Source organism: Mesocricetus auratus, unplaced genomic scaffold (assembly GCF_017639785.1).
Source record: "Mesocricetus auratus isolate SY011 unplaced genomic scaffold, BCM_Maur_2.0 Super-Scaffold_100027, whole genome shotgun sequence".
In the NCBI taxonomy this organism is placed as follows: domain Eukaryota; kingdom Metazoa; phylum Chordata; class Mammalia; order Rodentia; family Cricetidae; genus Mesocricetus; species Mesocricetus auratus.
This window is the reverse complement of record NW_024429208.1, coordinates 5,537,309-5,676,990: the sequence shown is the minus strand read 5'-3', so window position 1 is coordinate 5,676,990 and position 139,682 is coordinate 5,537,309. Positions and strand designations below refer to the sequence as shown.

The 139,682-nt window shown below is 52.8% G+C and overlaps 5 protein-coding genes and 1 long non-coding RNA gene across 12 annotated transcripts; 2 read left to right on the top strand and 4 right to left on the bottom strand.

Annotated features, from left to right (window-relative positions):
* Positions 1–18,672: 18,672 nt before the first annotated feature.
* On the bottom strand, positions 18,673–36,012 carry Fgd2 (FYVE, RhoGEF and PH domain containing 2). Its single transcript, XM_040732326.1, is given in 17 exon segments — positions 18,673–19,603; positions 19,605–19,674; positions 20,005–20,147; positions 21,949–22,095; positions 24,065–24,196; positions 24,834–24,929; positions 25,322–25,352; positions 25,435–25,514; positions 28,143–28,235; positions 28,695–28,841; positions 29,044–29,102; positions 29,598–29,736; positions 29,885–30,041; positions 31,096–31,244; positions 31,673–31,753; positions 32,536–32,767; positions 35,786–36,012. Coding segments are annotated over 17 exon segments (1,974 nt in total). The 5' UTR covers positions 35,854–36,012; the 3' UTR covers positions 18,673–19,453.
* Positions 36,013–45,123: 9,111 nt separating this feature from the next.
* On the top strand, positions 45,124–60,745 carry Mtch1 (mitochondrial carrier 1). The gene is given in 13 exon segments (XM_040732497.1): positions 45,124–45,345; positions 45,347–45,460; positions 49,588–49,672; positions 51,779–51,885; positions 52,169–52,246; positions 52,492–52,549; positions 52,839–52,890; positions 53,846–53,905; positions 55,784–55,877; positions 57,615–57,662; positions 57,809–57,876; positions 58,073–58,148; positions 60,033–60,745. Coding segments are annotated over 13 exon segments (1,119 nt in total). The 5' UTR covers positions 45,124–45,138; the 3' UTR covers positions 60,105–60,745.
* A 3,562-nt stretch (positions 60,746–64,307) lies between these two features.
* On the bottom strand, positions 64,308–72,761 carry Pi16 (peptidase inhibitor 16). Of its 2 annotated transcripts, none has more exons than XM_013124314.3 (7): positions 72,486–72,761; positions 69,480–69,701; positions 66,914–67,023; positions 66,535–66,623; positions 65,334–66,041; positions 65,026–65,160; positions 64,308–64,671 (listed from the first exon to the last, which is right to left on the bottom strand). In XM_013124314.3, exons 1-6 carry the CDS (start codon positions 72,654–72,656, stop codon positions 65,051–65,053), a joined length of 1,410 nt encoding a protein of 469 aa, XP_012979768.1. In that variant the 5' UTR covers positions 72,657–72,761; the 3' UTR covers positions 64,308–64,671; positions 65,026–65,050. The 2 variants fall into 2 exon arrangements, with proteins under 2 accessions (XP_012979768.1, XP_005084971.1); XM_005084914.4 differs by having other exon boundaries at positions 64,308–64,746; positions 72,486–72,760.
* Positions 72,762–80,844: 8,083 nt separating this feature from the next.
* On the bottom strand, positions 80,845–84,487 carry LOC121134391. The gene is made up of 2 exons (XR_005871463.1): positions 83,959–84,487; positions 80,845–83,435 (listed from the first exon to the last, which is right to left on the bottom strand). It is a non-coding gene; the product is annotated as an uncharacterized LOC121134391 (long non-coding RNA).
* A 5,481-nt stretch (positions 84,488–89,968) lies between these two features.
* On the bottom strand, positions 89,969–120,654 carry CUNH6orf89 (chromosome unknown C6orf89 homolog). Of its 5 annotated transcripts, none has more exons than XM_005084913.4 (9): positions 120,501–120,654; positions 111,913–112,004; positions 106,312–106,519; positions 105,707–105,920; positions 98,580–98,734; positions 98,330–98,469; positions 95,044–95,173; positions 92,966–93,089; positions 89,969–90,144 (listed from the first exon to the last, which is right to left on the bottom strand). In XM_005084913.4, the coding sequence occupies exons 3-9, from the start codon at positions 106,498–106,500 to the stop codon at positions 90,050–90,052; spliced, it is 1,047 nt and encodes a 348-aa protein (XP_005084970.1). In that variant the 5' UTR covers positions 106,501–106,519; positions 111,913–112,004; positions 120,501–120,654; the 3' UTR covers positions 89,969–90,049. The 5 variants fall into 5 exon arrangements, with proteins under 5 accessions (XP_005084970.1, XP_040588505.1, XP_012979794.1 ...); XM_040732571.1 differs by lacking the exon at positions 120,501–120,654 and adding an exon at positions 119,967–120,383; XM_013124340.3 differs by lacking the exon at positions 120,501–120,654 and adding an exon at positions 116,052–116,180.
* Positions 120,655–126,829: 6,175 nt separating this feature from the next.
* Ppil1 (peptidylprolyl isomerase like 1) lies at positions 126,830–138,612 on the top strand. 2 transcript variants are annotated; one of them, XM_005084912.4, is made up of 4 exons: positions 126,830–127,021; positions 129,879–130,033; positions 136,554–136,622; positions 137,730–138,612. In XM_005084912.4, the coding sequence occupies exons 1-4, from the start codon at positions 126,966–126,968 to the stop codon at positions 137,948–137,950; spliced, it is 501 nt and encodes a 166-aa protein (XP_005084969.1). In that variant the 5' UTR covers positions 126,830–126,965; the 3' UTR covers positions 137,951–138,612. The 2 variants fall into 2 exon arrangements, with proteins under 2 accessions (XP_005084969.1, XP_040588507.1); XM_040732573.1 differs by having other exon boundaries at positions 127,004–127,137.
* The last annotated feature ends 1,070 nt before the right edge of the window (positions 138,613–139,682 follow it).

Here is a 139,682-nt window from a genome sequence, read left to right as displayed (position 1 = left end):
ACTGTCAAAGGTCCATGTTTACTCTGCAGTAGCAATCGGATTTAATGTCCTGTGCCAGGCAGACACAGAGAAAAGCAAAATTAACTTTGTATGTTATTGCCAGGTGGCGCACTCCTGCCATCCCAGTACCCGGGAGGCAGAGGCTGAGGATCACAAGAGTGAGGGCAGCTTGGTCTACAGAGCAAATTCCAGGTCAGCCGGGGCTGCAAAGTGAGACTGTGTCTCAACCAAAAAACTCAGAGGGTGCCGGGCATTGGTGGCGCATGCCTTTAATCCCAGCACTCAGGAGGCAGAGACAGGTGGATCTCTGTGAGTTCGAGGCCAGCCTGGTCTACAGAGCGAGTTCCCGGACAGCCTCCAAAACAATACAGAGAAACCCTGTCTCAAAAAACCAAAAAAAAAAAAAAAAAAAAAAAAAACCTCAGAGGGTAAGGGTACTTGCCACCAAGCCAAATGTCCTGAGTTCCATCCCCTCAACTCACACGGTGGAATGGGAGAACCAGCTCCTGCCTGAAAGTTGCCTTGTGACCACCACACCCGCTCCCCTCCATAAATAGTTAAGTGTAAATAGTTTTTGAGATTTTGAAAACAAGCAAACAAACCTCCCAATGGGTCTGTCCGGGCATGGAGGTCAGCTATAGGAGAGTGCTTGGCTAGCATGCATGAAGCCCCAAGCTGCAGCCCCTGTGCCAAGTGAACCCACCAGCACAGTGGTGAATGCCCGGAGGGACCCCAGCATTTAGGAAGGAGGTGGTGGTCAGAGGGGGCTAGCCTAGTTGCTGGAGAGACTGTCTCCAAGAAATCCCCAGCAACTTTTGTTCTCCGCAGAGGCTGAATTCATCTCAGCCTTCAGAACACTGGGCAAGCTCTCCTGCCGTGGCGCTACTACCCGAGGCCAGAAGTGGGCTCTGGTTACTCACCAGCGACTGGTTTGGGGTGTTACTGTCATTTTCCCCCCTTCCCCCATTGAGTTCTCTGAGTTGCACTGATGCCCCGTGACGGCCTTGCGCTATTTTTACGCTATTCTGCTTAGAGTCTAATATTGAAAAGGGAAAGGAAAGAGAAAGGAAATGCGAATTCCCAGAATCGGGGGCCCAGCGGAGGCCAGGCAGAGAGGGGAACTGACCCGCCCGCCCGTTCCAGGGAAAGGCTGCAGCCACGTGGATCCAGGAGGCCGGGCGTCCTGCCTGGGCCAGAGCCTGGGTCCACCCCTTCCCTGCAGGGCCCGCAGGGGGCGGGGCTGGCCATGCTGACAGATGTGGCGGGAAAGAATGATCGACCCTCCTTCTCCGTTTCCTTCCGCCCTGGCTCCTGGTGGAGGGGGAGGTGTCCCCTCCCCAAGGACCCCTGCAGCCTTGGGGTGTGTCCATCTGTCTCCTCTGCCTCCATCCCCTCCCCGCTGGCGGCGACCGCTGTTTTCATTGGTGCGACCCGGGCTTCCTGGGACTATTAGCCTCCTGTGACTCTCAGCTGGGGCCCCCAGAGTCGCCAGCATCAGAGCCGCCCACCCCAGATCCTGCCAACCTGCTACTTGGGAGGTGGGACAAGCCAGACAGCTCGCCCTCTTTCTTGTGCTTTAAAGTTTACGTGTATTTATATATTTGTATGTGCGGCGCATGCATGCAGGAGCCAATGGAGGTCACAAGTGCTGGGTTCCCTGGGATTGGAGTTACAGCCATTGTTAGCCACCACGTGGGCACTGTAGGACCGGGGTCCTCTGTAAGAACATTTTCTAAGCACAGAACAGCCTCTTCCCACCCTCCTTTTTTTTTTTGACACTAGGTCTCACGTAGCTCAGGCTGGCCCTGAACTCCTGGTGGCCCCCTACCTGCAACCTTCCTCTGCCTCACCTCCTTAGGGATTACAGGCTCATTCAAGAGGCCCTGCTTCACAAGGTACACAGTCTCACTTTGTCGTGACTCTCCTTGTATTATTATTATATTTTACTATTAGCAGCATGGGTGCGTGCAGGTCAGGGGATACCTGGCTTCTTTCACCTTTGTGGGTTCTGGGGGTTCGAACTCAGGTCGTCCGGTTGCGCTACGAGCGGGCTTTCGCACCGAGCCATCCCACTGGCCCACGGCCCCTCTTAACAAGAAACCCTGCTCAGAGAAGTTAAGAGACTTACTCCAGGCCACACAGCCAAGCAGAGGCAGCCATGGGACTCTGAGGCCATGGTTTTTTAACCCTTGTGCTCAATGCTGCCAGGATTGAGAGGTCTTGTTGTGTTGTGTCTCCTCAGGTCTGGCTTTAGATTCCCCAGGGGTTGCTAGATAGGAAAACCAGAATGACTCCCCAGGAGCCCCAGGCAGCCCACATTCCCGTGTGGGCTCTGCCTGCTCTGGCCTTTTCATTCCTGACAGCCAGTGTGTGACTTCTTCAAGGCTGGACCAAGCCGCAGAGGCGGTGCACAGCACCACCTGCTGGCCAGAGGACAGCACTGCTGCTGTTGAGGAACAAACCATAGGACCGGTACTCAGGAACACCATGGCAGGTGTCCACGTGTCTCCATGGCTGCGCACAGGTGTTAATGTCCGCACACGGCTGTCTTGGCCTGTGGGCATGTGGCACTGAGCCCCAAGGCCTCGTAGATATCAAAACATTCTTCCATTTATCTGTGTATTTCCTCATCAGTGCGGAGCTAAGGCTGCCACCCCTGAGATTGCAGGCAAAGTGCTGGTCAGGTGACCCCAAGGAGAAAGGAAACAGACTTAAGTCACTGGGGGTACTCCATCTCTCGTTTGGGTTGGGCTGGAAATCCATCTAGCAAAGGGGCTGTTTTTTTTGTTTTTGTTTTTTTTTTTTTGGTTTTTTTGAGACAGGGTTTCTCTGTAGCTTTGGAGGCTGTCCTGGAACTCACTTTGTAGACCAGGCTGGCCTCGAACTCACCGAGATCCACCTGCCTCTGCCTCCCGAGTGCTGGGATTAAAGGTGTGCGCCACCAACGCCCGGCTCAAAGGGGCTGTTTTTGTTTTTGTTTTTTTGACACATGGTCTCAAGTGGCCCAAACCGACCACGGGCTCCTGATCTTTCTGCTTCCACACACCAAGGGCTGCTAGGAGTCCAGGTGTGCAGTCACAGAATCTGGTGTCATGTATGTGCGCCTGCTGTGTGCTCACGTGACAGTCAAGGGACCGTGTTCTAGGGGAGTGGGAAACTCCAGAGAGCAAACTCAGTTCGCCAAGTTCAGCAGCAAACGCCTTCGCCCACTGCACAACCCCACTGCGTCCAGCCTTCCGTTTATTTACTACGCGGGACTTACCGCATAGACCGAGCTGGCTGCGAACTCCTTTCCTGATCCTCCTGCCTCGGCCTCCCAAGTACCGGGACTCATCACCCTCTCATCCTGAAGCTAAGGACTCCGGACCCCTGGGCGGGGGGTTGGCTCAGCCTTCGTTAGATATGATTGTTCACAGTACCCCCACCCCCCGTACCCCCCACCCCCCCAGCTGCAGCAGCCATCCTTGCATGAGTCTGGGCTGGGAGCCCCTGATCCCCGGAGAGAAGTCAGTGTGTCCCCTCTAGAATGGCAGCCACTGGTGAGCCACGCCCACCCCTGCGTACCCAGCGAGTAACCCTCTCCATCCTCATCCAGGATCACGTTGGGATGTCCACAATACCAAAACCCAGCCACTTGTCCCCACTAGGAACCCCAGTCCTGACATGGCCCAACGTGGGTAGGGAAATAGAAGTCTGACAGGATCCCAGCTGGTGTGGTGGGTGCTGCAGAATGGCAGTGCTGAACAGCGGTGTGCGTGCGTGCGTGCGTGCGTGTGTGTGTGTGTGTGTGTGTGTGTGTGTGTGTGTGTGTGCACACAGTGAAGACCCCAAGAGGTGCTCCCATCTTCAAAGGTGAAGATGGTGACCGGTCTGCAGCGGGTCCCTGGCCCGCCCCCACCCCGCCCCCGCCCCTGCCTGCGGTTTTCCCCAGCAGGGAAGTGGTAATGGCTTCCCAGAAGGCTCACCAGGACTTTCCTGTTAGGGGAGTCCAAGTTCCTCCTTCTGGGGAAGGGGAAGTGGTAGGGTTTCTCCTAAGGGCTTTCAGTTTCATTCTAAGAAACTCAAGTGTTGAAGGAAGAGAAATCCGACTTCAGGGGTTTTCCCAGCACGCTGTAACTGAAGCTTATTTGCTGGGGCCTCTTGGAGGGCCGGCAGGAGAGGAAGTGAGCTGTGCTCCCTGGGGCCTTTCTGGGTCCTCCAGGTCCCTCCAGCAACCTCAGGAGCTACTGCAGGCGATTGTCCTGCTCCCTGCTCAGGACAACCTGGGCCCTCAGAGCCAATGGGAGAGAGCCTCTGGGCTCTGCTGGCGAAAGAAAAATGTAACCAAAGCAAAGCAGTGACTGGTGACTTCCTGGCCTAGAACCACAGATGACTAAAGAACAGAGGCACCCAGTTTACATGCACAGCTCCCTGAAGCACACAGTTTACATGCACAGCTCCTTAGAGCACAGTTTACATGCACACAGTTTACATGCACACAGTTTACATGCACAGTTCCCTGAAGCACAGAGTTTACATGCACAGTTCCCTAGAGCACACAGTTTACATGCACAGCTCCCTGAAGCACAGAGTTTACATGCACAGCTCCCTGAAGCACAGAGTTTACATGCACACAGTTTACATGCACAGCTCCCTGAAGCACACAGTTTACATGCACAGCTCCCTGAAGCACACAGTTTACATGCACAGCTCCCTGAAGCACACAGTTTACATGCACAGCTCCCTGAAGCACACAGTTTACATGCACAGCTCCCTGAAGCACACAGTTTACATGCACACAGTTTACATGCACAGTTCCCTGAAGCATACAGTTTACATGCACAGTTCCCTGAAGCACACAGTTTACATGCACAGTTCCCGCCTTTTTTTTTCTTTGAGATAAGGTCTCAGGTACTTGGCCTCAAACTCACTATGCAACCAAGAAGACTGTGAAACCCTGATCCTGCTACCACAGCCGAGCTCAGCTACATTCCCTAGCTGGAGGCACACGATCTTTTTTTTTTAGGTATTTGTGTATATGAGTGCACTATTTACATGTATGCCTGCCCGACAGAAGAGGGCACCGGAATCCAACGTAGTCATTTGTGAGCCACCTTGTGGGCCCTGGGAATTGAACTCAGGACCTCTGCACTTTTACCCACTGAGCCATCTCTCCAGTTCCCTGAGTCAATCTTAAAAGAGCTCCCCTGGGCAACACCTCAAGGGTCGGCCGCCACTGACTGCAGGTGCCCGCTGTGTGCTAAGCACTTCGAACTGATTTCCTCCTCTAATCCCCACAAGACAACATGTCCACGAAGAGGAGACAATCATTATCTCCACAGCTGGGAGCTGGTCTCGGGAGGAGACGTTTCCCTCTGCTGGCTTTGCCTGGAAAGTCTGCTCTCAGCTACCCTGAGCTGTGAGCCAGCAGTGGGGGAAGGAGCCAACACTCTAGGTGAGGACAGCCTCACAGTCCTGAGGAGCACCCCCACAGTCCTGAGGAGCACCCCCACAGTCCTGAGGAGCACCCCTCACGGTCCTGAGGAGCACTCCCACACCCCAGGGCTCGCAGGACTTGTCACCTTTTCTGTTTCCACCTCACGACGTTATTTTGGGGTTTCTGCTATGCCACACATGTTTTGATGACAGTTGGGGATTCCCCCAACCACGATGCAGTTCCCTTCAAAAACATTTGCCTGAAGGTCACCAGCTGCGTGACTCACAATGTTGTGGTAGTTGAGAGAGGGCACCAGCTGTGGTGGCAGTGTTGGGGTTAAATCTGAATTTCAGATAAACAGCTTTGGGGACTTCTTATGTCATTATCATGCATTATTCTCTGTCTTTCTGTTTGGAATTCATAGTTAGCTAATGTCCTGTTTTGTTTTTTAAGTAGGCGATTCTTTGTACTCAGCACCTGGGGCAAAGAGCAGGAACCCTGCCACCCCCCAACCCCCCACACCCCTACCCAGGCCTCAGCAAAGCTCTGGGTGGAGACTTCTGCTGCTGAGGCCTTCCCTTAGCCGTGCCAAGACCTCAAGTTCTAGCCCTCCTTTTCCAGTGTCAGGCCTGGCTTGGGAACTCGCAAGGCCACCCTGCTTCGGGCTGCCCAGCTCTGCAGTGGGATGAGTCTAGGACTCTGATCAGGATAGTGGGCCATCAGACCTGGGGCTGGGAGTGACACCCCACCTCCCCTGCAGCCCCACAAACAGATTGGGATCCCTGGTCCTTGTGTGCATTGGTGGGGTTCCTCTCCAGTATGTAGTAGAGCTTCCTTGGAAGAGACTTTTTGTTTTTGTTTTTTTGAGACAGGGTTTCTCTGTATTGCTTTGGAGGCTCTCCTGGAACTTGCTTTGTAGACCAAGCTGGCCTCGAACTCACAGAGATCTGCTTGCCTCTGCCTCCTGAGTGCTGGGATTAAAGGCGTGCGCCACCGACACCCGGCCCTTGGAAGAGGCTTTAAGGGTGCCCCATAACTGAATGTCTGGTTCCAGCCTCCCAGGTCATGGACAGCATCTCACAGGTCCATAGCCTGATCAGGGGATGGGTTATTCTTAGCTCCAAGTTAGAGAAGTGTATCGGCAACTGTTGGCCGCTCTAATTGGCGGGGTGAACCTGGGAGAGCGGAGCCTGAAGACGAGGCAGAGTAAATAAAGTCTCCTCCACCAAACAGCTGCCTTTAGTCAGAGCGTCACACGGTTTATACTCCGAGGGTTGAGTCACGTGGGTAAAGGGTCCAATCACAAGGGGAAGCCGCACGAGTCGGGCAAGCCGCACGTGGCAAAAAACCCATGTTTTTCCGTCGAGGCGCATGAACAAATAATCATCAGCTGTAGAGAACACGCTGAAGTAAACTCACTCCTATCCGCTGCACCTGGGAGGGGCACAAAATCACGTTCCAAGGACAGCTCTGCATTTTTTTGTTTTTTGTTTTTTGTTGTTTTTTTTGAGACAGGGTTTCTCTGTATTGTTTTGGAGGCTGTCCTGGAACTTGCTCTGTAGACCAGGCTGGCCTCTAACTCACAGAGGCCTACCTCTGCCTCCCGAGTGCTGGGATTAAAGGCGTGCTCTGCATTTTTGAAGAAACTGAGGTCACAGGACCCTTGCCTTGCTATCTTGGGGTTTTCTCACAAGCACTCAGGATTCCCCTCTAACAACTCCATTCTTGGACCGTGTTCCCACAGTAAGAATGGAGTTATTAAATTTCCATCCAATGTTAGCTACACAATTACAAGTCAACATGGTCATGTGAATTATACACCGTGTATGTGCATTCGAGTACAGGGCCCACCAAGCATGGTGAGCATTCACTTGGACCCTTTAACATGCCTGGCAGCTATCCAGAGGATCTGGGGACCAGCCTTGCACCTCCTGGTCTGCTGGTGTGTGTGTGTGTGTGTGTGTGTGTGTGTGTGTCCCTCAGCTGCAGGAAACTCTGGGCTGAGAGGCAGAGAGGCCCTCTGAGAGATCGTCACACAAACCAAAGCAGATCCCACACAGTCACTCCTCAGGGGTCTGGGGAACCTGGCAGGGACCTCAGGGACAGGCACAGTCCCACTCGGGAGATGAGGTTGGAGGCCGCATCAGGCCTGAGTCCTGGCTGCTCCTGGCTGGTTAGGGTAATGGGTGGCATTGGTCTCCTGGCAGTGTGCTGACCCCGCCCCCTGACAACTGGCAGGTTACGCACACCAGCCTTCAGGCAGGTAATAGGTGGCCTTTCAGACTTCTGCCTGCTGAATCGGCCACTAACCTGAAACCTTTGGAGGAACTGTCCAGGGACCCAGGGACCCCAAGGCCCCATCATCACCATTATCGTGGACCTCAGTGATCACTGAAGACCACATTCTTTGCTTTGCCTAGACAATGCACATTTAAGCTTATCCAAGGTATAAATGAAAGCGCTTAAGAGTCTGGTGTCCATCCTGTTTTGTTTAGAGTCAGGGTCTCCTCCAGCCCAGGCTGGCCTATCATATGCAGCTCAAGAGCGGTCAGAGAACAGCTTGCAGAGGTTACCCACCACGTGTGACCTGGGGATCAAAGGCAGGTCATTAGGCTTGGTGCAAAGGGCGTTTACCTGCTGAGTCATTTTGCTGGCCCCTGGATTCTTAAACTTTTAGTGTTTGCATTGATTTTTCTTTCTTTTCTTCTTTTTCTTTTCCAGAGGAACACATGCTATTGTTGAATAAAGGAAAACATTTAAAGAAAAAAACAAAAAAACCCCAGAAACCAAACAGGCTGAGGGATTGGAGAGAAGGAAGCCTTCCTAGCATTTGGCTTCTGGGTTTTTTTTTAATACTTTATTTAACTTTATTTTATGTGCATTGGTGTAAGGATGTCAGATCCCCTGGAACTGGAATTACAGACAGGTGTGAGCTGCCATGTGGTTGCTGGGAATTGAACCCGGGTTCTCTGGAAGAGCAGCCGGTGCTCTTAACTACTGAGCCATCTCTCCAGCCCTGGCTTCTGGGGTCTTATCTGCAAATGTTTCCGTCTTCATCCCCATCTCTGTTGATAGAATTAAACTGTCTTAAAAGATAAGATTATGGGCTGAGTTTCACAACTCTGGCCAGCCACTAAATTGTGTTCACTTTGAAGGACACGACACAGTTTTCTCTGGAGCCGTGTGCCGCAGTGGCAGAGGCTCAATGCCAAGCCAGAAATGGTTCACATAGTTTTTACCTACTCCCTACCACTGAGACTGTACAGCCCAGGGTGCCCTTGAATTGGTGATCCTCTTGTCTCTCTGGTGCTAGGGTTACAGGTGTGCGACTCACCACTCACAGAGAGACCTGCCTGCCTCTGCCTCCCGAGTGCTGGGATTAAAGGCGTGCGCCACCAACGCCCGGCCGACCATGTGGGTTCTTCTGGGGGTTAAATTCATCTCATCAGACTTGGTACCCAAACCCTGACCCTCTGAGCCATCCCACCCACCCCCTTTTTATTCATTTTCCGAGGTAGGCTGGCCTCAAGTTCACTAAACAGCCTTGATCCTCCTCCACCTCACAGGGGCTGGGATGACAGGTGCCTCCGTATTCAACTGTCCTCTCTGTTCAGTATTTTGTCACAGCGACGAAAGGAGCGCTACACACGAGATGCCCTCCTTGTGTAAGAAGATACCCAGAAGCCGGGTGTTGGTGGCGCACACCTTTAATCCCAGCACTCGGGAGGCAGAGGCAGGCGGATCTCTGTGAGTTCGAGGCCAGCCTGGTCTACAAGAGCTAGTTCCAGGACAGCCTCCAAAGCCACAGAGAAACCCTGTCTTGAAAAACAAAAAAAACAAAAACAAAAACAAAAAAAACAAAAAAACAAAAAAAAAAAAAGAAGATACCCAGAACTTAGTGACCCAACAGGAGTGGGTTAGTTCTTACAGTCCTGTGCACTGGTGGCTGGACAGCTCCTGTGTGTGGCTGCCAGGCTGCTGAGTGCTTGACTGGGTCAGGGAGTTCACGCCAGCTGCGATGCCTGGACCCCTAATGGTCTTCCAGGCTGAGAGAGTTTCGGAAGAGCAGATGCCATACATAGCTTCTTGACCTCAGAAGCTGGACACCATCGCTTGTGGCGCATTCGATCGGTGAGAGCAAATGACAAGGATCCCAGTTCAAGGTAGGATGAACCAGTCCCCCGTGACTCCAGCAGCAGAGTCACATCGCAAAGGGACTGATGGGGGAAGTCCTGTGTATATGTCAATAAAGCACTGTTGGCCAATAGGGAAGCAAGATATGTGGGACTAGGAGTCCAGGAGGACTCTGGGTAGGAGAAACACAGGAGTCAAGATGTAACCGCCATAGGGATAAGAAGCCCGGAAACTTTGCTACTGTAAGAGACATACATAGATTAACAATTATGGAGTAAATACTTAAGTCAGAGCTAGCCAGTATGAAACAAGCAAGACCAACAGCTTCATAATTAATATAGCCTCCTGTGTGTTTATTTGGGACTGATGCGGCTCTGGAACCAGGCTGGCAGGAAGGCTTCTCCTTACAAGGGACCTGGGCACGGGAGTGATGTTCTACTGGGGAATCCTGTGGTCACAATTCTCCCCAAGGACGTGGGTGAAGTCACAGGTGTACGTCCCCCCACGCTGACGCGGCATGCCGTACGCTGACACAACACGCCCCACGCTGACGCGGCATGCCCCGCTGTGATGCCTCATGTCCCACACTGGCTCTGCCTGCCCCACGCTGACGTCCTATGCTCCATGCTGATGCAGCCTGCTCCATACCGACACAGCATGCCCCGCACATGCCTTGGCTGCCACCATCGAACGCTGACCTCACACTGAGTAGTGACTCCAGTGCTCTGGTGTCTCCCAGCTGGCTCTCCGCCCCACGCCTTGCTCTGCTCAGCCCAGCTTCAGAGCCGGCTGGCAGGCTGTGGCTCCAGCTCTGGCTTGCTGGAGGATGTGCTTTGGACCTTCCACACTCCTTCCTACTACTCCCAGGCTGCATTCTGATTCCCAGAACTCATAGCCCGCACCCCCCCCAGCCCCTGGCTTCCCTTTGGCTAACCTGACCTGCCCTCCCCAAGGAGGAAGCCCCAGCAGTACCAGGGTGCCAGCGCCAATTTCTCAGGAAAACTGCCCAATGCCCTTTTTGTATGGTCTGAGTCTTTCTCTTCCATCTTTCTTTTTTCCTCTTCCTTCTCTCCTTTTCTTTTTTCCAATGCTGGGAATTAAGCTTAGGGCCTCACACAAGCTCTCTATCATTGACCTACATTCCCAACCCTTGTTTTCTCTTTTTAGGTTGATTTATTATTTGTTTTGAGATGGGGTCTCATTGTGTAGCTCTGGCCTGAAACTCAACAAGTAGAGCAGGTTGGCCTTGACCTCATAGACATTCACCTTCTGCCTCCTGGTGGTTGTGCTTAAAAATATGGGCCACCACTCTATGGATGGACACACACACACACACACACACACACACACACACACACACACACACACATGAAGTTATGAAAAAAGGACCTCTGTCCTCAAACAATCTTCACAGATTGTTGCATATTGGCCTCTTTTTCCTCTTTCTTTTGCGTGTGTGTGTGTTCATGTGCACGTGTGTGGGCACATAAGTGTGTGTGTGCAACGTGTTTGTGCGAACCATGTCGTTTCTTAGGTGTCATCCATATTGACTTGGCCTGGAGCTTGCAGATTGGACCAGGATGGCTGACCAGAGAGCCCCAGGAATCTGATACTCTGCCCCCTCCCCCAGCACTGGGGCTGCAAGTGTGCACCTGGCTTTTCACTAGCCTTCTAGGGTTGAACTTGGTGTCTCAGGTTCTGGTGTTCGCACAAGAAGCGCTTTGCCTCTGAGCCCTCTCCACAGACCCTGAATCCCCCTCCTTTAAAAATCTAGTTTTGAAAGTCAGTCAACTCTCTTTGTATGAACAAATAAAATATATTTTACAAAAAAAGAAAAAGAATAATGTCAATAGTAGAATAGCCAATATGTCCAAAAAAATTAAATCAAGCATTTTGTTCTATGTATAACACAAATTAATTTTACCCAGAGAAAGATGTTTCTAGGCAAATGCAATACTGGTAATTCATGCTTCTTCTTTGTATGAACAAATAAAATATATTTTACCAACAAAAGAAAAAAAAGGAAAAAAGAAGTCAGTCAGTCAACTGGTGGTGGTGGCGCTGCCTTTAATTCCAGCTCTTGGGATTGACAGACAGGGCCAGGAGGATCTCTGAGTTTGAGGTCAGCCTGGACTACAGAGGGAGTTCCAGGACAGCCAGGGAGGTTACACAGAGAAACAAGCCCCCTCCCCTGAAACAAAAAACAAACAAAATCAGCCAGTCAATTACTTTTTTTTTCCCAAGACAGGGTTTTCTCTGTGGCTTTGGAGGCTGTCTTGGAACTAGCTCTTGTAGACCAGGCTGGCCTCCAACTCACAGAGACCCGCCTGCCTCTGTCTCCCAAGAGCTGGGATTAAAGGCGTGGGCCACCAACGCCTGTCTTCAATTACTTATTTTGAAACAACGTCTCACTGTGTATCCCCTGGCTGGACTGGGATTTGCTATGTAAATCAGACGGAGTCTTCAACTCACAGAGTCACTTACTTATTCCTCCTAAATGCTAAGACTAGTGGCCTGTGCCATCTTGTCAGGCCTCCTGTTTTTGAGTGTGACTTGCATGTATCCCAGCAGGTCAGAAATGACTTTGAGCCGGGAGTTGGTAGTGTACGCCTTTAATCCCAGCACTAGGGAGGCAGAGGTAGGCGGATCTCTGTGAGTTCAAGGCCAGCCTGGTCTACAGAGTGAGTTCCAGGACAACCTCCAAAACAATACAGAGAAACCCTGTCTTGAAAAAACAAAACAAACACACAAACGAAATGACTTTGAACCTCTCCTATAACACTATATCCGGGTTTTGAAGGGATCAAAGCCAGGGTTAGTGGTGTAACACTGTTCTTCATGTCCTTTGAGGCCAGGCTCCTCTGGCTGGACTGGTACGGAGAGGGCACAGGGGCAGTGTGCAGCAGGAGGGCCTCTTGCCCTAGTTGTCAGAGAAAAGAAAGAAGCCTGTATCAGAGGTGAGAAATACAAATTTGAATTATGGGGGTTAATGGGTAAGGAGGAAGTAACAGACCGAGCCTGGCATGGAGCCTGGCGTGGGGTACATGGCTGTCGCCCCAGCACATGGGCGGTGGAGATGGGAGGGTTAGGAGTTCAAAGTCACCCTTGGGTACAGCCTGGACTGCATGAGACCCTCGCCTCGGAAGAACAACAACCACCACCACCTGCGGTGACATAGCCCAGCTGGTAGTGTGCATGCCTACCATGCTGACACTTCCAACCCCAGCACTGCGTGGACTGAATATGATGGCACCTGACTGTAATCCCAGCCCTTTAGAAGCTGAGGCAGGAGAATAAGATGTTCAAAGTCAGACCAGCTGGGGCTGCTGAAGACCCTTTTCTGGCCTCTGTGGGCTCTACACTCACATGTGCGTGACATGCACACACACACACACAACTGAAGTAGCAACAATATTCCTGAGCACTTGGGAGGCAGAGACAGGTGGTTCTCTGAGTTCCAGACCAGCCTGGTCTACAGAGTGAGTTCCAGGACAGGTACAGCTACACAAAGGAACCCTGTCTCAAAAAACAAAACAAAACAAACAACCCCCCCCAACCAAACAAACAAAAACTGCAGTGGTAAAGTCAGCACAGGAGGGTGGAAAGGCTCAGCTCCTGGCCAGGCTGTGACAACAGACATGGGGTGACTGACAGAGGCCAGGGTCAGGTCAGGACCCGAGGCGGAGTATGTCCTCATCACACCTTGGCCTTCAACCTCCAAGAGTGTCACCATCTGCCAAGGCCCACATCCAGCTGGCAGCCAGCCAGGGCCACATGGAGAGCAGGCGAGGACAGGGGAAGGTGTCTTGGCCAACCAAGGGTTAATAGTGTCCAGGTAAGCTCAGGCCATAGCTGGTGACTCCCCAACTCTCCCAAGAGAGCCCCCTCCCTTCTTGTCCTGTGTCCTGTGTGTGCTGGGGTTGGGGATGGGGGCTGGGGTCAGAGGGACTGATTCGCCCAAGTTCATGTTTGCTAATTCCCATGGTGTAACTACACCCACGGGGGCCAGTGTCAAAAGCAGTCTCAGGGGAGGCCAAGCAGGCGAGAGGTGAGGGCAAACGGGTGCAATTGTGGGCAGTTAGGGGGCTTTGTTCTGATTCCCCAGTCTCTCTGCAACCTCCAACACATCATTTCACAGGTGAGATCTCTCTAGTCAGCCCAACAGAAGATAGAGAACGCCTGCCCCACAGTGACCAGAGGACCCGGCAGAGCATGCAAGGACTTTTCCTCCCTCCCTCCCTCCCTCCCTCCCTCCCTCCCTCCCTCCCTCCCTCCCTCCCTCCCTCCCTCCCTCCCTTCCTTCCTTCCTTCCTTCCTTCCTTCCTTCCTCCCTTCCTCCTTATGTTATTTTAAAGATGTTTTTCGTTACTTTTTTATTTACACGTATGTGTGGACACCTCTGTACACACACCATGTATGTGTACACCTCTGGAGTTAAAAGCGGGCACCGGGCTCCCTTGAGAGCTGGAGTCATAGTAGTGAGTTACCCAGTATGTGTGCTGGGAACCGAGCCCAGGTCCTCTGAAAGGGCAGAAGTGCTCTTTACCACCGAGCTATCTCTCCAGTCAGCTCCTTGTTACTTTGAGTTAGGGTTTCATACAGCTCAGCTGGTCCCAAGCCAGTTATGTTGGCCAGATCGACCCTCAACTCCCGACGTCCCCGCCTGCCTCTACCTGTGTAGTGCTGGGACTATAGGCATGCCACCATGCCTGGTGTAAGGTGTGCTGGGAATCAAACCCAAGGCTTCATATGCACGCTGGGCAGACTTTCTCCCTCATGCACCTCAGCCCCGACACAGGATTTTCAAGCACTTGCTGTCTGTTAACCTCTGGGAACCAAAGGTGAAATAAAGAGTGGGCGCTGGGGGAGCTGACAGACACGGATCCCTATGACGTCATCAAGGGAGTGACAGCAGCGGTGAGTATGAGGCCATTGTTTCGTGGCTGAGTCACACAGGTCATTCTGCCATCTCCCGATCTTCAGTGAGGTTGGATCTTGCGCCTGGTATTGGAGCTTCAAGGCCTCTGTCCTCCAGAAACCTGAGTTTGTGGGTTTTTTGTTTTGTTTTGAGATAGGGTTTCTTTTTTTTTCTTTTTTCTTTTTGGTTTTTCGAGACAGGGTTTCTCTGTATTGTTTTAGAGCCAGTCCTGGAACTCTCTCGCCCGCCTCTGCCTCCCGAGTGCTGGGATTAAAGGTGTGCACCAGCAATGCCCAGCTCTGAGTTTGTGTTTTAAAAGACAAACACTATTCAGACAAACAGAAAACAAACTAAACAGCACTAATGTCAGTTACAGACAAAGCAAGGTCAAAGGGCAGAGTAGGGCACTGGGGAGGTGGTCAGGGTGTCTCCCTGAGGCAGAGGCCTGAGTTAACCAGGGGGTGTGCGGAGATTCCCCGCTGGAGGAGCAGCAGGAGCCTGGCCCACAAAGAAGGTTAGTCCGTCAGATGGACTTCTAGTCACCGCAGACGGAAACCACCTCCTACACATGCGTCTTGGCTACTTTTCTATTGCTGTGATAAAACACCAGGACCAAACAAACATCTTCTAGAAGGAAGGGTTTATTTGGGCTTACAGTTCCCGAGAGATAAAAGTCCATGGCCATCACAGCCAGGCCAGGAAGCAGGGCAGCGGGAAGACAAGGAAGAAGGAACAGCAGAGAGCTCACACCTCTGACGGTAAGCCAGAAGTAGAGACAGCGAACTGGGCGTGGCAAGAGGCTTTTGAAGCCTCAAAGTCCATCCCCAGTGACACACTTCCTCCAGCAAGGTTACTCTTTCTTTCTTTCTTTCTTTCTTTCTTTCTTTCTTTCTTTCTTTCTTTCTTTCTTTACTTATTTTTATTACATATACAGTGTTCTGTCTGCATATTTGCCTGCCCGCCAGAAGAGGGCACCAGATCTTACTATAGATGACTGTGAGCCACCATGTGGTTGCTGGGCGTTGAACTCAGGACCTCTGGCTGAGCAGCTGGTGCTCTTAACCTCTGAGCCATCTCTCCAGGCCAAGGTTACATTTTCTAAGCCTCCCTGGTGTCACCAATCGAGGACCAAGTATTCAAGTGCCTGGCCTATGGGTGGGAGACATCTCAGTTGAACCGCAACAATGGCGTCTTAGAGTTAGAAGGGTTTCTGTGACCAGGCATGGTATTAACTTAGGAGACAATGGCTGGTGGATCTCTGAGTTCAAAGCCAGCCTGATCTATGTCGGGAGTTCCAGGCTACACAGTGTGTCCCTGTCAGAAAAGAAAGAAAAGAGTATTTGTGCAGAGCCTGACCATCAAGGGGCGGGTGGGAACCTGGGAAGTTTAGCCAGAGATGACCTGATTTAGGGCAGCATGCTGGGATGTGGAGAGGTGGAGCGGGCATTCTCTTTGGAATACTCGCTGGAGGGGGAAGCCGTCAGGGTTAGGGCTAGACGGAATCATTCTAAGAATGTGGTGATTTGGCTCCATCAGTGGAGTTGCCTGACACACAGGATCCCTGGGTTCCAGCACCGCACACATGGGACAGGAAGAGACGGGAGGGCCAGAAGTTTCAGATCATTGACTGCAGCCTGGACACAGGAGACCTCTCAGAATGGGAGGGAGGCTGGAGGGGTGGGTCAGAGGGTATTGTTCTTCCAGAGGGCTTAGACTTGGTTCCCAGGACCCACATCAGACAGTCACAGACAGCTACCTCTAAGTGGAGTTCCAGGGGACCTGACGCCATCCTCTGGCCTCCTCCACACATGCATACACACATGGGACAATACAGATGTACACATAAATTAAAAAAAACCTTAATTAAAAATTAAAAAGCTCGCTGGGCGTTGGTGGCACACGTCTTTAATCCCAGCACTCGGGAGGCAGAGGCAGGCGGATCTCTGTGAGTTCGAGGCCAGCCTGGTCTACCGAGCGAGTTCCAGGACAGCTTCCAAAACAATATAGAGAAACCCTGTCTCAAAAAACCCAAAATAAAAATTAAAAAAATTAAAATTAAAAAGCTCACGTGCCTACCTGCCAAGGCTATGGACAGATCCAATCAGTGGCCACCCTCCTCCACAGCCTCGGGGATGCAGGGACAGTGTGAAGTAACCGGTAGAGATGTGTCCTGCCCCAGAGGACACAAGCAGTAGCTGGCAGGGTTGTGGACTGGACAATAACTCCTGGGAGATGCTGCCCCCTAGTGTTACCTGGGATCCCAACCCAGGTCCTTTGCAAGATCAGCAAACGCCCTTCACTGCTGAGCCACCTCAGCCCTAGGGTCACCATGAAGATGGGTGTAGAGAATGGGTCCCGCTGTAGAGTCCCTACGTATGCTTTATTTTCCCCTTCCTCGGCTCTCTTCCTGTGTCCCGCTTCCCCATGCTGGTTCCCCTCCTATCCCTGCCTATTTTCATATCGCATGTGTTCAGTACCCTTTCTTCCCATCCCCTGGTGCCCTTGCTAGTTTGTAGGACCTAGGTTCCCCGACATGTATACATATTCGTAAGATTTAACATCTAGGTCCCGTGAATGAGAGGAAACACGCTGTGCTTGTCTTCCTGAGTCTGGCTTATTTTGCTTAATGCACTAACGTCCACCCGTTTTCACGCTCCTTTGTTCTCGGTTGCAGCATAAAACCCCCCTGTGCCTGTGTAACACATTTCCTGCCTCATTCCTCTGTGGATGGACGTGGAGGCTGGCTCTGCCTGCCCTCTGATGGATGTAGACAGGGCGGCAGTGGACACGGATGTGCAGGTGCCTCTGGGTGCTCTGACTTGAGTCCCGGTGCGCAGCCAGTGGTGGCGTATCTGGGCCGTACGTACGGTAGCTCTATTTTCAGAGTTTGAGGAGCTTCTATCCTGGTGTCCACAGGGCCGGTTCACCTTTCCTCACGTCTTAGATGCATTTTTTTTCCTTCTGGAGATAGCATCTCACTCTGTAGCTGTGGCCGGCCTCAAACTCACAGAGACCCACCTGCCTCTGCCTCCCAAAGGCTGGGATTAAAGATGTGAGCTGCCACACCTAGCATAGACCCTCTTCTCAAGATGTATTATTTATTTATTTATTTAGACTTTCAGTTTTAACATTATTCAAGCCCGTGACATCTGGTGATGTACTCCCCCCCCCCCCACTTAACGATGAGCTGTCTGGGGGTTCGACTGTTGGTCTTCCATCTTGTGTGTTCTAGGGACCAGACCCAGGGGGTCAGACATGGTGGCAAGTGGCCTTACCTGCCATCTTGCTGGCTGCAAGCATCCCCACACTAGAAGGGTGTGGTCCCTATGTCTCCCTTAAGCCCCGCCCCCCTCCTCCTTTCTCTGCCTTCATTTCACTGACCTAATGCCTGGCTCTCATTCCCCCTGGCTGTGTGACCCAGAGACAATCAGCAAACCTCCTGTGTAGATGCTGTCATCTGGAAAACGGGGGTCTTAGCTCATAATGATTGAAATGCCCCAGTGTATTGGTGGCATGTGCCTGTAATCCCAACCATCAGGAGGCAGGGGCAGAGGCAGGGGCAGGGACAGGGACAGGGGCAGGGGCAAGGGCAGGGTCAGGGGCAGGAGGCAGGGGCAGGGGCAGGGGCAGGGGCAGGAGGCAGGGGCAAGGGCAGGGGCAGGGGCAGGGGCAGGGGCAGGGGCAGGGGCAGGGGCAGGGGCAGGGGCAGGGACAGGGGCAGGGGCAGGGGCAGGAGGCAGGGGCAGGGGCAGGGGCAGGGGCAGGGGCAGGGACAGGGGCAGGGGCAGGGGCAGGGGCAGGAGGCAGGGGCAAGGGCAGGGGCAGGGGCAGGGGCAGGGGCAGGAGGCAGGGGCAGGGACAGGGGCAGGGGCAGGGGCAGGGGCAGGGGCAGGGGCAGGGGCAGGGGATTCTCTGTGTGTCTAGCCTGATCTACATAGCCAGTTTCAGGCCAGCCAGGGCTACAGAGCTACACAGTAAGACCCTGACTCAAAACACACACAACACATGCTGGTGTGCACCCCCCCACACACACACTCACACAGAGGCTCCATGGGAGCTTCTACTGGTCCTACTGGCTTTGGCAGGTTCCCCAGTATCTGTTTCCTCCCCAGCCACACAGCCCAGTGCACACTGCCCTCCGTGGAGGCATCCCAAGTTCCCTTGCCTCCCTCTTCCCAGACCAAGCAAATAAAAAAAGCCTTGCTAGTAGACATGGACAACATTTAATTTTAAAGTTAGTTGGTGTCTATTTTTCACCACAGCTTTTCCAACGCTTCCTAGGTGGTTAATTCACAGACTGCGCTGAGACCCTCACCAGGGTACCAAGAGTCCTGGGTACCTAGGACTTGTCATATTTTTGTTTGTTTGTTTTTCTGAGAATGTGCCACCACTGCCCAGTTTACCAACACCTGGCTTATTTTGCTATTGTGTGTGTGTGCACGTGTGTGTGTGTGTGTGTGTGTGTGTGTGTAGGGGGGGCGCTTGGGTGGGTGCCCACAAGTGCACGATCACATGCAGGGTCTTGTGTAGTCCAAGCTAGATTGTAACTCATTATGCAGCCAAGAGTGACACTGAACTGTTAGTACTTCTTCCTCTCCCTACCCAGTTGCTGGGATCACAGGCATGAGTCACCATGGCCGCCAGTTTGTGTCACGCTCAGGACTCAACTCAGGGCTTCACATGGGCTACACAGGCACTCTACCCACTAAGCTATGACACTGGTCACACTTCTCTGTTTCAGCAATGAAGATCTCATGACTCAGCGACCCCCTCCCCCCAGCCCCCAGCCAGCTGGGACCCTTAGCTGCATTTTCCTGAAGGAAAGGGTCCGTATCTACTGGATGCAGGGCCAGGGCGAACATCTGGGCACAGATGACAGAACGGGTCGAGGTAACTCGGCTTGGGGTGGAGGGGCAGAGCCGCGGGGTCAGCCCGGGGAGGCTGTCATGGGCACGGTTCCTGAGGAACAGCCAACTGTGGTTCACTCAGTCAGACATGTCTTCTTCGTCAGGTTCCTCAGGGGTCCAGCCACTGGCCGCACGCTTGACAGCCCTCACCCAGCGGCCCTGCAGCTCCTCAGACTCCGCTTTGAAGGTATACATCTGGCCTGACTGTTGCAGCTGGAAAACCCGGGGGGTCCCCCTGGGGTCCCCCAATCACCTGGTAGCCCAGCAGGGGGATGGAGGTGTGAGCCTTCCTGTCCTGGTGGAGAAGAAAGTATGCACTTCTGAGCCCACTTCAACCCTGCTGCTCCGGACAGCCACAGCCCTGCTCACACCAGAACCCCTCCCACATCGAGGGGGACCGACGGGGGCGGGGGGGGGGGGAAGACTGGGCCTTCCTGAAGGCAGACTAGCTGAGAACTGCTACTGGGCCCGCCCTGAAACCTGGTAACCTGTAACTTGAGTGTACCATGCCACCAGGGGGCCTCAGCTGCCCCATCTTCCACACAGGGCAGGCAATGCCTCACGCCCTGCTTTCCCCTTGCCCCCTGAGAAAGAGGAGGTCCAGGCGGGGTGGGCATGGCATACCTGGGGGGGCTGCATAGACATACAGCACGAGCGGGTCATCCCGAGGGATCGCACACCAGCCCCGGGGACCGCTCCTGCCCCACTTGTCTCCCAGGAGCTGCAGGAAGCTGCACACCAGACTCTGGTCAGGCCCCGCCAGGGAGTCTTTCTGAAAGCGGAAATGACAGTCGGATGACAGGGTGTCCACAGGGTGTCAGGGGCCCGCATAGCCCAGGCTAGCCTAAAACTTATCAGGAGGTAACCTTGAACCCCTGGTCCTCTTCTCTGCACCCAGATTCCGGGGCAGTAGGCATGCCACCACTCCTGACAGTCACGGCCCTGTTGTTACTGTTTCTCAAGACAGGGTTTCTCTGTGTAGCAGCTCTGGCTGTTCTGGAACTTGCTTTGAAGACCAGGCTGGCCTTGAACTCACTGAGATCTGCCTGCCTCTGCCTCCTGAGTGCTGGGATTAAAGGCATGCACCACCACGCCCAGCCTCCCCTTGATTAATCTTTACATTACTACAAGGAACGAACAGGTCATTTGACTCTGGAGCTTGGAGACACTCCACCATGTGGCCCAGGTTCACGCTGGCCAACAACAGGCAGAACCTCGGGAGTGATGAGGTGTGTGCTTACAGGGAAGGTCCCAAAGCCAGGGCTGTCATCCCGAGCTACTCAAGGGACAGAGTTGGGGCCTGCCAGGCATGAGACTCCAGAAGTAGGCTTTTTGCCCAGTTGGGGGCTGGCTGAGGGGACACATGGAATAGAAAGGGGGTGAAGTCTATGAGAAGGAGCCAACTTGTTTGTGGGAAGGAGTCTTGGTCAGCTTTCCTCTCTTTCCCAAGGGACTGTGGGATGTCACTCTGGCCTTCATGGGGCGAGGGATAGGGTAGCTAGTGTCTGGGCTTCAACATTGCGTTTGAGATTCAAAGACGAACATGACTGGCACCCACAGCAAGTGCTCACGGGGTGGGAAGTGGCCCTGGCACGCCTTGAGGGTGGTACCCAGATTACAGAGGGGACCAGGAAGAGCTGTGTGATGTTAAGTGTGGGGACACCAGACCTTGAGCAGAAACCCACTTCCCCTTTGGCCTGGGAGCAGGCATCTATGTATTGTTTACTGAAAACAATTCAGTGCTTTAAAGCTTGATAGGGCTCAGATAGGGCTGGCTCACTGAAATACCATGCCTTCCACACCTCCTATGGCTAGATGCCTCTTCCTGCCCCCTGTGGTGTCTCCCCGATTCTGGGGCCGGAGATTAAACCACCAGCCAGGAGGGTGAGAAGTGGAAAGAATGGTATGTAAATGGATGGCAAAAGTCCTTAAAAAGGGAAGCTCCTTTTTCTTAGAGAGACTTTTCCTGAGATTTCGCCTGATAGCTCTCCTAAGCGGACTGGGGTCTCTCTCCTAAGCTGACTTGGGAAATATAAAGTTTTCTTAAAGCAACCGACCGGTCTCTGTGTCATCTATCCCGACCACCTCGCTACATTCTCGGATGCAGGCCGCACAGCAGGTGCGACAGTTAAGCAGGGTCAGCTCTCTGGATCGGCTGCCGAGGCCCCTTGCAGTTAGAACGATGCCTGCCTGCCTGGACCCTGGGCATCCCCGCCTGTCAAGATCAGGGACACACTAGCTTTGCAGAGCCTTGGGGTTGGGCCCTGGGCACCCCTGCCTGTCAAGATCAGGGACACACTAGCTTTGCAGAGCCTTGGGGTTGGGCCCTGGGGACGTGACCTGGAACAGATGGGCCACGCTATTATTGGATGGAGGAGTAGAAGACTGGGTGGTAACCTACAGTCCATAGCCACTTCCGGCTGTTGTCAGGCCTGGTGTGGTTGGACCGGAGGAGAGGGGCCGCCTGTGGGTAGACAGATGAGGGAAGGAGAGACACGGCAGCTTGTTTCTCAGAACCTAGGGCAGAGCCTTTTGGGACGGGGAAACTGGGACGGATGTCTCCAGGGCCTCACCTCCAAGATGCCTCGCCTCCTGTCCTCCTTGCTGTCAGGGAGCACGTTCCCGGTGAGAAACGTGTAGCAGGCCAGGCAGACTCGGCTGGGCCTGTTGCCGTCGTACTTCAGCTCTGCACGGTAGTCAGAGCACCTGCCACACACCACCTGAGGGTGAGACAGCAAGGTGGCCACAGGAGCCCAGACAGAAGCCGAGGGCTCAAGACCCAGCCCGCCGCCGCCTTCCCAACCACTCCCCCTCCATGAGCCTCTTTCATGGGGCTGCGTCCTGGACGGCTCGGGCTTGGGCTCGCTGGCCCCCACAAGGCCAGGACTCTGCCCTCCCCTGAGGCAATGAGGGTATTCAGGGAGACTAGGTAAGGGAGAGCAGGGAGGTGTGAAGAGAAACTCCGGTGCCGTGACTCCCGACTCCCGAGGAAGACCGGGGTGCCCCGGGCATGTCGGGTGTGGCCACTCTCAGGGAGTCACCGTGCACCCCGCCCTCACAGGGTGCCCGAGAAAGGGGAGACAGAAACTGGCAGCTGAGCGTGAAACGAAAGGGTGACTCACTGACTCCCAAAAGAGGACACGCACGGGCCCCAGACACCCTGGAGTCAGGATGAGGACATCCAGGGATGCGCGCCTGGGGAGGATGGTACGCTTCTATTGGGAAATGTAAACTTTTATTTCCATTTGTGTGCATATAGGAGTCTGTGTGTGTGTGTGCGCCATGTGTGTGTGTGTACGTGTGTGTGTGTGTGTGTGAGTGTGTGTGCTGTGGAGGCCAGAAGAGGACGTCAGATCCCCCGGAGTGGAGTCCTCTGCAAGTGTTCTGAGACATCTCTCTCCTGCTTTATTGAGAAATTCGTCTCATATAGTCATTCAATAGCTGTCCTTTTCTTCATCGGCCTTATTTGCCTTCCTGAGGCAGGGTCTCAGGTAGCCATGCTCCGGGATGACCTGGGACTTCTGGCTCTCCAACTTCTAGCTTCCACATGCTGAGATTACACGCATGTACAGTACATCTGGTTTTGTGTTAAATTATTACTATTATTATTAATTTTACTCTTAGTGAGGGTGAACATGAATGAATGTATGTGTGCATGATGAGTGTGTGTTTATGTGTGTGTGTGTGCACCCTGTATCATGGCAAGGGTGTAGGATAACTTTTTTTTTTTTTTTTGGTTTTTTGAGACAGGGTTTCTCTGTGGCTTTGGAGGCTGTCCTGGAACTAGCTCTTGTAGACCAGGCTGGCCTCAAACTCACAGAGATCTGCCTGCCTCTGCCTCCCAAGTGCTGGGATTAAAGGCGTGCGCCACCATCGCCCAGTAGTTGGAATAACTTTACAGAAGTCAGTCCTTTCTGTCTACTCTATAAGTTCCAGGGATCAAACTCAGGCTTGGCGGCGAATGCCACCACTCTCTGAGCCATCTTGAGGACATATTGTTGTTTTTTTAAAGACTTAAGACTGAGTCTTGGGCTGGAGAGATGGCTCAGAGGTTAAGAGCACTGGCTGCTCTTCCAGAGGTCCTGAGTTCAATTCCCAGCAACCACATGGTGGCTCACAACCATCTACAATTCAATCTGGTGCCCTCTTCTGGCATGTAGGCAGAACACTTTATATGTAATAAATAAATCTTAAAAAAAAAAAAAGACTGGGTCTTTCTCTATAGCTCTGGCTGGCTATGAACCCTTGATCCCCCTGTTTCCACCTCCCAAGTAAGATTATACTTCTTAGGACAAGTAGGGAAACTGAGGCCTGCTCAAGAAGGTGGAGTCCGCAACACATGAGAGGAGGGTAGAGAGAGAGCGAGGCTGGGGTGAATGCCAGATGGTGCCCACCTGGGGGTAGAGACCCTCTTGGCTCTGGGGCTGGAGCCTTGAGAAAAGATGTCTAAAAGGGCAGGTGAACGGGAGGACCACCGGAGGAGGCTTCGGGAAGTCAATTCCCCCCTGCGGGCCCCCCTCCCGTACGGGAAGCAGCACACCGCTTCATCATAGCTGGACACCCAGTGTCAGCCGAGGCTGGAGAGCTGGCCAGGGCTGGGACCCACAGGGAGCCTGACGTTGGAGGCAGGAACCGCCTGGTCAAAGGCAGGTCCTGGGGCCCGTCCCCAGACCCCGCAGGTGTACTCACGTAGCCACAAGCTCGGCAGTGGTGGCGCCGCCGTGTCAGGGCGTTGAAGGGCTCCTGGCAGCGCATACACATGGTCACCATCTTGTCTCGCACCCACTGAGGGGCTCGGAGGCCCAGCTCCTCTGCCTGTGGCTGAGGGGGGAGAGCAGCTGGCTGCTTCAAGGCACCCTGCACCCCTTGGAGACCCTGCAGCTTCTGCCTGGGGCAGTTTACCCATTAACACTCTTAGGAGAGGGAACAGGCCCAGAGAGGTCAAACAGCTCAGGATTCTCACCCAGGAAGCCAGAGTCCAGAGCTGAGAAACCAAAGCCTCATTTGCCTCCAACTCTGCCGGCTTCTCAGACAGGCTCAGGCCCAGTTGTTAGGCCTTGGCTATGCAGGGCTCTTCCTGAAACAAACTATGTAGCTCAGGCTGGCCTGAGACTCACTGTGTAGACCAGGCCGGCCTTAAACTCACAGGACTGGGATTTAAGACCTGTTTCCACGCCTAGCTAAAGGCAGGGGTTTTTATTTTTATTTTCGAAAGTCGGTTTTTTTTTTGAGTTAGGGTCTCATGTGGCCAGGTTGGCCTTGAACTCACTAAGTATCAGAGGACAACTTTGAACTTCTGATCCTGCTGGCTCAAAGACAGGCTTTGCTAACTAGGAGACTCTGGCCTGGCTCCTCTGAGGGTGATGTTGGGTAGAAGGGCTTCCTTCTCATGTCGGTCCCGGTAGGGGACGCCCTTTGTTCCTGAGACCTGGCGGTGGGGTACAGAAAGTCCTGTTACCTTGGGCTCCTGCGTGTCCCCCTGAGGTCCCTGGACAGCAGCGGCCTTGAAGGTTTCACTCCGCTTCTCAACGTGGTCAATAGCTGCCTGGCAAGCCTGCTTGGAGGCGGGGGTGGCCAGTGAGAGCCGCCCGAGGCGTCTCACCCATCCCCAGCCAGCACATTTTGCTCAGCGTGGCCTGCAGTAGACCTAGACTCTTGACTACGCCAGGAGGAAGCAGTCAGCTCCAGACCACACACGACAAAACCAAGTCTCAAAGAGGTTACGGGAGTTGCTCTAGGAGTCACACCCACATACAGGAGTTATAGGAGACCACCCAGCAAGGCAGTGGGACACAGCAGGATCTGAACTCGGGGCCGACTTCAAACTCCACAGGAAGAAGGGGGGCTGCGGGTCACACCCCCCGGGGGAGCACACATACCCCCTTTTTTTCCTTCCTCCCAAGTAGACTAGGCTCGGACTCCCCTGGAAGCCTGGAGTGTCCATACCTGTATCCAGGAGATCATTTCCTCCCTGGACCTACTCCAAAGGAAAGAGCATGCAATGCAGAGGGCAGTCCCACCGCCCCGGCTCTGCTGAAGCCCCCACCTCCGGTGCCTACCGGGCCTGCAGCTCCAGGGTGCGCTGTTTTCCAGATACCAGGAAGGAGTGTGGGAACTCGGCATCAGGCAGCTCCCGCACCTGCCAGTGGAGGAAGGAGCTTCAGAGCCCTTGCGCTGCAGGCGGGGGCAGCCCTAACCCACCAGGCAGGTGCTCTGGGCAAACGGGGCTGAAGGCTTCGGAATTCTGCCGGTAGCACCGAAGCTGGCCAGGTATGACATGGAGGGACAGTTCCAGAGAGTCCCCAGAAAGAGAGACTGGACCTCAAAACGAGTCTACGAGAGCTCACTGGACTGCTTTCAGGGCTTACATATCCCCGAGGTAAGAAGCACAGCCGTTCTCAGAGGAACCCCGGAGAGTGGGTCTCATCCTATTAACCTGGCTCTGGAAGCTCAGAACGGGTGTGAGATCTGCCCGAGGTCACACGGCACTTAAGGCGCAAAACGGGGTTTCTGCCGTCAAGAGTGGGGTTGGATGAATATCCACCTTCACCCCAGCCGCAAAGTCCAGTCAACCCAGATCTGCCCCCAGGCCACGTGCACAGAGACCCAAGGGACCTAAGACAGACCTCAAACCCTGGAGCCTTCCCTGGGGGATTTCCTTCTCACAGCCCTGCAGCCGCCAGACTTCTCCGCAAAGTCTGTCCTTTGGAAGGGGCTAGGTGTGGTCTGGATCCTGCCTCCTGCCTGGGGGAGGCCCGGGAATGGTGGAGGCCGCACGGAACCAGTGCATACAAGGAGTGAGCGGCCGAGCCTGGGTGAGATGGGGCAGAGGCACCGGTCTGCAGCTCAGGCCTTTGCGCCTGGTGCAAAGGATGGATGCGCTGGGGAGGGAGGGGTGGCCCCGGGGCCTGGGGAGTCTCTGTAACCCCTGTCAGAGGAGGGGGTCAAGATAAGAAGGTGGGGGCTGGAGAGACGGCTCAGAGGTTAAGAGCACTGACTGCTCTTCCAGAGGTCCTGAGTTCAGTTCCCAGCAACCGTCTACAATTCAGTCTGGTGCCCTCTGCTGGCATGTAGGCAGAACACTGTATATGTAATAAATAAATAAATCTTAAAAAAAGAAAAGAAGGTGGAGCCCCAAAGCTTGAGGCCCAGGACAGGAAGGAGTAGAGCTTTGAGAAGAAGGGGAACCCCGGGGGATCCCCGGCCCGAGTCCTGATGCCCTGGGGTCTGCTTTAGAGCTGTGGGTTTTGTAGCCCTGCAGGACCATCCTAGCTACCCTCTCCAGGTCTGGCTCCATTCAGGGCCCTACCATTCCACACAGTTCTCTGTGCCCATCTCTGCTTCAGAAGGCTTTCCTGGCACCTGCCGGCCAACTGGCTCATCTCCAGACGGTGTTAGAACGAGATGCTTGACTGCCACCTGCTGGTCAGCCCTCACTATGGATACACAAGCTATGACATGTCACCAGCTGGCCGCAGGTGGCACCTCTGCGATGCAGTGTCCTTGGGCAGTGTACAGCCTGTTTGGTTGAATACGGGGTTCCTGAATGCCACGTCTCTGGAACCTCTCCCTCTTTGCAGGGCCATCTCAGGCAAAGTTATCTTTTGAGAACTGTGTGGTCCTGGCACCAGGTCACAGGCCGGTAGAATGACCAGGGTGCCTTCAAGCCAGATTCCTTCAAACCTGACTCAGAAAAAGTTTCCATTGGTAGACTGCTCTTCACCCGCCATGCCCAGCAACCTCCAGCAGAGGGTGCTGTGAGGCCGCTGGAAGTGAGACAGGCTTGCCAGAGGGTGGCAGCAAAGAGCAAACACACAAGACACCCGCGGCCTTCTCAGATGCGGTCTTAGTAGGCATTGACCTCACTGTGCTGTCAAGGGTGGCCTGGAACTCCTGACCCTCCCACCATCACCTGCCAATGCGGAGATTAAGGTGTGTGCCAGCGCATCTGGGCTACTGGGCATCTGGGCGACCCAATCCAGGGCTCGGGGAATGTCAGACAAGATCGCTGCCAACTGAGCTGCGTTATGAACCCCCCCTTTTTTTGAGGTGGTCTCTCTGTGTACCCTAGGCAGGCCTGGGATTCACAGTGCAATCCAGCGTGTCCTTGAATTTGCAGCAATCCTCCTGTCTCAGCTTCCCAAATGCTGGGATTACAAGTGTGAGCCGCCATGCTGGGCTGTGAGTCTCCTGGGGTCTGTGTAGCTTTTGTCTCCTTTTCCTCCTCCTCCCCCTCCTCCTTCTCCTCCTCCCCCTCCTCCTTCTCCTCCTCCCCCTCCTCCTTCTCCTCCTCCCCCTCCTCCTTTTCCTCCTCCCCTCCTCCCCCTCCTCCTCCTCCTCCTCCCCCTCCTCCTTCTCCTCCTCCTCCTCCTCCCCCTCCTCCTCTTCCTCCTCCTCCTCCCCCTCCCCTCCTCCTTCTCCTCCTCCTCCCCCTCCCCTCCTCCTCCTCCTCCTTCTCCCCCTCCTCCTCCCCCTCCTTTTCCTCCTCCTCCTCTTCCTTTTCTTCTTCCTCCTCTTCCTCCTCCTCCCCCTCCTCCTCTTCCTCCTTCTCCTCCCCCTCCCCTCCTCCTCCTCCCCCTCCCCCTCTCCCTCCCCTCCTCCTCCTTTTTCTTAGCAAGCACTGTGATGTTGCCAGGGCATGTGCACGCCGCCCCAGGATAAGCCACGCTGCCCTCACAAGGGCAGGACAGCAGAGCTCCACCCATGTTTCCCATCCAGGACCTGCCCTGCCCGCCACTGTCACCCACCCTGGGCCTCTTTGGCTCACCTTCATGCCAGCCACGTCGATGCGGGTCCGCACCTGGAACTGGGCGCCCACTTGGAGGACGCGGGGCACGCAATACAGCAGCATGTTGTTGAACTGGGAAGACACAGGTGGTATGGGCGGCAGCTCAGGGTCTCTCGGGTCACCTGGCTGTAACTCCTCCCCTCCCTTCTGGCCACATTCTAGGGGGGCTCACAGGCCATCACAGGTGATCCGGGGTAGGATGTGGCTGCCTAGCCCCCAATGGCACCAGTAGTCTCTGAAGGGTCTCTCTACCCTGAGCACTAGGGAAGCAGAGCAGCCTGAGGAGCCTGACAGCTGGGGTGGGGTGGCGGTATAGACCTCCAGGTAGCAACACTGCAGGATGTCGGAGACCCTGGTTTTCCGGGGTCAGCCCAGCAGGTCTTCCCGGTGGCTAACCTAATTCCCTCCTGCTGTGCTGTCCTTAGAGCACAGAGAAGAGGCACAGGCTTTGAAGCCAACCAGGGCTCAGGCTTGGACTCTGATTTCCACTTCCCGGGGCACACCTTGACATCGAAGCCCAGCAGCCCCTACCAAAAACAGGTAGCGCTCCATTGGGTCACTGCGGCGGAAAGAGATCTTGAGGACGGGGCCCTCTCGGAGCAGGGTGTTGGAGGGGTCCACAATGTCATCCTCCAGGCCCAGGCGCTGGTATACCTCCCACAGGCCCTGCAACCGCTCCTGGAGACGGGGCACACCTTCAGCCTATGCTGGGCAGGGTCCCAGCTCCTTGAGAATGTGCCCGATGGGGACGGGATGAGGGAGCCGGAGGCAAGGAGGCAGCGTGGGACAGGTACCCTGGGCAAGGTCGGTGGATACAAGGACCAGGGGACAGAGTGTGCCCAGGGATGCCCCCTGCCCACCCCAAGGACGAGCTGCTTACCATCTCTGCGATGGCTGCATTGGAGTGCTGTGCAGCGGAGAAGATCATGTCCAGCGCTCCTACAAAGGGACAAGGCTACGGTTATTTCTAGAGACACGCAGCCTGGGATTGGGGCTCCACAATATGCCACAACCACCACCAGGCACAGTCCTGCCCATGCAGGCCAACATTGTGTGTCTAGAAAGACGGAGCCACCTGGGGTAGTGACAGTGAGGCCACTGGGAAGCTGTGTGATTAGGTATGTGGCTTCAGGGATAATCTCTGCTCCCAGCGCAAAGCTGGACCTAAGGGATACACCTTACAGATGTAGATTCAAGTTCCAGCTTGGCTCCTTTCTGGGCTGTGTGTCCCTGGCAATTCACTTAACTTCTCTGGGCCTTACTGGCCTGTCTGTCAGCTGTGGCTGAGGTGTGGGTGACATGCGTGAAGTGCCAGTGATTGACACATTGACAGAAGGTCATGAGAACCATTTTAGTGGGTCCTCCGTTTACACCTGGTAGTGGCCAGCCACCCCTCCCCACCCCTCCCCTCCCTGGGACCCATGGTGTCCTCACTCTGAGCGTCCGCACGGTCGGGGGCCTGGGCTGGCAGCTTCTGCACGTACTCCTTGAGCAGCAGTTCGTACCGCGGGATCCTTTGCACCGGCTCCAGCATGTGGTGCTGCAGGGTCAGGCTGCCCGAGGCCTCGCTGCGCTTGGGGAGCAGAGAGCAGGGGCGGGAGGATGAGGGAACGGAGAGTGGGGTGCCTGGCCCGAGGATGTCCAAACGGCTTAGGGGAAAATGAGGCAGGCCCACCCACCAGGTGGCTGTGCAGGCTCCGCCCCTGCGGCCCGCCCCTCACCTGGATTCGGGTGACGATCTCCTGGAAGGGCTGAGACTTGTCCATCCAGGTGGCCAGCAACTCTGCTGCCCGTTCAAAGTTCTTCACATACTCACTGTACATCTTCAGGAATGGGGCCAGTTTCTGGATCACATCCCCAATGCGGGGTGTGGCCATCCTGAGTCGGGCAGGGGATGCTCTCAGCCTAGCCACCTCCTCTCTCAGCTCCTGAGCCAGGCTCCCCAGCCCCGAATAGCATTTCCAGAACCCTTGGGGCAGGTGCAGGACAGAGTGACACCTCGGGGGTCCTGCCCGGCTCCTCCTTATACTCTGAGCTCCTGGTCCCTAGCTAGCCTCCCTGTGGGGTCCGACAAGGCCTGGGTGGAAGTGTGGAGGGCACTGTGTGGCTGACATCACAGGCCACACCTGAGGGTTGCCCACGATGGCCGTCAGGCTCCGCTCTAGACATTCTAGCTGTGGGTCCTCGAGCAATCTTGTCTGAACTCTGGTTTTCTACCCTGAAAAGAGGGAGTGATGCTGGTGACCTCACAGGCTGGAGTCCATGCCATGCCTTTTTGTTTCTTTTGTTTTCGATAGGGTCTCGTTATGTGGACCAGGCTGGCCTCCAGCCCACACTTTCTCTTTTTAACGTTTATTATCATTATCATGTGTGGTGTGGGGGTGCTGGATGTTGGAGGACAATTTTGGGAATCGGCTCTCTTCTTTCCCTGTGAGTCCCAACAATTAAATTCAGTCTGTGGGCTCGCTCAACACCGAGCAGTCTCATCAGCCCTCGGTTCTCTTTCGATTTTCTTAATTTATGGGTACCAGTGTGTTTGCCTGCATGTATGCATGTGCATGTGTGCATGCCTGGTGCCCACAGAGGCCAAAAGAGGGCTACAGGACTCCTTGTAACCGGAGCTACATATGGTTGTGAGCCAGAATGTGGGTGCTGGGATCATGGCTTGGGCTTCTCGTATGCCAGTGATGTGAACATCATGTAGCTGGCTGGAGAACCATCCTGTTAAAGATGCCAAGATCAAGGCCAGGGACCCAGTGAGCAGCGTGACATCCGTGGCCTCTGAAGTCACAGGGCCTAGCACTGCCCCCTTCTGTAGGACACAGCCATGGCCGGATTTATACTGAAGTGCCTGGGCCTCGCAGGTTCCTCACCCTGGGCCTGTGACCCCCCCCCCCCGATCAAGCTGGGGTGCTGAGGCCTGGGACCTCACCAGTCATCTACACGCCGCTGAAGCTCTGGGAGGAAGAACTGTGCGTGGAAGCGATAGATGGAGGAGATGTTGGAGAAGATGAGCCTCACCACGTCCTCGGGGAAGGCCTTGCTGCGCCCTGCCTCCTGCAGCAGCTCCTGGAAGAACACCTGCAGAGGACCACGCCGGGTCATACCCGCCACCAGCCACCAGGCCACCAGGGGACCGTCGGGTGTGCATCCTTGCCATGCCCCTGGGAGAGGTGGCCAGGGAAGACCGGATCCCAGCTATTTTACAGAAGGGACGACAAGCCCGGAAGTCCCTAGGACTTGGCCGAGGGAACAAGGGGAACAGCCCCATCTGTGTCACCGGAGGCTTTGGGTTTCCCTTGGGTGAAGCGCCATAAGAAAGTAGGAGTGTCTGGTGAGCGCAGCCGATGGGAAACCATATATGAGGCTGGCAAGGAACAAAGGCAGTGGGGTTCAGTTCTGATGCTGCCCCGACCCCACCCAACAGGGTCATCGGGTTGAGCCAAAGCCAAACCCTGGGCTGGTGCCAGCATTCACGATATGGAGGGTGCCGGGGAGTCTCCACTGGCCTGGTCAAGCAGGTGCAGGCGAGCCACATAGGCCTGCTCGGTCTCCAGAAGTTCCCGCACGACCCTCTTCTCCTCAGGTTCCTACAGGGGTTGGGCGGAGGCGGGGGGTGGGAAGAGAAGGATTGACATCTTGGCATGCCTCTCCTAGGAAGACACTGTGGCTGCGCCCAGTGAGCACACCCTCTGATGTCCCGCCTTCCCACAGCACACCAGGTCTGGCTCTTGATCAGTCTTCTTGGAATATAGCCCAGAGAGGTCTCCATGTCTTGGGCTGAGCCTTAAAGTTAGGCAGCCTGCACCTGGGCTTTCACGGAAGCCAGGAGCTAAGGAGTCACTGTGGCTGCCTGCTGGGGAGCTTCCCTACGAGGCTGCTGCGCAGAGAGGAAGGTACCTGGAGCAGAAGGGGCTTGGCTTCCCAGCTGAGCCATCCCCTGGCTCTTCAGGGCTAGGGAGCCATCAAGGTTACACTGGATCATAAGGGAGAGTTAGGCCTATGGGAGCACACCTGCAACCCCAGCTCTGGGGATGGAGAGGATGTGAGTTCAAGGCCAGTCTGGGATTCATTCTAAGAGCCTGTCTTTTTTTTTTTTTTCCAGACAAAGGTTTTCTGTGTAATACTCCCAGCTGTCCTGGAACTTGCTTTGTAGACCAGTCTGGCCTCGAACTCACTGAGGTCCATTGGCCTCTGCCTCTGCCTCCCAAGTGCTGGGATTAAAGGCGTGCACCACCACCATCCAACAAGATCCTGTCTTGAAGAGGAGGAGGAAAGGGAGAGGAGGGAGAAGGAGGAAGAGAGGTGGAAGGCTGAGGGGTCCTCCTACCCATCCCCATCAGAGCTAGCAGCCCTGAGCTCAACGCCTCACCTGTGTCTCTGGCCCTGGGCTGGCCCCAGGCTGCCAGGATTTCCTCCAAGCCCCACTTGATAGCTTATTTTTGAGGGAGCTCAGATATGTTCTGCTGACTGGACGGAGCTCAGAGTTCATGGCCTCCTCAAGAGGAGGTGTCTCCCAAGGTTCTGGGGACTGGGGCAGCTTGTGTTCAGGGCTATGAGGCTGTTCACCAACACTATGGGGTCCAGGTGTTGCTCTCAGCGTCCTGTTAAGAACAAACCAGGTAGGCTGGGTGTTGGTGGTGCACGCTTTTGATCCCAGCACTAGGGAGGCAGAGGCAGGCGGATCTCTGTGAGTTCGAGGCCAGCCTGGTCTACAGAGTGAGTGCCAGGACAGCCTCCAAAGCTACAGAGAAACCCTGTCTCGAGAAATGAAACAAGACAAAAGAACAAACCAGGTTTGAGGGTCCCCTCGGGGGTGACTGGTGTGAGTCACTGCTGTTCACGGGTCCCCAAGTGCCTGGCACAGCGTAGGAACTTGCCAAGACTTCCAGATCTCTCCTCAGCCCTCCTGCCCCCTCCTTTTTGAGCGAGGATCTCGGGTGTCACAGGCTGGCTCTGGCCCCCCTTTATAGTGGAGGGTGACTTTGGACTCCTGGTCCTCCTGCCTCCAGCTTCCTAGTGCTGGGATTGTAGGCATGGGGCACTATGCCTAGCTTACATGGTGCTGGGGGCAGAACCCGGGATTTTGTGCATGCTAGGCAAGCATCCTACCAACTGAGCCAAGCCCCAGCACCCCCAACACCCTGCTGGGAGGGAACTCCATCAGTCCTCTGAATGAGTCACTGTAGACTGTTTTCTTCTTTGGGGAACTATGCACTTCCCTGTTTCAAATGCAATCACGTGGAAAGAACCTCCCCCTTGGCACACAGATCTCCAGGGTCTCCTTCAGGATCACCCTCATTTTTGGACTTCACCCCTGTTTTAATCTCTGTACCTCTCCTGGTCATCAAGGGAAGGTAGGAGTCACAGAATAATACAGAATGAGGACACAGATGCTAACTTGGGGCTTTTCAGGGGGAGCCTGTGCCCTTCACACCATCGCCAGGGGACCAAGGCAGTCTGGGGAGCAGGGCCCCGTTCCCCCAGGTCCCCCAGGTTTGACCATCACAGGCAGTTTTGCTGTCCTACAGGCCAGAGAAGCCTGCACTGCAGCACTGTCCCTGCCAGGCATGTGCAGGGGGACAGTACCAGGGGGACAGCCCCGGGTAGACACCCCGGTGAGGAAGACAGAGGACAGACAGGTAAAAAGCCTCCAAAATCCAAAGAAAATGAGCAACATTTCACCCATGCTGCAGCTGCGGAAACTGAGGCAGGAAGGATGAGAACTTGGAAGTGGCACAGATGGGGTTCAAATCGGGCAGGCTAGAGTCCAAGCCTCCACAATAAGATGCCTTTTGTCTCGAGAACTGAGACGATTGTCCAGGTCACAGAGACAGATAGAGGTAGAAGGAACATTGGGCCCATTCCAGGCACAGAAAACCGAGTTCCTTGGTTTCAGGACCTGCAGGCAGAAAGGCGGGGGTTGAGTGAGGTGAAGAGGGCGCGAGTGTGCTGAGTCTCAGGTTTTCTCTTCTACATTTGGTTTTAGCTTCTGCATTTCTAAGCACTCGGGCCTGTAGCTGTTTCCTTCCCAGGCCTTAGTTTCAGATCAGCTAGGTGCCAAGGGCCCCACAGAGAAGCCTGCATGGTACCCTCGCTCCCTAGGCTGACTCCCACATCCCCCCGAACACGCTTCTCGTGGCCTGCTCCTGTCTAGGGCACTCCACCTGCAGGGTGCAAGCCTGGCCACGGCTTGGTACCCCAAGGACTGGCACCCACACGGCCCTACCCACCCTCCAGCACTCTGGGTATGGTGGTCCCCCATCTGGGGAGGTGGGTCAAAAAGACAGTGCCAAGGAGCTGTCCCAGGTGCTGAATAGGATGAGCTTGGCCAAGCTCCTGGAGAGAGAAACTACTGCTGGAGTGAATGAATGAAGCACTCTATGAAGAGGCCCCCTTGGCCAGCAGGCCCCCAACACAACATGGAGGCCTTTTCGAGACACCGAAAGCCTGTGGCCTTGCATCGTGGAAGGACGGAACTTTTTGTTTTGTTTTGTTTTAAAGATGTATTTATTTATTACAAATACAACATCCTACCTCCACGTCTGTCTGCAGGCCAGAAGACACCAGATCTCATTACGGATGGTTGTGAGCCACCATGTGGTTGCTGGGAATTGATCTCAGGACCTCTGGAAGAGCAGCCAGTGCTCTTAACCTCTGAGCCATCTCTCCAGCCCCAGGACGGAGCTTTTTATCATAAGCAGAAGTCGAACCCTGCATCCTTCACAGACCCCCAGGCACTGAGCTGTATTCTCCCCTAGGGCTGGGAGCACTGGTGCCTGGCGCTACTTATCGACAAAGTCCCTCTCTGGGAACTGCCCTCCAGGGAAGAGAACATCTCACCTAGCATCTAGCAACTGGAGGCGTGGGTGCCTGAGCTAGGGCCACTCAAGTGCATCCACATTGCTCTGGAACTCCTCCACGTGTCGCTTCTCCCCATCTCTCAGATTCCGCTTCTCAAATCTCCCCCCCCCAAGCCTCCTGTCAACCCCAAACTCTGTCTGGGTGTGAGCTCCCAGAGGGCAGTGCCACAGGCCGGCAAAGTGGCTTCATGTCTCACACCACACCCTTCCAGGATGCCTGGCCTCGTCCTTCCCCCCGAGACGCAACCCTCAGCACAAGGCTCAGAAACATGAAGAACCCGGTCCCACCACCCCCGACCCACGCCTCCTCTTTCTTTCTCACAGATGGGAGCAGGACAAGACACACCCTGGGGCCATCAGGGTGAGGATGGAGGGGAAGCGGTGGCATGGTGAGCGTGGCTCTGCTCTGCCCCATACAGTCCCATTCCATCTGTGTCCTGCCCTCTTGCTCCATTTCAACGGCAGCCACTTAACTGTGACCTGCTTTGAGTGGGAAGCGTGTGTGTGTGCCCGCGCGCGCGTGCGTGTGTGTGCCCGCGCGTGCTTGCATGCATGCGTGCGTGCGTGCGTGCGTGCGTGTGTGTGTGTGTGTGTGTGTGTGTGTGTGTTGGGGATCTCCCGATGCATGTTCACCCTCTCTAGCTCGGAACCCCACCAGCACAGTCACCTGTCATGGAGGGACCTGGGAAGAAGGTACCCAGAGCAGGACCCAAAGAGCCAGGCAAGCAGAAGGGCTTGACCCCTCCCCCCCACCTTTACCTGCTGTTCTCAAAGGCAGCCACCAGGTTGCAAACTGAGGCCTGCTTCTCCTCACTGGCATCCTCCATCCTGCAGAGCCTCAGTTACCCCCCCCCCCCCCGAAGCAGACAAGTGGCCAGCACACTCCCTGGTCTGGGGGTGCAGCAGGGCTAGTACAGCCTGGAGTCCGCGTCCATCTCTTCTGGCTGCCCTGCGGGGCAGCTCCTGTTTGCAGGGTGAGAAAAGAGGAAGTAGTCCCAGATGCAGCTTTCCCTACTGTGGGAGGAGCCTGTAGAGTGTTGCCCTGCCCTCCTGCCCTCTGACCTTTACCCTCTGGAGATGTCTACCCTGCCTCTGCCCTGTGAGAGAAGGCACCAGCAGTGGCAACAGGGGCTGCAGGAAGTTTCTGGAGCTGGAAGCTGGGCGGAGCGGCTTGGCCTGACGACACGCCATCTTCTGCATGGGGCTCAGGATTTTTTTTTTAGCTTGGTACCATTCTTAGCATCTTTTCTTGCATCCGGCCCTGTTCACGGCTGTGAGGAAACAGGGCTGGGGATGTGGCTCGGCTGGTACAGGGCTTGCCTGGCATGCAGGGAGCATTGGGATGCCGCCTCAGCACAGCAGAACCGGGTGTGGTGACGTGCCACTTGGGAGGTGGGTGCAGGAGGAGAGTAATCTAAGGTCATCCTTGACCACATAGTGAGTTCAAGTCAGCCTCGGCCACGGGAGGCCCGGTGTCAAAGAGAAGGGGTGCAGCCGGGCGGTGGTGATACACGCCTTTAATCCCAGCATTCGGGAGGCAGAGGCAGGTGGATCTCTGTGAGTTCGAGACCAGCCTGGTCTACAGAGTGAGTGTCTGGATAGGCTCCAAAGCTACACAGAGAAACCCTGTCTCAAAAAACCACACACCCACACACCCACACACACACACACACACACACACACAGACACACAGACACACACAAAGAGTGCTTGCAGACAACTCTGGCAGCTTGAGTCCAATCCCAGAGCTCCACATGGCGGGAGGAGAAAACATACTCTTTCTTTTTATTTATTTTCACTTTTGTGTGTGTGAGGTTTTCACCTGCGTGACTGTATGTGTGTGCACCACATGAGTGCTTGGTGCCCACAGAGATTGGGGAAAGGTGTTGGATCCCCTGGGACTAGAGGTATAGATGGCTTTGAGCCTTCTTGTGGGTGCAGGGAACCAAACCTGTGTCCTCCCTGTGAGCAACAAGTACTCTTAAACACTGAACCATCTCTCCAGCCAGAGAACAGACTCTTTCCAGTTGTCTCTGAGATCCAACACATTGTGTCTCTTGGACTCCTCCCCCCTAAAAAATAAAACACACACACACACACACACACACACACACACACACACACACACACACACACACACACACACACACGCTGGGCGTTCCGGTAGAGCCAAGACTACATAGAGGAACCTTGTCTCAAAAACAAAATCACAGACTGTGAAGAGCTGCAGGGAGGGGCCCTATGGTCCCCAACTCCTTTTTGGGAGCTTTCTTTCTCTTTTTTTGTTTGTTTGTTTCTCTGTGGCTTTTGGAGGCTGTCCTGGAACTAGCTGTTGTAGACCAGGCTGGCCTCGAACTCACAGAGATCCGCCTGCTCTGCCTCCCGAGTGCTGGGATTAAAGGCGTGCGCCACCACTGCCCGACTGGCACTTTCATCTCAATGGTGTTGATGTTACCCTGGTGCCCCAGGGAGAGCCGCTCAAGATGACAATGGCAACAAGCTACCCGCTAACAGGTCTCTTCACATTTCCTCCCATAGCCGTGGATCTACAGGAAACTGAGGCTCAGGGAGGTCTCGACACCTGCCTGAAGTCACCCAGGAGGACCAGGAGAGAGTGGCCATTTCCGAAGCCCAGGTGAGAGTCCTACAGTGCCAGCAAAGGTCTGTGGAACCTGGAGGATGACCGTCCTCGGTCCCTGCGGAAGCCTGTTTTGCCGGCCCCTGGACCCCTGGCCACTCAGTGCCTCCGGAGCACATGGCCAGTGTCTCTGCTCTGCTCACTGAAGCTGGAAGGCCATTCATTCATCCCTCTCCCATGGGTTCTGAGCCAGGACCCTGCACTGAAGCAAGCCTTTGTCCTAGGATCAAGCGTGACTCATCCTGGAGCCCAAAGCGCCTGGCACACTTTGTGCTATTACAGCTGTGGCCTGGGGCCTCCTGCCCAGAAGCCATGCACTCAGGCTTCCCTCAGCTGTGTTTTCCACCAGAGCCTGTCCAGTCCTGAACCCTAAATCTCACTAATCCCAAACCTAGGTCACTCTGCAAGGGTGACCTTTTTTTTTTTTTGGTTTGGGTTTTTTGTTTGTTTGTTTTTGAGACAGGGTTTCTCTGTGTAGCCTTGGCTGTCTTGGAACTCTGTAGACCAGGCTGGCCTTGAACTCTAAGACCCGTCTGCCTCTACCTCCTGAGCACTGGAATCAAAGGTGTGCACCACCACTTTCCGGAATCGAAAGTGCTCTTGACCACTGAGCCATCTCTCCAACCCTCACAAGTTTTATGCAGCACTGATAACAAGCAAGCACTCTGTCAACTGAGCGTCAGTCACCCTCAGCCACGCTTGCATGTCTTTGTCTCGAAAAACTTAGACCACACAGAGAAGTGGACAGAATGAACAATTCATCCCCCTGAGCCCTCAGCCCACACCCAACTTCAGCCCCCGCCAGTCCCAGCCTGTGTGAGGTTCCCATGGGTTTCCCTTCGGCGTCAGATGGCTTTCACCATGGTTATTTCTGTATGTCTCTAAAAGCTACAGAAACATCAACGCACACCCATGTAGATGTACACATACCTACACATTTGCTATGTAATATTGTCTTGACATGTATGTTTATACATGTGCACATACCTATGAAACAATATTGCCACCCTCCCATTGTAACCAGGCGTGGGAGCGCATGCCTTTAATCCCAGCACTCAGGAGGCAGAGACAGAGGCCGGAGGACCTCAGTGAGTTCAAGGTCAGCTTGGTCTACAGAGTGCACTCCAGGACAGCCTAAGCTGTTACACAGAGAAACCTTGTCTTGAAAAACTAAAAAGACACACAAACAAATAAACAAACAAAAAGAATATCGCCACTACCAAATCCCGAGAGATGTTTGGCAACAATCCCTCTGCATTACTGAGTATCCATCCAGGAAACTCAGGGCTAATCACTACCAACAAAAAATGGGGACAAACTGAGTTCATACCTAGGACCCATGTGATGGGAGGAGAGAAACACATGCACACACACACACACTGCACAAACACACATAGCACATGCACACACACACACTGCACAAACACACATAGCACAGGCGCACATGCACACACACACACACACACACACTGCACAAACACACCCCACCCCCACCTCCACACACTTTTTAAAAGACCCTATTCCTCGCTAAGGTACAGGCTGCTGATGGTCACTAAGGGAGACAGCGTCATTTCCTTCAGTAATGTAGCTGCCCACCCTCCGGTGAATAAGCCCCTGCTCATCTCACACAAGCCACTGTAATTAAACCCAATGGGTCACATAGAATCCTGTAATCCTAGTACTTGAGGGGTGAGGTGGGAGGATCAGGGGTTCAGGGTCATCCTTGGCTAAATGGTGAGTTTGTGGCCAGCCTGTGCTATGTGAGACCCTATGTCCAAAACCAATAACAAAACAGAAAATGCCCAGGCACAAATCCATTCCAAGGCGACAACCTGCCTTTGCCCTGGGCTCCTTCTCTTCTTTCTGTGTGGTTGGTGAAGACCCCGACTCCTGCCGCACAGGTCCCTCTGAAGGCAGTGCCGTGCCTGGGGATGTGACAGCATTTTTGTCACAGGTTCAACAGAGTCTGGGTCACTTCATCCTTTGAGGGCACTTCCTCTGGCTACTGCTGGTCTTGGGGAGACCCCTCTTTGGTGTTGGGGTTCACCCTCTGCCTCTTGGGCGGTGATACTCTCAGCCCTGCCCCGCATCCCCCCCCCGCCCCCCAAGCCTGTGGGATGTGCTGACTTCACTCCTGAGTCCACAGAGACTGTCTTGTTACACAGCTGTCAGGACCTTGAGCTTCCAGAGAAGGCACCTGCCTGAGCAGTCCAAGGGCTAGTCCCTTCTTCAGTCCTAATCCTGCCCTTAACACAGCTGGGCACACAGCATCTGTGAAATGGCAGACTAGCCAGTGAGGCGGCTGACACCAGCCCCCGCTGAGGCCTCACCTCTTCCTCTTTGGGAGGCCCTGGGGGTGCTGCCTGGTTAGTCTCATGCATGGCCATTGCTAGTAAGCAGGTGGGTGCCTAGGTAACCAGGCCCTGGCCATACAGGGGGGGGGGAGGGGGACAAGACCTGCCTATCCCACAGGTCTGAAGCTCACCCTGCCTGCCCCTCCCCTAGACAGCCAGGATTTTTTTCTGTTTGTCTCTCTGCCAGAAACTCCACAGTTTTCTCAGGCTTTCCTGTGGAAGGACTTGCAGCTGGCTGTCCCCTCAGCAGGCAGAAAGGTTCCGCTAACTTCCTGATGTCCCCTTTCCTAGGATGCTAAGAGGCCCGAGTGTTCCTGTGTTGTACTGTTAGTCTGAGCAATGTCATCATTGCTCAGCCCTGTGAGGACAATGAGGGACAGAACCCTGGAGCCAGGGCTGTGGCTTGGTAGAGGGCCCCCCCTCCAGTCTCCGCAATGACACGAAGCCAGAGTGACCACAAGTATGTGGGCCGGCCTGACGTGACACCTGAGCGTGTCAGTGGGCCGCGCAAGCAGCCTGCTATTCTTCTCTGTGTCACTATCCAGTTTCAAAGCTGAGAGTTGGCTGGGACCTGGCAGGGCTGGTGCCAGGGCCCTCAAGAAGGCCTCAAGGTCAGGAGAGGTGGCGCCTGGGCTGGTTGGGGGCCAGGAGGGGCAGGCAGCCTGGGCCTGGGGATCAAGCACTGGGCGGGCCAGCCCGACAGTCAGCTTGGAGTTGGCAGAGCCAGGGGAGGAATGGAGCCTGCGGAAGGCGGTGCCAGAAGCCATCCCAGGGGAGTGGTCATGCAATGCCAGAAAAGGTCCTGAGCCCCCCCCCGCACTGGGCCAGCACATGGGCCCTCCCAGCCTGCCTTGGGCTTCTCTGTATTTCAAGGCCCTGACTGCTTGAGTCTTAACAGCTCAAGAAGAAACCCAAATGGCTTGGAGTGAGTGGCCAGGCTTCCAAGTGAGGAAAAGACAGCTTGTTCCTTCCTTTCTAGACACCCTGCCCATGGTTGATCTCTCTGCCAGCTGTCCCCCACCCACCCCACCCCCCAGGCTGGACTCCCACTGGCTTCACATGCAATAGTAAGCAGAGAGTCCTCCCACAGCCCGGAGCAGAGAGTCCTCCCACAGCCCTGAACAGAGAGTCCTCCCACAGCCCGGCCATAACACCGTCCTTCCGATGTTACTCAGCACCTGTATGATGGCCCTCAGGGAGAGCTGTTACCTGAGCAGGCCCACGAGAGACACCAAAAGCTCATTTCTAGAGTTGAGTGTAGCCAAGGGATGTGGGGCTTGCCTAGTCTTCAGGACACCCTGGCTCCATCATCACGAGGCACTTGGCAAACTGACAAAGGACACTCACCTGTGACTTTAGTCCTCACAAAACCCTGAGTGGGTGGACGTAGCTCATTTCCCGTCCCAGAGGCCAGCACAGATCTCTCCCAGAAGGGGACAGAACGGGTCCAGGGATCTCTTTTTCCAATTCCTACCTCCAATCTAGGGATGGAATGGCCAGTCACAGAAATACAAAGGTGACTTTTCACTGAGGAACCGAGCACAGCACTCTGCCCCAGATTGCTGGTTAACCTTAGACCAGTTACCAGGTCTGAATATACTATCCAGACGCCCCAGTCCAGAGGCTGACTCCTGGAGCAGAGTCACAAAGGGCTCGGTAACTCTGAGTGGAAGTCTGAGCTTGGTTTTTTTTTTCTTCCTTGATTCACTCTATAAGACAGGGTCTCAAACTCACTGTGCACCCAAGGATAACCTTGAACTTCTAATTTTTCTGCGTCCTCCAATTTACAAGTGTTGGGATTACAGATGTGTCACACCACAACTCTACACACCAAGCTACGTCCCCAGCCCTTGTTTATAGACAGAACCTCACTCGGCAGCCAAGGCTGGCCTTGAACTCACTATACAACCCAAGTTGATCTTGAGCTCATATGGATCCCCCTTCCCCTGCCTCAGCCTCCTGAGAGCTGGATTGCAGACAGGAGCCACCATGCACAACATTTTTGGTTTTGTTTTGGAACAGTCTCACTATGTCTCCTGGCTGGCCAGAACATTCTATGTAGACCAGGTTGACCTTGAACCCTGCTTCTACTTCTCAAGTGCTGAGGTTAAAGGCATATGCCACTACTCCTGACCGAAATATCCTTTTAAAAAATGTTTATTTGCTGGATGTTGGTGGTGCATGCCTTTAATTCCAGCACTTGGGAGGCAGAGGCAGGCAGATCTCTGTGAGTTCAAGGCCAGCCTCGTCTACAGAGAGAGTGCCAGGAGCCTTCAAAGCCACAGAGAAACCCTATCTTGAAACCCCCACCCACCAAAAAAGATGTTTATTGGCTTGTATATATTGTAGATAGTACTAGGCTTCATCTTTACACAATCAATATTTTTTTTACTATGTTCACTCCTGTACCCATGCCTCCTTTCCCTTCTCCCTTCCACTAGTCCCTCATTGTCCCCTCACTGTCCCCTCATTGTCCCCTCATTGTCCTGGGCAGTTTTGCTGCTACTTCTATGCTATATAGACATGACTGTCTGTCTGTACATAGGATCTATACACAAAAGGAAATATTTATTTTTAAACTTATTTAAATTCCATTTTAAGAAAAGATTTTTAAAATTTTCTGTGTGTGAGGGTTTTGTCTGCATGTGTGTTTTCATTGCCCTGAGAGATCAGAAGAGGTCATAAAATCCATTAGAATTGGAATTACAGATGATTTTGAGCCATATATGGGTGCTGGGAATTGAACTTGGGTCCTTTGTATGAGCAGCAAGTGCTGTTAACCACAGAGTCATCTCTTCAGCCCCATCATTTTTTTAATTTTAACTTTTTAATTTCATTGTTATTATTATTATTATTATTTGGTTTTTCAAGACAGGGTTTCTCTGTATTGCTTTGGAGTCTGTCCTGGAACTCACTCTGTAGACCAGGCTGGCCTTGAACTCACAAAGATCCACCTGCCTCTGCCTCCTGAGTGCAGGGTTTAAAGGTGTGCACCACCACCACCCCACAACGTTTCTAATAAACTCCAGATCTCCCAGTAACCTTTCTCAGCAATGCTCTCTCCAGAACCTTTCAGCCACTGCCCGGGGATCACCATCCAATGGCAAAGTCGGATCGCTTATTCCTAAATGTAGAGCCTCACCACCTGGAAACTTATCAAAGCAGGATGGGGACCTACAGGCACGTGGGCACACTAAAACCATATTAAGGACTGGAGAGATGGCTCTTACAGGGGACCTGGGTTCAGTCCTCAGCTCACATCTGACCACTTTGGACACCAGTCACACATGAGGTGCACATAAACATAAATGCAGACGGAACACTCATTCACATCACATAAAACAGGCCTCAGAATTAGCACACGGGACCAGGAAAGGATGACAAACCTATGGTTTAACCACTCAGTGTATATGTCAAGGAACAGACAGGCAGAGAGCTGGCAGCCCCAGGGGCTTCAGCTTGGCCAGGTCCCTATTGAATTGTCCTCATCCATCCATCTGCTTGCCTGCCTGTACCCAGACCTGTGCAACTCCACCCCTGCTAATCTGCAACCCCTCTGCTCGCTCCACTTCCTCAGCAGCTCTCAGACGGGTTAATATCTAACCTCAGAAGTGACTTTCTCTGCCTCTGCCTCCAGAGAAGGCCTCTTTAAAGTCCCTGAACTGTGCAGCCTTTGTAACGCTTTGAAGTCATACACACACACACACACACACACACACACACACACACACACACACGGTTACAGTGCCGTTTGCATCTTGAGTTAATATTAGTAGCTAAGATGTGAATGAAAGAACCCGCGATTGTCAACAGGCCAGTTCTCAATTGCAGTCAAGGAAATTGATGTAACGCAGTGCACAGCCCAGGCTGGCCTTGAACTCCCGATCCTGCTGCCTCCACCTCCTGAGTACTGCTGGGTCTACAGGTGTGAGTCACCACACTGAACTGTTTGCACTTAAGGTTTTTTTTTGGTCTGGTTCAATCACTTAGGAATGAAGACATGCTTCATATGTATCCCTGCATTTGGGGTCGTGGAAGACAAGACATTAACACCAGGTAATACAATACAGTTCCCTTACAGGGAGCTACAGTCTGCAAGAGCCAGACATTGGGCCTAATGGTAGGCAGTCAAATTCAGAGGCAAAAAGAAGGCGTCGGGGAAAATACAGAGGAAAAACCCACGGAAGAAAAGGATTTGTGTGTGGGCAGTGTCAGGAAGGTGAGGTAAACCCTGCCTCTTCTCCCATCCCTGGAAACCGGTCTTCCTGGTTTGGGGGAGCGGAACTGGAGGTGGAGGAGTCCACCATGAGGGCAAGCAGGCAGGTTTTGAAGATAACAAAGGTTTGTTGTCAGAAGTGGCAGGGGTGTTGGTGGTGATGGGCTTTTTTCTGTGGGCAACCAGGAAGGGATGCAGGCGTCTGACTACAGACCGTCCTCAGGAACGGAATAAGGGCAGGCAAAGGGTCCCGATCCCTGCTGACACTAAGGTCCGTTTACCAGAAAACTGTATTATTGGGCAGCAGCGCACGACTAGACTATCAGAGCGCTGTTGGGCTTGCTCGAAGGTGGGAGCAGGTTACAAACAAGAACAAGACACTTCGCTGGAGTAAACACCTTCCTAGAAAGTGACTGTGACGACTGCACGGAAGCGTTCAAAGCACGGTGCTCCAGGCACTAGACAAGCGCAACTCCAGGCCTAGTTATTTAGTTAACAAAACGCACCCAGCATAAGGCCATCGCGAGTGTACAAGCCAGAGGGGCTTCCAACTCTCGCCAGCCATGAGTTACTCAAATACCGAGGGGCTTCTACTGAGTCCCGGGGAGCACGCCAGAGAGGGGTGCAGACACAGGCCGCAGCGGGCGCCGATCACTAGGTACAACTGCGGTGACGAGCCCGGTCCGCAAAGGGGGCGGGGCCCCGAGCTGCAGAGAATGGGCTCCGGGAGGGGCGGGGCGGGGCGGGGCGGGGCCGGGCGGCCGAGCACTGCAGGATCCAATACGCCACTCCGTCACGCCCGCTTTCCCCGCGGCGCCAGTGGCCGGGCCCGGCTCCGCCCCTTGACGCCCGAGGGGGCGTGCCTAGCACCACGTGACGGGGAGTGACCTCGGCGCCTGGCGCCATGGGGGCTTCGGACCCGGAAGTGGCGCCTTGGGCTCCCGGCGGCGCCGCGGGGATGGCGGGAGCCGGAGCTGGAGCAGGAGCTCGCGGCGGCGCGCCGGCGGGAGTCGAGGCCCGCGCTCGCGACCCGCCGCCCGCGCACCGCGCGCACCCTCGCCACCCTCGGCCCGCGGCTCAGCCGTCGGCGCGCAGGATGGACGGCGGCGCGGGGGGGTCCGGGCTCCGGGGACAACGCCCCGACCACCGAGGCTCTGTTCGTGGCGCTGGGCGCGGGCGTGACGGCTCTGAGCCACCCGCTGCTCTACGTGAAGCTGCTGATCCAGGTGGGGCCGAGGGGCGCCGCGGAAGGGTGGCGATGCGGCGTGGGGGTGCGGGGAGGGGGCTGCGGGACGTGAGTGACAGATGTGGGAGAGAAGGGATTTGGAGGTGCGGGGAGGGGGCTGCGGGACGCGAGTGACAGGCGTGAGATAGGAAGGGATTTGGGGTGCAGGGAAGGAGCGAAGAGACGCGAGTGACAGGCGTGAGATAGGAAGGGATTTGGGTGCAGGGAGGGGCGATAAGATGTGGGAGATGAGTACTCGGAGGCAGTGGGTTTGAGATTCCGAAGGGTAATGGATTTGGGGTGCGGGAGGAAGCCATAGAATTGGGAGAGGGCCGAGAAGTTTTGGTGAACGGGTAGACGAGGGCTGGCGACGAAAGCTAAATATTTAAAGGTGTTTGGGGCAGTGGACAACGGGGCTCTGGATTTATAGGGATGGACAAAGGAGTGGGCTCCAGGGCCAGAGATTTAGGAGGGAAAGAAAGCAGCAGAAAGGGCTATCGGTTTACTTGAGAAGGGGGCTGTGGATTTGATGGCGACGACAGATTTGGTGGGAGGAGGGGCCTCCGCATTGGGGGAGTGGAGCCGTGGTAGCGACGTGTCTGGAGAGGGGAGCCAGGAGGCGGCTTTTAGGGGGAAGGGGATGACGCATTTAGGGGAGGAAGGAAATGGAATCAGAGTGATTGTGTCTGCGTGGGTTGGGAATGGGCAGAAAGGGCAGTAGGGATAGGCACAATAGGTAAGGGCCGGAAAAAACTGGAGCGAAGGTAGGGATGTCTGGACTGAAGGATGCTTGGGCGCTAACGTTTTGCCAGCAATGCAGTCCATAGAGGGGGAGGGGGAGGGGCTGGAAGAAGGTGTGCATTTGGCAGAATTGGGTGGGTGTGCTGGAGGTGGGGACAGTTCCGAGGGGTGGAGGATGGGTAGTGAAGATTGCGGTGGGGACCCAGCTAAGATCTGAGGTTTGATTTAAGGCAAGTGAGTGTGAGGTTTTACTGAGAGAATCAGAAATACGTTTGGAATGAGAAGGCCCTAAGTATGGGAGTCACTGAAGCTCTGGCGTCTGAGGAATTGGGGGTAGTAGAAATTGGAGTTTGACTAGAAAATATGACAAGGAATGAGAAGATGCAGTCAGGGCCGTCGGGCATCAAGCTGTGACAGATTTGGAGGTGGCTGATGGGCAACATTAGGATTTACAGCCACGCGAGCCTCAGCTTAGGAGAGGCCCTGCGCTTTGGAGGTGTTTGAGTTGAGCTGCGGGGGTGCTGGGAGCTGGTGGGGTGAGAGTTGAATGGTGGGCCTTGGGGTGCCAGGTGGGCGTCCGTGGGGTGGGGGTGGGAGGCTGCTGGGTACCAGGACTGGGCGGGCTTTGTGAGAGGACAGTGGGGAAGTGACACTTGGGACCCTGGTGGCATCAGGATGCGGGTTTGAAGAGGAGTGACATGAAAGAGTCTCTGGAAGAAGGACCTAGAGAGTGAGTGGGGCCCTAATCGCTATGAGAACTTGACAGCAGGTGGGTGTGAACCAGAGACAACTTCAGGGAGAAAGCTTACTGGATATGGTTTGGCAATCGGTAATACTGGAGAGAAAAATAATGACAGGTTGTCTTTTGCAGGGAGCAGGTGTGCAGTGCTAGATGGAGGTTGCCTACATTGAGGGGGAAAAAAAAAGCACGTAAGGCCTTAGGTCAAGATGCGTGGGTGTCGGGGTGGCGGTAGCTCACGCTTGAGGACGGGGAGACTGGCCCTGCTGTGGTCAGGGCTGTGGTCAGGACACTTAGAAACACTTGGGTGAGCATGCCTGGGAACAGATCACCTAAAACTTCACCGTGGTTAGCTATGTGCCTTTGATGGTAACACAATGGACATTAAGAAAAATAGATTCTCAGCCGGGCGGTGGTGGCACATGCCTTTAATCCCAGCACTTGGTAGGCAGAGGCAGGCAGATCTCTGTGAGTTCGAGGCCAGCCTGGTCTACACAGTGAGTTCCAAGACAGTCTCCAAAACAATACAGAGAAACCCTGTCTCGAAAAACCAAAAAAAAAAAAAAAAAAAAAAAAAGAAAAGAAAAATAGATTCTCAGCCGGGTAGTGGTGGTGCACATCTTTAATCCCAGCACTCAGGAGGCAGAGGCAGGCGGATCTCTGTGAGTTCAAGGCCAGCCTGGTCTACAGAGAGAGTTCCAGGACAGCCAGGACTGTCTGGGGAAAAATAAAGAAAATACACACATAGGTTTGGGTGTCCTGAGGATGCGCGGTGGAGGGGACAGGTTTCGGGGCTGGGTTGTAGCTGTAGCGGTAAAGACTGGGCAGACAGAACAGTAGCAAGAGCCTGGGGCTTGACGTTATGAACACAAAGGAAGAACCCAGCCACTGCTTAAAGAAGATGGCTGCAACTTCAGAACCAGAAGAAAAACTCTGCCTGGATCACCTGACTCCCTTTTCTGGACAAGCTCTTCGGAGCTGCACTTGTTTGTTGGAGTGATTTCACAATAAAGAGGTGTTGAAGTTTACACTCAGGGTCTGTAAGATGGTTAGCAGCAGGTAGACCACTTGTTACTCAAGCCTGAGGATGTGAATTCAATCCCTGGAACTTACAATCAACTCCAGAAGTGTCCTCTGACCTCCACGATGATAATAAGAAGAAAGAATGAAAACATGTACAATCAGTCACCTTCAGTATGTCTCAGCGTCACACCCACAGGAGTAATGTGGGCTTCGATGAAATACCTTCCTAATGACGATGAAGAAAAAGCAGCAGCCCCCTAAGGGCCCAGCGCAGGTCACAAGGCCAGGCCTCCTGACCTCTGGGCTTTGTCCCCTGCCACATCCAGCAGGTAGCTGGGGAGGTATACGCCGTAGGCTTAGAGAGCTAGGTGGGGTGGCAGCAGGGCTGTCTGCAGCCTGGATCTGTACCCAAAGCTTCTGTTTTGTCACTATATGGGGAGTTAGGTTGGAATGAAGTTTTATCCTGAAGATGAGAATTAGCAGATTTATTCTCAGAGGTGAATGGAGAGTGAAGCACGTAAAAATGGGTGCTTCAGGTCAGCGAGTCAGCCTAGCAGGTAAAGACACTTGCTGTCAAGTGTGGTGGATGACCTGAGTTAAATGCCCAGAACCCTGAGTTCGAGGCAGGCCTGGACTACACAGTGAGTTCCAGCACAGCCAGGCTACAGAAACCCTGGAGGGAGAGAGAGACAGAGAGAGATTCCCAGAAACGACAACAGAAAGAGACCAGTTCCTGCAAGTTGTTCCCTGACCCCCACATGCTTGCTATGACACACACATGTACATGCCCAGGTGTTGGTGGTGCACACCTTTAATCCAGCAGCCAGGAGGTAGAGGCAGGCTGATCTCTGAGTTTGAGACCAGCCTGGTCTATAGAGAGTTCTAGGACAGCCAGCGCTACACGGAAAAACCCTGTCTCAAAAAATGAACAAACTTAGCCGGGCGTTGGTGGCACACACCTTTAGTCCCAGCACTCGAGAGGCAGAGGCAGGAGGATCTCTGTGAGTTTAAGTCCAGCCTGGTCTACAGAGCGAGTTCCAGGACAGCCTCCAAAACAATACAGAGAAACCCTGTCTCGAAAAAAACTAAAAAAACCCCAACAAACTTAAATGTGTGCTTCTGGGCCAATGAGATGACTCAGTGAGTAAAGACACGCAGGGACCTGAATTGAACCCGAAGGACCTACATGGTGGAAGGGAGAACCAACTGGTGCAAGTTGTCCTGTGACTCCATACACATGCACGCCACGCATGTGTGTGCCCGTACGCAAGCACCGTGGGCCGCTAAATGGCCAAGGCAAACTGAGCTCCTGGAGCTCACCTAAGGGTGGGAGAGCATCTGACCACAAGTCCTCCTCCCGCCACGCACACAGTAGTAGCGGGTCAGACTGCAATGTCCTAAGGGCTCTTAAAATATAAAAGCCGTGTTTGGGCAGGAGGTTGTCTGGCATCGAGACTGTGGAGTGTGTATGATTTAGATTGGGGCCAGGGTGGGCCCTAAGACTAGGCATTGGTGAAGGACACCAGCTGGTGCTCCCAGGGAGGTGGGAACAGCCACAGCATGTGTGGGAGGAATCCGAGAGCCGTCTCACGGTGACGCTTCTTTTGTCTCTGTTGACTCTGAAGGTGGGTCACGAGCCGATGCCCCCCACCCTTGGGACCAACGTGCTGGGGAGGAAGGTCCTCTACCTGCCGAGCTTCTTCACCTACGGTGAGTGCCACAGGCCGGCTCAGCCCTGGGAACCCGCACCGGGAGCCAGTGCCAGCTCCAAGGAGGGACCGGCTGCAGGGCACAAGCTGGCTCTAGAGCCATAGGAGGGGTGTAGATTCTATACAGATACACTTGCCTGCCACAGCACCACTGTTCTGTGTTCTTCATGGAATCCCCGGGGATCCTCGGTCTGACGAGATACCCACCTCTGTTTTCGCTATTGTTCCCTGACCCGTGGGTGATAACAGCTGGCTAGGGTATGGCAGGGTCTGCCATAGCTGTGTCCCCCTGTCCCTGCCTGCCAGCACGAGGGATCTTCTTAAGTGCCTTTCTGAGTTTTCTTTCTGAGTCCCATTCTGGGCCTCTCTTACCCATTTGGCTAGTCTAGAATGTTCTTTGCCAGTCTCCCCTGCTATATAACCTGGTTCCTGACCTCTGAGCCACCTTCTCCAACACACACTCCCTGCTGGCAGGAATCACAGGCCTGGCTCTTTTCAATTTCCTCCCAGTTCCGAGTGCAGTGTCTAGGGCCAGGCGGAATGGCCATTTTGTGGGGAGATGTGTTTGTATTTATTTCAGGGTTGTTGGTGCAGGGGAGGGGGAACCATGTAAGTAGAGCGCCCCCACCCACCAGTGTACATAAAGATAGTGAGCGCAGGCATGTGGCAACCAGGCTTTCTGGATTTGCCTGTGGCGGCCAGCTGAAGGACTCATGTCTGCGGTCATGCCTGTTCTCATGGGGCCATCCTGACCTTCATCCGAGAGCCTCTTGCTAGCATGAGCCAGGTCCTGAGGCGCCCCCACCCAGGTTTTGTCCTGTTTCAGATCAGACGTCAAGAGCAGATGTCTGCTGAGCTCTTCTGCACACTGGCTGCTCCTGAGTCAGGAAGTGCCGGCCGTCTGGCTGTCTAGAACTGTCTGCCCAGTGTCTCCTCCTCCCCCACAGCTGTGGACATTCTGTGGCGTAAGGCTGGGAGCCCTGGGAGTCTGTGGCTCTGCAGCAAGGCGCTGAGGTGGTGGGACCGGGCAGAGGGCCTCTGTGGACGGTGCTGTCTCCTTTTCCCTCACAGCTGAGCAGAGAAATGGGCAAATCCTGGAGCCGGCTCTGTGGGAGCCACACTGGCCCTGCCCGCGCCTGCCCCTCAGTAGAACAGCTCTGCTCCTAGCCGAGCCGTTGCCCAGCCTCCCGCACCCTCATCCCCTTCCCTAACTTTCCTCATCCTCTCTTCCCCGCCCTCCCCTGCTCTGGAAGCTGTTATGCCGGTGACAGGTGTGCTGCCCTGTCCCTGGAAACCCGTGCTGGGTGTGACGTGGAGTCACCCGGCAGCTACGCCCACAGGAGAAAAGGGCACACCCGCTCCCCACCGCCTGTGTGTGGTGCTGCAGAGCTCACGTCACAGTCTGAAAGGGGATCCTATTGAGGGAACGTTCTGTTGGCTTCCAGCGTTTAGGGAAACACGTCACCTTCTTGAGCATGGGTTTGTAAAGTAGGGAATGCAAGATGTGTCACACACCGATATGAAATACAGCAGTGGGACAGGAAGTCCCCGTGGCCACCTGACCACCCAGGGCCTCCCAGTGTCACTTTGTTTCTGCCTTGTCCCTTACTAACAGGAGTCAGCAGGTGCCGGGGGCGTCCTGGGTATAGCACAGCATGGCGGTGCGTGTCCTGGCCACAGCGTGGTCTAGAGACCTTCCCAGGCCTGTCTAACCGTTCCCTTCCTTTCCCCCCACTTAGGTAGGGAAGGCCATCTCTGCCTGTGGGCACCCCGCTCCCACCCCAAGAAAAACACTTTATAAGCAGCTGAAATTGGTTTTGGGTTACAGCATTCCAGCTGCTGAGTTGAGAAACTTCAGTTGAGTTTGCCAAGTAGCTTTCAAAGCTAATGAAAAGAAAGACGCAGGAGAGAAGTCAGGTGGGCTTATCTGTCAGAAAAACGTTTTACCAAAAGAGACAGGTCAGGTGACACTTGGGGCCGGAGCTGGCTTGTGTTAGGCCCTGGACACACGCCCCGGCTGCAGTTGGGAAACCACTGGTCTGGGCGTGCGGTCTAGCAGTGGGTGTCCTGGGCTGGCCGTGACGCCGCCCCCTTTGCCTTCTTACAGCCAAGTACATTGTCCAGGTGGATGGAAAGATAGGGCTGTTCCGGGGCCTGAGCCCCCGCCTGATGTCCAACGCCTTGTCCACGGTGACCCGAGGCAGCATGAAGAAGGTGAGCAGTTGCCCAGGGTTCCCCAGGCTGCAGCCCCGCCCACCCTGGTCCCACATCCCCATGCAGACTTTGGTGCATGGCCCCTGGGCTTGTGCTTGGGAAGCCCCGTGCCCCGCAGTTCTCCCTCTCTCCCACAGCGGTGGCAGCTATGACGGTGGCTTTCCCACTCAGTCCCCCATGGTGGTTACTGACGGCCCAGACAATGATCACAGCACCCATAGGCGCTCATCTGTGGTGATTCACGGCTCTGTTTTCCTTTGGCCCGCTCTGTGTTTGTGGTCAGGTTTTCCCTCCAGACGAGATCGAGCAGGTTTCCAACAAGGATGACATGAAGACTTCGCTGAAGAAAGTTGTGAAAGAGGTTGGTATCAAGGGACGGAGAGGAGAGTTCTCATCCCCGGTTGGCCGGGTCATTTATGCTTGCCCAGGTGGAAGGCGTCTTTGCCGGACACTGCAGGACACTTCCTCCCTAAAAATGCCTGTGATGGCAGCACACCTCATTGTCTGCGGTAGACGGAGGCCTGGGGAGTGAACCCCCTTTTCCTATATAGGCTTGCGTCTCCCTGTGGGTGCCAGTCTGATTGTGCCCACCTTCCTCTCTTACAGACATCCTATGAGATGATGATGCAGTGTGTGTCGCGCATGCTGGCCCATCCTTTGCATGGTAAGGGCACTGCAGCTGAGCCCGCTGCGGTACAGGCGGGTGGGTGCAGGCTGGCCCCTCCTGAACACGACGTACGCAGTGGCGGGTGACTGGGAAGATTCGGGGGGGGGGGGCAGGAAGGAGACTGGCTGGTGCCCTTCCCGGGCGGAGGCGATGCTGTGGTCGTGGGGTCCGAGGCTCACCCTCTTGAGTCCGTGGCACAGGGGCCATTCTGCACCGGACGGACACCCCAGGGGCAGGGTGCCGAGCCGTCGGCCCTCCTGGTCACCCGTGCTCTCTCTCCCCTCAGTCATCTCAATGCGCTGCATGGTACAGTTTGTGGGACGGGAGGCCAAGTACAGGTAGGTAATTCTGGCTGTCTCTGTGCTCTCCCGCCGCCGCCACCGCCGGGGAATAGCTCCACTGCTGCCTGGCTTCTGAGGAATGCTCTGGTAGCTCCCACTGTGCCTGCCTCCTGTGATCCTCTAGATGACCCTCAGTTCCCTGCAGAGCGGGGTGCAGAGCTTGGTGCCCTGTGCTGCAGAGTCTGCTTGGGTTAGGTGTGAGCTGGGGTTCCCTTCCGGGACCCCTCCCTCGGTTTCTCTGGCTCCCCGGACCTGACTTTCCGCTCTTCTCACCCTCAACTGAGAAGTGGCCCACTCCTCACAACCCCAGACTCAGCTCAGGCCAGGCCCAGGGCCCGAGCACACCTGGCCTTTTCCGATGCCATCTCCTCTTTTCTACGGCCAGGATGCTTGGCTCTAGGTTCACTCGTGGGAGTTGCTTGATTCCCCAGACTAGATATGAGGTTGGTAAATGACCCGAGGGGACCACTTGGCTGAAAGCCCCGTGGCTCAGGCCACTGTCTTGAGAAGAACATGGGGAGTGATGGGGGCTGGGAGCCCTGGACCAGCTCTCGCTAGCCAGGCTTACTTGCCTGCCTCTTCACCTGGGCAATGTAGCGCCTCTGCGGGCCAGCAGATGTTTCCAGTCACGGGTCACAGAGGTGGCTGCGGAGCTAGGAAGCCACACAGCCTGCCCGCTAATCTCTAGCAGGCTGCACAGCAGGGCGCTAGACCCCAGGCCTGCCTTGGGAGGGCTGAAGTCTTTATCCTGGGTTGCCCTGGGGCCTTCCAGCTGCAGTGTCCGCTGCTCTCTGCCCCTCCTGTTCTCACCGCCTTCTGCCCCGTGTGAGCCCCAGTATCCATGTAAATTCACCTCACCCCAAAAGAAAGCTTTCTTCCCGTCCTGGCTCATGCCTGCTGATCTGAGGATGGGCTTCTGCTAGGTGACCTTGTCTCCATCTTGCCTCCCCAGTGGCGTCCTGAGCTCCATTGGGAAGATTTTCAAGGAGGAGGGGCTGCTGGGATTCTTCGTGTACGTGAGTTTATTCCCTGTAACAGCCACACGTGGCTCCACTAACAGGTGTGTTCTCAGTCTCTCGGGCCACAGCTGCGGCGCTGGACTAACCACAGAGTGTGCTACAGGCCGCGCGGCTGCCCAGCTGTGCTGCACTCCATGGCAACAGGAGCTCTCCAGCCCTTTTAGGTCACAGCTTAAGTGAAATGGGCCTGGTCAAGGGGCGTAGCCTAGTGGTAGAATGTGGCGTGTGTGCACCCAGCACCACATGCAAGCACGCGCACACACTATCTCATGCTGGAGGATGAGCTAACCAGCCCCTGCCAGGCCCCGTCTGGGTTCCAGGGTTGCCAGGGACACAGAACTCGTCTTCAGAAGCTCGGCACAGTCCTTGGCATCGTTGCCAATGGTGACTGTCAAGCTATGACTTGGACTGAGGATCGGGTCCCTGCCTCCAGTCGGGGCTCTGTTCTGACAATTAGTGGACATTGAATGCTCAAGATGATTTGCACAGGAGGCCACGTTTCTGACTTCTCTTGACAAGTCAGAAAAAACCTGACCCTGTTGGGCCTGTGTTTCCACAGAGGCCTGTGTCTCTGGGTGTATGATCTCCTGAGGACCACAGGCCCGGCACTCTTGGTCTCGAGCCCAGACCACAAAGACTCTTCAGAAAGAATGAGTGTCAGGCAGCCAAGAAACCAGGCTGACAAGTGTGGCCTTTGTTTTGGCACTTGAAGGTCTAGGCAGCGGCCTACAGTGGTCATGTGCACAGCATACCAATACTGGGTTCCGTGCTAACCATTCTTGTGCGGTAATTTTTCCAGCTTGTCTGATCGTTTTATGGTCTGTGTTTAATCAAGAAGTGACGTGGAATAGAGAGACAACAGTGTGTTTCTCCATAGGTGATTCTGCCCCAGGTGATGTCCAGGGGCATCTGTGGCTTTCAGAACTGGCATGTGAGACAGACCTCCCCGCTGCTGCTAAGCATCTCAAAGTTTGTGGGGGCAATTAACTCAGCCCCCAATGGCCATAGGGCAAGATTGAGAAACACATCCGCATCCATGTGTAAGAATGTGGGTCCAGGTGCCTGAGTCATCAGGCCCTGACACACTCCAGCACTGGGCAGCTCTGTGACTGGGTCCCACACAGCACACGCTTGCTCTGGGGTGATTTTGGGGAAGGGATGCGTATAGGTTACAGTCTCAGAAAGTGCCTGCTGGGGAAGGAGGTGCATCTGCCGCGCCCTGTGAATGCTCGCGTGTTTCTTACTTTTCTTGGACTTTCAGATACAAGATTTAAAAAACAACAACAACAAAAGGTTTATGTATTTGTTGCTTTTATGTGTGTGCCTGTGTGAGTTTATGTGCACCAAGTGCACACAGGAGCCACGGAGGCCAAAGGAAGCCTCGGATCCCCGGGCCCTTTGTAAGAGCAGCAGGCATGTAAACTGTCCAAACTGCCTGGCTGTCTCCGCTGCCTCAGCATCTTCACAGGGAACCTTCCAGTCCAGATGTAAAGGCCGTTGCTGCAGGGTAGCTGCCCTTGCAAGCACTTGCATGGCGCATTGTTAGTGGAACTTTCCAGGGTGGAGGGCCAGTCACTGAGGACTGGTGTGAAGCTGCCAGGCATTCCTTCCTGATGTGTTTTTGCCAGGTGTGGCTGTGGTCAAACCATGACAACAGGGCTTCTGCAGATTGGAACTAGCCTGTGACGCCACCAGCTAGTCTGTAACACCTGAGACCTCCGTGTGGGAGGAGGACCGCCTTCCCGGTGGCAGCATCACTCCCCAGGCTCCTCCCCGAGGCGGGGTCTGGGTGCTGCAGGTGCAAGCTGGGTGCAGCCTTCCTGCCTCCTGGGTCTCCTCCCTGCTCATCTCTGCCCCCATTGCTTTTGTAGCGGCTTAATCCCTCACCTCCTGGGCGATGTGGTTTTCTTATGGGGCTGTAACCTGCTGGCCCACTTCATCAATGCCTACCTGGTGGATGACAGCGTGAGTGACACCCCAGGGGGGCTGGGAAACGACCAGAATCCAGGTTCCCAGGTTGGTTGGAACAAGGACTTGCCTTTCTTTCTGTGTGCTGATGCCCAGGGTCTGGGACAGGCTGGGACTTCGGGATTTTCTTGACAGGGTTGAGAAGGGGCCCATAATTGTCTCTGGTGCTGGGGAGATGAGATTACCCTGACCCTGCCTGGGAGGAAGTTAAGGAATTCTGTCCCCTCCAGTGTTAGAAGTGGGCCCTAGTTTATCCAAAACTTCTCAGCAAATGAGAGAGGGCAGCTGATAGCCACAGGCCTTTAACCTTCATAGTCTGTGGTTTTAAAATCCACTGTGAGCTTGGCAGTGGTGGCGCACACCTTTAATCCCAGCACTCGGGAGGCAGAGGCAGGCGGATCTCTGAGTTCGAGGCTAGCCTGGTCTACACAGAAACCCTGTCTCAAAAACAAAACAAACAAAAAACCCCAGCATGGCCTGATAAGTAATCCCAGCATTTGGAAGGCAAAGGCAGGGGGATCGTGCAGTCAGGGCCACCCCGACTGTAGATGGAGATGGAGGCTCTGGTCTCAAAAGCAAAACAACCTGCAGTGGCTCTCCATGACCATCATGACCTTTGGTCCTGGCAGCTCAGACGTCAAGGGACACAGCACAGGTGTGATCCTGGGCCAGGTGGTGCCATTTGTGTCAGCCTGCTCTGGCTGCTGGGGTCTGCAGACCTCACCTGCAGCGGTCAGGCATCCGGAAACCCAGGCACCTGGCAGTTTGATAGGTTCCGCTCGACCAAGATAAGAATTAGTCACCCACAATGGGTTAGGGTTCCCGGAAGCCAGATAGTCTGACAGGAGGAATGGCCAGACCTGGAAGGGGAGGGGAGAGGTCACTCATGGTCCATGGGGTGTCTATTGGCTTAGGCTGGCAACCCTGAGGGAGGGTGGCCTGTGACTCAAAGAGACCGATGACTGTAACTTGGGTGTGCGGATCTTCACAAATTTAAGGGTTTTATGGAGATGCCCCCCCATCTGCAGTGACACTGACACATGCCTGCAGCTCGGCCCTAGCTCAGGAACCTTGACCAGTGGGTGGGCTTCACATGACCAGTGTGATCATATAAAGAGCGAGGCTGGGTCAGGGAGCACCCCTCTGCCCTGGCCGCTTAGACACCTTCCTGAGCAGCCAGCTCTGGTATGAAGGCACGTTCTGTAAGGGCTTGAGACGGCCACACGGGTCAGGCCAGCAGTTATCTCCTGTAGGGCGCTGGGTATCCGGTAGTGGGATGATCACTTCAGAAGACACCAAGGGGCAGGTCATCACCTACCCTAGTGACACCTGTTCTCTGGGGACAGTCGAGCTTTAGGTGAGATGTGACAGCAGCCCAGAGTGACCACACACTTCATGCCTGGAACCAGGCTGTGTCCTGGGACACTGGGTGGAAGTGTGTTGTCTCACTTGGGAACCCTCAGCAGGTCGTGACTCCTCCAGGAAGGTGTGGGCCACACCCGGGAGCTCTGGGTCCTGTGGGATTGCCACACATGGTGGCAGACTCCTCACAGGTCTCAGCCCAGCTGGCCTGTTCCTGCCTCCCAGCTCCTTCCCCAACTGATAGGGAGGGCACGGGAGGAACTGGCCTGGAAAAGGGGGTTGTAGAGGGTAAGATAAGGCAAGGTGAAGGTACCACAGAGCTCGCTGCCCCTAACATTCCTGTGGTAAACCCTGCTTCCTTTCTGCTTGCAGTTCAGCCAGGCGCTGGCCATCAGGAGCTATACCAAGTTCGTCATGGGGGTACGTCCTGCCTGCTGCCTTTAAGGGCCAGGGTGGGCTGGAGGCAGGTCTCACTGGGCCCGTGAGGGGCCTGCATGGGGACCTGTGGGGAGTCCTGTGGTGGTGGTGGGGGGCCATGCTGGCACTGAGACCTGTCTGCCTTTCAGATAGCAGTAAGCATGCTGACATACCCCTTCCTGCTTGTTGGAGATCTCATGGCTGTCAACAACTGTGGGTATGTGTGTACCCTTCCACCTGGCCCCCTTCCAAGGCTGCTGGGACATCCAGGGGAGCCCTTCCAGCCCTTCCGCCCACGCATAATTTCCTGTGGGGTTAGCGTGGTGTTGGGGTCGGCATGGGGTCCGTAGAACCTCTGAGTTCTCCTGTCCTCTTTGAAGATGTGTCTGAGGACCCCCATGCTCCCTCCACAGGCTGCAGGCTGGACTCCCTCCGTATTCCCCCGTGTTCAAGTCCTGGATCCACTGCTGGAAGTACCTGAGTGTGCAGGTGGGCGTGCGGGGCGGAAGATCTCAGCTGCACTGGAGGAGGGGGAGGCGCCCGGAGGAGCTGGCATGGGGCGGGGATGGGAGACACCCACTCAAAGGCCTTCACAGGTCCCCTTTCAGAGCTAAGTAGTCCCAGCTCTGGCTGAGGGGAGACAGCCACAGGAGTCTGAAGCTCAGGGCCTGGGCAACAGTGAAAACCTGTGCCTTTAAGACTAAACAAAGCTGTACCTCCTTTGGAGGCGGGAGGTACAAGGCAGAGGGCAGGAACTCAGTCTTCCTGTAACAAGGGTATCTGGGATGCGTGCAGCCAGTCTCCTCCATAGGATCCTCCTGGGCCTGGGGGATCTCCGGGGCTCAGCTTGGTCTGATGGGAGCCTGGCAGGAACAGGCATGGCTTTGGGGCTTGGTACGGAAGCCTCTTGCTGGCTATAACTTTTGGGAGCCAGTAGCCAGGGACTAGGCGGGTAAAGGGGCTCCCAGGGTAAGCCTGATAGCCTGAGTTTAATCCCAGAGTCCACACAAAGGTGGGAGGAGAGAACCCACTCAGCTAAGTTGTCTTCTGCCCTCCACACACGAGTCCTGTCCCGTACACCCCTCTCCCTATCATATACACACATACACAATAATAGTAAAAAAAAAATGTAAATCTTTCTGAGGAGGGAGAAAAGGAGTAAGAGGCAGACAGAGTTCCCTCCAGCACACCAGTTGGGCTGTCTGTCTGTCTCAGTCTCCCCTTGGGGGGTTGGAAGAGCAGCAAGTCTCCTCTATGGAGGTTTCCTGCAGGGTTGGGGGTGGGGTTCCCCACCCTTAGGCACTGTTTTGAACCCAGTGTCTTGTGTGTGCTAGCTAGGTAAGCACCCTACCACCGAGCCAGATCCATTCCCAGCCCCCTTTTTGTTTGATTTGGTTTGGTTTATTTGAGACAGGGTTCTCTGTGTAGCTCTGGCTGTCCTGGAACTCGCTCTGTAGACCAAGCTGACCTCGAACTCACAGAGATCCGCCTGCCTCTGCCTCCCGAGTGCTGGGATTAAAGGCGTGCGCCACCAACGCCCGGCTCACATTCCCCCTTTTTACTTTTCATTTTTAGACAGGGTTTCACTAAGTTGCCCAGGCTGGCTGTGAACTTGTCTTATGGCCCAGACAGACCCTGAGTAGGTCTTCATGCCTCAGGCTGGCTGTGAACTTGTCTTATGGCCCAGACAGACCCTGAGTAGGTCTTCATGCCTCAGGCTGGCTGTGAACTTGTCTTATGGCCCAGACAGACCCTGAGTGGGTCTTCATGCCTCAGGCTGGCTGTGAACTTGTCTTATGGCCCAGACAGACCCTGAGTAGGTCTTCATGCCTCAGGCTGGCTGTGAACTTGTCTTATGGCCCAGACAGACCCTGAGTAGGTCTTCATGCCTCAGGCTGGCTGTGAACTTGTCTTATGGCCCAGACAGACCCTGAGTAGGTCTTCATGCCTCAGGCTGGCTGTGAACTTGTCTTATGGCCCAGACAGACCCTGAGTAGGTCTTCATGCCTCAGGCTGGCTGTGAACTTGTCTTATGGCCCAGACAGACCCTGAGTAGGTCTTCATGCCTCAGGCTGGCTGTGAACTTGTCTTATGGCCCAGACAGACCCTGAGTAGGTCTTCATGCCTCAGGCTGGCTGTGAACTTGTCTTATGGCCCAGACAGACCCTGAGTAGGTCTTCATGCCTCAGCTCCCTATGGTTGAGCTCACAGGCCTCAGCCACCAGGCTGCTGGTGGACAAACCCTGTCCTTACGTTCATGATTGGGCCTTGTCCCTTTATGCCCTTTACGTGTGGCCCTGGGCCTCTGAGCCCCTGGCTTCTTTGACTGTAACAAGTGTGGCCTGGCTCCCGCTGACTGCCTCTCTTCTGCAGGGTCAGCTCTTCCGCGGCTCCAGCCTGCTTTTCCGACGGGTGTCACCGGGGTCGTGCTTTGCCCTGGAGTAACCTAAGTCACCTGACCAAACATTTATGGGGTCCTGGCCTCTCCCTGGTGAGGGCCTGTCATCTCAGCTGCCTGAGGGGCTCTAGCCCAGCCTGGCTTCATGCCCATATTTGCCATGTGTCTGTCCAGATGTGGGGCTGGTGGCGGTGGTTCACCTGGGACCCGGGGAAGCCTGGGGGGGGTTGGGCAGTGTTGGGGAGGAATCCCATCCTGCCCAGACGTACAGCAGAGAAAGGCTGTGGAGGCAAAGGTCACAGGAGGCAGAGGCTCACAGGGTCAGGTCCCTCCGCCTACAGCCCAGCTCACCCTGCCACTCAACCAGAAGCTCCCGCCCCTGCTTGGTATCCAGGGCGCCATCATGCCCGCGCCCGTGCTGTGAGGGCTAGCCCTGTGTCCTGCCCTTCCTTGTTTGCAACACTACTTTTCTGACACAAGGGCAGTGCCTTCCCCTGACTAGGAAATCATGTGACCCCCTCAGTAGTGCCCTCATCTCCTTGTCTGTAATGGTGACACCAGGTGTGAGGGTCCTGCCGCCTGTGCGGTGTGTGAATGCGCACAGGTTGCGCAGGCCAATGTCTAGTCCTCCCCTCATGGTAAGATGTGACCCCATCTCCTCGAATAAATGTATTGGTGGTGATTTGGACTTTTGTGGGAGCCTCTTATTTCTATGAGCTTCGCCGGACCCTCGTGCTGGTGTCTTAGGTCTCCGGACTATCAGCCTGGGCCCAGAGCTGTGGCATGGTCGAGTCCTCTCCTTGGGCTCGAGGCTGAGGCGCCTCTTCACAGAGCAGCAGCTGGCACTTGGGCCTGTCAGGAAGGTAGCAGCTGTTTCAGAGGGACCCACCAAGCTACCAAGTGGCACCTTGGCACCTTTTGAAGGTGACTGTTTTCAAGTCTCCAGAGCCTTTTGGTACAGCAGCCACATGGTCAGGGCAGAAGGAAATGGCCGTGAGTGTCTGCCCTCCCTCCAGGGGCCTGGTGTGTGAGAGTTGCAGTTTGCTGCCTTTTCTTGTTTTTTGGTCCCCCCCCCCCCCAGACTGGGTTTCTCTGTGGCTTTGGAGGCTGTCCTGGAACTAGCTCTTGTAGACCAGGCTGGTCTCGAACTCACAGAGATCCGCCTGCCTCTGCCTCCCGAGTGCTGGGATTAAAGGCGTGGCCACCCAAGCCCTGCTAGTTTGCTGCCTTTTCATTTCCCCTTGGGTAAGGTCTGGGTCTGAGCTCTAGTGGCAGGGATTCGGGGCAGTTCCACTCATGACTTTAATGCCCAGCAGTGAGGCTTGGTGGGCCTTGAGTGTAAACTGTCTCGTTTACACTCCCTTTGCTAGAAAGCCTCACCCCAGACAGCTGTGATCCGGGATGGTCTTTAGATGAGTGTCCTGAGGATGTCAGCCCAGAGCAGCCCTACCACATTGTCCATGATACTGGGTGACTTTTCCTTGTCCTTCAAATCCTGTCTTTGCACTGGTCCTTCCAGGGACCCCCAGATTCAGGGACACTTGTATGCCATAGTTTAGCTGCCCCTAAAGAGGTGCTCTTGCCCCCGAGTCATAACCTCCCAGAGATTTGGTAAGAGGCTGCTTGGCCTAACGAGTAAGGCTTTGGTTGGTCTGACCTTTCGGCACAGGCCCTGCCGTTCCCAGATCCTATCCTGGGAGCTAGAGAGGGAGTCCTTATCTGTTCACATGGGCATGAGTAGGGCTCAGAGCAGCAGCTGAGATGTCAGTGGGGAGGGGTGACTGGAGTGGAGTGTCCTGCAGGGAGCCAGTGGCTCCCTCCTGGGGAACCTTGTTCTTAGGGAAAGCTGGAAGGGCCTGCAGCAAGCCTTCTGAGACGTCCTTTTTTTTTTTTTTTTCTTCCTGAGACAGGGTGTCTCTGTGGCTTTGGAGGCTGCCCTGGAACTAGTGCTCTTGTAGACCAGGCTGGTCTCGAACTCACAGAGATCCGCCTGCCTCTGCCTCCTGAGTGCTGGGATTAAAGGCGTGCGCCACCACCGCCCAGCTGAGATGTCCTCTTGAGAGGCTGTGGTAGCCTGAGCTGTCCCCTTTAGCAGTCCTTGTCACTGCAAGTCCCCAAGATGCCTGGAAGCCATGGTTTACAGTGTAAAAGGAGACTTCCTACGATCCTCAAGGCCTCAGGGTACCAGCCTCTCCGTCTTCTGTTGGACACAGTTCAGTGCTTGCCAACATGTCCCCTTACAGCCTGCATTCTTGATCTCTGACAGGCATTTTCATGGGGCAGAGCTGCAGGCTGCCAGCAGATGCCCTTGCTGGGCAAGTCAGGGAGAGCTGAGCTGCGGGGAGCCCAGGATAGGCTTGGGCCTCTGAGAGGTCTGCTTGGCCTTGAGGCTCCCTCCCATCCCTGACAAAAACAAGGTGATGAGCTCCTTAGGGTGACACCCCAGGTTGACCTCTGGGCTACACGTGTATACATGCATGAGTATGACACACAGTGCAACTTTGTAGTGAAGAAAACATTCATGCTGCAGAATGCATGAACCTTGAAGATATGTTAAGTCGTCACAAATACATGATTTGTCAAGGAATTTATATGGAAGTCAAAAGCAGGCAACTGAGGGCCATGAGGCGGCTCAGCAGGTAAGGGTACCTGTTGGGGAAGTCCTGTTATTTGTCAGTAAAGCACTGCTGGCCAATAGGAATCTAGATAGGCGGGACTAGGAGTCCAGGAGGACTCTGGGAAGGAGAAACACAAGAGAGTCGAGATGTAACGCCATGGGGTAGGAAGCCCGGAAACTTCTCCGGTAAGAGACATACTTAGATTAACAATTATGGGGTAATTACTTAAGTCAGAGCTAGCCAGTAAGAAACAAGCAAGGCCAACAGCTTCATAATTATTATAGCCTCCTGTGTGTTTATTTGGGGACTACAACGCGGCAGAGCCCAGGCAACCGGCGGGTGATAAACCAAAGTGGCTAGCAAGGAAAAGCTTCTCTTTACTGGTACCTGTCACCAAGCCTGACCCCTGTTGTAGAGGGGGAGGAGGTCCTCCCACTATCCTCCAAGAGCAAATGGCATGGCCCCCTCCCCCTAACAAAAAAGGAGGGAACAGGAAATGTGCATACAGAAAACAGACTAGCTGTTTGGGCTGAGGGGGTTGTAGGGGATTGGGAGCCCGGGTAAAGTGCTTCTTAGGTAATGGAAACGTCCGCCCACTGTTGGTATTAGTTCTGTCACACGGTCCTATAATATACTAGAAACTATCAAGTAGGGGTTGCTCAGTTGGCTTAGTGGGTAAAGGCACTTGCCACCAAGCCTGACAACGTGAGTTTGATCCCCAGAACTCGAGACAGAAAGGACTGTTTCCACAGGTTGTCCTCTGGCCCCCGGCATACACAGACACTAAACAAATAAATCTCCAAAACATTGATTGGTAATTCCAGCTAGGTGTGGTAGTGCACGATTTTAATCCCAGCACTCAGGAGGCAGAAGCAGGTGGGTCTCCCAGTTTGAGGCCAGACTGGTCTACAGAGTGAGTTCCAGGACAACCAGAGCTACATAAAGACCCTGTCTTTTTTTTAAAAAGCCAAAACAAACAAACCACAACCACCCAGATAAAGATGCTGGGCTGGGTGCACGTGTCCCAGAGGAGGCTGACTGAGGATGACTTGCGGATGACTTGCGGGAGTCAGTTTCCTCTCCTGTCACGTGGGCCCAGGGGATTGAACTCAGGTCATTGGCCTGACAGCCAGTACTTTACCCATGAGCCATCTCATGACCCCAAGCTGTATAGTTTAAATGGTGACCTCCATGTCTTTATTGGAAGGAGCAGCCTGGATCAGGTCAGTACTAGCCTGGCCAGGGCCCCTCCCTAGCCCCAGGGAACCTCCTCTGGCTTTTGTCCTTAGCCCCTTGTTTCCCTGGCCCCCAACACTTCTGGACCACTCAGATATCCAGAGAGGTTCCAAGGCCCTGGGGCCCTGTCTCAGGGCCCCTCCAAGCACCCGAGTTACCCAAACCGGGTCATTTTGAAACCTGTGGCCGGGACCGACCTGAGCATCGGCGGCACCCTTGTGGAAATGTCCTGAGCCCCAGAGCCACCAAGTAAGCCCCACTGATAACATGTGAGGTCGGGCCTTCCCTCTGCTCTGTCTTTCCTGCCAGACGCTTGTGGCTTGGGTGGAGTGGAAGTTACAGGAAGGAAAGGGGTGGCTCAGAGTGGGAGCGGGGAGAGAAGAGGCAAGACTTGCATAGGTGGGCGGGGGCGGATGTCCCGCAACTCTGTCTTTATTCAGGAGTCAAGGAGTCTGCTGGTCACCTGCTCCCTGCCTCCCCACCCACAGAACCCCACTTGGGTGGGGCTTGTCCTTCACCTGGCCCTCGTGGTCTGCGTCTGAGCCCCCTGGACACTCAGATGGGGAGCCCTGCAGCCTGAGGGCAGACAGTAGCCCACCCCCACCCTGAGGGGCAGGCAGGTGTCCTCAGAGTCACACCCTCCGTGGGACACTGTAGTAAGGGGCGCGGGAAGGGCCCTGGCGTGCAGTTTCCGGTGAGCCGGACCCCACTGCTTTTCCCTTCCAGAGGGCCTTCAGCCAGGCGGACTCCTGTTTGAGGGCTGGGGACAGGATGGAGGACACAGCAGTTACACAGCTCCCTGTTCCCCTGGGAAGGCAGTAGGCACTCCTGGACTCTGAAGGTTCAAGAAAGAGCCCAAGGGCCCAAGGAGTTCCTGAGAAGGCTATGCAGTGCCCTGTCCTTAGGAAACTAGGCACCTGTGGCCACTAGAACTCTGCTGAGGGCAGCCCCCACCCCCACCCCCGCCCCTGCCGAAGAAGCACTCCTGGGGGTACTGGGCTGGCGCTGCTCAGCGGGGAGGGGAGGGGAGGGGTGCGGAGAGCAGGACCTGCTCCTGAAGCTCTGGCTTCTAACTTGGAGGCAGAACCCAGAGTGGGCATGAGGCCAGTCTCACCAGGCCTTGGCTTTGAGTGTCCCCTTCAGAATATGCCAGCCGACAGCAGGGGAGGCAGCAGTCCCAGGAAAGGGCCCCATAGGTGACCAGAGTTCTGCTTCAAACCCCAGCCAGCGCTTTTAGGGTCCCCTGCACCTGCAGAAAGGAGGGGGTTGTGGCTCATCTTACAAGCAGCCTGACTCCACTCATGCCATGCCAGGTGCAGGCTGCAGGCAGGGAGGAAGCATCTTCCAGATCACGCATGCCCTAACCACTGGTACCAGCACAGGGTACCAGCGTCTGGAGCCAGGAAGGAAGTAGGGCCTTACCTGTCCAGGGTGACTGTAGGGCCAGGGTGCGCCCACCTGTGGCATTAGCCGAGGCAGAGGCCCTGGGGAAGTTGGGCAGGGACGTGGAGGCAGGGTGGCCCGAGTGGTTCAGTGAGGCCTGTGGCCCACTGTGCTCCTGGGCTGGAGGAACCGGCACCGCCACCTCACTGGAAACAGTCAACTCGGCCTCAACCTCAGGCAACTCGGCCTCTGCCTCAGGCAACTGGGTCTCAGCCTCCACCTGGGCCTGGGGTAGGATCTCTCCCTGTGTTGGGGACGTCTTGGGGTACAGAGATTTCTCTGGGGTCACGGAGGTTGCACTTGACCTGCTGGCTTCTTTGTCCGTAGATTTGGGGACAGGGACATGTGGTGATGTGAGAACGTTAACTGGCCCTTCGTCCAGTGAGGGCTGGATGTGCACAGCGGGAACGGAGGAGATCTCCGTCGGGAAGGATTGAGCCTCTGTTGCCATGGAGGGGGGGGCTTCCGTTGCTAAGGAAGATGGGGCCTTTGTTTCTACGGCAGGTGAGGACTCGGTTGCCAGGGAGTCCGAGACCTTTGTCACCGAGGAGAAATGTAGAATCTCAGAGGTTGCTAGGGACAGAGTACCGGTTTCCCTGGAGCTTGGGGCTTCAGCTGCTCGGGTGGAAGGGACCTCGGTCACCCGTGGAGGCGAATCCTGCGCCTCTTCCGGGTTTCTCGTGGGCTCTGTTTGGCAAGGTTAAGCATTAGTGCTGCAAACAGGACCCCACCCGGCCGCGCAGAGTCCCACTGGGACGCGCAGGCCACACTCCTCTGCAGCGGGTGTGCCCCTCTGGTAATGCAAATTCTGGTCATTGACACACCCTCTCCACCCACCTCCTTCTCCAAGCTTCTCTTAAGAACTGCATCGTAGGCCCCGCCTATTCGATCACAGACCGGGCCCACCAGCCCAAACCTTCCCGCTCAGCCACGCCCCCCTGGCGCAGCACTCCGGGGCCTCTGGTTCTCAACCTTCTGTGGGGCGGGAGGATGAAATCTGTCACTTGGGGCAATGAGGCGCCAAGCGGCGGTGCTGGGAGGGCAGAAAGTCGCAGAGGGTCCCCGCCCTTCGCATCCCGCAGTCCCATCTTCTCAAAGCGGGCGTCCCGAGCGAGAGTCTAGGCCACCCAGGCAACATTGTATTTTCCCAACCCCTTCTCAGCTCTGGCTTGTCACTTACCACAGAGAGAGTTCTCGCAGCTGTAGCCAACGGGGCACTGGGAGCAAGGAGTCCCCTCCTGGTAGGGTTTGCGTCCCTTCACGTTCCCCCTGAAGGAGAAGGCGGTGCTGCAAGGGGAGGTCGGCCCCTTCTTGCCCGTCCCCGCCATCCCCACAGGCACAGCAGAACCATCCCCAGGAGCCCACGGGGCTGCTGACTCCCACAGAGTTGCTTGCTGCGGACCCCGGGCTCCCTGGCCTTCCCAGGAGAATCAAATTAGACCTGCCGGAGGGCTGTCACAGCTGCCAGAAGGGACAGAGCCCACGCTACCAAGCCCACGGGCTCCTTGAGCTGTACCCAGGTCTGTCCTCTGGCAAGCCTCTGGCCTCTCAGCACTTACGGAGGCTCGTAGTTGCACACCAACAAATGGATGTTGGTTTCCTCCACCCCCTGGAGCGTCTCGCAGAAGTGGGAGCCACAGCCGATCCTCTCAGACTTGCTCCAGACTACCTAAAGGAGGGCACACCCCAAGGTTAGCTCTGGGCTGGGTTGCATAGTCTCTTCCCGGTGTAGCTAGCTCTACCCCAGCCTTGTGTGGGTGACCGGAGAACACTCTACAGCCTTGGTCTTCCGAGGCCCTGAACCGGTGCAGTTTCAGGCCGAAACTGCTTGAGGGGTTGGGGGGGGTGGGAGGGGGGCTAGAAGCAGGAGGTAACATTGTCTGCCTTCTCCAGCCAAAGTCACCAGGCCACTTTCCCTGTGGCCTCATTCTAGAGGTTTTGTTGTTTTGTCTTTTGAGGCAGAGTTCCTCTGTGTAGCCCTGGCTGTCTGACAACTTGCTTTGTAGACCAGGTTTGGCTGAGAACTCAAGAGATCCACCTGCCTCTACCTCGTGAGTGCTGGAATCAAAGGTGTGCACCACCACACCTGGCTCTGTCCCTTTTTAAACAAGGGGTCTATGCCCATGAGCTATACAGCCACAAGGGAAAGCCCAGGGAAGGGTTACTTTGAAACTCCTTAGCTAAGGCCCCTCCTGCCCATTTGGGGGAATGGCCAGGCCGATAGAATTTCTTCTTTTTTTTTTTTTTTTTTTTTTTTTTTTTTGGTTTTTACGAGACAGGGTTTCTCTGTATTGTTTAGGAGGCTATCGGTCCAGCCCGGCCTCGAACTCACAGAGATCCGCCTGCCTCTGCCTCTCGAGTGCTGGGATTAAAGGCGTGCGCCACCACCGCCCGGCTAGAATTTCTTCTTAAGTAGAAAAAAAGACAAAAAACAAAAAAGTGCTAATCCCAAAAAAGTGCAAATCTCTGTGAGAGTTCCAAGCCAGCCAAGGCTACCTAGTGAGAGCCTGTCTCAACAATACAAAAATGTGTGCCCTGCCCCCAGTGTGAGGTCACCATGATTTCCTCGGGCTCAGGTTGGGGGGGGGGGTCCTGCTTGCATTCGATGTGGCTCCTGGGGCCCTGTTTGAGCAGGTGCATTTCCGAGTGCAGATGGCTCCTGGCTTAGGGTAGAGCCAGAGAGAGAGCTTGGCCAGTCCTGCAAGACTGTGTCAGGTGAGGGTGAGCACAGACGTCCCGGTAGGGAGGGTGCCGGGAGGGACCTCACAACTTCCCAACTTGGGTGGGTGCTTCTGAGTATTTCCTTCAGATTAGGGCTAAAAATAATAGCTCAAAAGGCCACTGGAGATGGGAGGGAGGGATGTGGGTGGGATTGTCCCCCCTTTGGTTTCTGGTGTAATCGTCTGTACAATAAGCCTTGGGAAGAGGAAACAATTCCTTTCATATTAATGCTAAGTGTTTTATTTTAAAACCCCTTTTGTTTTCAAGATGGGATTCAGCTCTGTCAGGCTTGGTGGCGGCTTCCTTCTACCCGCGGGGTCATCTCGCCAACCCTCTTACAGAGTTTTTTCTAAAGCAGAGATTAAACGTTTGTCTGTTTGCTTTATCAGTTTGGCAGACTAGAAACAGCAAGTTAGATATGAAAAATTGGAAGAGTGCTGGGCGGTGGTGGTGCATACCTTTAATCCCAGCACTAGAGGTTGAGCAAGGAGGATCTTTGTGAGTTTGAGGCCAGGCTGGTCTTGGTTTACAAAGCAAGTTCCAGGACAGTCGCCAGGGATACAGAGATCCCCCCCCCCCCGGGAAAAAGAAGCAAATGGGGCGAGGGGGGCATCTGCGGCAACTTCAAACGCTTTGGAACATTCAGGGTCTGTCACCCAGGACAAGCTTTGGACCACTCAGGGTCTACTGTCAATCATCCAGGACAATCTTGCATTTAGGAAACCCGCTCTGTGACACCAGACTGAAATGGATGAACTAAGTTTTCAAGAGATGTTCCTTTTTGAAGAGATAAAAACGGTGGGGACAGCCGGGTGTTGGTGGCACATGCCTTTAATCCCAGCACTTGGGAGGCAGAGGCAGGCGGATCTCTGTGAGTTCGAGGCCATCCTGGTCTACAAAGCAAGTTCCAGGAGAGCCTCCAAAACAATACAGAGAAACCCTGTCTCGAAAAAGCCAAAAAACAAAAAAAACACAAAAAAACAAAACAAAAAAACGGTGGGGACAGTTTGAGTGGCCTCCGACTGCGCGCTATCTGCTGCGCAGATCGTCATGGAGGGTCTAAAGGAGAATACCATTCCAAAGCCAGGCTGCTCCCGACCGATGCCAAAAAAGTCACGAACCACCCCACCTGGCCCAGAACGTAGCTCCACCCAGCACCGGGAGATCCAGCCCCGCCCCGCCCCCCCACCCCCGGACCAGGTGGTTCCACCCAACACTAAGCGGCCCCAGCCTGCCCTGCCCAACGTGCACCTCCAGGTCCAGACCAATCTCCCGTGGCACGTCACCTGAAGCCCTCCCGCTGCTTCACGAGGTTCAGACCCTAGCCACACACGTGGTTCCCACCCACACCTGCGCTCACCGCCCCATCGGCCCCCGACCCGGCTCTCCGGCTGGACCTGTCACCTGAGTGTAGTGGCCGCACATCTGGCCGGGATCGCAGGTGGCGGTGCTGAGATTGTAGTGCTCGCGCTCCTCGTTCCAGTTCTCCACGGCCAGAGGCACATCCAAGCCCTCGTCGGTGATGGCGAACAGGTTCTCCCCGCGCCGCCCGCGCTCCTTGTTGTGTCCCCACACGCACTTCTGCGCATAGGCCTTGGCGAAGGCGGCCAGATCGTCGTCCCACCTCTGCAGGGCAGCAAGGGAGGCAGGAGAGGCAGGAGAGGGTGGTTAGGGCAGGCTGAGGGTGTCCTGGAACCTCAGTGGGCCAGAGACAGGCTTGCCTCACCACCCCTTAGCAAGGTGACTCCCGGCTTTTCTCAGGAACCTGTGTCCCCGTGGGTTTCAGGGGGATCGGGAGAGGGCCACCTCAAGCCCTCCACCCCTCACAGGGCGTGGAGGAGGATGGATGCGGGTTGTGATCTTTGAGTGTTCTGTGGGGGAGGGGGCGGGGAGGGTAGAAGGGGGATGGCTAGGAGATGCTCGGAAGCTGTCCAGAAAGACACTGGAGGATTGGAGGTTTGTTCTAGTCCATGCATCCAACACAGAGCACCACCCCACTGCCAAGGCCCTCCCTCATGGCAGGCGCCCTTCTGAAGTGCTTAACTCCCTTGGCGGGGTCCCTGCTCCCCGAGGGAACTGAAGGTCCCTCACTTCCAGTCAGCAGAGCCTTGCCTAACCTAAGGCTGCGGGACCCCAGGGGGGACCCCAGGCCAGTGTGCCCCGTGGAGGTCTCAGGTGAGACACCGGGAAACAGCAGTTTTGCTTAGAGGGCCCCTGAGGTTCTGTCCCTGGTTGGGGGAAGGAGGAGGAGTGTGGGAGGAGGAACTAATGGGACATCTGACCCCAAGGACTAAGGAGGAAGGGCTGGATCCCATTAAACTGTCCTTGGCCTTTCCTGGAAATGGATGCCTGCTGTGGCTCTCTCTCTCTCTCTCTCTCTCTCTCTCTCTCTCTCTCTCTCTCGTTCCAAGGGGGGGGGGCTCCAGCTTTCAGAGCCAAAAAAAAAAAGCATGAAGAGCAAGTGTGACACAGGTAGGACTGTGTGACCAGGCCCACTTCCCGCCCAGCCACCTGGAACCCTCCTGGGAGCCCGAACTGTGACGGGTCCCACTGCTGTACCTCAGTGATTTAAAAAGGTTAATTATGTTCGCACGATTAGGTGTGCGTATGCATGAGGGCAGGTGCTCGCCCAACTGTGCCTGTGAAGGTCCGAGGATAGCTTTGGGAGCCCATTCCTCTCACAGCCTCTAGGGAGGGAACTCAGGTCATCAGGTTTGCTCTGGCACATGCGTTTACCTGATGGACACCTGGCCATCCCTGCTCTGGTCATTTCTGTTTGGCATCATGGCTTTGGGTAGTCCCCTGGACCCTGGCAACAGTGGGCAGCGGGGGTGGAAACTGGGATCGGGGGTCTGCGGTGACCTGCAGGGCTCCAGGAGAGACAGGCCCCTCTTAGGACTGACGGTAGCATAATCTCCATCCGGCACAGTGCTGGCTGTTGTGGGGACTTCACAGACAGCTGTCACTTCTTGATGACAGGCACGAGCTCAGAGCAGCCCCAGCTCTAGCCTGCAAACTGAGTCCATGCCTGAAGTCCCTTCTGGAAGCTTCTCAGCCTGTGGCACTGCAAGAACCACCATCCTCTGTCCCTGGAAGCAGGTCCATCCACGCCGTCGTCATTCAGTAGTCCTGGGCACTGGGCCAGGCCGGAGCAGCAGCAGAGACCAAGAAGCCCAAGCTGACATGGCCATAAGTCGCTCGGAGAACGTGACCACTGTGGTTAGTGGCGCAGGTAACTGTGCACTGTGGGGCATGGGAGGGGCTGTGTAGCCAGGCGGAGGGGGGCTAACAGACAAGGTGCTAGCGGGGGGGGGGGCACCCTGAGCACAGCACACGCTGGACAGCGGGGTGTACAGGGTCTGCAGAAGGGGAATGGTGACCTCAGCGCTGAGGACCAGTGTGCCGGCTTCGGATTTGTGTGCAGTTCCTGGTTGCCAAGGACAACGGGGTTGAGAGCGTTTCTCACAGTCATCCTGCCTGGCCTGCAGGGTGGGGATGGCCATACCTAGCTGTCCATCAGGAAAAGGCTCCCCAAAGGCTCGCCAAGCCACAGGGGACAAGCTGAGGCTATCACCTAAGCGTTGGGGTCCCAGCTTTGCTGCTGTATTTCGCAAGTGACTTGGCTCTTAGCTCAGGTGTTCCAGGCCACCAGAGGGTGCCTGGGAGTGGGGTGGGCTGGACCAGTCAGGCCTCTTCGAGGACAGAAAGGGAGCGACTGCCACTTTATCAGCTGGAACCAGAGCAGACATCCTGTCCCAACCCTGTCATCTGATGACATTCCTTCTGCCAGACAGGCCACCGCCACCTTGCCCCTGGCTCCTGTTGCCTGTGCACCTCTCCCGACATCAGGCAGACAGTTCGTGCTACATGTAGACTTTAGGTTTCACTGATGGCAGTATTGCACGCGTGAGATTCAGCGTATGCGTGTGGGAGTGCTTATGAGCCCATTTTACAGATGAGGAGCTAACAGTCCACATGGTTACAGAGGATGCCCTAGACCACAGCCTCAGCGCTGGAGACAGCACCTGTGGGCCCTGGAGCCCCTCCGCCCCCATCTGCTCTCCTTCCCCGGCGCTTTCCAGGCTCATCCTGCCTCTTCCTCTCCTCAGGGACCCTCAGATGGCTCACAAGTGCTTCCCCTCCAGGTCCTCACATCTGGGAAAGAGTTGAGGAGGAGGCCACGGGTGAGCCAGGGCTTAAGCCCCAGTGCAAGTCCCTGGAGCCTCAGTTTCCTTGTCTCCATGACTGCTGCTTGTGAGAACCGACATTCTACAGCACAGGGACTCTGCCGCTGACCCGAGGGAGGGGTCTGAGAGCATCCCCACAGGGAGCGGGGTGAGGAAAAGGAAGGAGGCAGGCCGTGCCTAGCACCCCTTCTGTCCCAGGAGATGGGCCCTCAGTCACACTCACCATCTGCAGCATGTCTGAGGCTGGTGGGGACACCTGGGCACGGTAGAAGTTGTGAAGCTTCACCATGGTCTGCTTCTCATCCTCCGTGAGGGCTGAGGTGGGGCCCGTGCCAGCCAGCAGCAGCAGCAGCAGTGGGGGCAGCGCGGCCCAGAGGCTGCAGGAGCTGTGCATGGTGGCCAGCCCTGTCGGTCTCTCCGGATCAGGGGTCTGGCGGCTGGACTTAAAAGTCCTTCCCACACAAGCACCACCCTGGCTGGGGTGGGGGCGGCGGCTGTGTCTGGAGGCCCAGCCCGGCTCACACAATGTCTCCAGGAGGGCTGGGTGCCTTGGGTCTGGACCAGAGTTGAGTCCACTCCCCTGGAGTCCTTGGCAACAGCCTCCTTTCTCTTGGTAACAGGGTGGGGTGGGGTGGGGGCTCAGGCCAGGGGCTGTGAGCTCCAAGGTCCCTTCTGAGGTGTGGACAGATCCTCAGGGGACAATCTCAGAAGGAGTTGCAGAGCTGTGGCTGTGGCACCCAGCTCATAACCCGAGAGACACTGCGGGCGGGACAAGGAAGGAGCCTTATAGACCTGACCCCCACCCTCAGGATTGGGTAAGACGAGGAGACTGCCAGTGCCACTCATCCAGCACGGGAGGATGAGATGTGTGCAGCTGCCTGGCTCCGTAGGTCCTGCCTCCTGTGAGGGTTACTTTACTGTAGAACTGAGTCGGGACAGTAACACTAAGTGCCCACCCCGGGTCCTCTGCAAGAGCAGCAGGCACCGCTGAGCCTTCTCTCCAGCCCCAGCACAGCCTTTTAAGTAAGACTAGGAGTGTCTGCACGAACCAGAAAGAAGCCGGGGGTGGGCAGGGTTCAGAGGCCTCTCATTCTCCTCAGATGAGCTTTTCATTATGTAGCCCAGGTTAGCCGCTCTCTGACTGCTATCCTGCAAATGCAAGTGTCCTCTCCATTTTGAAAAAGATGTTCCCATGAGGACACGGCATGTGGGGTTGAGGTTCCTGGCCAGCGCAGATTTGTGAATACTTGAGGGTGACAGCTTAAGAATGAATAGAATCTAAGCAGACACCTACAGAAAGGGCATCAGAAGTGGGCACCAGGAGATGTCTACGCCAAAAGTGACCTAACGTAAACCGCCTGAAGAACGTGATGGTCCACAGGGCCTTGCAGTCCGCTGTGTGGCGCTGCTCCAGCCGCCGGCGGCACTGTGTCAGCCTGCTGCAGACTTACAGATGGCAATGCCCACTTGTGTTTGGGTCCCATGACCCTTCTGGGTCCTTCCTCCTAGAAGCATCCTCTCCACAAGGCCACCGGGAGATGGTGCCACAAAGGGTGGGTCCTTGGGCTCTGAGCCGGGAACGATCATGCCATCCCCAGATGGACTCATAACACGGTGGCATTATTGGGAGGTGACAGGAGCTCACAGGGTGCATCCTGGGAGGCTGGGTTCCCGACGCTCCTCCCGTTGGCCTCCTTTTCTGCTTCCTGATCACTGCGGTGTGAGCGGCTTCACTCTGTCCCCTCCTCCACCCCATGCTCTGTGTGGACCATAAGCAAAAGTCACTTTCCTCAGAGCTTTGGCCACAGCAATGCAGGCTCCTGTCAGGAGTCAGCCTGGACAGCCCAGGGTCTTCTATCAGCCTGCAGGACTCTGGTCCTGGCAGGTGGATGGAGGCTGCCTACGTGGCTCTCCCTTTGTTGAGCGAGCGTCACTGGGGGCCTCCTCTTCTGACAGACATGGTCTGTAATGGTTCTGGTCCAGTGTGCGCCATCCTGGGTCTGCTCCTTGAGCTGACTTTGTGCCTACTGTTCTGATTCGTCCTCTGTTGTCTGATGTCTTAGTTCTCTGAGAGCAATCCTGTTCTCCAGGGTTTCCTTCTCTGACAGCAATCCCGTTTCCCAGGATTCAGTTCTCCAAAAGCAATCCCATTTCCCAGGGTTTCGTTCTCTGAGAGCAACCCCAATCCTGTTCACCAGTGTTTAGTTCAATCTCCCAGGCTTCTCAAAAAGATGAAGACACTTCATGCGCAGGACCTGTCCCTTTCTATAGCATATAGGCCCCAGACTGGGCACTTTGATGCTGTAGTGTTGTAGAATATTATTTTGCTTATGCTCTGGAACATTTTTTTTTTTTTTTTTGGTTTTTCTAGACAGGGTTTCTCTGTGGCTTTGGAGGCTGTCCTGGAACTCGCTTGGTAGTCCAGGCTGGTCTCGAACTCACAGAGATCCGCCTATCTCTGCCTCCCAAGTGCTGGGATTAAAGGCGTGCGCCACCAACGCCCGGCTCTCTGGAACATTTTTTTAATGATGCAAAGATGTGTTTGATTAAATAAACTTCACCTGTGATCAGGAGGCTGGGCCAGCAGCTGGCTGACAGGAAGTTGTGGGGAGGAGCCAGGTGGAGAAGGTTTATGGGGGGGTGAGAACCAGCACGAGGACTTCTTGGGAGACACGAGGAGGGCGCCGGATGAGCTGCTTGCTATACAGCCTCTCTGGGAAGCAGGATTCTACCTCAACCTTTGAATCTTGAGTTCTTTGGTGAGACAGAGATTTAAATGAGTTTCTGCAGTAGCTTTGAAAGGGTTGGTGCCTGAGGGAACAGAATTCCCTTTGGCTTCGCCTCTTGAGACTTGGCTGCTGGTATCAGCAGAGCTGCAGTAGCTGAACAAGATAGCTGTAGAATAAAAGGCCGAAACAAAGGAAAACAGCACTAGTTTGAACATAAACGTCCCCAAAGGCTCACACTTGATCACCAGCTGTTGGTGATGCTTTGGAAGGCTGTGGAACCTTTAGGAGGAAGCGGGCCATGGGGGTGGGGCTCGGGGCTTTATGGCCCACTCTGCCTCCTGGCTGAAGACACAATGCGGGCGGGCGCCTCCCTGTGGATCTTCAACTTTGATCCACAGCAAACCCTTTCCGCCTCCAGGGGCTTGTCAAGCATTTGTTACTGTTAGACAAAAGCCCAACAGGTAGTCAGTCTCCTGGTGCAGTGTTCAGCTCCAGACCAGGATGCCCAGCTAGCAGGGGCCAAGCTGCAGGGCCCCAAGAGTGAGGGAGACTAGAAGCAGCTGGGGGCCCAGAGGACTGCTCCTCAAGCTTCTTGTGTGGCGGGGGTGCTCTCCCGGAATGTAGCTGCTGTCAGTGAGTGGGCAGGAGAGAAGTAGAGATCCCCCATCCAAAGGCTGAAAGGCTCAGCCCTGGAAGACATTTGTCTTTGTTCTTCAAAGCCAGGCCGGCAGGGTAAGGACAGTGCTGCGTGCCATTCCTCAGGGTTTGAAGGCTCTGCTCGGTGCAGGGCTGGGTGAGGTCTAAGGGTTCTGGGTGGAACTGGGCTGTGGGGAGCGTGGGAGAGGGCCAGAGAGGGGTTGAGTCGCAGGAAGGGGCAGCACTGGCACTGGCTGAGGCCATTGGCTGCTCCTGGCTGGCCCAGCTCAGGGTCTCGGCTCTGTCATTGCAGAAGACGCAGGTCAGAATTGTGGGTCGGGGTCCAGCTGCCAGGCAGGGGCAGGACAGCTGTGCTGTCCACTGGTGGCTTGGAGGACAGTTCTGGAGGCTGGAGGACAGCTGTCTACAGAGGAGGGCAGAAGCAAGGCCTGTCCCAGCCCCACCCAAAGTCACCATCTTAGCAAGCCAGAAGTGAGGCCTTATGGAGGCCCCTGGTCCACTTGAGAGCTTACCAAGCTGGGTCTGGCCCGAGTGCTCTAGTTCTTACATTTCTGTCTTATTCGGTCTTTAACTTTTATCACTTCTATTATTTAATATGCATGGGGTGGGGCATGTGCATGCCATGTCACACATGTACAGGACACTCGTAGGGGCTGGTTCTCTCCTATCTTGTGGATCCTGGGCTTGGAACTCCAGAAGTCGGGCTTGGTGACGTCACCCTTGTCCACGGAGTCATCTCACTGGCCCTTTCCTTGGGTTTTGATGATTTCGTTTCCAGTATTTCTTCTAGTAGAGGAAAATATAAGGATTAAAAAAAAATGAGAGTTGGGTGGGGAAGGGAACAGGAAATGGTAGGCAGCCAGGAAAATGTTAGTTCCTGTGTGGGGACAGAGAAGAGTGAAGTTAGGTCAAGAAAAGGCAGAGACTCTGGCTGCTCAGCCGGAGATGCCTTGGCTATCAGAGGGCAAAGTCGGTTGGCTGGCAAGTCCTGAGTGGGCTGTGTAAGTGGGTTCTTCCAAACATGGTAAAGAGGGGCTGGAGAGGTGGCTCAGAGGTTAAGAGCACTGGCTGCCCTTCCAGAGGTCCAGAGTTCTGTTCCCAGCAACCACATGGTGGCTCACAACCCTCTGTAATGAGATCTGATGTTCTCTTCTGGCCTGTGGACATACATGCAGGCAGAACACTGTATACATAATAAATAAATTTAAAAAAAGAGCGAGCACTAGCTGATCTTGCAAGGATCCAAGTTCAATTCCCAGCACCCAAATGGCATCTCATAACCATCTGTAACTCTAGTTCCAGTGGATCTAATACCCTCGTAACCATCTGTAACTCTAGTTCCAGTGGATCTAATACCCTCATAACCATCTGTAACTCTAGTTCCAGTGGATCTAATACCCTCATAACCATCTGTAACTCTAGTTCCAGTGGATCTAATACCCTCATAACCATCTGTAACTCTAGTTCCAGTGGATATAATACCCTCATAACCATCTGTAACTCTAGTTCCAGTGGATCTAATACCCTCATAACCATCTGTAACTCTAGTTCCAGTGGATCTAATACCCTCGTCTGGATTCGGTAGGCGCCAGAAACTCTTGTGGCGCACACGCACAGGAGGCAGGGGAAACACTCACACCCATAATCTAAGTCTAAAAATAAATTAAAAACCTGAGTGGTGAGTACTGGGTACGGAACTGAGAATGTACCCAGATTCCACAGAAGCAACAAGTCCAGCCTGGGCTACCACAGGAAGCGGAAGTCCTTTCAAAGAAAGTGTAGAGGGCTGGGGTGTGACTTGGGACAGCATGTACTTAGCACAGTTTAACCTGAGGCCAATAAATAAATAAATAAATAAATAAATAAATAAATAAATAAATAAGGAAAGAAGGGAGATGGTAAGTAAAAAGAGGGAGGGAGGGGAGAGGGTGGGGGAGGGGAGAGGGTGGGGCAGTGGGTGATGAAGGGAACGAGGTCTTGCAGCAGCAACAGACACTCCCCGAAGCCCTCTGAGTTACAGAGCAAAACGCCACGGATTCAAGAGAGTAAGGGCTCAAAGACGAAACTACAGGACAAAGTGAAAAGCTCACACTGAGGGAACGTCACTGAACTGAGCAGGGACGCAGCAAGAAATTAGCAGACACAGCTGGGAAAACAGTGTTTGCTTTGTTTTTTCAAGACATTGTTTCTCTGTGTAGCCCTGGCTATCCTGGAGTCGGCTCTGTAGATCAGGCTGGCCTTAAACTCAGAGATCCACCAATCTCTGTTTCCCAAAGTGCTAGGATTAAAGGTGTGTGTTATCACCACCTGACAGGGAAAACGATTTAAATAGAAGGCTTGAGATAGTCACAGGAAATGAAAAGGTTGGTTTTTCCCTCCCCCAGGGTTAAAATACAGAGAATGGTTATAGATAGACTCAAAAGCAAAAGTCCTCACACAGTTAAAATAAAGATTTATAGCTGGGTGGTGGTGACACATGCCTCTATCCCAGAACTCAGGAGGCAAAAGATAGCTGGATCTCTGAGTTTGAGGCTAGCCTGGTCTACAAAGTGATTTCTAGGGCAGTCGGGGCTACACAGAAAAGTCTGTCTTGAAAAACAAACAAACAAACAAACAAACAAAAAACCAAAAAACAAACACCAAATAAAGTAAGGCTTCATTAAGCAAACAAAACAAGGCATACAAGATGGCTTAGCAGTCAACAATTGCTGCTCTTGGAGAGAACCCAAGTTTGGCTCCCAGCATCTGTCTTTGGAAGCTCACATCCAACTGTTAACTCCTGCTCCAGGGGACCAAATGCTGCCTTCTGGCCTCTGCAGACACCATGGCACAGCACACACACACACACACACACACACACACACACACACACACACACACACACACACACACACACACACACACACACACATATACATAAAGAAGGGTTCCAGGGAGACAGTTCCCGACTAGGAGCATCCAGAGGACCCCCACACACAGGCTCACAACTTGTCTGAACTGCAGTCCCAGGAGGATCTCTGCAGTCACCAGACACTCACATGGCATGCAGGTATGCAGGCGAAATACCCATATACATAGGAATTGCCAATTAAAAACAAAGGACTGTGTGATTTTGACAAAAATAAGTGAGCAGAGAGAGGAACGGCACTTGGTGAAATGTCCGTCAGAGCACAGCATCCAGAGGCTCATCAGTGAGAAGATCAGGGCGTAAGGAACCGCAAGGGTCATGTCCGAGGAATGTGCAGCCGTAAAATCTAGCTTACGAGGAGCAAAAACAGGACACACTTAACATTCACAATGTTATCATAACTTCTAATTAAAATATCCTGGGGGTGTCTCTCAGCAGTGGAACACTTGCCTGGCACAGATGAGGCTATGGCTTGACCCCCGCATCACAACCAATCTCTTTAAATATATATGAGTGTGTGCGCGTGTGTGTGTGAGTGTGTGTGTGTTTTCCAGATGATTTTATGTGTGTGGGTGCTCTGTCTGCATGTATGTCTGTGTACCGTGTACATGCCTGGTGCCCACGGGGCCAGAAGAGGGCTCCAGATGCCCCAGAACTTGAGTGACAGCTATGAGACTCCATGGGGGTGCTGGGAGTTGAACTTGGGTCAGTCAGTGCTCTTAACCACAGAGCCATCTCTCCGGCCCTCTTTTTTATTTTAACAAATTCTCCCTCATCATGAGGGTGACCTTGAACTTCCAGTCCTCCTGCCTCCTCCCGAGTGCTGGGTCTACGCATGTACACTGGGCTGGGGTTGAGTCCAGGTCTTTGTGTACGCTGGGTGTCTCAGTTAGGGTCTCGTCTCTACTGCTCTGACAAACAGCATGGCCAAAAGCTACGTGGGGAGGAGAGGGTATGTATCAATCAGCTTCCGGTGATGGTCCATCATCAAGGGAAGTCAGGGCAGGAACTCAGTCAAGGCAGGAACCTGGAGGCAGGAGCTGATGCAGGGGCCATGGAGGGCGCTGCTCACTGGCGTGTTTGTTCTCTTGGCTGGCTCAGCCTGCTTTCTTAGAGGCAGCAACCCCCTACCCTCTGCAGTGAGCTGGGACCTCTCCCATAAATCATCACTGGAGAAAATGCTCCACAGACTTACCTGTAGGTCAACCTGGCAGGGAAACTTTTCTCGATTGATTTTTCCCCTTCCCAGAATGACCTTGGTTGTTGCTAAGCTGGCATAAAGCTAGGCAGCACACTAGTCGAGGTCTACATCTCTAGTCCTCCAAAATAACTGTGTGTGCACGAGCATGCATCTGGGTCCAATTCTATAGCTGCTATGAAATCCCAGCCAGAACTTGGGACACTTGTTTTGTAGCTGGCTCTGAAGTTCACACTGGGCAAAAAAACCTCAGAAGAACCGACCTGACGCCGAAGAAAAGATGGCATTGCTGACGTCACGATTGGACGTAACGCCCTCGCTGTCATATGGCATCATCCTTGTAAAAGAATTCAGAGAGAGCTGTGGAGCACAGGAGCGAGCCTAGAAGGGACCTATGTACGTAGGTAAATGCAGTCAGCCAGGGTGGCTGGCAGGGAGCAAGGGCATCACTGTATGGCAAAGATGGTCTTCTGGACAAAACAGGGCCAGGACAACTGGGAACTGACGCCCAAAAGAGGCAGCCAGGACCCAGACCCTTCACCCACCACCAAAGTGAACTATTTGGTCCCTAGCACTGAGGAAAAAAAAATAACAGGAAAATAAAGAGGTAAAACCCACAGAACGGATTATGCAGAGTGAAAAATTAGAAGAAAACCTAGGTGACCTTGAGTATAATAATATTTTCTATGTGTGGGGGTGTTTTGCCTGCATGTATGTTTCCACATGTGTGCAGTACCCACAGACACCAAAGGAGGTCAGATCCTCTGGAACTGGAGCTACGGATGGTGACGAGCACCAGGACCTGAACTCTGCAAGAGCACGGGGCTATAGCTCCAGCCCCAGAGGAGACTTTTGTATCCAATATGAAAGGCACAATCCAGGAGCTGACTTGGCTGAAATACAGAACTTCTCAGCTAGATGTGGTGGCTCAGACTTGTAATTCCAGTACTCAGAAAGGTGAGGCAGGAGGATTGAGAGTTGAGGCTAGCCTGGGCTTCATTGAGGTTAGCCTGGGCTTCAGTGGGACTGTTTCAGGAAAACCACACACAGAAAGATGATAAACTTCTGCTTTAAAAACACAAAGTCATTGGACAGTGGTGGCATAGATCTTTAATTCCAGAGCATGGTAGATTTCTGTGAGTTCCAGGCCAGGCTGGTCTACAAAGCGAGTTTCAGGACAGCCAGAGCTGCTATACAGAGAAACCCTATTTTGAAAAACAAAATAAAAACAAACAAAAAAATGTCAATAAAACAGGCCACAGAGTGGAGAAAATATACATAAAAGACACAGTTAATAAGAGATGACCACCAACACATACAGAGAACTCTTAAACACAACATAAGAAAACAAACAACCTAACTTAAAAATGGCCAAAAGAGCCAGGCGGTGATGGCACACGCCTTAATTTAATCTTGGCACTCGGGAGGCAGAGGCAGGCAGATATCTGTGAGTTTGAGGCCAGCCTGGTCTACAAGAGCTAGTTCCAGGATAGACTCCAAAGCTACAGAGAAACCCTGTCTCGAAAAAACCCAAAAAGAAAAAAAATGGGCAAAAGCCCCCAGGGAACTTCTCAATGAATACATACAGATGGCAAACAGCGACAGAGTTCTTCATCATACGTCACTGGGGAATCACAAATTAAAACAGTAAGACGGTAATACCAGTCACACAGACCAGACAGAAGGGCCAAAACCCAAATGTGGACGTCACCAAGCGCTGGCGGAGACTGAGAGCAACAAGCCCTCTCATTCTTGGGCGAGAGTTAATAAAGAGACTCATGACTGATTAGAGTGCTGAGCCCCAGAGGAGCTCTGTATCAGCCGTCTCAAGGCTCAGGGAACCCTGCCGAAGACTGGGAGGACGGGACGTGAGAGCTGGAGGGTGGACAGGAGGGCTGTGAAACGCGGTCTCGTGGACACGATGTGGACATTGCACTCATCACAGCGGCTGCGGCCAAGACCTACATAAACTGGGACCTGTCACTATCCCATCATGGGTGAGGGAGGGGCTGACAAGGCCCCACCCGTCCCTGAAGAGCTGTATCAGCGGTTTATGGTTGGTGGGGAGGAGGTGTCGTTTCTTCATCTGGGTAGCTAATGGTGAGTTGTCCACATGCCAATAAACAACCCCCTACCCATGTTTATGTGGGCAACCCTAATTAAAACAATACCGAAGTTCATCAGGGTGGATGGGAACTCGTCAGGAAGAGGAGATCAGAGGAAACGGAGTCAAAGTGACCAAAATGCACCAAATACATGCAAGAAATTGTCAAAGAATTAAAAAAAGAAACCCTCCTCTCACTGTTGGTAGGAATGCAGGATGGTTATAGCCATTTGGTAAGAAGATCTGATGGTTTCATGACAATTCACTATGTGTGCTCTTACTGTAGCTCTCACAGCTGTGTGCCCAAGGGAACTGGAAACGTGTCCACACTAAGCCAGCATAGCACATTCCAGCAGCTTTATAGCTGCTCAAGTCTGGAGGTAACCAAGAACGCCCACCAGCCAGCGATGGATGCGGAGGGAAGCACTGGGGTGGCGGGGAGCTGTCCCCCTGAGAAGATGTGGAAGGACCGTGCCTCTGTCTACTGCTGAGAAGCCAGTCTGAAAGCCACACACTGATGATGAGCCCCCCACGACACATGGCATTCTGGGAAAGTCAAGCCTACGGGGACAGGGAAACGGGGTGGGAAGCCAGGTAAGCGGGACGACGGCACGTGCTGGATGTGGTGGTGCACATCTTTAGTCCCAGCAGAGGCAGAGGCGGGTGGATCCCTGTGAGTTCAAGGCCAGCCTGGTCTACACAGTGATTTCCAGGACAGCCAGGGCTATGTAGAGAGACCCTGTCTCAGAAACGAACAAACAAACAAAAACAACAGAGCAGCCTCCTGCGTGTGCTACTATAATGGTGTGCGTGGTATACACTGGTTCAAACTGACACCGGGTGGAGGAGCAGCAGTGAGAGGGACCTGGGGTGGACTCAGGTGGGAAGGGCGGGTCAGCACAGGCTCACGGCTGTAAGGAATACTCCATCCTGGTGTAGAGCGGTGGGGTGTGAGCGGGCTGTGTGTGTGGTGGAAACTCATGGTCTTCTCTCTCGAACCTAAAGACTGCTCTTAGACGAAAACAAGTTCATGAAAACCTAAACCTTAGCCTGGGCACTTCCGGGTATCACAGTGGTCCGGTAGAGGCGGCAGAGCCGTGAGGAGGGGAAGTGAGGCTGGATGGGGGACCCGAGTCACGGGGTGGGGGGATGGGGGGTGAAGGGCACTTGTGGCTGGAGCAGGAGCTGGGCTGGGGGAGCGCACAGAGTACCGAACCAGTGATCAAAAAGCTGCATCGCATTGGGGCTGGAGTCCCCAGGTTGTGGTCCTGACCCAAAGCAGGGGCTGTGAGCCAAGAGCAGAGCCCTGGGAAGCAGGAGGTGGCCAGGACCACTGTGGACCCGGGAGGAGAGAGGGCTTCGGAGCATCCGGGAGGAGAGAGGGCTTCGGAGCATCAGGGATGAGCTCTGGACGCCGGGGTCCCAGGGCCAGCCTCCCTTCGGAGTCTGCCATGCAGTCTGGAGGAAGGGGAGGTACTGAGGGGACCTCTCCCTGGGCAATCAGTGTAGAAGACAGAGCAGAGGGCAGGCAGAGTCTCCTCGGTCCTGAGGTCCCAGAGCCAGAGTAGAGGCAAGGCCTGGGGAGGGAGTGCTGAAGGTGAGAAACAGGGAAGGAGGGGGAGGAGGAGAGGAGGGAGGGGAGGGAGGGGAGGGAGGGACTCAAGTCACAGCAAATGCTCTCAAAGGGCTAAGATTAGAACTGAGAAGAGGCCATCTCCTCCATTCCCTTCAATGTGGAACCAAATGCTAATTGGGGCCCGAGGTGTTAACATGATTGATTCTGAGCAGGCAAATTGGTTATGACTGTGGGGTGTGATGATTTCTGAAGAACAAACATTAGGGTGGTACCGAGCAATAACATTCATTTGGTACAAACACCACCAAGCTCCTCAGTGTATAATGCAACCGGTCACTCTGCAGGCTGGGGATTAATGGAGGCACAGCCACACCACCAAGTATTAACCATGAGAAACGGTGAGAGAGCCGAGCCGGTGGCCTTAGGGGAGCTCCCTCTGTGTGCGGGGAGCGGAGCACAGGGCACTGGGAGGAAGCGTCCACTTTCAGGGGCCGGTGATGCGGCTCAGATGGTCCGGTGCTCACCTGGCAATATGTGAGGCCTCGGGTTTGGTCCTAGGTATCGTGCTACCTGCCCGTAATCTCAGTTCTCTGGAAATGAAGACAGGAGGGTGAGAAGTTTGAGATCGCTTTTGGCTACATAAAGAGTTCAAAGTCATCCTGGGTTACATGAGACCATCTAAAAAAATCCATATATGACAAAGCAATGCCCCTCCTGCATCTTTATGACGATGATCAGACCAGAGCCCATGAAAAAACTATGAAAAGATTCACAGCAGGGCATGGCTTTGAACACAGCTTAGCAGGGAAAGCTGAGGGATAACGTGGGGAAGAGGGAAAGAACATAGCAAGTAGTAAGAACAATGAAATAAGATGATCCTGGGACTGGGCATGGTGGCGCACGCCCATAATCCCAGCACTTGGAAGCCAGAGGCAGGCAGAGCTCAGTGAGTTAGAGGGCGAGTCTGAACTGTATAGTAAGTTCCGGGCCAGCCTGGGCTACATAGAGATCTTGTCTCAAAACAACAACAACAAAAGAGGAGGAAAAGAGGAGGAGAAAAGATATGGACATACATATACATATATATGAGCGAGTATACACACACATACACACGCACACACACATGCACACGTGCACACACACACACGCACACAAGCACACACTGTCTTAGCACAAACAGTGCCTGCTGTCTGGTGGCAGCTGGACTGAGCCAGCGGGGGACTTGGGGCCTCCGCGTGTGTCGCAGGTGAAGTGCCACTGTGAGTGTGGCACCCTTAAGGGCATGTGGTCACAAAAGCTGTGTCTGGCGAGGACAAAGGGATCTTGTTCATTTGGATTCTGAGTAAAGTGTGCGAGAAAGGGGCGGGAGAGCTCTGAGACTCTGAACTGAGGGCAGCAACGAGGGAGAAGCCTGTGGCGGAGGCTGCGGGAGGGACGAGGGCGGTGAGGGCAGCAGCAGCCCTAGGAGAGAGGCTGACAGAAGCCCGAAGCCATCCAGGGCCCCCGGGAGTGTCACAGTCCTGCCTCAAGTGCCTACTCACCACCCAGTCGCTTTCTGGGAAAAGAGAAAAGTGAGAACATTAAAGATACCAAGGACAGGAAGCTTCTAACCACGCAGCATACATACTTTTAATTGCGAAAGGTAAATATTCCATTACACTGAACCTTAATTTACATCCATTCTTTAGACCTGGTGCAGACTCCCCTAGATTACTCTACAGTGTGACCCTTTTACAGTTCCGCATGTGGTGACTTCCCAGCCATACAATTCTTTTCATTGGTACTTTGTAACTAATCTTGCTACCATTATGAATCAACAGAATACATATCTGATATGCAGACAGTCTTAGGTGACCCCTGTGAAAAGGTCATCTGACCTCCCCCAAAGGGGTTGTGACCCACAGGCTGAGAACCACTGCTCTATAGGATGCCCTGGCCAGGACAGGTGCCTCTCTCCTCACACGGCCTACCCAGATGCCACACCTTGGTTCTCTAGACTGTGTTAGACCCTGAGGACAGCAGGAAGAGGCTGTGCTCCGGGCGTCCCTGGTTGCCTTGTGCTGTTCCTCTCCTAGTCTGGGCATCTGGCATGTTCTTTCCATGGGGGTCAGGGAGACAGAGAGGGAGGGGTAAAAGGTCACCATGAGCCCATTTCTGGGGAGAACTATGGAAGGGTGTGGAGGGTGAGCTGCCTTGGTGAGACAGGCTTCTCTGGAAAACGCCGGTGTCCACTGGGTCAAGGGCAGCTTGAGGGGGGGGGGACACTGGAGTAAAGGTGGCTGCCCAGGAGGACCCCACCCGCGCGACTGGGGTGCAATGAAGTAACGCCTAGTACAAAGCAGATGTTCTGCCTCCCCAGTTTGTGGGAAACTCAAAACGCAGCGGGGTGGGGTCCCCTTCTCTGCAGGGTGCTGGCAGCCGGGGCTCTTGGACTAGTGACCACTGCCTGACTGACAGGCACTGAGCGGAGGCGGAAGGGTCCCTGCTTGGTTATGTAACATTCTTTCACCCGGCTCGGCTTCAAAAGTCTGGACATTCCAGTCTCCAGAGGGAGAAAAATGACACATGTATCTAGAGCTAATGCTGAAATTATGCAGGGCAAGGAAACCAGACAGTGAGAGGCCTGGACAGCCAACAAACTGGCTAGAGGGCTTCTCCAGAGCCCAGAACGTGAAGTCACACGGTGCCCAGGCAAGCTGGCTTGGGCACAGTGAGCTCCGTCCATCTCCCTGCTGTGCTCTTCTGGAGGAAGCTGCTGGGTGTTCTGGAGACTGGGTGAGGACAGGCTGTCTGCCTAGAGTCTTGCTTTACATTTGCCACAAGGCTGTCTCCATGAGTGCCTGCGGCTCCCTCACAGACATGCATGGCTTCCGAAGCACCGTTCCTTAGTCACTGGCTGGGTGGTGGATGAGCCCCCTCCTCCCCGCGGCTAGCCTCAGCTGGGCAAGGAGAGGCTGACACCTGCATGATGGTCACTGTGGAAATGATAGGCTGAGCGCCTCCCGGCCACAGGGACAAAGCTGAGGTCACCTGTGGGGAAGGAACGGGATACTGGCTTTCAAAGCAGCAGTTCACAAACACTGGGGCCTCGGCTGGCTTGTGGAAGAAGGGAATAGAAAACTGAGAACTGGAAAACAAGTGATGCAACTCCAAGGGGACCCACAGCTGGGACCGGGCACACATCTGCAGACGCAGGGACGGGAAAACGCTGGATGCAGCTGTGAATTTACAAACGGGGAGGGACACAGAGGATTTTTTAAAAAATAAAGATCACATGGTCAGACTCCTCCATGCATGTCTTCCTCAGCGCTTGGGAAGCAAACCCTACCACGCTCCTATTCTGCCGATGGTCCAGGTCAGTCTCCCACCCCAGTGGGGCACACCCACGAGCCAAGGCATGCTTCCTGGGAGGAATCACCTGCTGGTAACTCCTGTTCTAGCATCGGTTTCTTTCCTTGTGAAACAGGGATCTGCCCATACTTCACAGGACTATGTGATGGCTAAAGGGTGGTGTATGCAACTCAGATGCAGAGGTTAGAATGACTTGGGATGGTATTCCTTTCTGCGAGAAAATGGACCGTGGAACTCCAGCACGTGGGAGGCAGAGGCAGGCCCATGTCTGTGAGTTGATACCAACTTCTACATAGTGAGTGCCAGGCCAGCCGGGGCTACATAGGGGTAGCCTGTCTTGAACCCACCCCCAAATTTGCTCTGAATTGTGCCAAATAGAATTCTAATATCACAAATCACTCTCTCTCCTCAATAAATCCAGAGTGGGGTAAGGACAAGCCTGCCTTTTCCACAAACTCGACAGCTGTGGTGTCCACTCAAGAGTCGACTGCTTGAGCTCTGGCCACTTGGACTCAAATGCTTCAAACTGGCTCCAAGTTCTTATCTCCCCAGAGAGCTGATTTCTAAGGCCTCCAGTCCCATAAGATGACCCTAACTCACACAGAGGTCACTGTCACTGCCTAGTAGGCACTTCATACGCCGTGGCTGGTTTGCATCGGCACCTGAGTGAGATGGCTAGACTGGTCCTGGCACCTTCCCAATGCCAGTTCCTCTTCTGGCAACCCTCACCGTCCCCCCCCCCCCACACACTGAGGGCTTTGGGGATCCTGTCTCCAGATGGCTGGAGAGAGCCCACTGGCAGCCCCAGCCCTTCGTACGACTCCAGCATTCCTCGAGGTGAGCACTAGTAGCTAAGATAGCAGCTTCTGGGAATTTCTCCCTAACCTGCACACAGGTCTCCACAGAAGCGTGAACACAAGCCTGCATTGAGGAACCACACAGTCTGGGATTTTCGGGCTTTCCCAGGTGCCTCCCAAGGCCAACACAGGCAAGGTTTTCTTAGTGTTTGGGTGTTTCTAGGCTCGACGCTGTGAACATGGAGTCAACCAGGGAAAGAACAAAGGTAGTCCCTAGACTGAGATGGCGCCTCCTCTCCCAGGATCAAATCTCAGAAGGCTCTGGAAGTCCAGGACCGGAGTGCAACCCTGCCCGACAGGCATCACGGGAAGAGCTCGGTGGAGGCTCAATGCCTCTGGCCAACAATCTCTGAAACTCTAACTGCCTAGCAGTGGGACTTCTACGTGTACGAAGATGTTTTCCTTCACTTGTCACACAAAGGGTCCATTCTTTCAGGGAAAGCTCTCCTAGGTGCAGTTCCTTCTTCAGCCTGAGAAGGCTCCGAGCCATTCCACCCTGAGCTCTGTGAAGGCTGCTTGTTTTTTCACAAACCCACAAACCGCCTCAGCCTCCTCCCAGAGACCTTTGGTTAACCCCACTTGTGCTCCCCATGATGGGAGCTTGCTGCTCATGAAAGGCAAGGGAATGAGGCCTGGGGGAAGGTACAGGACCCCTCCAATGATGGAGAGGACCCCACACAGGGTGGCCAGTCCATCGCCATGGACTGCCTTGGCCTACACAGACCTACTGTGCATCCATCGCCATGGACTGCTTTGGCCTATAAACTGTGTGGCCTTCTGACTTCTGCAATTTGGAACCAACGGCCACTCAGTTTGGTTTTCCTTCATCTTTGTGAGGCATGATTAGTGGTCAAGTACCTCACCATGTCAGGAAAGGACCAGTAAGAGGGCAGAGGAAGCTGGGCATAGTGGCACACACCTTTAATTTCATTACTGGGGAGGTAGAGACAGGCAGATCTCTGTGAGTTCAAGGCCAGTCAGGTCTACATGACTCTAACTAAACAAAACAAAAAAAGAAGGCAGATGAAGCAAAAAGAGTATCCCTGTTGGGTAGTGGTGACATATTGACACACTCCTTTAATCCTAGCATTCGGGAGGCAGAGGCAGGTGGATCTCTGAGTTCGAGGCCAGCCTGGTCTACAGAATGAGTTTCTGTCTGGAAAAACCAGAAGCATCCTTATTTGCATTGTGCGGTGAGTACATCCCACAGCACTGGGGAGCAGTAAGCACAGCGGACCACTGGTTAGGACAGTCACGCACCCTGACAAACCAACGTCTCTTCGTGCCTCCCAGTACGAAGACGGGGATCACGGTAGAACGTGAGGTGAGGGGCACATGGGCAGCAAACACTGTGGCTCTGCACCTCCTCCCCCAACCACATTACATCAGCTTTGAGGCTGCTGAAAAATATCTCTGTACAAAGTCAGGCCTAAAGATCAAACTCAGGGAGGTGCCCATCTCCCTCAGGCCAGCAAGTCTAACTCATTCCTTCTGAAGGGGGTGTGGCGCTGCAGCCTCAGTGACGGTGCTGGCCAGCTAGGGGAGGCTGAAGTTCTGAGAAAACAATCTGATGGGCAGTGGGGGAGAGGCACAGGAACCTCTAAAGTTCAGAACTGTAACCCAGTCTCCAGCGTCCATCACAAAAACTCCAGGAGCCATGGGTTGTGGAAGAGGGACACTTTTCCTTCTCTTTGGGATGCCGAGACTGAGCTCAGGGTCTCACACTCGCTAGGCAAGCACTCTACCACTGAGCCACACCCCTAGAATCTAAGAGGGACTCTTTTGGCTGTGGTGGGGTTTGAGACAGGGTCTCACCCTCGGAAAACCTGGAACTCATTATGTAAACCAGGCTAGCCTAGAGCTCATAGATATCAGCCTGTCTCCCAAGTCCTGGGATTAAGGGTATGCACCACGATACCTGGTGCTAAGCAGACACTTTTAAAAATGAAACTCTGGCTATCTGGTCCTCCCCACACTGGTTCCAAATCCATTGTACTTGTCAAACTGTAGTGATTGTTAAAGTCAACCATGGACTTCCTTACTGTTCTGGGTGATGTGGCCAGGGAAAAGTGGACAAACAGGCCCCCCTGGTGAAGGATATGGCAGCAGTAACCACTGCTGCCCCACAAATGCCAAGAAGCCATGCCCACACACACAGGGAGCCCCAGCCCATTTCCAACACCTCAGTGTCCAAAGGCCTGGGAGAGGACTGATGTGGACAGTCTTGGGCAGCCAGGCTGCAACCCTCCCTGAGGAATCTAGGGACAGAGATGGAGGGGTAGGCCCTAGCGGCTGTCTCCAGCACAGATGACAGCCAACCGAGGAAAATGTTTCAGTGTTTTTATTGCCCCTCTCCACCTTTTTCAGCCTGGCTTTCAGCTCTTCAAGCAGTTCTTACAGTTGTTTCCTATAGTTCTGAGAGAGTGGTTCCATCGCAGATGACCAAAGGCTGGGCCCCTCTGGCTACAATGTAGACTTTCCAGTGTGCAGCACCCGCATAGCCTCGGAGGAAAAGAGCAACAGGAAAGCAGTCAATGTCGGGGAGAGGACACCTGGCGGGACGGCCGGGGGAGCCACGGTCTGCAGTCCTGCTGCAAAGGCCTCTGTGCTCTCTGAAGCCTAAGGAAGGGTTCCTTGCTATTACTGGATTTTTTTTTTTTGGATATTACTAGTTCTCTGTGACCTGACATTCAAAGAGATACTCCAAATGTAGACATTTTCTCCCCACCCTCTTCTGGGCAACTGAATCACATTTTGGCTAGTCACAAGGCAGCCTGTTTTAGATGAGGAAAGCATTAGCCATCAGAATTCTCAGGCTGATTTTTTTTTTTAAGAAATTGGCGCGTGTGTGTGTGCGTGTGCGTGTGCGTGTGTGTGTGTGTGTGTGTGTGTGTGTGTGATAGGCTCCTGTTATGTAGCCTAGGTTGGCCTCAAGCTTGGGATCCTCCTGCCTCGGCCTCTTGAGTGCAGGCCTTGATGGGTTCTGTGGGATCACACAGCTATTCTAAGATGGTTTTACTTCAATACACAGAGACTGACTTAAATCAGCATTTCCCAACATGGGCTCTGCAAACAGTCCTGAAGATCTGAGGACGCAGGCTTCCATGGTTCTTCCATAGCTTCTTAGGGTCTGCGTGACCATGCATGAAGACAGCGGCTTCCAAAGTCCTAACTCAGGAAGCCTATTCCAGGGCCTTCTCAGGGTGCTCGTGCTCCACCCCTGGGGCCAGCAGTGATGTGAAGAACCATTCAGAAACTCAGACCCAGATCATCTGAGTGAGCAGGAAGGGGACCTGCTGCCGCTCACAGCCTGTCCTGCATGCTAACATGGAGCACAGTGGGGCTTGCTGGGTGTGGGCCACACCTGTATCCCAGCACTTGCAAGGCTGGGGCAGGAGACTTCAGATTGAGGTCGGCCAGGATTACACAGCCAGACCTCATCACACAAGGACCAGCAGTCAGTCGAGTAAATAAATGGGCAGAAGTGGGAGCTGGAGGTGGGGGCACACACCTGTAATGCTGGCGCCCAGACTCCTCAGCTGTCTCAGGACCACTGCTTCTGAAGCCAGCATGGCTACCTAGTGATCTAGGCCAGCCAGAACTACACAGCAAGAGTGTGCCTCAAAAAACTCAAATAGTAAACAAAGTTAGCTCATGCTAACACTTTCGTTTCAACATTACTAAGGTAAACGGTCTCAACTGGACAGTCTCTGATGCACACAATGAGTGACCAGAGCAGGTGCTCACCAATGCATGGTGACTCAGAAAAGGTCACATGATCTTGCTGGGACTGTGCCATGACAGTTGGTGCTGTGCCCAATATTTGTCACCCTTGATTCTGTCTCCATTTCAGGGCTCTTGGCGATGGATGATGTGCACTTCCTGCCCTCCACCTTCCAGGCATTTTGGTTAAAAAAATCATAGGACAAAAAAAAAAAAAAATCATAGGACGGCTTGTCACAGTGCTGTTCCTAAGGGTCCCGAGTGGCCACATTGCACTTCTGAGTGACTTCCTCAGCGACAGGTCTACTCCTGTGGCAGCAGTACCGTCGCCTCCATTCCTACTGGCTTCGGGCACCAACCATTCCCCTACTTTCCAGGCTTGTTCTTTTCCCCAGTACTGGCCCCTCGTCAGTGTCTGCCATGCGGCCGGTCAGTCAGGCTCTCCCAGCCAGGAGCCTGGTGTCTGTGTTTTAGGTTGCTCTCTCTCTCTCACCTACCAAAGCTTCCTTGGCAGCTGCCAGTCACCTCTGCTTTTCAAATTCTGTAGCTGGCATTCTGGATGCTTGTGGGAACTGGAATCTAGAATCTGGAAAATCTGTGGTGCTTCTGAAGTTGTCTGATCAATGGTATTTGTAGACAAGACAGGGACTGTTAAGCATGACCACAAATTTCAGACCCTGTTTCCTGTAACAGCCACTGCACTGCAGGAAACTGGGCCTGCTGTTTCCATGAACACATCCACTTTTTACCGTAGTTTTGCATGGCTGGGTCAGACCAGCCTGACCCCATTACTACTACTCGGCTTGTGCTGTACTCACTCCCCACGCCTACGCTAAAGCCAAGGTTCTCGGGTGTGGAGCAAACGTGACACAATGCCAGCTCCCGGCCCTCACTGAGGTGCGTGTTCTAGGCAACGGTAAAGGACCCAGCTGGAAGCTGGTCTCAGCCTGGCAGGGGCTCCAGATCTTGGGAGGCAGCACAAACGGGCAGCAGTGGCATTTGCTGCCACCCTTGCTTCTGCCAAGAGGACTGGTGGCAATGGACTCGAATAGATTCTGAAGATACTGGTAGGAAACAGAGCCAGAATCAAGGCTGGGCCATCAGTGTGAGCTGGGGCTTGGCTGTGGGACGCACACACAGGTGACACCCATGTGGTGGTGGCCCTGCACTTCCAACTGTCTGATTTGCAAACAGGTATAAAGCTTTACTCTGACCTTGCCTTGGCTCTGCCCTGGCCTAACTGTGTCAGGCAGAGACTTAAGGATGTGTGACTGTGGGACACAGTGAAGGCCATCTGACTCTTGTTTCAACCTCATCTACAAAATGGATTACCCTAAATATTCTAAGTAACTTCCAGAGTCCCTTCTGACCTGGAGCAGTTATGCCTGACAGGTGTCCCCATTCTCAGGGTTGCTGTGTACACATCTCCCTATGCTACTTACCCGCTCTCTTTTCCAGCATAATATACTGACTTTGCTAATGAAATGCTCCTTTAACTTAGACGGATAGAACCATCTCTCCAGCCCAAAGGATAGAACCTTCTTGAAGGCAATGTTTGATGCTCAGAAATACTGTGTCTGTCCTCCTGGGACCTACATACCAATATCCCCAGGCTCTATCGGCATGGCCACAGACTGACAGTGTCTTCGGCACTGGAAGGGAGGGATGAGCTGCAACATGGCTTCCCCACTGCCAACAGTGAACAGGTCATGCACCTTATGCATCTGAAGGAAAGAATAGGTGTAACAGAAAGAAGGAAAATGAGTGATTAGTGGACAAAATCCTTTACACATAATGGCTTTTTCTTTCCGGTCTGTCTGTCCTGGAACTCTATGTAGACCAGGTTAGCTTTGAACTCAGAAAGATCCACTGGCCTCTGTCTCCCCAATGCTGGGATTAAAGGTGTGTGCCAAAATGCCTGGCCTTACATATGGCCTTGTGTTTCCTAGCAGGTTGAGCAATGAGGAAAACATGATTAATAACAAATTTCATAATTGTGTCTAAAAGACAAAACAAACTAGTCTCTTCTAACCATGGCATCTCCTGGTACTGAGATCAGAGTAAAAATCTCTTCTCTGGGTTGTTAATTTATTTTCAATATTTTTAATCTTATTATCTATAACCCTATGTGTAGTTACTCTTGGAGGCTAGAAGAGTTAGCCAAAGTCCTTGGTGGTTGAGTCCTAGGAGTTGTGAGCTGCCCAGTGTCAGTCCTGGGAACTGAACTTGGGTCTTCTGCAAGAGCAGAAGTCTTCATAACCATTGAGCCTCTCTCCAGCAAACTATGGGGTTCTTCTTAAGAGAAACTGTGTGATTTACTGGGCAACATCCTCAGTGACAGCCCAGGAGTGTCTCCAAGACTACACAGAGTCATTTCAGTGATAACTAGGGTACAGGAGGAGGCTTCTTGTCTTGCGCTTGCAGGGAACAAGTACTAACGCTGGCAGATGCTCTGTCATCTGCAGTCCTGAAAGACTACATGAGACCACGGCCAGGTGGGTCCAGCCCTCATTCATAGGCTCAGTGGCTTGGGACCTGCCCCTTCATGCCTAGGATGGAATGGATGACTGCGGGCCAGCCCTACGTAAGACTGAGGAATAGGAGAGTAGGGCTGTGTTTTGACCAGACTGTCCTGGGATTCTGGGCCTTGGCTTTACCAGGGCCTAGGGAACAGGAGGAGGCTGGGCTGAAGGGAAGCCTGGGCCAGGGTGGGGATCCACATGCTCTAAGAAACCAGGCCCTCAGGGTCCCAGCCTTTGGGGCCACTCCGGACTCCAAACACCCACAAGATGACTTTGACAGCTATTTGAATGGCTGTATCTGCTCCTCTGGCTGGATGCCTTTGTGTTCAGCAAGCTGATGAAATTCACTTCAGTGTTCAAGTGGGAAAATTGAGACGCAGTCCCTTGCCAAAATTCTATCATAATTATGAAAATGAAACCCTACTGGGTCCTGAGTTCTAGCTGGACATGGTGAGAGTGCTTCCCCTGACCACACTGCAGGCCTTCCCCACAGGGCAGCCCTCCCTCCTCCACACAGACTGGGTTTCATAGGCTTTGAAATTCCTTTACCAAGTTCAGCAAGTTTGGAACAAATAAGGGGCATCAGGAGGCTGCAGACACAAACCAGAGCTGGTGGGAGGCCACAGGTAGGAAACTCATGAATCAATCAGCACTCTGAACCCTGCCTGAGGCATGAGACTGACAAAGAGCAATCCAGACAAAAGTGAACAGACCCAGAAGGGCTTCTCCCCATCCACTGGCCCTGACCCATGGGGAAGGGTAGGATAAACAGGCCAGCTGCTTGCCTTTAAGTGCAATTCAAATGTCCCAGGCCCTCAAGTGTTGGCCTTTCCTGTGCTCTGCCCTGACTCTTGTTTGTGGGTGGGGTTTTCAAAGTTCTCCTCAAGTTGGGTTAAAGGTTTCTCTCTCAGGTTCCAGTTCCCTATTTACAAAGGACATGCTATTAGTCTACAGCCTGTCTGCATTCTGACTTGAGGTAGGGATGTCAGACCAACCTCCCACCCCCTTCACGAGGAAGGCAGTAGATCTGCAGGAACAGTATCTGGGAATGTGCCTTCAAGCCAGATGCCGGCAGGGGGATCCTCAATGCTCTCTGAGCCCTCATGCAGAGGAGGCTCCTACTGCTCCTAAGACCCACGTCCTGCCGATGGCTCACCTTGCTGCCCACCACAGGTTCCGGGTGGACCAGGAAGCACTTGTTTAAGGAGGCGTCTTTTGGGAATGGAAGTTGGGTAAAAACAGGAAAAAGCTCCCTTAAAATCTGTGATCTGTTCAGAGGTCTCCTCCTGAAAAAGTGACACAGAAACAAGTCACCAGCCAGGTTAGCTGGCCCATATGCAGGAGGGACAGAGTGGGGCGGGCAACGGCAACAGGTTCAGATGGGAAAGAATTGGACTATGCCTTTTTTAACATTAATTTTTTATTTCTGTAGTTGGGCATGGCAGTACACGCCTTTAATCCCAGCACTCAGGAGGTAGAGGCAAGTGGATCTATGTGGGTTTTATGTCAGCCTGTTCTACACAGTGAACAGAGTCACAAAGTAAGCCCCGTCTCAATAAATAAATAAACAAACAGACAAACAAATAAACTATATAAGTCTGTGTGGTGTGAGTATGACGCATATGTGCAGGTGCCCACAGAGGTCAGAGAGGGAGTTAACCCCTGGAGCTAGTTATAGGAAGTTATATGTGTGGTGCTGGGAACCAAAGCCAGGTCCTCAGGAGCAGCAAGCACCCCTAACTGCTGTCTCCTCAGACCCTGTTTGGTCTTTTGGGACAGTCCCATGGGTTCCAGCTGGCCACCTACTCACTTTGTAGCTGAGGATGATAACTTTATCTGCTCCTCCTGCCTCCACAGTTCAGTGCTCGATCACCCACACGTATCATCTTACCCAGCAGGACCGTGTCTTAAGTCCTAGGTCAGCCATGCACAGCTGATGAACTGTACCTCGCAGGGACACCAGGAGAAGCCCTAGGGTAGTCATACATCCGGGCGGAATGTTTAGTTCCAGCTGAAGCAATACACAGACTAAGAACACACTCATTCTACCTCGGAGAAGAAGCTGGAGTAACAGCAGCTGGGTGTGGGGGCGGGGAGACGTAAAGAGGGAGGAGAAAGAGACAAAAGCATGGCTTTCCTCTGAGGAGACGAGGCGACAGTAGGCAGCCCTAGCAGCCTGTTAAACTGGGCATTCTACCACACAAGACGATGACAAACGCAAAGAAAGGTGGGCAGCCAGGGTGACAGCTCATTATGTGTAGGCCTGGCAACCCGAGCCTGACCCTGGCAGGGAGATCAACTCCTGAGAGCTGCCCTCTGACCCCCACAACTAAGGAGCCTAGAGGGGGCTCAGAGGCTGAGTTTGTTCTGTTCTTGCAGAGGACCCGAGTTCGGTTCTCAGAACACATGGAGAGTGGCTCACAACCACCTGTTAACTCCAGCTCTAGGGGAGCTGACTCCTCTGGCCTCGGAGGGCACTGGCACTCATGGGTACATACTCCCATTCCCCACAAACACACAATGTAAGGTAATAAAAAATAAATCTAGAAGAGTGAACAAAGGCATTTGCTGTCATGCTTGGTGTCTGAGTTTGGTCCCTGGAAGCTACATGGTAGGAAGAGAGAAATGACTTCTGAACGTTGTCCTCTGACCTCTCATGCTATGGCATACAAGCACACACACACACACACTCAAGTACACACATACAAGTACACACACAAACCACACACACACAAGCACACACACACTCAAGTACATACACAAGTATACACACATTCAAGCACACACACACAAGTACACACACTCAAGTATACACACTTAAGTACACACACAAGTATACACACACTCAAGTACATACACAAGTATACACACATTCAAGCACACACACACAAGTACACACACTCAAGTACACACACTCAAGTACACACACTCAAGTACACACACTCAAGTACATACACAAGTATACACACATTCAAGCACACACACACAAGTACACACACTCAAGTACACACACTCAAGTACACACACAAGTATACACACACTCAAGTACATACACACAAGTACACACACAAGTACACACACTCAAGTACACACACAAGTATACACACACTCAAGTACATACACACAAGTACACACACACACACACACACACACACACACACACATACACACCATGAAATAAAGATTAAGAAGAAAGGAAGGTAGAGGCATTAAGAAATTGTCCAGCAAAGGGGCTGGTGAGATGGCTCAGTGAGTAAAGACATCTGCTGCCAGGCCTGACAACTTGAGTTTCATCCCAGAACCTATGTGATGGAAAATGAGAACTGTCTTCTACAAGTTCTCTGACTTCCACACATACATGATAGCATGAGCGCGCACGCACACACACACAATAAACAAATGTAACGAAAAAAATTTTTTTGGTTTTTTGAGATAGGGTTTCTCTGTGACTTTGAAACCTGTCCTGGAACTAGCTCTTTTAGACCAGGCTGGTCTCGAACTCACAGAGATCCACCTGCCTCTGCCTCCCGAGTGCTGGGATAAAAGGTGTGCACACCGCCGCCCAGCTTGTAATGAAAAATTTTAATGTAAAGAATATTTTAAAAGGAAGTTATCCAACAAAGCCCTGAAGTGCAATTTTAATTTTCCTTTGAGCCAGTTCTCCATGGAAGCTGCTTTCCTTTCTTGACCAGAGGCAGCCTTAGCTTAAGGAATGGCCCACGTTTTGTAGGACACAAGGAACTGGAAAGCAAACAGGATTCCATCATGAGGGAGCTTGGCGACTTAACCTGTCTGACCATAATATTCTTACTCATAAACTGGCTGAGAATCCCCACTTTGTACCTTAGCCAAGGATCTGCAAAGTAGCCGAGAACCCGGTCTTTGCACCTCTGCCACACAAATGCAAGGTGGCTGAGAATCCCCACTTTGTGCCTTGGCCATGGAGGCAGCTCTTCTATCTGCTAAGCTTTCTCTTTAGCCCTCAATCTCCTGACCCTTCTGTTAGAACAAATGTTAAGAAGTTGCAATCATATTCATGATGGTTTGAATAAGAGCATCCCTCATAGAATACTTGGGCCTCAGATGCTGGCACTGTTTGGGGAGGCTTAGGAAGCTCGGCCTTGCTAGAGGTGCCACTTTGAGAGTTTAAGGACTCTGTCTGCTGGGTACAGGTGACGGGCTCTCTTTCCTCTGGAAATTCAGCCCAAAGAGACACTTCCGTCAGTGTCTCACCACAGCAACAGAAAAGAACCTAACACCTGAGCTTCTGCATGGCAGCAGTGTCCTTCCTTAGAGACCCTGTTCCCTTCCTCCCTGCACTGGGTGGCAGGACCACTTGGGTTCTGTCCTTGATTTGAAGGTGTGCTATGAACTGACCATATACATGGTTCTGGCTCTCACTGCCCCTTCCTCACATGCAAGCTAAGCACCTTCAGACTCACCACGGGTAAGGAAAAGGGAACCACCTCTCAGGAAAGCAGCGCCACCACTTGGTGAGAAAGCCCTCAGTGAAGCCCTCTGTGGCTTCAGGGTACTGGCATGAGAAATGCTGAATCTCTGAAGGCAACAGAGGCTGTCCTGTCTTGGTGACACAGAAAGACAAAGGCCACAGTGAGTTACCACAGCTTTGCAGGGCTTGATCCAGCCTTTTATGGGCAGGCTATTTATGGGAAAACCTGGCTTCTTGCCTACCTTGATCACCAGAGGACGGAGTCTCTCAAAATTCTTCGGAGTGTCCTCTGGCAGCGTCACTTTGAGGGGTAATATCTGGGCACAGCCAGTGCAGTTGGCAGGGATGGGCTCTGACTCGTTCTGCTCACAGTCACTCGGTGACCAGGGGTCAAAGTCTGAGAGAGGAAGAGACAGAGGGCAGACAGGTGCAGAAGGACAGCTGGTGAGCCCAGGAGCCCTGGAACAAAAGCAGACAGGAGAGTACCAGTTTCCCCGTGGAGACCTCTGTGAGCAGGTCTGGAGGGCGGGGTTCTGGGAAGAGAGGCACTTTCCTTCATATGCTGTCCTATACTTTGTGGGAAGAATCCTCCAACATGTACATGGATGCCCTCAATCAAATCACTCAGTAGAGCAGAACAGTTGCAACAAGCATTCAGCCACACAGCTCTCCTGTCTCTAACCTGGACCCGGCACAGGCACATCTGAGCATGCCCAGCCCAGCACAGGCAGTATACAGGCGCCCCAATCCGAACGTCCCCAGCCCAAGGCAGGCAGTACACAGGCACCCTACACCAGGAGGTTCCTGATTCGTGCACACACACTGGTGTGGCCCTAGACTCCCCAATTATTATGCACACATGTATGGAGGCCAGGATGACTTTGGGAAGAAGAGGGAGGTGAGGGCTCACTCTCAGGCTGAAGGGACGGAGACTTCTCTGGCTATTTTGGCGGACGGCCTCTGCCTGTAAGATAGTGCTCCATCTCAGCTCGGAAGGGATGTGCCAATTACATTGCTGCTTCCAGCCCCAAGGATTGCAGTGTGGTTAGAATGGGAGTCTCTCATCCAGCTAGCTGCCTGGCACTCCTCCCTGGCTTCTTTGAGGGCGCCCTGTGTCCACAACCTTTTCCCCACTTCTGATCTATTGCATTATTTCTTGTTCGCTTCCCATTCTATGTTCTCTAAGAGCTGTGTTTGTTTCCAAAATATTTCATAAGATGGTTCTGAGAAGCCGGGAGTTGGTGGCACACTCCCTCAATCCCAGCACTTGGAGAGGCAGAGGCAGGTGGATCTCTGAGTTTGAGGCCTGTCTGTCTACAGAGTTCCAGAATAGCCTGAGTTACACATAGAAAACCTACCTAAAACACCACCACAAAACAAGAAAACTGCTCCCCACAGTCTGTCCTGAGACAGACAGGCAGCACACGCCATTTTCTCTGACGGCAGTGGCGGGTGCAGGGGTGCTCGCCCTGAGAGACTGCACTGGACACGCCCTTCCCCTGCATCACCCACCACCCACAGCACCTGGCTTCCCTAGGGAGAGGGTCTCCCCTCCCAGGGCTCTCAGGCTGACGGTGCACCTCTCCTGTGAGGGCTTCGGCTCTGCAGGGCCCTCCAGGGTCCCTGTTTACATGGCACACAGGAGGCTACCAAGTTGGACATTTTTCTTTCCTTCTGGAGTAATTTCAAATGTTTTTCTTTTTTGTTTTTTCAAGATAGAGTTTCTCTGTGTATCATGTGTTGTTTTTCTTAATTGCTGCTGCCTTTTTAGCTACTGCTATCGTATTCAGCAACTGGCACTTCATTTAGCAGCAGCTGGGCATCAAGAGGCGAAGCCAAAGGGAATTCTGTTCCCTCAGGCACCAACCCTTTCAAAGCTACTGCAGAAACTCATTTAAATCTCTGTCTCACCAAAGAACTCAAGATTCAAAGGTTGAGGTAGAATCCTGCTTCCCAGAGAGGCTGTATAGCAAGCAGCTCATCTGGCGCCCTCCTCGTGTCTCCCAAGAAGTCCTCGTGCTGGTTCTCGCCCCCCCCATAAACCTTCTCCACCTGGCTCCTCCCCACAACTTCCTGTCAGCCAGCTGCTGGCCCAGCCTCCTGATCACAGGTGAAGTTTATTTAATCAAACACATCTTTGCATCATTAAAAAAAATGTTCCAGAGCATAAGCAAAATAATATTCTACAACACTACAGTGTCAAAGTGCCCAGTCTGGGGCCTATATGCTATAGAAAGGGACAGGTCCTGCTCATGAAGTATCTTCATCTTTTTGAGAAGCCTGGGAGATTGAACTAAACACTGGGGAATGGGATTGGAATGCTCTCAGAGAACGAAACCCTGGTGAACAGGATTGGGGTTGCTCTCAGAGAACGAAACCCTGGGAAATGGGATTGCTTTCAGAGAACTGAATACTGGGAAACGGGATTGCTGTCAGAGAAGGAAACCCTGGGGAACGGGATTGCTCTCAGAGAACTAAGACATCAGACAACAGAGGACGAATCAGAACAGTAGGCACAAAGTCAGCTCAAGGAGCAGACCCAGGATGGCGCACACTGGACCAGAACCATTAAAGACCATGTCTGTCAGAAGAGGAGGCCCCCAGTGACGCTCGCTCAACAAAGGGAGAGCCACGTAGGCAGCCTCCATCCACCTGCCAGGACCAGTCAAAGCTGCTACCAGCCAGCAGCAGCTGGAAGGAGTGCCAAGGCCTCTGGATGGAGCACAGTCCTGCCAGTACTTCATTTCAGAGTCCTAGCTCCAGAATTCCCACAGGGTAATTTCTGTTCTCTTGAGTCATCCAGGTTGCCACACTTTGTTTTGGTAGCATTAGAAATCAATCGTATGTCTAGGTAACTATTGTATACATAAAGTGTTTTATGTACACATGACCCAAGAAGGATTTTATATAGTGGTTTTAGGCCAAGTGTGATGGTACATGCCTGTGGTAACCCAGCACCTAGGAGGCTAAGGTAAGAACAGCATGAAGGGAGCCAGGCAGCGATGGTTCACACCTATAATCCCAGCAGTCAGGAGGCAGAGGTAGGTAGTTCAAGGCCAGCCTGGTCTACAAAGGGAATTTCAGGTCAACCAAAAAGACACATAGAGAGCCCAGCTCAAAAGAAAGAAAGAAAGAAAAAAGAAATAGAAAGGAAAAGAAAAGAACAATGTTTTAATTGCTTCTCGGCCTTTTGGTTAAGATCATGTATAAAGATATCTTAACTTTTTTCTTTTTCTTATTATTGCTTATGTGTGGGCAGGATCCACGTGTGGCCTGTCTGCCACAGAGTGCAACTTTGTGGAGTCAGCTCTCTTCTCCCACCTTATGTGGGTTCTGGGATCAAACTCAGGCCGACAGGGTGGCAAGCCTCTGGTTTGCCAGCCCAGAGAACTTCTCTTAAAAACAAACTCTAATGTCTCTCTATGGACTTTGTACGAATTAGGTATTTTGCAGTCAAGGTCTCTGGAGATCAGGAACACTTAGGCCCGAATTATCAACAGAGACTGAGTCCCTCCTAAGGCAGCCCTAAGCAGCCCAACAAGCGTGGGGCAGATGCCAGACTGGTGGCCGCAAAGAGAGCAGATGGTGAGGGAGAAGGACCGTGAGGACAGTAACACAGCTTGCCCAAAGTCACTAGGAAGAGCTACATTTGCTCCCTGCACAGCCCTGGATCACTGAGGAGGAAGGGATGGCCCTGGATTATGGTGGTGATGGGCATGGAGGTGCAGGCTCGTCACCCCACAGAATCCCAATAGCACAGGGATGTGCGTGCTCAGACTGTAGCTGCCCACCGTCCCTCCACAAAGGTTCTGTCTGACGTGCTCTGTGTCAGGACAGGAACTGCCATGTCAGTGGGAAAACGTCAGCAGCAGCAGCCAGGGCACCAGGCCATCCTGGCTCAGAGCCTCCTTCAGTTCCTAAAATACAGCCTTCCATTCTTCCCAAACTATCCCCATCCACTTTGTCCCCAGCAGCAAGGGAAAGGCCACCCGGGACTCGGAGACTGCCCATCTTTCCTTAATCCCCAGGCTCTCTACTCCAGACACCCTCCTCTAACGACTAGTTACCTCAGAAAACAAACCAAGTGTGACTGAGAAGAGAACACCTTGGAGCCAACTCTCAGGTCCAGTCGCGGGCCTCAGTCCACTTACTTTCTGCAGATTCTCCAACCTCAAAATAAACATGGCCCATCCTCAGGATGTCTTCATCACGATTTCTCCTACTCAGTTTCTCACACTAGAAATGTGCTCGATAAAGCTCATGACCTGTATTCCAAGTTCTCCCCAGGGTCTGGATCATTCCACTGTTCGGAATGTCAAAAATCAGTGTCTCAGAGCAAACCCAGCCTTGAAGTACATGTGCATTCTCACAGGCAGGCACTCTGCAGAAGAGTGGGTGGGCTGACCTACCATCAGGAGGCCTTGTTGTTTACAAAGAAAACTGACTCAGGCTGGCTGCCTGCAGAGAGCCACGGCACAACCTAGAATTCTCAGTAGGGAAGGTGTTTTACATAAATTATTAACCTGGCAGAAAGCGAGATTAAATCCCTTTCTGGGTAAAAAGGGCACAGCAAAAGCAGGAAGCTCTTGCTCTGCAGGCAGAGGCTGTGGGGCCTGTCTATGGCCCTCAGTGCTCGCTCAGCTGAGCAACAGTGCAGCACATGCATGGAGGAGGGGCGCCTCTGACCTTTCAGAACCTCTACCTGGAGAAGAACATCAAATGAGGCACAGACAGACAGAAACCTCAGAAGAATGATGACAAGAGCAGCCCTGTGATGCCTTCTCATGGTCTCACAGACTTTGTATTCTAGCAATGCTAGGAAGAGTGCGAAGCCCCAACAAAGGCCCTCACACTCATAAGCCTGTGCTCAGTATTTAGTCAGACGCCAGCAGGTTCCTGTTGTAGCACCCTGAGCATGTGCCGGACTGAAGCCTATCCATGAAGGTGGCCTCTGCAAGATGCTCTACATCGGAGACAGCATGCCCAGAGTCACTCTCACAATCACTTTACTTCAGGAGCACTGCACTCTAATAGACTCCATGTCCTCGTGAGTCCTCACAGGGGGTGTTTCTCTCCAGCTTTAGGCAAGCTAGCCAGTCCCCACCACAGCACTTTCCTCACTCTGAGGTGGGCACAAGCATCTGTGCCCAGCAGGTGCTTGTCAGAGCTCTTACCACAGATGAGCTTATTTGCAAGAAAAAGAGGAAGGCAGGGCTGGGGTAGCTCAGGGGAACTCGCTGAGCACCCACAGGGTTCCTGGCTCAATCTCCAGCGTCACAGATCCAAGTATTTCACAGCTGGGCTGTGGCAAGACTATACAGCCGTATTCATTTCTTGGCTCCGGAGCAATGAAGGACCTGCCATTTCCCTAACTCTCAGTGACACTAATCCACATCCTCCTTCCTTCCTTGTGAGTAGAGACCCAGCTTCCACGCATAAGGGCCGCCCAGGTCTTCACAGTATAAATGTGTGTTCTGACTGAAAACTGTCCACTGAGTTTAATTCAGGTTGCATACTGGAGCATGGACGCCAGTGGTTACCTCACTGAAGGAAATGCTTCCCCACCAGCAACAACTAAGTGCCATAGTCCCACAGGGTGGGTGGGATTTCATAAGCCCCTCCTCATTTATGATGGAATGATGCTGGCTCCATCTTGTGCAGCAGATACAAGTGTCTTTAATGTGAATGTTTTCAGTAACATCCAAGTTCTTATATGGGAGACAATGTCAATCTGTGAATGTTGGGCATAAATTTTCAAATAGAATTGTTAACTGTGGCACCAGAAATTTGGTATTTGTATGGCAATGAGCAAGCATGGCATTTTCAGTCAGTTTAAAAATAAGTCCCCACAGACAAAAAAACATGGCAAAGAGTTCTTACCATTTATGTTCCCTTTCTCTGGTTTTGATATAATTTGGGAAATCTTTTCATAACTTCCTCAAATACACACAGATAGCTTTCAAAGGCAACCAGTCCAAGAGGTGATTTTTTATGACTGATAAAAGTCAGGCTTTAACGAGTGACATTATGATTTCATAAAAGCTTAAACCAGTAAAGTTTTTTTCCCAAAACATCCTGGATTCTCAAGGTTTTAGAAGAAAGCTATAAAAAATGTAGACAAATGGAGATTAGTACCACACAAACAAAACAACAAAAAACAAAAATAAAAAGCTGGCCAGTAGTGGTGCATGCCTTTAATCCCAGCACTCGGAAGGCAGAGGCAGGTGGATCTCTGAGTTCGAGGCCAGCCTGGTCTACAAAGTGAGCTCCACCCCCACAAACAAACAAAAACAACAACCAGGGCTTGGGCAGGTTGGCAAGATGGATCAGTGGGTACAAGCCTTGTCAGGCAAGCCTGACACCTCAAGTTCAATTCTCCGAACCCAGTCAAAAGGAGAGAAGAAACTCCTGAAAGTTGGCCTCTGTCCTCCACAATTCTGAGGGCTGTGGCGCGCACATGCACGCAAACACGCACGCACGCACACGCACACACACAGATACACACAATACTAATAAAGCATTGTTGGGAGTATAGTTCAGACTGTCCAAAGCCCTAAGTCTATCTTCGGCATGGAGGATGCGAAAGAGAAGGGAGGAGAGAAGACCGGACTCACTTCCCAGAATTCCCCTGAGCAACATCCTTCTATTCTTCCTGTAAAAGTAGGTCTGGGTGATCCCGCACTACACTATTTTCAAACGGAGGAGGCTCCTCTGGAGTCTACAAGGCGGGGAGTCCCTGATGCTGCATCACTGTCACTCTTGACGTCGCTGTGCTGGCAAAGCTGCCACACTCTGGAGCACGGCATTAATGCAGTGATTTACTGCAGCACGAGGAAGAGCAAGGAGAGTGACAGTGGCCCAGTAAGACAAGAGCCTGCGAGGACCCGCTCAGAGCCATCCACGGACGGCAGAGACCCCGGGGAGAAGAGAGCGCCAGGCCCTTCTGTGGACACCCGTCCCTAACCTGATGTCCTGACTGGTACTAGAGAATTTGAATTTGGCTCCACCAGACATGTTTCTTTGTCAAGTTGAACTTCTCTGAGCCTCAGTTTTCCTATCTGCAGAATATGGATAATACAACTCTTCCCACAGTCTTAGCAGGGTTGAATGAAGTAAGACATTATTGGGAAGATGTCTCTTATTAGATACAAATAAATCCCTTTCCATTAAGAAAACTGGCTCTCAGGTGGGGCCATGGCTCATGCCTGTAATCCTAGCACTGGTGGGTCTGAGGCCAGACTGAGACCCAACAATGTTTCCTGACCATCTGAGACACAAATCAAGTTTTAGGACAGGCTCAGCAACGTGAGACTATCTCAAACAAAACAAATCAAACACCCATTCCTAAGCAGTAAGTGCAGCCTTCTACCTGGGAAAGGCTTGTCTTCCTCTCCTCCTTGCAGAGGAGCGCCCTTGTTCTCTGGCATATACTTCTTGGTGATGGGCAAGGACATCAGCCGAATGTGATGGATGAGTGAGCGCCAAGTGTGAGCTCCCGACAGCGCTGGCTCAGGCGCTAAGGAGCTAAACGGCTGAATTACAAAGTAGGCAGTGAACAAGATTAATCCCACAGTTAGGAGGACCTAGAAGGAAAGACAAGAGTGACATTATGAATTGCCCCAACAAGAAAGTTCCCTAACACTGAGGAGAAAAACAAGCCTCTTCCGCTACGTCCAGTGTACCTAGAACTAATTCACTCTCCTGAGCCTCTTGCTTGCACCTCCAAAAGCATTTAAAGCTGGAGAGCTACGAAGCCGGTGAGACACCCCAAGCTTCCATCCCATGACCAGGGGCTACGTCCACTATACACACAGCTTTCACAATTCCAGCCGAACCTCAGTTCCACTTCTAGTAACAGACGGAAGAACAGTGGCTTGTTTATGCGAGAGGAGCCTAGTTCAGTACTGGGACCCATCAGTAGTAACGGGAAGGGAGCTGAAGCATCTGAGACAGGCATTCCAAGCAACACTTTACCTTATACGCAGCCAAGAGGAGAGGGTACTGGGGTGGTCCCCTTTGAGGTTCATTCTTTTCCAGTAGTTGTCTGATAAACTTTTCGATTGCCTTCTCTGACATTCCACACTGATGGCCTGTCTGTCTCACCAGGTCGACAGTCTCTGAAAGCTTGTCATAGATGCTGATCTCATTAGCAGCAAGATCCATGTCTTCCAAAACGAAATCCCTGAAAGGGCAAAGGAAAATGAGTTTTCCTTTCTTTTTTTTTCTTTCTTTCTTTTCTTCCTTCTTTTTTTTTTTTTTTTGTTTTTTGTTTTTTGTTTTTCGAGACAGGGTTTCTCTGTAGTGTTTTGGAGGCTGTTCTGGAACTCACTCTGTAGACCAGGCTGGCCTAGAACTCACAGAGATCCGCCTGCCTCTGCCTCCCGAGTGCTGGGATTAAAGGTGTGTGCCACCACTAGGCAAATGACTGTTTCTTTAAAATTCTTTCTGCTCAAGGCTACTTCCTTTCAACAATGTTTCTCAACTATCTGAGATGACAAATTTTGTGTTTTTACTCCCAACCACAGCAGTGCTTCTACCAAACACAATGAGCATGTATAGACAATGTCAAACTGTTGTGTGTACAACACTTCAGACTTCTGTTTTCTGTTCTGAGACTGTATCTTACTATGTTGCTCAGGGTGTTAGAGTTCTCTGGCTTGAGTGATTTTCTTGACTCAGTCTCTCCAATGTTGAGATTATCGTGTCAGAGAGGCCGCTGCTTCCAGTTATGCATGAGTCATAAGATGTCATTTAACTGGGCTGGGAGTGGTTATGCACACCTTTAATCCCAGCACTCAGGAGGCAGTGGCAAGTGGATCTGTGTGAGTTCCAGGACAGCCTGGTCCATTGAGTTCCAGGCCACAGTTAGACCCAGACTCAAAAAAACATTTTTTAAATATATTTAGCATTTTTTACTGGTATATTTAGTATTTTTTAATATAGGTGAAACAGGGCTTAGGATTTTCCTCCCTTAAAAGCAGTGGGTGCTGACAAGCTCTGACATGGAGCCCGTGGATGCTTCAGTAAGAAGATGCTGCACCTGCAGGGAAGGCTGACAGTCAAGCAGCCTCACAGGAGGCAGTGGCCTGACTGTCCCTGCTCAGGGTGACGAGTACAGCTCCCCACTCCTGAAATGTGCCTCCTGCCTCCCTCATGAGCACCTGCTGTTTGGTCTCCTTTCGGTCTACACATTTGGTCCACTGCTCTGAACACAGCCTGCACATCGGAGTCACCTAGAGAGATCTTTCAAGATTGCTCTACCCTGCCCCTCTTGCAGGATGCTATGCTCATGCTATCCCAGCAGACAGGAGTCCAGGGTGAGTTCATAAAGCTCTACTCCTCATCACATCTGACTCTGGAACACAGCTGCTCAGGGCGTGGGAAGTGGAGGCTCACTGTGGTTTTGATCTATATTTCTCTGAAGGCTGGTGATGCGAGCATCTTCTTAGGTGCTTATAGGCTGTTTAGAGTCCCCTTCTGAAGGAATGACTGTCCTAAGAGCTCCCTTCTGCAGGAAGGGCTGTCCTATGCACATTTCTATTGGGCTGTGTGATTATTAGTCTGTAGGAATTCCCAATTCCTAATATGCCCTGTCCTGGACAGCAGGGCCTTTTTTTTTTTTTTTTTTTTTGATTTTGGAGACAGGGTTTCTCTGAAGCTTTGGAACTCACTCTGTAGACCAGGCTGGCCTTGAACTCACAGAGATCCGCCTGCCTCTGTTTCCCAAGTGCTGGGGTTAAAGGCGTGCGCCACCAATGCCTGGCAACAGTAGGCCCTTGTTAGGTATTGCAAACATTCCCTTCAGACTTCTAAGCTCACCTTCTTCCTTCTTCCGGCTGGCAGTACTAGGGTTGAACCAAAGGCTCAGCTCCATTTCTTTTTCCTTCTTTCTTCCTCCTCCTTTTTTTAATGTTTACTTATTTATTAAGAAAAAGGTCTCATGTAGCCCAGCCTGGCCTCAAATGATGTGTAGCAAAGGCCTTGCTTTGATGTGCACTACCACACCTATCAGATTCAACTTGACTTCCTTTTTGTACCTTTTCTCTCTTTTCTAAGCGATGGATGTGTGTATGAGTGCAGGTATGTGCACACGTGTGCAGGGACTGCAAACAGCAAAAGTTTAGCACTGCACGAACTGGGTGCTAGGCACTGAACTTGGATTCTCTGTAAGAGCCCACATCGCACCCCAACTCCATTCTCTGGACAGCATCTTAGCGCCACAGCTCTTAAACTGCAGAGATCAGCTTCTCCCTTTGCCTTTTGTGCTTCTGCATTCCACGTAAGAAGCCAATGCCTTGCTCAGTCTCATGGAGGTTCTTTAACTTTTAAAGGCTATTCTATGTAAACGGGCATATGGCTGCATACCCTATGTGTGCATGGTATACTTAGAGGCCCAAGATGGTATCCTAGTACAGGAGTTACAGATGGTTTTGAGCCACCATGTAGTTGCTGGGAATGGAATCCACGTCCTCTGGAAGAGAAGCCAGTGCTCTTAACCGCTGAGCCATTTCTCCAGCTACACAAACGTTTCTCTTTATGTTTTCTTCTAAGAGTTTTATAATTTAATTAACTTTATTATTATAATTTTGCTTTTGTCTTGAGACAGAGTTTCTTTGTGTAGCCTTGGCTGTTCTGTAACTAGATCTGTAGACCAGGCTGTCCTCGAACTCACAAAAATCCACCTGCCTCAGCCTCCCGAGTACTGGGATTAAAGGCGTGCGCCACCATTGCCTGGCTCTAAGAGTTTTATAATTTTAGCTTATACATTTAGTTTTCTGGACCACCTTAAATTTATTTATGTGTGATGTAAAGAAAGATCCAACTTCATTTTCTTAAAATGGATATCCTGTTGGTCTGCTACCACTGTTTGAAGAATCGTGCGTGCGTGCGTGCGTGCGTGCGTGCGTGTGTGTGTGTGTGTGTGTGTGTGTGTGTGTGTGTGTGTGTGATGCAAGGCTGGAGACTGAACCCAAGGCCTCATGTATGCTAGGCAAGCACTCTACCAATGAATGTTTTTACTCTTAGTACATAGAATGCTGAGGCAGGAGGATTAAGATTTCAAGGTCAACCTGGGCTTGGCTACACATCAGATTCCAGACCAGCCTGGGCTATAGAAGCCCTGTTTTATTGTGTATTTGTTTTTAAAGGAATACACATGTACCATATCACTAAGTTTTGAAGTTAGAATCATTTGGGGAATGAAGCGTATAAAATAAGAGCTGAAAAAAATCAGTAAACTACTAATGGGGATTTAAATAGCACAGGCACTGTGGAAAAACAGCTGTCAGTTTTAAAGTTAGACAGTGAGTGAACATGCCATATTACAATTCTACTCATAAATATGTTCCCAAGAGAACTCAAAACATACATCTACACAAATACTGGAAGACAAATGTTAGCAGTGGCAGATGCAATCCAATGAAGTAATGAATGCAGGGACAAAGTGTGATCTATCCACTTATGGACTATCACAGGAATGAAGTGATGGCATTCTGATATAAGCTATGTGACCCAGCCTTGCCAACACTGACGACGGAAAGACAATCACAAAGACCCCCTCAAAACAGGCGAGTCTACAATATAAAAAAGGAGGCTAATGCTTGCCTAGAGAAAAAGAGTGGAGAGAACAGGCAGTAACAGGCAGTGGTTAGGGGCCCTTTCTCTAGAGTAACAAAATCTCTTCACCTTAATCCATGTTGGTCATACAAATTGTGAGCATACACTATGTTTTTCAAGCGGGTGGACTTGGTGACATACAAACTGTATCTTAATAAAGGGCTAGTGTATGTTTATGAATTTGAAGTTACCCTGGTGTGGCATTTATTATTCTACACTGTGTTCCATTTCCTACTGCCCGGACACTGGCCTCTAAAGTCTATCCTCACCACCACAAGTCAATGTCCCTGTATATAATAAAGATTTGCATACACCTGGTGACAAAGAGAATGAGAAACTGGCTGAGGATCGGCAAAACAAATTATAAAAGGATCTTTTAGAAGTCTATGGGGGGGGGGCTGGAGAGATGGCTCAGTGGTTAAGAGCACTGACTGCTCTTCCAGAGGTCCTGAGTTCAATTCCCAGCAACTGCATGGTGGCTCACAACCATCTATAATAGACCTGGTGTCCTTTTCTGGCGTGCAGGAATACATACAGACAGAACACTGTATACATAATGAATGAATGAATGAATGAATGGACAATTAAATCTTAAAAACAAAAAGAAGTCTATGGGTCTGGGGATGTGGCTTAGTTGGCAGAGAGCTTGTCTAGCACCCTGAGGCCCTAGGTTCAATGCCTAGCACTGAGTAAACGTGGCCATGGTGACACACCTGTAAGGCAGAAGCAGGGGACCAGGAGTTCATCCTCAGCTCACAGCATGTCTGGGCTGCCTTATGCAGTCCTGGCAGGCCTAGAACTCACAGAGACCCTCCTGTCTCTGCCTGGGATCAAAGGCATGTATGGGGCAGGAGTGGTGGCTTGGTGGTTAAAAGCACTGGCTTCTCCTTGAGTGGACATGGGTTTGACTCATAGCACCCATGGTGGCTCACAACTATCGGTAGCTCCTGTCCTAGGGGATCTGATGCTCTGCTGGCCTTTGAGGATACACATGCAGGCAAAACACCCACACACACTAAAAAATGAAGTATTTTAAGAATAAAGGTATTTTAAAAGCATCCACTGCCATGCTCAGCCCTCCAATAGAGATCCCCTTACCACATGTGTCCCTAGCTATAAACTACTTGTTAGTATGTGCAGATATTACAAGTTACCTAGTTCAACGCTTTAATTTCTGGGTGAGGAAAGACACATCTGAAGTCAGTCAGCTGCACCTGAGTTGCATCTGGACTGCACTCCTTCATAAAGCCACTCTTGATGCGCAATCAGGAGGGACTATAAAGCACCAAGAGCCACTCCAAAGACAAACCAAAACAAATGGAGGTTAGTGTTTCCAAGCCAGGCGCTGGTGGCACAAACCTTGGGGGGCGGGCTGGGAAGCCGAGGATGAGCTCAGTGGGCAGAGCACCTGCTCACTGCGCAAAGCCCTGGGTTCCAATACTGCAAGAAACAGCACTTGGCAAGAGGATCAGAAGTTCAAGGTATTCTGGCTACAAAGCAAGTTCAAGGCCAGCCTGGAATACATCACCCCCCCTCCCGTAAACAATAAGTTAGGTGACCTCTGCAATCATAAAAACCCCACTGCTACTCTTATAGAGCATCACTGGGCACAAAAGGAATGAGCACTGTGAAAAAATGACAGTCATGGTGCACCATGGCACTCCAGTGACTGGTACAGGGAAAAGGTGAGGAGGGCGGGCGGGCGGGTGTGTGTGTGTGTGTGTGTGTGTGTGTGTGTGTGTGTGTGTGTTCAGAGCAGTGGTGGAAAGAACAGTTTGCTGTTTAAACTGGAGACTTGAAAAATTATACACAGAGAATGTTAGAGTTGGATGTAATGTTAATCAGGTAATAACAACACTCTTGCTCATCTAAACACATGAAACACAAAGTCACGCTAAGCACTGAGCATGAGAAGAATGAGTGAATCGGCCGAGGCCTGATGACAGACAATCCATTTACCTCCAGAAAGAGGGTCCAGCCTGGCAGAAAGGAGCTTTGTCTCCGAGGGAAGTTCGGAAGAATGGGCTTGACTCTGTAACAGTAGTTTAACCCTGCAAGGGCACAGGCAGGGTCACCAGGGTAGTTAGGAAACCAAGGCCTCTGTCCCACCCTTGACACACCGTCGTCCTCCGTTAGCGATGGGGAAGATGTTTCAGACCCCAGCGCAAGCCTGAAACCACATTGCACTGAATTGTTAGACACACCAGGTTTTCCTCATACACACGAGTAAGTTTAATTTACCAATTAAGCAGTGAAATAACAATAACTAGTGATGAATAGAACAATGATCGTACATTCTAATAAAAAGTCACATGAATTTAGTCTCACTCTTAAAATGTCTTGTACTTACCCTTCTTATGATGCTGTGATGGGCTAAATGCCTACACAAATCGCATGAGGTGAAGGACACAGGCATCAGAGGTTACCCTTGGGACAAGACTCTGCTGTTACTACCAAGGAGGTGGCAGGCACAGGCACAGCACGGGAACACTGACAAGTGATGGCCTACCCCAGGCAGGTCAGTGTGAGTTCGGCACACTGCTCAGAAGGACACACTGGAAATGTACATGCTGACGGAAGGCAGTAAAGCCACAGGTACTATACTGCCTTCCCACGAGTGCTGGGAGTGGGAATCAACAAACGCTTTCAAGCCTCCTTCTTCCCTGCTGACGATTATGGGCACACTTCGGGCCAGAGGTCTAGCTCAGCAGAAGAGCCAGCCTCGGTTTGATGCCCAGCACTGCAAAACGAACCACAGAAACAAAGGAACACTCCCTTTAAAGGTGGCTCCTTCAGGACAGCAGCTCTCAACCATGAGTGAGTCTGTTCTTGGGGGGCATTGGTGATGTCTGTAAAGTCCTATTGGCATCTAGTATATAAGGACCAGTGTCACACAGGGCCCAGACACTCCTCCACAATCAAGAATGGTCCTTCTTAAAGAAAACCAAGCTGAGCCTGACTGTCAAGAGAGGCCTGCCAGGGGTGAGCCAGGATGCAGGGCAGCTCTGCTGAGATGTTCACCACGACTCCACGTGGGCCTCAGTCCCTGTGAAAACAGCACAGGAGCGTGGCTCATGGAACCACTGGGACAGAACTTGTCAGCAAAGTTTGTAGAAGAACTGAACATGGCCATTCTCAGCTATAAATCTTGGGCTATGTAAGATCCTGATTCAACTAAGAACATTTACTGCTTTCATAGAGGACCTGAGTTTGGGTCCCAGCATCCACATCATGGCTCACAACCACCTGTAACTCCAATTTCAGGGAACCTAATAAATACCCTCTTCTGACCTCTGCAGGCATTACATGTATAAGGTACACACACACACACACACACACACACACACACACACACACACAAGTAAATTTTATATAGAAGTCAGACACGTTTGTGGAAAGCAGAAAAGGCTAAGAGAGCAGAATAAATGTAATTGTCACTTCTGCACTAGCTTGTCCAATGACAGCTGTGGCTGTCCAACAACGCTAAGATACAACACTGCTCCAATGATGCTTTGGCTACAAAACATCCATTCCAGCTGCTAACAATGAGAACAATACCCAGAGAAACTTCTCCTGTTGGGTTCCCTAGGTAGTTGTGGGGTGTGTTGTACACTCTTCATGAATATATCCAAGGTTCTCACTGAAGACATACTCCACTAAAGAGAACAATATATCCATTAGGCTTTGATTAAAAGCTACCAAATGCCAGGTATGGTGATGTATGATTTTAATCCCAGTACTCAGGAGGCAGAGACAGGAGGATCTCTCTAAGTTCTAGGCCAGCCTGGTCTACAGAGTGAGTTCCAGGACAGTCAGGACTGCACAGAGAGATCCTGCCTCAAAATAAATTAAAAAAACACAAACAAGGACTACCAAGAAAAAACTGAACATATTAAAGAGGAAATAACTGATAAAACATTAGAAAGATTTATGTGGTTTAAAACAGTCATAATTTAAAACTGCAAGTACTTAACATTTACAACACTGTAAATGTTCACTGTTGGTAAGTACGAAAGCTTAAATAACATGGGCGTGTTGGAAATGGACAACAGATTGTTAGCATCCTGAATCATACATGTGGAGAGATAGTCAAAGCAAGTGAAGCATGGTTTTTGGGGAGATATCTGCACCCCCAAGGTCACTGCAGCACTCTACAACAGCCCAGACAGAAGCTACTCAAGCCCACTCACGCGTTAGTGGAGTTGATTTACACTAGTTAAAGAAAAGGTGGGCATAAATACAATGGGAATTAGTTAGTCTTAAAAGGAAATGCTTAGTGAAGTCACACAGATTACTATGTGGCACCACTATACAACTAATGTAAACCAGGTAAACATGAACAAGCCATGAAATGGCAACTTGTAGAGGCTAGGGAAACAAACAAAGAAAGAGTCAACGATGGGAAAGTTTTAGAAGGCTACCAAGGATGGCTCAGTTGGTAAAGTGGCTTGCTGCCAACCCTGATAACCTGACGCACATGGTGGGAAGAAAGTGCCAACCTCTGCAGGTTGTCTGACCACCACATACGCCCCATAGCAGGTATACACTCATAAATACATTATACACACAAAAATGTGATAAGGTTTTAGCTATAAAAGAAAAATAAATTATAGAGATCTGCCATATGGCAGAGTGCCTAGAGTAAATACTATACCTATACTAAAACTAGGCTTAAAGGCATTTTGAACATAGCACAATGACTGAGTACTTGCCTAGCACAAAGAAGGCCCTGAGTTTAATCCTCAAGCCAGAAACAAAATCAAAATAATGGGGTTGGGGAGATAGCTCTGAAGGCAAGAACACTTGCTTTGCAAGCCTGAAGACCCAAGACCAATCTCTGGAACCCACATGAAAAAGAAAAAAAGGTCTGATACAGTGGTAGGCACTCCTATGAGCACTGTACTCCCAGCAGTGCTGTGGGCAGTTGGGAGGGAGGCAGGGGCTAGCTTGCTCAGCAGAGTGGCTGCCTCAGAGTGGAAGAAGGAAACTGACTCCAAGTTGTCCTCTGACCTTCACGGGTGCTCAACGGCATGTGTGTATCTGCCCTCACACAGTTCACCAAATAATTCTTGGAAAATAAAGGGTTTGTTTTTTAATGCTAAGCTAGATCTTGTACACAATGAGGCAAGAGGAAACTTGCGGAGATGATGGATGGGCAGCGGCTGTGTGGCAATTTCAGTGTCTACTTCTCTCCAGCCCCACCAGGCCACACATCTTAAAGACATACAGCCTTCTGTATGTTGAATGTACTCAACAGTTTACCATGCCAGGCATGGCGGTGCATGATTATAAACCCAGCAGAGACAGAGAGATCTCTGTGTGCTCAAGCCTAGTCTAGGTTACATAGAGAGTTCCAGGACAGCCAGGGCTGCAGAGACCTTGTCTAAAAAAACAAAAAGGGGTGGGAAGAGAAGGAAAACTAGTTTAACACTACAAGAAAACTACAAGCAAGGAAACTTTGCTTTTTTTGCATTCTATCATGTGACCTAATAACCCTCTTTCTATGCATCTCCGTCTGGCAAGACTTGAGTGGGTTTTTTTGTTTTGTTTTCTTTTGTTATTTTTAGCACTCTGCACTCTTGGCAGATCTACCCCTTCCTAACTTGAGAGAAAACAGCCAGCCCATGGACACACCCTCAATTCTATATTTCCCCCAGACCTTTTATTTTGAAAGATTTCTAGCTTCTGGAAAACAGAAAGAACAATGAACATCTGCACAACGCTCACTTGGACCTGCCTATCTGTTGTCAACACTGGTCCACACCCTGTTTCTGCTTTTGTCAGAGTCATTTGAAACATTTCACTCTAAACATTTCACCAACCCATAATAAGAATCTCCTATGTAACAATGAGCATGCTTCATTACCATTTCCACTAAAATTACTAATTCTCTAACATTACCTAATATTCAGTATGCAGTCAAATCTCTATCTCTCTGTCACACACACACACACACACACACACTTACTCTATCCTTTCTATGAATCCAAATCTAACTAATGAACTTGGTTGCTGGTTCTCTGTATTCGATGCAGACATTCCCAGTCTCACTTTGTCCTCTGACCTTGCAGCACAAGTCTGCACGTCTTTAAACTTACCTCTATCCACTTCAAGCCTTGCTTTTTCTTGTTTCTACTATTTAAGAAACTGTCCCCTATGATCTGTAATTCTCTCTCGGTCGCTTCCCTCAGAGGCGGATCCAGGACGGGATGGCCTCACTGGCTGCCCTCTTCCTCAGGCCTCCATCCCTTCACTAACCTGCTGAATCATATTCCTGCAATTTCGCTTGACCAATCTGGCTCACTAGTCACCAATGGTTTTCCTGGTGCCAAGTCCAAAGGGCACTTTTCAGTGACCTCTGCTAAGCACGGGCCATTACTACCCATTTTCTCCCCCAGTCCTCTCAACCTTGGCATAACTGTCTTGTTCTCATGCCGAGGGATAACATTCACCAGCTGTTCTTGACCTCTTCAGGCCCACCAGGGTGTCAACTACAGCTACTAAGGATCCCCAAATCCTTTTCAGCCCACAACTCTCTATAGAGCCCAAGAGCCAACCACCTATTTACCCAAACTAAGCACTGTGGAAGGCGTCGGTAGCTCTCGGCTCATTCTCCCATCACCTTCCTTCTCATGTGTTTATTCTGTGTACGTGCGGAGGTCGGGGCTGCCCTTTCAGTCGAGTCACACCATCAGCCTCTGGCCTGCTGAGCCATCTCTAGGGCCCTCTCTTTCTCCGTTTTCAGAACAAAGACACCAGTCCTCTGAATTTAAATTGAAACATTTCTGTCTGCCTCGTTCAGCCAACGAAATCACCTTGAATCCTTCTGATTCAGGTGTGATGTCCATAATCACAACACTCTGGAGGCAAAGGCAGGAAGATCTCTGCAAGTGTGAGACCAGCTTTGATCCCCAGGCCAACCAGGGTTATAACGTGGAGATTTTATCTAAAAAGAGTGAGTAATTGACAACAAAAGGAAGTTTCTACTGTGGCCAGTCACATAGACACAGTCTGGCTCTGATTCCCAGCCCTCTTCTTCAGCCTAAGCTTGTTCTTGTTCATAGGTTTTTTCTGAAACGTCGTGGGTCAGGGTTAAGCATCTGCTGATCTGGGCACAGCCTGGCTGCTAAGGACACAGGAGCCAGAGCTGGGAAAAGTTGGGTCCACCTAGTTGCTTCTTAGTATTGACAACCTCCTTACACCTTAAACGTTTCATTTCTAAAACAGGGTAATGAACCAGATGTGGGGTATACATCTATAATCCTAGCACTCCAGAATTAGAGTCAGGAGGATTAGGGGTTTCAGGTACAAAGCCTGGGCTACTCCAACTGAGGATTATACAAGGGTATATGTGGAATATTTGTTCCAATCTCTAAGTAAATTAAATACCTAATAATACTTGTTATAAGATGAAGTCTAAACTACTTATCACAGCTCTTTTTAATCTGGTCACCACCTACTTGATCCATCTCATTTTCTCATCTCCTGTTTCACAGCTATCTGTACACATAATTTCCTCTTCCTAAAAAGCCCCTTTCCATTGCTTTGTCCAAAAAAATGAACAAGCTAAGCCCTTAACCTGGAGTTTGCCCTTTGACCCTCATACAAATCTATCACTGCTTCCTTTTCTGTTTCCCTCCCAACTGCACTGTGAGTTCAAGGCAGGTAAGTGGAGGAAAGCAGGCTGTGGATAGGCTCACTTACTGATGTTTCAGAGGACCTGGGTTTGGTTCTCAGTGTCCACATGACAATTCACAACTGCCTATGACTGACTCACACACACACACACACACACTCACAGCCACACACACTCCAAGAACCTGGCACTATCTTCTGGCCCCTTGCACAAATGTGGGGCACATATACTCACTTAGAATCACGTACATAAGAATTAAAAAATAATAACTTGGGGCTGGGGAGGTGGCTCAGTGTTTAAGAGCACTGGCTGCTCTTCCAGAGGACCTGAGTTCAATTCCCAGCACCCACATGGCAGCTCAAAACTTCAGTTACTCCAGTTTCAGAGGATCCAATGAACTCACACAGACCTACATGCAAGTCAAACACCAATGCACATAATATCAATAACTTTAAAGGAGATTTTTTTTAAGTGGAGAAAATAACACAAAAAACTAAGACTAGATATAGAAACTCACTTCAGCTACGGCACCTGATAAAGGCGAGTTCACAGAACGGCCCACTGATCGAGGGTTACTGAGCCACAGGCTTGGAAGACAGTACTGGGTGTGGTACAGAGTAGACAGGAGGACAGGGACTCAAACTGGGTCACACAGATGCTCATGGCAGGAAGGGCAGATGCAGGCTGCCGAGATGGCTTGTGATTGTGAGTGATTGCTGCTATTTCAGAGGACCTGTGTTTGGTTCTTTCTGACACACAGGTTAGAGTATGTGAACACAGAGTCAAAACCGCAAGGCAGCAAAGGTGGGCTTTTGTGCATGTACGCTATACACTATGTATATACTTGGGGGTCTTGGGTGCGTTTTGTTTTAAAGACATGGCTTCATATAGTCCAAGCTGGCCTTGAACTTCTGATTTTCCTGACTCTATCTCCCAAGCCCTAGGATTAAAGGCATTCATCACCATGCCTGACTTAAGTATTTAATCTGTTTTGCTCCTTTTCAGTACTGAGAACTGAACATAGGGTCTTGTGCACACTAGTCCAGCACTTTACCCCATTCCCTTCATGGTGTTTGGTTTTGGTTTTCTCGAGACAGGGTTTCCCTGTGTAGCTTTGGAGGCTGTCCTAGAACGCACGCTGTAGACCAGGTTAGCCTCGAACTCACAGAGATCCCCCCTTCCTCTGCTTCCCAAGTGCTGGGATTAAAGGTGTGTGTGTAACCACTGCCCATCTCTCGACATGTTCTTAAGAGAGAAACTGAAATAACTTCAAGTTAACCATACGACAGAGAATGTCTGTTAAAAAGTTCCATCTGGAAACTATCAAATAAGCAATGAGAAGGATTAGCATACTAAGTATGTAATAGTCTATACTACCAAAGGCGTGGTAACTAAGAGAACATTCAATACCAAGGCTATTTCCAGATTGTGCCTTGCCCTCAGTGACTCCATGTTGTGAGCAGCATCTGGCTGCACTCTGAGTGAAAATGCTGAGGCAGGAATACTCCGCCTCCCTGAGCAAACCGCACCACTACCTGTCAGCCCCTCGCACAAGGCACAGATTTCTAAAAGTGAAACATAAACTTTTTCACCTATAAGCTTAGCAAAGCAGCCAGAGGTGATGTCCTGGGCCTTTAATCCCTGCATTTGTGAGGCAGAGGTTAGCCTCTTTGAGTTGGAGACCACCCTGGTTTACACAGCCAGTTCTAGGCCACCCAGGGAGAAAAATAAAACAAAACCCAACCAACCACCAATCAAAATAAACGGGGATCCTATGAGCACTAAGTGTTCTGAATTCCTATCAGAAAAGCCATTCCCAAGAACTCACCAGATACATTGACTGACCCGGAACCCCTACTTGGATCCCATGAAGGGGGAGAGCTCTGACACCGTAATGGCAGCAGCCCCCACAGGACTGGTCCTGTGACTATGAGTGTATCCCCACTGTTGATGTGGCCACCTGTCTGTCCTTCTGGGTGAGAGGCCCCCCTCAATGACAAGGTCTATCTCAGGGTCTCCCTCAGCTCTGAGACCCTCACATCTTACCTGAACACTTGTCTTTTTCTGTACGTCCCTGACATTCTCTGCTGCCTCACTGCAGGAATCTTTACCCCCTGTGCAGACACTCAGTAACCCATAGAGTACAATCACTGTGGGTGTGTGTGGTGTCTCGTGAGGGACAATACCCCCACCCCCAATGAGGACCGGAACAAAATAACGTCATTTTTGTCAATGGCCAGCTGTCAAGGGACATCTCCAATTCTGGGCAAGACTGCGGCAGACGGGACCCGGCTTGTGAAATCTGTTCTTGGGCAAACCCTGGCACTGTGAAAAGGCCAAGCGTTGTCCCTCTTTGTCTCAAGCACAGCATACTCACGACATGGGGCCTGCAAGGTTAAGTCTTAAAACGCCATGGAGCACCGGGCAGGTGGCTTTTCTCGCACTGACAGGCGACTGCAAACAGTTCTTTCTACTCGGGTCAGTACAGCAGGACACGCGCCTTTCTGGACTCTGAGACGCCAGGTTTATCTAAGCCCACGTTTGTTTGTTTGTTTGTTTGTTAAATTAAAAAGACAACCTTCCTCCTTAGCAGTTAGGGAAAGATGTCAGAGACGGGGCCTGGGGATGGACTCTCGTGATGCTAAAGGACCCGAGACGAGGGTGGCCCGGGCGGGGTCGGGGCTGGCGTCCCCGCCCTCGGCAGAGCCTCCAGAGGGTGCCCTGGGGGGCGTCTGCCCCGAGGGAGCGGCCGGGGGACGGTGTGGGCCGGCGGGCGGCTCTGGCGGAGGACGGGAGCGCAGGGAGGGGAAAGGGGGCGGCGGCGGCGAGGTGGGGCGGCGCGAGGCGGTGGCGGCCGCGCAGGGCGGGCGGCCGGCCTCCCCCCTCCCGGCCTCGGGCCCCAGTCACTCACATGCGGGCCCGCGCCCTCTCGGGCTCCTCCCGCCTCGGGGACACCAGTCGCCCGCCGGGCGGGGAGGCCGGACCAGCAACTTCCTGCTTCCGGTGCCGCGACCCGGAAGCGGTCCTCACGCCCGCTTGGCCAGGCCTCCAACACAAAGGGAAACCTTTTCGCGCTCCGCGCTCCCGAAGCGCGATCCGGCGAGGTCTCGGGGCGCGGGGAGAACTCTCGCGGTATCTCGAAAGCTTGCGCTCTTGCGCCCCCTGGCGCCCACCTCGCGCTGCTGCTCCTTCTTAGTACTAGCCTTCTCGACTCAAATCTCTCCCATCGTATCTGTTTCCTCGTTTGCTTCTGTTGCCCGCTGATTCTGCGCTAGGCATCACTAAACGGTCTGTTCGTACGAAACTGCTGCAGCAATTCTGTGGTTGTTGTTTGTTTGTGTTTCGAGACACGATTTCTCTGTATTGCTTTGGAGGCTGTCCTGGAACTGGCCTCGAACTCACAGAGATCCGCCTGCCTCTGCCTCCCGAGGGCTGGGATTAAAGGCAGCACCACCACCAACCGGCCCAACAATTCTATTGTAGCATAAACATTCTCACAACGCTTAACTCTCTACCAGTCAAAACAAGTTTATGGAGCTGGTTAAAGCACTGGAGATTCTTCTCACAGATAGGGTGTGGTTGTCCGCATTTGATGCCAGATTCGTCAGAATTGTCTGTGATGTTAGAACTTAAAAACAAATGTAGTTTTACTCATTTTCCTTATGTGCACGTGTGCCGCCATGAAGGGTGTGTTGCATGTGAATGCATGCGCCCTCAGAGGCCAGAGGCGCAGGACTTGCTGCAGGGAGTTGTGAGCAGAAAGATGCAGGTTCTGGGACCTGAACTCAGATCCTTCGGAAGGGCAGCTCATGCTGTCATCAGCAGAACCATCTCTCCAGCCCCTGTGTCAGGAGTCTTTCCCTGACTTCTGCACGGGACCTGCGGGCAAAAACCTGGGCTCAGCCCTGATGCTACAACAGCAGGGTCGGGCAAACCAGAGAAAGAGAACAAAGACTCAGGCCACTCTATGCACTGACCCCCACCCTCCCCACCCCAGTACATACACAACCAATTCTCCTCTCCCGACTGTTGTTCTTTTAAGTTAAAGTTAGAAAGGCGCGATGGATGGAGCACGAGCCAGACAGAGTACATTAGCAGTGGTTTTATTACAGCGGTGGAGAGCGAGGAAGGGAGACACGAGAGGGGGAGACGAGAGAGTGGGGGGTAAGAGCAGAGCAGGAAGAGAGAGGAGGAGAGCGTCAGTGGGCAGGGGGTCTGCCTTTTAATTACACCTGCGTGCAGACTGTACTCGTGGAACCCTGGGCTGGCCAGAGCGCTGCCTGAGTGCATTCTGCCAGGTGACGGGGCAGGCCAGCCTAACGCCTGAACCGCTCACTGCCACCTGACATTACTTGTTCCCTTAGCTGACACACCGAGGCTGTTGGCGCTGACTCTTTTTTCACCCTTTAAAATTACACCCACACAAGCCGGAGCGTTGGCTCAGCAGTTAAGGACACTGGCTAATCCTGCAGAGGACCGGGGTTCAGTTCCAACCGCCTACAAAATGTCTTAAAACGGTTACTCCACGGGATCTGATACCCTCCTCTCACCTCTATGTGCACTGGGCACACAGACATGCATTCGGGCAAAACACGCATACACATGAAAATAAATAAAACCGAAACAAAATTTAATTCCAGGTCTACTATGAACTGGAAATAATTTGGGTAAATTTAGCAATTTTAATTTATGTCAGCACTTCTAAGCCAGTCTGGCACCAAGGAAACTGTATAAAAACATAAGTACGTGTAGACAGCACACACGTGTGCAGAGACATGTGCAGAGCACCGAAGCAATCCTTACTCCCAAATCTGTGCTTTTTAAATTACGTGAGTTTCCCCTGAATCCTGGTAGAGAACTTACCGTAGAAACATGGACCTGGCGCCTAAGCTGGCCAGTGGTACAGATGGACAGACTGAAGCCTGAGTTCGAAACTTGAGCTAGTCATGTGGACGTAGCAATACTTTTTCCTGGTCCCAGAGATAAATAGCAGGGGAGGAGATGCCTTCCAGGGGGAAATGACTATGTCACTTTAGGCCAAAGCTTTTTCTTTCTTTCTTAAAAAAATATTTATTTGTTTTACATATATATATATATATATATATATATATATATATATATATATACAGTGTTCTGCCTGCATGTATCCCTGCAGGCCAGAAGAGGGCACCAGATCTCATTATAGATGGTTGTGAGCCACCATGTGGGTGCTGGGAATTGAACTCAGTACCTCTGGAAGAGCAGCCAAGTACTCTTTTTTTTTTTAATATTTTATTTATTTATTTTGTGTACAGTCTTCTGCCTGCATGCTAGCTGAGGGCACCAGATCTCATTCAAGGTGGTCGTGAGTCACCATGTGGTTGCTGGGAATTGAACTCAGGACCTCTGGAAGAATAGTCAGTGCTCTTAACTGCTGAGCCATCTCTCCAGTCCTAGGCTAAAGCTTTTTACTCTTTTAATTAATGGTGAGCTGAATAACTTCCCATGCTGTATACATATCTAGAACAGTGGGGGTGGGTGGGTAAAAATGGAGATGGCTGGATCAGGTATCTTCTGCCGGTCCTGTGCCAATGGAGGCTATGGAGTCCTTCCCTGACCAGGCTCTGCAGGTCATCCAGTGTCAACTGTTAACCCAGCCGTTGTGGTCACCAACGCTCGGGCTGTTATTTGGTCTGCGAGCATCCCTGGTAGGCTTCTCCTTCTTTCATCAGAAGATACCGCCTAGCCAGTGTCACATTCAAAGACACAGACAACCTAGTAGCTAGGCCTCCAGTCTCTTACAGAATAAGAGCCAATTTATCTGTCTCGGCCTTCGAAGTTCTATAAGCCTCTTCTTCAGAGCATCACCTAGTGAGAGTCCTGAGGAGAAGGCCAGCGGAGTTCCTGCTACTTGGAGCTGTGAAGCAGACCCTCGAAGTTGCATTGAAGAGGAAAGGGCCCCTTGCCCTAAGGGTACCCGCTTCACAGGGAACAATGCAGGTCAGAGTAGCAGCACCCTTAGACAAGAGTCTAGGAGAGAACGGAGAGCACCTTTAGGATTTTAGGGTCCAGAGCTGGAGAGATGGTTCAGCGGTTAAGAGCAATGGCTGCTCTTCCAGAGGTCCTGAGTTCAATTCCCAGCAACCACATGGTGGCTCACAACCATCTGTAATGAGATCTGGTGTCCTCTTCTGGTGTGCAGGCAAACATGCAGGCAGAACACTGTATACATAACAAATAAATAAATAAATCCGGGATTTGTCCAGAAAAACAAAAGCAAAGAAACCAGCAGAACATCCCAGTACTCAGGAGACAGAGGCAGGTGAATCTCTGAGTTCCAGATCAACCTAGTCTACAGAGAAACCCTGTCTCAAAAAAACATTTTAGGGTTCAGAGAGTGTAGAAGTGACCATTCCAGAAAAACAAAAGCAAAAAAAAAAAACAAGAGAACATCCCAGCACTCGGGAGGCAGGGGCAGGTGAATCTCTGAGTTGGAGGCCAGCCTGGTCTACAGAGCGAGTTCCAGGGCAGCCAGGGCTACACGGAGAAACCCTGTCTTGAAAAACAAACAAACAAGACCCAAAGCAACAACGAAGAAACCAAGATAACATGTAAGCCTTGTGTAGCAAGGCAGTCCAAGCAAGCAACGCTCAGGGACACTCAGCCACGATGCTTCAGGTAGAGCCAGGAATGAACCCCCATGTGCCAGAGGTGAAAGTGACAGAGACATAGATTGACTAGGTCACCTTCTGCTGCCCAAATTGGTGCATTCATCTTTTAGAGATCTTGACTCAGGCCAACTCGAGGATTCATGACCTGGATACATCAGAGATTTCCAGGCCTAACTAATTTAAAGCAGAGTTGGAGATTTTTATAAAGATATTTTTAAAGACTTAAGCCACGGGGATTAAGGGAGGAAGAGGGGCACTCAGAGAGACAGGCATGTCTGGGCACATGGATGTTGTTACGTGCTTCCCAAGGGAGGGTAGCAGAGAGGAAGCCTGGGACAAACCCAAGGAGGAGGGAGAAGGCGGGGATGAGGAAGGGAGGAGGGAGAGGAAGGGACAAGAGTGTCTGTGCAGCAGCCTGCCCAAATGAGCGCCAAAAGCTCTGGGGAGACGCCCCCTGAAGGCCTACTGATGCATGAGGAGTGACTCAGGCCCACCATCACCTCGTCCAACCTCACCAATACGGACACGGCTGACAAGTTGGCTCACACGCACGCATCAGAGTGTGGGTCAGAAAGGACAGCACATGGTGCCAAGCTGAGGGCCTGACTTGACCCTGGATTTTTAAGTCAGCATGGCTTGCGTTAATATAACACAGTTGTAGAACACATTAAAGATGCCAAAACTTTAAAGGCGTTTCAAAAACTTTCAACCACTTAAAAAAAAAGATAAAAAGCAGCTATGATGGCAGGCTGGGGGAGCTAGCTGCTTTGATGTTTCAGGGTGAGCTTCTAAAATGCTCGGCAAGAGCTCTACCACGGAGCCATACATAGCCCCTGCCTCTGGTGTGTGTGTGTGTGTGTGTGTGTGTGTGTGTGTGTGTGTGTGTGTAGATCTTACGGATGCCTGTTCTACCACGGAGCCATAGCCCCTGCCTCTGGTGTGTGTGTGTGTGTGTGTGTGTAGATCTTACGGATGCCTGTTCTTTTCTTCTGCTGTGTAGATCCCTGATTGAACTCAGGTAATTAGGCTTGGCAGCAGGAGCCCTTACCCTGTGAGCCATCTTCCCAGCCCAAGAGAGTGTCGCTCTTGGGGATGGAGCGATGGCTCAGGTGTTAAAAGCACTTACTGCTTTTGCAGAGGGCCCGGGTTCTATTCCTAGTGCACACATTCCAGCTCGAAACTGTACACAACTCCAGTTCTAGGGTATCACATACACTCTTCTGGCCTCTGCAGACCATGTGTGCCCGTAATGCAGATACACACACCCAGGCATGCACGCACACACACACACACACAATAAATAAATAAAAGATTTAAAAGTCACTTCTATTTATCTAGCTCTTGATGGGAGAAATCCCCATGAACTCTTACCCCGGCCTCTGTTGGTCTTATAAGTCCGCTGCATGCCAAGGGTTCAGATTTCTGTAGTGTCTTTTGCTCAGTTTTCTTGGGAAGCGAAGGTTGTGCGGGATTGCATTTGCTTGGTGTTTGCCTTGCTGTGCAGGAAGTGGGCGGGTGAGAGGGAGGATGCATCTTAGAACTGAAGAGACGGTGTAAATATTTCCCTACTTCTTTGTTGTTAAGTAGGGGATGTTTAATATAAAACATACATTTTTCCTTGTGGCTCACTGAACTTGGAGCAAGCTGCTTGGGCTAGACTGGTTGGCCGGCCAGCTCCATGAATCCTTGGGTCTCTGCTTGGGTGAGGAAGTCCCAGGTGCATACCCCCGGCGTCTCCATGGGTGCTGGGGACCTCCTCACTAGGTACGTGTGCAGCAAGTCTAATCGGCGACACCTCCGGCCCTAAGAATGCCAGTTAATTCATCCCGCCTCTATCTTGTCCTCCCTCTATACCTCTTCTTTGTTTCTCCTGTCACCCTAAACAACTTTGGGGTGGCAATCTATCAAAAGCCAACGGTTTTTGTTTTTTTCTGAGACAGGGTTTCCCGGAACTCGCTCTGTAGACCAGGCTGGCCTCGAACTCACAGAGATCCTCCTGCCTCGGCCTCCGGAGCACTGGGATTAAAGGCGTGCGCCACACAGCCGGGCGCCGTCATTTTAAGTCCTGTCATCCTCGTTCCCAGCCTTTTCCTTTTTCCATACGGTCCTTGCTTTTGGAGGCTGGGGGATCAGATTCGCCGTGTGGCACTTAACTGCGGAGTCCCGGTTCTCACATCTGAAAACCAGGAATACTGTTAGCTACAGGATTGCTCTGTAAAACAGATGTAATAAAAAGGTGCGCTGGGCGTGGTGCTGCACCCCTTAAATCCCAGCCCTCGGGAGGCAGAGGCAGGAGGATCCCTGTGAGTTCGAGGCCAGCCGGGTCTACAGAGTGAGTTCCAGGACAGCCAGGGCTGCGAACTCAGTATAGCTCATTTCCGAGACATCCAAATCAGGGAACTAAAAATTTAATTCAATGATTGGCCATCCCTCCAATCAGAACGAAGACCGTAGTTCCCGCCTCCCGTGCAATCACCGTTCCGAAGCATGGCGCGAATCACCGCCGAGGGATCTTGCTCTTGTCTGGGTCCCTGCACTGGGTATGTTGTCTTGCAACCCCTTCCCCAGCCTCGAAAGAAATCATCCTTCATCTTCCTTGTTCCAGCGCCCTAAACCCTATCTCGAAATCCGGCGGATCGGCGGGAACCGGAAGTGTGCGCACCGGGGACGGGTCCCCAGCGAACTCCGCCGGAAGTAGCCATTGCTAGGCGATACCTTCGCTCAGCATGGCGGCGATTCCCCCTGACACCTGGCAGCCGCCCAACGTCTACCTGGAGACTAGGTGAGGGTTGGGGGCTGGATGGCCGAGGAGACGTGGGTTCGTGCCGCAGCGGCCAGGCTGAGAGAGGCCGGCCTGACTCGCACGTGGACGGCACGGAGCTGCGGCCGGGAGTACCCGTGAGTTCTGAAGGGACCGCAGGGGAGCCCCTCCAGCATCGCGGCAGACCTCGGCGACTTCTGTCTGCTGTCCTTTCCCACCCGGTTCATTAGTTCATTTATCTATATCCATCTTCACTCACGCACTCATTCATTCATTCATTCACTCACTCACCCACTTATTCTCAACAAGTGTGTGTTGAGTCCAGAAGCCATGCACGTAGGACCTGGACTTTTTTTTTTTTTTTTTTTTTCTGAGACAGGGTTTCTCTGTGGCTTTGGCTGCTGTCCTGGAACTCACTTTGTAGACCAGGCTGGTCTCGAACTCACAGAGATCCGCCTGCCTCTGCCTCCTGAGTGCTGGGATTAAAGGCGTGCGCCACCACCGCCCGGCAGGACCTGGACTTTTGAGGATACAGAACTAGATAAAACACTGTGTTATGGTGAAGGGTACAGATGGGTAAACACTACAGGAAAAGTAGTGAACAAATTGCTTTGAAAGTAGAGGAAGACGACTTTTCCCCACCTAGAGTGATCTTTGCGCTGGGGGTATGGCTCGGTTGGTAGAGCGCTAATCATGCAGAGGCCCCGAGCTCGGCCTCCAGCACCTCAGATGTGGTGTGGTTGGCACATGTCTACTCCTAGCCCTCTGAAGCAGGAGGATCAGAAGTTTAAGGTCTGGGTTGCATACAGGTAGCATGCACTTGCTTTGTAGAGCAGGCTGGCCTTGAACTCAATAGAGATCCGCCTGCCTCTCCTCAAGCGCTGGGATTAAAGGTGCCAGCCACCACTGCTCAATCTACTCCTAATTGTCTTTTCTTTTTTTTTTTTTTTAATTTTTCAAGACAGGGTTTCTCTGTGGCTTTGGAGGCTGTCCTGGAACTAGCTCTTGTAGACCAGGCTGATCTCGAACTCACAGAGATCCGCCTGCCTCTGCCTCCCGAGTGCTGGGATTAAAGGTGCTACCACCACCTGGCATACTCCTAGTTTTCTTATTGTGGCAGATCCTGTATCTGTTGTATTGGGTCGTATTTGTACACACAGACTCTTAGGCAACTATAACTTTTCTTAGAGAACAGATATTTAGAAGTTGAAATTGTTCAGGGACGCGTAATTATATAAATACTTCATGCCTGCTATTCCTTGTTATCTGTTGTATTTAAAAAGCTCCTACTAGGGCTGGTAAGATGGCTCAGTGGGTACAGGTGTCTGCCACCAAGCCTCCTGAGGGTGAGATCCCTAAGATCCATGTGATTGGGGGAGAGACCTGACTCCTGACCTGAACGTCAGCCTAACCTCTGTATGTGTGTCACAGCACAGTCTCTCTCTCTCTCTCTCTCTCTCTCTCTCTCTCTCTCTCTCTCTCTCTCTCTCTCTCTCTCTCTCTCTCTCTCTCATACACACACATCACAGTCACATACACATACACACACACTAAGTTAATTAAGAACAGTACCAAGCCAGGTGTTGGTGGCGCACTCCTTTAATCCCAGCATTCGGGAAGCAGAGGCAGATAGATCTCTGTGAGTTTGAGGCCAGCCTGGTCTACAGAGCGAGTTCCAGGTCAGCCTCCAAAACAATACAGAGAAACCCTGTCTTGAAAAACGAAACAAACAAAAAGAACAGTACCCATCAACACATAAAATAGGAAGGAAAACCCTCCCACCAGAATAAGCTCCCAGGAGAACACCTCAGGTAGTGCCTCCCATGGTGGAAGCGTGACTAAACCTGTGTTGGTTGGTAACTATCAGAAGGATGAATTTCAGGCAGGAAGGAAGGCTGCCAGTAAATGATTTTTCAGTACATTCTATATGCATTTGTTTATTATAGATTTATTTATTTTGTTTTTTGAGATCCTGGAATTCACTCTGTAGACCAGGCCTCAAACTCAGAGACTTGCCTACCTCTGCCTCCCAAGTACAGGGATTAAAAAGGTGTGCGCCACCACCGCCAGGCTCTACTGGAGTGCTCACACTGCTGGGCCTCCTGTCTCTGGGCCTTACAGACACATCCCGTCCCTAGAGCTCAGAGGGTGATGGCAGACAGCATGACCCCTTGCCTTGTCTTATCCTTAGAGGTACGGGGGGGGGGAGTAAACCCTCATGCTGGGCATGTGCAGACATGTGCAGTAAACCACCTTGGCCTCTGTTGTACACATTTGCTCCCGGCCAGAGGTATCGGATCCCCTGGAGCTGGAGGCAGAGCCAGGAACTGAACCCCGTCATCTGTAAGCAATGCGTGCTCTTAGCAGCTGAGTCGTCTCCAGCCCCGTGTGACCCGCGTTTTTTAACACACAACTGCTTTTATTTTTCCATTCAGTTTTGGTCCTAATAGGTGATATGTTTACATGACCAAAAATATAAATGTTAGAAAAGGTATTTATTGAACATCCTGCCTCTTATCTGGCCAGTCACCATCCTCCCCAGCACTGATACAAATGTATATAAATCCCCCACACTGAAATATCCTTTTATTAAACCTACAGATGACATGGGAGGCCCTTTTCCTTGTTTAAGGTTGGTTCCAGAGCATCAGTGTATGGGCTTAGAATCTTGACTTGTCCGCGGTTGTTTTACTTAGAACATACGCCAGAAAAGGTTCTGTGTATCACTCGGGTGATTGGTTGTAGCCTTGTTGCTTCGTGGGTTGTTTTCTTCTTGCTGTGAACCCTGGTCACAGTTTGATGCCTCACGGGGTTGCTGCTCGCTGTGGCCTTGCCGTGTGACCTTGCCGACCGTCTGTGTCGTCTGTCCCAACTGCAGCATGGGGATCATCGTGCTGGAGCTGTACTGGAAACACGCTCCGAAGACCTGCAAGAACTTCGCAGAGCTGGCTCGGCGGGGCTACTACAACGGCACCAGATTCCACAGGATCATCAAGGACTTCATGATCCAAGGCGGGGACCCCACGGGGACAGGTACAGCTAAGCCGTCACGCGTGTCTGACGTCTTACCCGTCACATCTGGGTGGTGAGGCAGCCACAGCGTGCTTTTCCATTTGCTGGGTCTGGTTTGGTTTTCTTTTGAGACTGGGCCTCATAGCCCAGGCTAGCCTCCTGCTCACTGAGAACGCCCTAATCTTCTGATCTCCCTGCCTTCATTTCCCCTGTGCTGGGGTTTCTGTGTGCTGCCATGCTCAGCTTCTGTGTGCTAGGAACTGAACCCAGGGCTTCCAGAACACTGGGCATGCACTCTCCCCACTGCGCTGCATTGGTAGCAAATCCCCCCATCTCTCTCTCAGATAGGCTATCAAGGTAGCCCAGTCGTCCTTGAACTCGTGGTCCTCCTGCCTCCACCTCCCACACGCTGGCTCTGGTTCATCGGTTCCTCTGGTAGTTCCTGCCAGGCAGGAGGATCTCTGTGTGAGTTTGAGGCCAGCCTGGTCTACAGAGTGAGTTCAGGACAGGCTCCAAAGCTACACAGAGAAACCCTTCTCAAAAAACCTAAATAAATATTAAATTAAAGTGTTTATTAATTCATGGTAACTTGTAAAAATTATTATTTTATGTGTATGGGTTTTGCCTGTGTGTATGTCTCTGTGCCATGGGCATGTTTGAAGGCCAAAATCCCCTGCACCTGGAGATGCCACTGATGGCTGCCACGTGGCTCTGCATTCTGGTGGATTTGGCACTCAGCCCATCAGTTATTTTAACCAGGGCTGGGGGCAGTGTCTCTTTTTTCAAATATTGTGTGTGTGTGTATATGTATTTATGATGTGTGTGTATGTGTGGGGTGTATGTGTGGTACGAGTGTGCGCGCGCGCGTGTGTGTGTGTGTGTGTGTGTGTGAGAGAGAGAAAGAGTGTGTGTGGTGTGTATGTGTGTGTGTAGAGTGTGTGTGTGTGTGTGTGTGTGTGTGTGTGTGTGTGTGTGTGTGTGTTCTGGGCTGATTCTCATCTTCTCGCTTGGGCAGTTCTCTTGTTGCTACGCAGCCCACTTTGGGCAGCTGGCCTGGAAGCTTGCAGCAGGGTCTTCTGTGTCTGTCTCCCGTCTTGCTGGGAGAGTGCTGGGATTACAGCTGTGCATCAGTTGCTTTGACTGAACTTGGGTGGTCCGCCTTGCATGGCGAGTCCTTTTCCCGGCTCAGCCGTCCCTGGCCAGGGTTCCATCTCTTGTTTTTGATTTCCAGGACCGAGGGGGTTCTATTTTGGGGTTTGTTCCTGTTTCAGACTCTGCCTGTTGCCTTTGTACTTAAAAAGAGACCTTGAGTAGGTATAGTATTATATCGGAGCCACATTCATCCCCTTAGATCTTTTTTAGAAAAGTCTGGTCATAGCCTTCTGGTTTGAATACAGCTTCAGAAAATCCAAGACCAGTGTGCTCCCCTCAGTCCAGGGAGTCGGAGCAGCCTGCTGGAGCATTGCCTGGCCTGGCCTGGCCTGACCTGGCTTACTGCGTTCCTTGTCTGTCACATTTCCTGTGGTCAGTCAGTGAGATGACTTTTTCCTTTCACCCCCTCATACCTTCACCGAGCCTCACCCATTCTAGGCGCTTGCCCTGTTGAGTGACTGTGGTAACTCTATTAGTGCCTTTTGGGTCCCAGTTTGTGTCTTTTCGCCTCCCTCTGACTTTCTCAGAGTCTGCAGAGTCAGCCCTTCGTGTCTTGAGGCCTCAGAGGTATTGCCCTCCCCTCTTCTCCAGTGCCCTTCCATCTGCTGGGGTCTGTCCCTCACCATTTCTGTTGACGTTGGGATCAGCACATATGTTGTCGCTGTCTTGTTTTTGTTCGGGTACAGTGTAATCGGATTGCTGTCATGTTTCTGAATTTATGTGTCCTCTCCACTGCAAATTTGAGGTTACTGGCTCTCCACTGCATCCTAGCTTGAAGAGAAATTGGGGAGCTCCTTGTGGGAAGGCTCGCCTCTGCTTTGTCTTCCCAGATTCTAGAAAATTCTGTCCCAGAGTTCCTCTGTCCTCACCCCAGGCTCCAACTCATCCTCCAAGTATGACCCTGTAGGTAGCCAGCCCTGTCCCACTTGTGTGTGAGTACGGGTTCTGCGCTCGGGCTGTGCCTGGCGCCCTCTGTTGGTTGTTCAGAATTGCAGGCTGGGGGACTTCTCAGGGCCTAGCTCAGCCTTCAGTCATCCAGGTGTGCAGAGAGACTTTCTTTCCTTGGTCAATTCTTCAGAATTTTACAAATAATTGTTTCTCTTTATTTAACAGGGTCTCAGTGTGTAGCCCTGGCTGACCTTGAACTCACGGATCTGCCCGCCTCTGCCTCTCCAGGGCTAGGATTAAAGGGGTGCCCCAGCATTCCAGGCTGCTTGCTTCACTTTATTTTCCCTTGAGAAATCTTTGTGTTTTGTTCATTTCACTGGGAACGGAGGCAAGGCAAGGCTGATGTTCACGTCCGTCCTTCCTGACTCTCCCTCTTTTCTTTGAAACAGGGTCTCACTGTGTAGCCCTGGTTGTCTTCTCTCTTTATAGACCAGGCTGGCTTCGAACTCACAGAGATCCACCTGCTCTTCCTCTCAGGTTCTAGGCTTAAAGGCGTGCGCCCCCATGCCCCGTCTCCCTTTCATTGTTGTAATGAAGTGGGTTTTAATCTGTGATGCCAGTGCCAAGGCCCATGCTCCGCGAGTGGGAAATGACTCGAAATGAACTGTTGGCACAGTGCTCGCCTGTGTCTCTAGTTACTCTGCCATCTTTCCTAATGTCACATTTCCATGATGTACTTTTAATGAAATTGAAGCTCTCCAAAGATTTCCAATAAGGCTGCAGGCTCAAGTGTAACAAATGTTTGCGCAGCCTGCCAGCGGGGCTGTGGGAGAAGCAACCAGGGGGCAGCCCTCCCAGGCACTAGACCCTGCCTGCCAGCCGACCACGACGCAGCTTTGCTGAATGTCTCGGGGAGCTACCCGAGCAGGTAACATTGCAGGCTGTCCATTCCTTCCTCACACCCGTCCTCCTCAGGTGCGTTCTCAGCTCAGGGCGCTCTGACTTCCTGCCTCTCGCTCTGAGGCAGAACCCTCACCCTCTGCACTGCCCTTTCCTCGGCTTCCTGGGAGCCTTTCACCTGGTTCTGCTTAACCTTCCTCACCTCCAGTTAGCTTCCCACACCTCCCGAGCGTGTCTGCGCGGCCATCTTGCTCTGCTCTTGGCCCTGATTAATTGCACGTGGTCGTCTTGCGAGGCAGCCCCCCTCTGATGTCCTCTCCTTTGGTAGCCCCAGGGACACCTGGTTTGTTCCTTGCCTGCTCGTTTTCCTCACTTGGGGAATCTCTGCTGAGGGTCGGCTGGGTGTCCTGCACTGTTGAGGCTGTGCTCGAGCACAGACACTGAGGTGTCCTCTCTCCTTATGGAGCTCCCAGCTCCACAGGAAACGAGCTGCTCGTTTTAAGAAACGGGAACGTGGTGACGTCGTGACCGTGCAACTTTGTGCTGGCATCGTGTGGTTTGCGTGTGTGAGGCAGGCTGGATACTGTATGGTGAGGGACTTGTCCAGTGGACGAGGGCTAGCCTGGAGAGGAGGCCTCGTGGATGAGCCTTGCAGGAATCATAGGACATAACTCTTGGGAAGCCAAGGGCAAGGCGCTCTGATACTCTTGCAGAAGGATGGAGGAGAGAGCCCGCTGTCCCTGGCTTCTCTGGTCCTGTGACGGAACCCAGCCAACCACACCCTCTCGAGACTGGAGTTGGGTGACTCTGAGCCTTGTGAGTCACACATATAGAGAAGAGGAGAGGAGCAGTTTGAGCAGATTGAACACCTGTGGGAAAAGCATGGAGCCAGGGTTAGATGGAAAATGCCTGAGAAGCTGAGTCCAGCTGGGATCTGTGGCAAGGTAGGGTCACATCCAGGTGACCTGAGCCGTACCTCACACAGTCGCCCGTCACAAATGCACAGCTCAGGTGACTGCAGAGCTCTTGTTGTGAGGTGGGGAGCCTGGCTGTCCTTTCCTCCTGGGGCTGCTGTGGCAGCTCCATGAGCTCACGGTGGTCGAATGGTTGGCAAAGGCTCGGCACAGAAACAGTGCAAAGATTATTTATTTGGTTAGTCCACTTAGCATCTCACAGGAATCTGCTAGACTCCCTCTGCTGGCTGCCTGCCATGGGGTCAGTCCAGAGGGAGAGAGTCCTACTGAGAAGCTGGAAGGTAAAACGTTCCAGTGGAATGACAAGCGACTTGAAAATAGTGCTGTGGGGAGAGCGGAGTGTCTTCCCTTGGCTTTATCTGCTGAGGCGACAGCTCTGATGTGGGCTGGGCTGGCACTGAGGGATGTTTAGCAGCTGCCCTGGCCTGGCATCTGCCCACTAGATAGCAGACCATTCAGTTTTGACAACCAGATATGTTCCTGACATTACCCAGTGTCCCCAGGCCACAGGATGGAGCAGTGCTGTCTGGGGTAGTGCTCACAGGGAAGGCCTCTCTGATAAGGTCGAGTAGACTCTGAGTACCGGGGGCCGGGCAGGGACACTGCAAAGCACAGCACTCAGGGGCCTTAGAACAGGCTGCTCGCCAAGTAAGGCAGGGAGGGGACAGTGACCACAGCGTCCTCTGGGGCGGTGGTGTGGGTCTCGTCCTGAGTGTGGTGAAATGCACACAGGATTCTAAGCCGGGCAGTGCAGGGCCCCCGGCCGCTACACGAAGAGGCTGCCTGTGGAGGAGGAGATGGGCCTGGAGCCCAGAACGGGCCTTGCTTGGCAGCGCTGAGATCATTGTAGTGTCCCTAGGCAGTTAGGTGTTCAGCGATTAACTGGGGGAGAGAACCAGGGGGAAGAGGTGTGTTCTCAGGGTACCACAGGCCTGTTCCCTGAGAAAGAAGGCACCAGCAGAGAAGGAGCTGCCAGAGGGGGGAGTACCCACAGTCTTGGAGGAGGGTGGTACCAGCTGTGAGAGGCTGTGGCGGTGGTGGGTGATCTGACAACAGTTCAGAAGGGGGGAGAAGGAGGAGGCTCACTGGAAGAGCGAGGGGAGCCAGGAAAGGCGGAGGAAGACGCTGGCCAGGCTGGCTGCTGGCCGCTGTAGGTGGTGACTACCTGCTGCCCTTGGCTAGTGGACCCAGCATCCCTGATGCCTTCCGTGCTCACTTCCTGTGTGCCCACGCGACTTCTGAGAGGGTCTCTGCCCTGCTGTTACTAAGTGGCTGTGTCATTAGGCGGTGCTTTTGACTTTATGCCTTTATGTCTGTGTTGCTGCTCCCACATTGTAAAGCACCCTAAGGAAAGCAGGGTTCTCGTTGCTTCTCTTCCCAGCACAGTTGTTGAGGGCCAAGCTTGCTGCGACTTCCTATGGACTTCGATCTTGGCCTTGTGTCTTACGGTTGTAAGAGGGCTGCGGCTGCTTTTGACGGGAGATGAGGAAAGGCGACAGGAAAGGCAAAGGAGAGGGCTCGTCTGTGTGTATTCGGAAGGCGCTGGCTTCTTGGAAGCTTGACTTAGCAGGCTTGTTTACATTGTAAGACAGAACTGGGCCGTGAGCCTCAGCCAGCCGCAAAGGAACTGCCCTGTGGTTGTCTTTGAGGCCAGGGAAGGTGGGGGAGAGCACTGGGAATGCCCCGGGTACAGTGACTTGTGTCCCTTGCAGATTTCGTCACCAGAAGAGAGGCTTAGTTGGTCAGCTGACTAGGTGTCCCGTGCTCATGTGGTCCTCCTTGTGCCCGGGTTGCTGCCTACTACGGTTCCTTGTGGCTTGGATAGGGATCTGCTGCCTGTCATGGGGTGGGATGGGCACAAGTGGCACCAAGCATTGTGACCGCTGTGTTAGCCCACGCTCCTTGTGTCACGTCTTAGATGTCAGTCTGTTCCTCTCCAGGGTTGGGGGGGTTTGCTGGAGAGTCTGTCTGTCTGGTTCTCCAGCTGAGGTGGTAAGAAAGGTGATTTATTGTACACGAGTAACATTTGGCCACAGGGGAGACCAGAAGCGGTGCAGAGTGCCTCCGACCCGGGCTGCTGTGTGGTGAGGCAGGCAGTCGCCCAGGCGGTCTCAGGGAGCAGATGGTGACTCTTCCTGTGAGACACTGCTCCCCTGTGCACGCCACTTGCCACATCCCTGTCCCTCCCTAAGCTGACAGCTTTCCCTTTCTGTCTCCTCGCTTTGGGGAAGCAGCAGCCATGTCGGATCCCTCTGCGGCAGGCGCCTGAGTGGTGGGTTGGTAGGGTTGTGGGCAGTAACAGAGCACAGCAGGGTCCGTTTGTGGTGGGCACTGGGCTTGGGGCCCGGGCACGCTTGCTGGAATACTCAGACTCTGTCGGGGCATGAGGGAGGTTTCTGTAGAGGCTGGGTACACCCGTGCCGCTGGCCCTTCGGATGCTGTTCTGGTCTATTTCCTGCATGCTGACGGTGAGCATAGATTTAACAAGCAAATGTTACTGTCTTACCTGAGCGGAGCCAGTGACTGGAACACCGTGATGTGTCTACTGGGGCCTGGCGTGCTCGCTGCCTGCAACATCCTGTGCGCTGAGAAGTCCTTTGACCTTGGGCTCTTCTTCTGATTGACAGGTCGCGGTGGTGCGTCTATCTACGGCAAACAGTTTGAAGATGAACTTCATCCAGAACTGAAGTTCACTGGTAAGCGTGTGATCTGGCTGGGCGGGCGGGGGATGCATAGTGAAAGCTGCTTTTTTGGCTGTGGTTCAAGGTGTGTGCTTGACACTATGGCATGGCGCCAGACAGCGGCCCAGCCGTGGCGCCACAGAGTGCCCTGGCAGACGAAAGGAAACAGCGCCTCTTGAGAGTCCTTAGCGATTCCAAGTGCCGGCCTGTGTTCTGGACTCTACCCACTTGTTAAATGCCAAAAAGTAAAGGCTCTGAAGCATCCTCAGAGCGAAGCAAGGCCTTGTGGGCTCTTAATAGGAATGAGTAACATGGACTAGCGGCCAGTGAGGAGCGGCAGTGGGCCAGTGGCCAGCAGTGAGGAGCGGCAGTGGGCAGTGGCTGGTGAGGAGCGGCAGTGGGCCAGTGGCCAGCAGTGAGGAGCGGCAGTGGCCAGTGGCCGGTGAGGAGCGGCAGTGGGCCAGCGGCCAGCAGTGAGGAGCGGCAGTGGGCAGTGGCCAGCAGTGAGGAGCGGCAGTGGGCAGTGGCCAGTAGTGAGGAGCGGCAGTGGCCAGTGAGGAGCGGCAGTGGGCAGTGGCCAGCAGTGAGGAGTGGCAGTGGGCCAGTGGCCAGCAGTGAGGAGCGGCAGTGGCCAGTGGCCAGTGAGGAGCGGCAGTGGCCAGTGGCCAGCAGTGAGGAGCAGCAGTGGGCAGTGGCCAGCAGTGAGGAGCAGCAGTGGGCCAGCGGCCGGTGAGGAGCGGCAGTGGGCAGTGGCCAGCAGTGAGGAGCGGCAGTGGCCAGTGGCCAGTGAGGAGTGGCAGTGGGCCAGTGGCCAGCAGTGAGGAGCGGCAGTGGGCAGTGGCCAGCAGTGAGGAGCGGCAGTGGGCCAGCGGCCGGTGAGGAGCGGCAGTGGGCCAGCGGCCGGTGAGGAGCGGCAGTGGGCCAGTGGCCAGTGAGGAGCAGCACAGGTGCAGCTGGACAGAGATGGAGGTAGAGGCCGTGAGGCTGTTGGGGTGCTGCAGGAAGAAGGAGGCTGGGTCCTGAAACTGGTGATGGAGACAGGCGTGCAGCCCTGTGTGCACTGGCAGTGTTGCACGCTGCTGGCTGGAGGGGCCCTTGTTCATGTTCTTCTCATCTCCGCAGGGGCTGGCATTCTTGCAATGGCCAATGCAGGACCAGACACCAATGGCAGCCAGTTCTTTGTGACCCTCGCTCCCACCCAATGGCTGGATGGCAAGCACACCATTTTTGGCCGAGTGTGTCAGGGCATAGGGATGGTGAATCGAGTGGGCATGGTAGAAACAAACTCCCAGGACCGTCCTGTGGATGATGTGAAGATCCTGAAGGCGTACCCTTCTGGGTAGGTGTGATGCTGTCTGGTCCTCTACAATGAGCCATCTTCCGGATGACAAAGTGCCATGTGTCAGTGCCGTGCATACCTACGCTGATACCTCGGACAGAATGAAGCAGAGGGGACCTTTTGGGGGCATTTGTATTCTGGCCAGCAGTCACAGACTTGAAGAGCAGGCAGTGTGGAGGCATTAACTGCACAGCCCCTTTCAGCCTCCGGCGAGCGCTCTTCCAGGAATACACACAGCTCTCTCTATTTTCCCTCAGAGCCTGAGCATCAACGCTGCCGCTTCTGACACTAAACATCCCACGCAAAGCCATATTGAATTTTTGCCAAATGAAAAACGCATCCAGCAATCAAGTTGCTAAGAAGGTGTCAAGTAGGGAATAATAATGTGTAATGATGGAGAAATGGATCTCTGAAAAGGAAGCAGAAGCGTTGACCTTTGCCCCCTGGGAAGGACGGGCAGTCTGCGGAAGGCCAGTCCCTCAGGAGCCTCGCTTGCACGCACTGACACTTGTTAGGGCTTTAGAGAAAGTAGGTAAGAGGTTTTTATACATGATGTTTGGCTTTTTTAATCTTTCTGGATTTGCAAGGGGCGTGGGGGTGGGAGGGAGGATGTTAATACCTATGTAATGCATAGAAGTTTCCACAATAAAGTACCATGGGTCGAAATCAGTGCTGTGAGCTTGGTGTTCTTCTAGATTCCACACACACACAGGGTGTCACTGTGTAGCATTGCTGGGCTTGCTATATAGACCAGGCTGGCCTCAAACTTGGAGAATACTTTAGCCCTAAGTGCTGGGACTAAAGGCATGCTCTTGGCCATTTTAATCTTGGTGGTGAGAAGTGCTGTGGGGGTCCTGTCTTCAGGACTCACACTGCTGGGTTTGTGAGTCTCCTCCGGCTTCCCCCATGCAGGAACAGCTGCTGTTGAAAGAGGCAGAACCAAAGGAAGCCTTAGGTGATGTCAGCTAGGGTTCTGGGAAAGGCTGAACTAAAGGTGAGCAGGACGAGTTTTAGTTTGCTCTTCTGCTGTGCTACGGCACCGACCAGAAGCAGCCTGGGGTAGGAAGGGGTTATTTCATCTTCCAATCCCAGGCTACAGTCCATCATCCAGGGAAGACAGGACAGGAGGCACCGAGACCAGACTACATCGATGACCATGGAGAGACGCTGCTCACTGGCTCACTTGCTCAACCACATCTCTTAAATTACCCAGGCCCACCTGCCCAGGGATGGCCCTGTCCACAGTCCACAGCCTGCGGTTCCCTCCTCTGTCAGTTAATAACCAAGATGGACGCAGTTAAGTTTCCTCTTCCCGAGTGTCAAGCCATCACGGCTGGGTGCGCTAGTGGACAGACGTCCCTGTTGCTGTGGGCCTGAGGCAGTGCGCTGTGGCTTTGCTTCCTTTCCTGGGGAGCCTCGTAAGTACTGCGTGCCCCAGTGTCACTGCCTACCTTTGGGAAGTGACCAAAGTTCCGTTCCACAAGCCTTCACCCGCAAGCTCTTTTTTCTCTCACCAATGAAAAAGCCTTGCGTTGTACAGAAGTCAGCAGCCATTAGATCCTGGAAGGGTTCACTGTCTTCCATTTGTCCAGGGTTAATGGACTGTGTTAAATGTGTATGGTCTTATCTGCATGGGTTTGAGTACAGAAACTAAGAAAACTGTCTCTCAATAATGAAGCAAAAGGGAAAGCCACCATGATAGCCCTGAAAATGGCTTTGGTATGCAGAGTCCCATG

Bases quoted from the DNA above. Each gene is read 5' to 3' on its own strand.
- Pi16 (XM_013124314.3), bottom strand. From the start codon at position 72,656: ATGCACAGCTCCTGCAGCCTCTGGGCCGCGCTGCCCCCACTGCTGCTG. The intron at 67,024-69,479 runs GTGACAGGTCCA...GCCCTCCTTTAG, and splicing joins TGTGCGGCCACTACACTCAG to GTAGTCTGGAGCAAGTCTGA. The intron at 66,624-66,913 runs GTAAGTGCTGAG...CTTCTCCTTCAG, and splicing joins GTGTGCAACTACGAGCCTCC to GGGGAACGTGAAGGGACGCA.
- CUNH6orf89 (XM_013124339.3), bottom strand. The intron at 98,735-105,706 runs GTAGAAGGCTGC...TTCCTCTCTCAG, and splicing joins GGAAGACAAGCCTTTCCCAG to ACTTTGACCCCTGGTCACCG. The intron at 95,174-98,329 runs GTGAGTCTGAAG...TCACTTTTTCAG, and splicing joins TTCCCTTTTCCTTACCCGTG to GAGGAGACCTCTGAACAGAT.
- Ppil1 (XM_040732573.1), top strand. From the start codon at position 127,040: ATGGCCGAGGAGACGTGGGTTCGTGCCGCAGCGGCCAGGCTGAGAGAG. The intron at 127,138-129,878 runs GTGAGTTCTGAA...TCCCAACTGCAG, and splicing joins AGCTGCGGCCGGGAGTACCC to CATGGGGATCATCGTGCTGG. The intron at 130,034-136,553 runs GTACAGCTAAGC...TCTGATTGACAG, and splicing joins CGGGGACCCCACGGGGACAG to GTCGCGGTGGTGCGTCTATC.